Genomic DNA, 144,179 nt, shown 5'->3' with positions numbered 1-144,179 from the left:
AGCTGCACACACAAGAGCTGACACAGCAAGATGACGCAACAAAAATGAGATGCAGTTTCCCAGTGCCACCTGATAATAAAAGTGGATGCAGAAGAACACACAGCAAATGGACACAGAGCACAGACAATGGCAGGGGGAGTGAAGGGGGGAGAAATAAATAAAAGTAAATCTTTAAAAAAAATAAGTGATACAGAAGACAGAACAGCTGAAATTGAAGAGCGAAAAGAACAAAGGGAGAAAATAATGGAAAAAATTGAGCCAGGGTGCAAAGAAGTAAATGTTAACATGAAACACAACAATATACATGTCATGGGAGTTTCAGAAAGAAAAGAGAAGGGAAAAGGAGCAGAAAGAGTATTTGAGTAAATAATAGTTGAACATTTCCCAACTCTCACAAAAGAAATGAACTTGCATGTCCAAGTTGCTCATAGTAACCCAATCAGAATAAAATGCTACTAAGCCTACTCTAACACATACTACTCAGAATGTCAAACATCAATGATAAAGAGAAAATTTCGAGAGTAGCAAGGGAAAAGCAATCTATCACATACAACAGACACATTGTTAGACAGTCCAGATTTCTCATCAGAAACCATGGAGGCAAGAAGACAGTGGCATGATATAATTAGAACACTGAAAGAGAAAAACTGCCAGCCAAGAATTCTTTTCCCAGCAATACTGTCCTTCAAATATAAAGGTGAGTTTAAAATATTCACAAGCAGAAACTAAAAAAGTTTGTAAAAAGAATCTACCTTTGTATGAAATATATAAAAGGAACCCTTACAGGCTGAAAGAAAAAGACAGAAGAAAGAGGCTTTGAGGAGAAAGGATAACCAAAGGAGTGAAAGACAGATGAAAATAAGATTTGACATATGAAAACCAAAGAATAAAATAGTGGAAGTAAATAATGCATTTGCAGTAATATCATCAAATGTGAATAGATTAAACTCCCTAATCAAAAGACATAGGCTGACCATTTAGATGAATTACAATAGTATTCATTTCACCTGACTGGTAAAGGGGTCTGTGGAACAAAAAGATTAAGACTCCATGCCTTAAACCCAGGGCTACAAACCATATGAAAGTGAAAAATTGGAAAAAGATACTCTTTGCAAATAGTAACCAAAAAGGAGCAGAAATAGCTATACTAATGTCAGACAAAACAGACAATAAATGCAAAAAATGAATAAAATATACAGAAAGTCATTACATATTAATGTAAGGCCCAATCCACCAGGAAGAAATAACAGTCATATGTATTTAAGTACCTAACCAGGGACCCCCAAAATAAATGAGGTAAACTCTGGTAAAACTGAAGGGGAATGGTCATCTCTACAATAGTTAGAGACTTCAATACATCACTCACATCATTAGATAAAATAATGAGACAGAAGAGCAACAAGGAAACAGAGAACTTGAACAATATGATAAACAAGCTAGACCTAACAGACATACAGAACATTGTCCCCAAACACAGCAAATTATACATTCTTTTCAAGTGCCCAAGGATCTTTCTTCAGGATAGACCATATGTTAGGTCACAAGGCATTTCTCATTAATAGCAAAAGACTGAAATCATACAGACCACCTTATCATATCATAATGGAATGAAACTGGAAGTCAGTAATACACAAGAAAGAAGCCAAACTCAGCATGTAAATGCAATGCCTTCCCCCCAGTGTGGGACATGACACCCGGGGATGAGCCTCCCTGGCACTGAGGGAATCACTATCAAGTACCAACTGATGATGCATCTGGAAAATGACCTTGAATGGAAGGTTCAATGCGGATCAGCAGAATATCCCTGTCTACATAAAATAACATGACTTTAAAATGCTGTTTGACCTAATGTAAGGGGGAAATGGGAAGGAGAAATGAGTTTATATGGCTACGAGTCTCTAAAAAAAGAGTCTGGAGGCTGTCAGAAGGATTGCCCTTATGCACAACTGAGCAGAGTCTAAGAGACAGATAAAGTAGATACAACCCCCAGGTATTGGTTCCTTTGAGGGCTAAAGAGACCCATGGATGCTATGGTCATGGCAGATGGGGTTAACTGCCACGTCAGATGGCCCTTCTTTGGAGCTGGTGTTTATGCGTGATGAATCTGGACTCAGATGGGCTCTCTCTTCATAAGTCTTTCATGCTACTGTTCTGGAGTTGTAGTTGGTGTTGGGGTTTAAGATATATTTAGGGGATCTGAATCTCTGGACTGACAATGTGATAGCCAGGCCCTGAGCCTCAACAGACTCCAGCACCTACAATCTGATTTATTGGACTCACCTCACTCGGCTGAGATGGAGTTGAATAAGGACAACCACCACACCATGGAGCCTAGAGTGCCTACAACTGAAAGAGGGAGGATTGCATCCAGTATCCATGTGGAATCTGAGCCTCCTCTTGACATAGAGGTGCAATGGACACATCCAATCCAATGTCCATGGTGGCTAATGGGTACGGGGAATGGCAGGAAGAGACGAGATGTGGAGGCGTCTTTGGGACTTGGAGCTGCCCTGGATGGTGCTTCAGGGACAATCACCGGACATTGTAAATCCTCCCAGGGCCCACTGGATGGAATGGGGGAGAGTATGGGCCATGATGTGGACCATTGACCATGAGGTGCACAGGTGCCCAGAAATGTACTTACCAAATGCAATGGATGTGTCATGATGATGGGAATGAGTGTTGATGGGGGGGAAGTGGTGGGGTGGGGGTGGTGGGGTTGAATGGGTCCTCATATATTTTTTTTAATGTAATATTTTTACAAAATCAATAAAAAAATAAAATAAAATAAAATAAAAATGTGTGGAGGTTGAAACACACATTCTCAAATAATCATTGGGTCACAGAAGAAATTGCAAGTGAAATTAGTAAATGTATAGACATGAATGAAAATAAGAACACAACTTATGAAAACGTTTGGGATACAGCAAAGGAAGTTCTGAGAGGGAAATTTATAGCTATAAATACCTTAAAATGCCTATATTAAGTTCTTGTACCTCTTGTATATCTTGATACAAGAACTTAAAAACCAATCACATTTAAAGAGATTGAATCAGTCATCAAAAATCTACCAGTAAAGAAAAGTCCAGGACCAGATGACTTGACAAGTGAATTTGCTCAAGCATTTTGAAAAGAATTAACACAAATCCTGTTTAAACTCATCCAGAAAATTGAAGAGGAGAAAAAATTACCCAACACATTTTATGAAGCCAACATCACCCTAACACTAAAGCCAGATAAAGCCACTAGAAGAAAAGAAAATTACAGACCAAGCTATTTAAAGAATAGAGATACACAAGTTCTCAACAAAATACTTGTAAGTAGAATCCAACAGCACATCACAACCAAGTGGGATTTATTCCTTGTATGCAAGGGTGGTTCAATACAAGAAAATCAATTAGCATAATACACCGCACTAACAAATTGAAGATAGAAAACCACATGATCATCTCAGTTGATGCAGAAAAAGCACTCAACAAAATACAGCATCCTTTCTTGATAAAAACACCTTGAAATATAGGAATAGAAGGAAAATTCCTCAATAAGATAAAAAGCACATATGGAAAAACCACAGCCAACATCTTACTCAATGGGGAAAGGTTGAAAGCGTTCCCTCTAATATCTGTAACAAAACATGGATGCTCATTGTCACCATTGTTAGTCAATATTATGCTGGAAGTTCTGCTATATCAATTAGACAAGGGGAAAAAAAGGCATCTAAATGGGCAAGGAGGAGATAAAACTCTCACTATTTATGGATTATATGATCTAATATTTAGAACATTATGAATTGTCTATGACAAAACTATTAATACTTGAGCTAATGTATGAGTTCAGCAAAGTGGCAGGATACAAGATCAACATACAAAAACCAGTAATGTTTCTGTTTAATTGTACTGAACAATCTGAGGATGAAATCAGGAAAATAATTCCATTTACAACAGCAACAAAAGACTCAAATACCTAAGAATCAACTTAACCAAAGAAATACAGGACATATATGCAAAAAATTACAAAACAATGCTAAAAGAAATCAGTGAAGACCTAATAGGCAAATGGAAAGACATTCCGTGTTCATGATTTGGAATAATAAATATTGTGAAGATGTCAATCTTCCCCAAATTGATTTATAGATTCAATACAATACCAATCAAAATTCCAAGAGCCTTCTTTACAGAAATAGATAAAGCAATTACCAAGTTCATTTGGAGGAAAAGTTCACCCAAATAGCCAATAGCATTCTAAAAAAGAAGAATGATGTGGGAGGAATTTCACTACTGGACCTTGAAACATATTATAAAGCTGCAGTGGTCAAAACAGCATGGTACTGACATAATGACACACACATTGATCAGTGGAACAGAATTAAAAGACCATAAATAAACCCTCACCTCTACAACCAACTGGGTTTTGACAAACCTACCAAGTCCATGTTAACAGGACAAAATGTTCTCTTCAACAAGTGGTGCTGGAAAAACAGGATATCCATAACCAAAAGAAGGAAAGAGGACCCCTATCTCACTCCACATACAAGAATCAACTCAAAATGTATCAAATACCTAAATATGAAAGCCGGGACAAGAAAACTACCAGAAGAAAATGTAGGGAAATATCTTCAAGATCATGTACTAGGTGGTGCTTTCTTGGTCCTTATGCCCAAAGCACACACACACAAAGAAAAAAATAGATAAATGGAACGTCCTCAAAATTAAATACTTTTGAACCTCACAGGACTTTATCAAAAGGATGAAAAGACAGCTGACTCAATGGGAGAAATTATCTGGAAATCACATGTCCAGTAAGGGTTTAAAATGCATTATACATAAAAAGATGCTACAACTCGACAAAAAAAGGACAAATGACCTGATTAAAAATGGGCAAAAGACTTGAATAAACATTTGTCTAAAGAAGAAATACAAATGGCAAAAACAAAAACAAAAAAAACACATGAAAAAATGTTCAACATCACTAAAAATTAGGGAAATGCAAATCAAAACTATGATGCGATATCACTTCACACCTTTCAGAATGGCCACTATTAAAAAGACAGACAGTTGCAAGTGTTGGAGAGGATGTGGTGAGATAGGAACACTTATTCACTGTTGGTGGGAATGTAGATTTGCACAGCCACTGAGGAGAACTGTTTGGCAGTTCCTGTGGAAGTTGAATATAGTTTTGTCTTGTGACCTGAAAATACCATTAATAGGCATATACACAAAAGAACTGACAGCAGTGATACAGACAGACATCAGCACAGCAATGTTAATAGTAGTGTTATTCATAATTGCCAAAAGATGGATACATCCCAGGTGTCCATCAACCTGATGAATGGATAAACAAACCATGATATATTCACACTATGGAATGTTAAGCAGCTGTAAGAAGAAACATGTCATAAAGCATATGATAACATGGATGAACCTGGAGGAAATTATGTTTAATGAAACAAGCCAGACATTAAAGGACAAATATTGTATGAATTTGCTACTTTGAACTAAATAGATTGTATAATCTCATGGAGTTAATAACTTGAATGTGGGTCACCAGAAAATAGAATGAGGTTAGAGAATTGAAAGCTGGAGGTTAACTTGTGCAGAATTGCTAAAAAGGATTTCTGTTAATCTTTGTAAATGAATAGAAAATGTGAAAGCACAACATAATGTTTGTAGCTAGCAGTACTATGATGTGGGTATGAAAGGGGTTTAAAGGGAAAGTCTAAGGTCACGTATATTACTAAAAGAAAGATAAAAAATGTAACATGAAACTGTATAGCATAGTAAAAATGCTGGTGAAATTAAAATATGGGTAAAATTGCGTATATAAGACCATTTTTCTCTGAAACTGAAAAATGTATGTCAATATACAAGATTTTAATATCAGACAAGAAAAAACCCATTATGCTAAGGAAAGAAATCAGACATAAAGTACTGCATACTGTATGATTCTATTTATATAAAATGTAAATATAAATCAATTTATAAAGATGAAATTAGATTAGTGATTTCGTAAGGCTGGGGAAGGACTGCTAAAGGGTATGGAGTTTTTCTTTTTGGAGTAATGAAATTGTTCTAAAGTTTTTTTGTGGTGATAAATGCACAACATTGTGATTATAATAAAAGTCATTTATTGTACACTTTGGATAGATTGTTTGGTATGTGAATATATCCCAATAAAACGGCTTAATACATAAATAAGTAATTGTGCAGGAAGAACCAGAAATAACAGTTATGTATAGCAGGGAAAGCATAGCGAGACAGAGAGGTGAAAATTTTTCTTATTTGTTTGTCTGCTTTTTGTTTATTATTGTTATTGAAATAATGAAAATGCTGCAATAATGACTGACGTAGTGAATGTACCACTATGTATACCATTGATTGTACACTTTGTATACCATTGATTGTACACTTTGGATGAATTATATGCTTTATTAATTTCTATCAATATGATTGGTTTTTAAAAAAGACATACTGATAGCATATGTCTAATAAATTAATGAACAGATTTTTGTGAAGCAATGTATTCAGGTTCATAGTTCCTAATAATCTAATCCATTTTAGCATCTAAAGAAGAATGAATTATTCCATATCGGTCAAGCATGATTTCATATATAAAATTTTCAAATAAATTTTAAGTATTGATCAGCAGTGATTGTGAAGGCATACTTTTTGAAATGCTCCTTGTGTGCCTACATTGTCAATTAAGTATGGATCCATATCCTTTATTAGCCATCCAGGCTAGTGAAGCATGCTGTAGTCAAGTAGTTTGGAGGAGATCCTTCATTAATGAAGATGTGAGGCACTGACTTCCTCCAAGTTTTCACAGACCTGTGTGTTTCTGCTGACACACTCTACCCACAGCTCAGAGGTATCAACTGTTTTGAAATGGTTGGCTCTATTATCCATTCATTACTTTAACTTTTACAATAAATGAATGCATCCCCAAATAACATATAGGATGTTACAGTCTAAAATATTACATAAATGTTATGGGTGATTGCATTTTTTCAGTAAACTTTTCTCTGGTATACATACATTTTGATAAGTGTAGCTCTAGTTGTTGATATTGTTGCCGTATCAACATCATCATGATGATTCCTGTTTTAAATTTACCATACCTTATTTGCCTTTTCTGTCACATTTATATTGTTTTCAATTTCTTGCTGTTACAAAAATTCTGCTATTAATTTTCTTCTACAAGTCATTTGGCTTTCAGAGGTGACTTTTCTAGAATCTGTGTGTGTGTGTGTGTGTGTGTGTGTATTACACATCTGGTCATCCATCCATCCATCCATCCATCCATCCATCCATCCATCCATCCATCCAGGAGTTCCTGGGTAATAGAACATGCATCTCTTTGGCCTTACCAGATATTGTCAAACTTTTCTTCAAAGCTGGTTTATCAAATTAACTGCCCTTCAGGAATACCTAAGCGGTCTCATTGCTCCATTTTGTCTGGGTCAGAGTTGTTGTTGTTGTTTCTAATCTAATAGGTGTGATGTGGTTTCAACGATAATTTGTAAAGTTGAGAATCTTTTTTACAAAATCTTAAACTTCCCATATTTCTTTTTCTGTGAATTACCTATTTAAGTTTTTGCTCTTTCTTCCATTTGGTCGTATTTATAATCTTATATATTTTGGACCCTCAATCTCTGAAAATTATATGTGCTGCAAATATATTCTCTGGGGGTTGTCTTTTCACATTTTCACTAGTGGATCTATTGAGATATTCATACAGTCATATTTCATTTTTTTGTTTATATAGAAAATTTTAATGGTTTCTTTTCTGATGTCAAGTCAATCATTTATTCCTGGCCTAAACCAAACTTGGTCCTAATGTCTTCTTCTCTTTATAAATTGCTGCATTTGATTTGCTAATACATTCTTCAGGACTTTCGTGTCTTTACTCATGACAGGTATTGTAATTTTTTCTTGAAATGTCCTTGTCTTATTTGGTATATGGTTTATACTAGTCTCAATAAATGAATTGTGTGGTGTTCTTGCCTCCTTTATATTCCAAAAAGAGTTTTGTTAAACTAATATGACTTGTCCCTTAAATGTTTGATAGAACTCGTCAATGAAAGCATGTAGCGTTGGCATTGTGTATATGTCTGTGGGTTTGGGGAGGGCTGTGTTATAAATACAATTTCTTTAACAGAGATAAAGCTACTAAAATAGAGCACTTTCCATTTCTTATTCTGCCAGTTTTGGTTATTGGTGATTCGAATGTATCTGTCTCCTTGAACTAAGGCCTAAAATTTTTCTAAAATTAATTTTAATATGCTCTTATTATCCTTTTAACATTTGTGAGACTTATTCTGTCAGTTTTGGTTATTGATGATTTTCAGTGAATCTGTCTGCTTGAACTAAGATGTAAATTTTTCTAAACTTATTTTTTAATATGCCTTTATTATCCTTTTAACATTTGTGAAACTTGTAGTAACATTGTCCTCTTTTATTCTTGATTTTGGTCATTTTTGTTTTTTCACTTTTTTCTTGATCAGTCTAGTTAGGAGTTTATCAACTTTATTATACTTTTAAAAGAATGAGGGAAGGGGGTGTGGCTCAAGTGATTGGGCTTCCACCTACCACATGGCAGGACCCAGGCTCATCCCTGGGGCCTCTTGGAAAAGCCAGGCCCACATGGTGAGCCAGATGAGCCACGCAGCAAGACGAAGGGGAGAGCCAAGGCAAGATGCAACAGAAACCAGGAACTGAGGTGGCACAGGTGACAGGGAACCCCTTTCCACATCGGAGATCCTGAGAATCAAATCCCGGTGAATCCTAGAGGAGAAAACAAGAAGAGAAGACAAAAAGAAACAGACACAGAATGGATCACACAGCGAATGGACACAGACAGCAAAAACAGCAGTGTGGTGGGGAGGAGAGGGGAAAAAAAGAATGAACATTTGTTTTGGTTGCTTGTCTTTATTGCTTGTTTCTTATTTCATTGATTTCTTCTCCTACATTATTATTCCTTCTTTGTGCTGCCTTTGGGTTAAGAATGTTTTTCTTTGTCTAGCATCTTAAATGAAATACTCTTCATTATCTGGCTTCCTACCTTAGTTTCCCAGCTGTGATTCCAAATACCATGTAATGGATTGGATTAAACAATAGCAATTTGTTGACTCACAGTTTTGAGACTAGGAAAAATCTAAAATCAAGGCCTCAGCAAGACAATGCATTTTCCACGAAGGCTGTGGTGTTCTGGGGCTGGCCCCCAACCATCCTTGAGTTCCTGGCTTTTCTGTCACATGGCAATGCACATGGCAATGTCCTCTCCTTTCTCTTTTTGGATCCCTTGACTTCCAGTTTCCAGTGACTTCCCAGAGCCTTCTCTGTCTATTGCTGAATTTCTTATATTTATAAAGGAGTCCAATAATCTGTATTAAGACACAGCTTCATTAACTGGGCCCATACCCAAACTGAAAATAACGTCTTCCAGAAATCCTGTGCAGAGTGGCTTCACACCCACAGGAATGTGAATTAAGGCCAAGAACATGTCTAAATTTGTGGAACATAACAAGCCACCACACTTTTAAATGAAAACCTTGGATCATTGTTTTCAGACTTTTCTTCTTTTCTAATATAAATATTTAAAGCTGCATATTTTCTTCTAAACACTGATTTATATGCAGTTACAATTATTGATAAGTTTTGGTTTTGTATCACTTAGTGCAAAATTTTTAAAAATTCTTCTTTTGAGTTCCTTTTCCCCATCGGTTATTTAGAATTTCCAAATATCAGGGATTTTCCAGAGTTTTTAATATTGGTTTCTAATATAATTGCATTGGAGTCAGAGAATACATTCTGTAATATTTCAGTATTTCATAATTTATTGAAACACATTTTATGGCAGAAGTTCGGATCTAATTTGTGGAGTGTGTACATTTGTACTTTAAAATAATGTATATAATGTAATTGTTAGTTGCAGTATTCTATAAATATTAATTAGGTTAAATTGACAGAGTTAACTCTTCAGTAATCTTATTGTTCCATATATTAATGAGAGGCAATTGTTAAAATTTCCAACCATGATTGTGGATTTGTTTATTTATCCCATTATTTCTGTCAGTTTTTTCTCTAGTATTTTTTGTTCTGGTATTTGATGAATACACATTTGGAATTGTTATTTTTAATTAATTCTCTCTTTTAACATTATGAAATAGCCTCCTATATCCAGTAGTAATCTTTGTCTAGAGGCCTACCTTGTCCAGTGTTAATAATAGACAATCTTATGAATGCTTAGACCCTCCTGGATTCTGCAGTGTCTGGTGATGGCTGGCTGCAGTCTTTGGGGATCCTTTGCTTGTAGCTGCATCTTTGCCTCAATTGCATGGCAATCTCTCTCTCCTTCTCTGGCTTCTTTTAGCTGTGTCCAAATTTCTTCTGCTTATAAGGACTCCAGGCATATTGGGTTAAAGCCCACACTCATTTGGTATGACCACACCATAACTAATAACATCCTCAAAGGTTCTAATTTACAAATGAGTTCATACCCACTGGACTGGAGTTTAGGATTTGAACATGTTTTTTTGGTGGGCAACATGATTCGATCCTCCAACAAAGTGTTATTTTTAAATAGATGTGGAGAAGCAGATGTGGCTCAAGCATTTGGGCTCCTGCCTACCACATGTGAGTTCTGTGGTTTGGTACCAGGTGCCTCCTAAAGAAGACAGTGAGCTGGCACTATGGGCATGCATGGCAAGCCGATATGGCAGGATTACACAACAAGAGACACAGGAAGAAAAATATAATGAGAGACACGACAAAGCAGGGAATGGAGGTGGTTTAAGCGATTAGGTGCCTCCCTCCTACATCAGCGGTCCTGGGTTTGGTTCCTGGTGCCTCCTAAAAAAGAAACAACAAAGACAGGAAAATGGATGTGGCTCGAAGTGGGCTCCCATCTACCATATAGGAAGTCCAGGGTTCAATGCCCAGGGCCTCCTGTTGAGGGCAAACTGGCCCACACAGAGGGCTGGCCCATGCAGGAATGCAGCCCCATGTGGGAAAGCCACCCCATGCAGGAGTGCTGGCCAATGCAGAGAGCTGGCACAACAAGATGATGCAACAAGAGACACAGAGGAGAGAAAATAAGAAGATGTAGCAAGACGGACCTGAGGAGGCGCAAAAGAATAATCCCCTCTCTCCCACTTTGGAAGGCCCCAGAATCAGTTCCTGGGGCTGCCTAATGACAATATAAGCAGACACAGAAGAACACATAGCAAATGGACAGAGAGAGCAGGCAACGGGGGAACGGGGTGGGGGAGGGGGGAATAAATAAAATAAATCTTAAAAAAAAAAACAAAGAAGACAGACACAGCAAGTACAAAGAGGGGGTGGGGAGAGACAAATGAATAAAATTAATCTTTAAAAATAATTAGGAATGTAGAGATGTACCATGTTAATGATTGAATGAACTCTTAACTCAGTATAATAGTCTGCTTTTTACCTGATAATGTTTTTCAAATTTTAAATCATGAATATTCAGTTTTGTACAAATATTTCTATATGTTTGTGTGTGTATTTATATTTATGTATATTATTTACTATGTTAAAGACTGAGATATAGATCTGCTTATTCAATATTAAGAATAAATAAAAGCACACACACACACAAAATAAATAAATAAATGTGTTTTGTTTTATTTTTCCACTAATCCATGACTCCTCCCCTCCCTCTCATTTTATGTGACGCCCTCAGAAGCTATTCAAATATATTTGCTCCTACACTAATGAGCTCAGTTGCTATATTTAGTGTTCTTTCAGTTTTCTCTATTAGGCAGGTATTTTTTTTTTCCATTTTAATTTCTTGTTCCTGTTGGCAGTTCTTTTCAGCTAGAACACTTTCTAATAAGTTGTTGCCTTATTCATATCCTCTGATTCTTACCAACTATCTTATTGGCAGCAAAGTATTTTACATTGCTAGGAAGAAACAAGAAAATCAAGTTCTTTGTAACATGATGTCAAGCAGACAATTTGCATGAGAAAAAAAAGATGTTTTTTCCTCTCTCCTGAAGAATAAATTACACAAGCTAACTCTGAAACAGACTATTTTCATTAGCCATTTTAGTTTTTTTGTGATTCACTGCTAAGAATGGCCTAGTTCCACCCTTTGAAATTGATATGTGTACAACTAAGTGTGGGTATTTCTGAATAGCTAGATATAGTAGCATAAGATTCTCTTTTTCTTTCTTTTTCTTTATTATTATTGTTATTAAATATCAGTGGAATTGCTATTTGAGTGGTATGTTTTACTTTCATTGTGTAACTGGATCTGAGATTAAGAAAATATTTTATTAAGTTTATTATATATGCTTTTGCCTTCTTTCCAAACAACCACATCTCTAAAAGTCATGCCTTCTTTATGTGAGGTGAAAATTATGTATGACCATGCCAGCTTTGAAATACTCTCTACGGTCCAACATATTCTCTTCAAAGCATCTGCGATGATATGCTGGCCTTTACTTTTCTAGTCTGATTGATAGAGTATTTCTATAGCTATTATGCAAGATGCAGCAATCATAATTATTGAGTTACTTTCTCTTTAAATATTCAGGTAATAAATGGAAAGATGTTTGGGGACCATTGAATGTATCTTGAAAAAAATTATCTTAAGTGTAAGTTTGCAACATCCATTGATTGGCACTTACCAGCTGGTGGGAACCCATATTCTACATCATCATCTACTATCTGAAGCTGTATCCAGTAAAGAGTTTTGTCAAATATAAAGTAGGTAGTTTTGTTTTATTGCTTTAATATCACCTTAGGATATCTTCCTTTGCACTTGATTTTTGGTGTAAGGAAACCTCGGTAAAAGCTTTTGAACCAAGGAATTAACAAATCATAAAACAATGTGCAATTGAATCCAAATATTGATACCAAAAAATCATGCTTGATTTATCACAAATATACTGTAAAAACTAACTAATGTTTATAGTTTCAGTTTCTTTGTACTTACCAAATAGCATACTTCTTGGTTTATTGTGCTTCCTATAGTAAATCACGCATGGCAACCATTCAGTATACCTTTAAATCCTGGTCCTTTATTTTGGAAATTATTTGTCAGTGTACAATTTTATGTGCTTAGTGTTTTTGACTCATCTCGCCCCATGGATGACCCCCAAATGAGGCATTATCTTATTTTGGTTTCATTATTGTTTTCCTGCTTATTACCCACATCCAAGAACTGGACCACTTTATACTTTTTTCTTTGATAATGAGTGAGTACGAGGAAGGGTAAACAATACGTCAGGAACCTGAGATATCTATTGTCTATTCAGACAAGAAGTGCTAGGAAAGGAAGGTGGTCAAAACGAATGACAAACATGGTGCCAGTTAGACTAGAACACAGTCTACTGGTTTGCCTGACCAAGGCATGGAGATAAATGTAGGATTACTAACTAAGGGAAAATAATCAGAGGAAGGAATGAAAGTGGTGTAGTGGAAAGACACCAGAATTTTAATCGTGGAGCTAACATTAAATAAATGTTTGGCAAAACAAATTTATCTAAGTTCATATTCTTATCAGCATTTTAAGTAATTAACGGGTGACTGACTGCACAATGTTTTAAAATCATTGAATTTCAGATTTTGAATAGACTTCAGAGGTGTCCAACCCAAATGTTTATGGAATAGATATCTTCTACAATATCCTTAATAATGGTTCAGCTATCTAAAGTTTGAACTCCTCCAGTTATACAGATTTCCTTATCTACTGAGGCAGTCTCTTGTTTTGTGTAACCTCTGCTTCAGTGGGTCTTAAAGATTTTGGTCTTAGGATCCCTTTATACTATTAAAACTTGTGAAGTTACCAAAGATTTTTTGGTTGTGTGGCTTGTATCTCTATATAAATACATTCACCATATTAGAGATAAAAATGAACAATTTAATACTTATTAATGTATTTTGAAACAGCAATAATAAAATTTTATTTGCATAAAATTTTATAGTTTAAAAGTGATATTTTTAAAAAATTACAGTGAAAATTGAATTGTTTGACATTTTTAAAAAATCTCTTTAATGTGTGTCTTAATAGAGGTTTCTCCTGTTTTCATTTTTGCTATACAACATGCCAGTTAATCTCTAGAAAACTTTACTATAAACTTGCAAGAAAATGAGACTGAAAATGGCAAACTGCATGTTAGCAATGTTTTGAATACAGTTTTAAACTTGTAACCCGCCCCCCCCACCCACTCCAAAAATGTCTTCAGGAAGTTGCTGAGGTTCCTGGATCATATAACTCTTGCTCTAATTATTTTTTAAAAGAGTTTCCTCTATTTTGAGTTACATTTTCCTTCTAGTTAAACAGTCTTGTACTAATTGGAAGAACCATGAAGAATAAGTCTAATCTTTGTTTTAAATGATGCCCCCTGAAATATTTAACGGTAGCTATCATGTTATCCCTAAATCGTTCCTTCAGGATAAGGTTTCATAGTTCTTTCAACAAATTCTCATGTAACATATTTAAAATATTCTTTCCATTTCAGTTATATTATCCTTAAAACTGCTCTTGGTGCAACATTTTGGATCAAATATAATATTTCAGGTAGACTGACTGGGACAAAATAGAGAAAAAAAAACCCATGCTTCATATACCATTCCTTAAATGTATATGGCAAAATATAACTCATATTTTACAGCTATTCAATCAGATCCCTCTTAAATTACAGTTTTGGTTTAAGTTGGTTTATAGGAATATTTTTTTCTCTTTAGAAATGGATCATGGATACAGCCTGTTAGATCCTGATGCTATTATACAAAAGTATTCATGATATTTGTAGCAAATACAATGATATTTCTTCATTGACTTGCTTTATTTTCCTCCTGGGCATACAGCACAATTATATATTTCCAGCAGTTCTTGCATATGGATGGTGTGTGGGGCTGAATTCTGTTGTTTGAATTGTGGGAAGAAGTGCCATGTGATTATTTCAGGACTGATTAAAAAAAATCTGTGCAAACATCTGCATTTTCTCCTCATTTTACTTTGCTGCAAATAACTCTTAGACGAAAGTTCCACAGAATAGGAGGAACTTCATTGGAGGAGAGATTTCTAGGAAAGCCACCTGAAGAGGAAAATCCACACCAAATCTTCCATAAGTCCAAAAGAAATCTTTATTTACTGTATTATGCTTATTGGATTGTTTGGTACCCTGTCCGAATTACATGTTGTATTAGTCAGCCAAAGGATGTTAATGCAAAATACCAGAAATCGATTGTTTTCTATTAAGGTATTTATTGGGATAGAAGCTTACAGTTGTCAGACCATAAAGCGTGAGTTATGTCCCCCATCAAAGTCTTTTGCCCCGTGTTGGAGCAAGATGGCTACCTATGTCTGCCAGGGTTCATGCTTCCTTGGTTCCTCTCTTCCTGGGGTTCATTTCTTTCCAGGTTCAGCTCCTCTGTTTTCTCCACAAGGTTAGCTATAGACTATGAGGCTCTCTTGGTTTTGCCTCTCTCCACAAGGTCAGCTGTAGACTATCAGGTGACTAGATCTGTCTCCCTACCAGGGGCACAATTCTCTCCAGGCTCAGCTACTGTGCTCCTCTGTGTGCTTATTTCCCAGGCTGCAGCTCAAAAGTCCAACATCAAAACTCCAATTCTGTCCTTTGCCATGTCTTTTATCTGTGAGTCCCCACCCACCAAAGGACAGGGACTCAACACCCTACTGACATGGCCCAATCAAAGCCTTAATCATAATTTAATCATGCCCAGGTGCAGACCAGTTTACAAACATAATCCAATATCTATTTTTGGAATTCATAAACCATATCAAACTGCTACACATGTTGTCAGTTTTTATTGAAAATCTCTATATTGATATTAATCTGCAATTCAATCACTGTTTTGCCATGGTCATTTAATCAAAAAGAATTGCAATAACTCAACTATAGTAACAGTACTAAATGTAATGTCATTTACCCCACATTTATATAGCATAACTACAAGAATACAGAGTTGTTTTTAGCAGATGCTATGATGAAATTCAGATAAATGTTGATTAATGCTAGCATCATAAAATGAATTGGGACATAGTCCCTTGTCTTTGAATTTCTGGAAGAATGTGGGTAGCTCTGGTTTTTGTTCTCCCTTAAATGCTTGGTAGAATTCACTATGGAAGCCATTTAGACTGAGATTTTCTATGTGGGAAGTTTTTTGTTTTGTTTTTTTTTTTTCAATCTGAGTTTTTTTATTTTATTGCATATTGAAGACAACTAATATCCTTAAACTTTGAGAGCAGCTAGTGAGAGAAGAGAAAGGGAACATTTTAAAGACTATCAATGAAAATTTCTTTTTTAAATACATGAACACACATAAACAATAAGTGTGTAGTAAAGATTGTGAACTTACAAAATAAACATACATAACATCACACAGGGGTCTCATACATCACCCCTCCACCAACTCTTTGTATTGGTGTGAAACATTTGTTACAAACTATGCAAGAGCATTGTCATAATATTACTACCAACTATAGTTCTTATCTTACATTTGGTGTATTTTTCCCCAAACCCATAGCATTTTTTTAAAATGCATTTTTGTTACAGATATTGTGAACTTGCAAAACAATCATACAGATTTGTAGATTTCCCATACAACTCCACACACTGATGGAACATTTGCTGCAGATTATAAGATAATATCATCAGACTATTATCACCAGTGATGATCCATAGCATACATTTGGCACTCTTTTTCCATACAGCCCCATTATCAACACAGTATAGCTTGGCATTAATGTAAGAATAAATTCAATTTCTTTAGCAGGTGTAGTTGTTCAGTTTATTCTTGCAAGAGCCTTTATTATTTTTCATATAAGGGATTTGTCCATTTCATCCACATTGTCAAATTTATAGGCTTAAAGTTGTTGATAACACCCACTTACATATCATCTTTTCTGTAGGTTCTGTTGTGATGTTACTTCTCTCATTCAGATATTGGTTATTTACATCTTCTCTCTTTTCTAGATTAGTGTCACCAAGGTTTACCCATATTATTTAGCTTCTCAAGGAATCACCTATTGGTTTCATTAATTTACTCTATTGTCTTTCAATTTTTCTATTTCATTGATTCCATTTTGATTTTATTGTTGCCTTTCTTCTGTTTATTTTGAGTTTAATATGTTCTTTTTCTGGATTCTTAATGTGAATGCTGAACTCATTGAATCAGTACCTTTCTTCTCTTTCCAGTATGGGCATATAGTGCAATAAATTTTCCCTAATGCTCTAGGGACATCCTATAAATTCTGAAATGTTTCATTGTCATTTTCATTCAATTAAAAATACCCTCTAGCCCCACCCATGCACTTTTTTGTTGTTGTTTATACTGTGTTACAAGAATGCTCAAGACTGTGCAGGACCAGGTTCTACAATGACACCTTGTGGTAGCAATGAAAGCCACAGCTAATCATAGGCTCCAGTGTTCTCTTCATCTAGCTTTGGAGCAATCAGTATTTGCTATTTAGGAAGCTCTTGGAATACTTGTGATCCAAGAGTAAAATATTGGATTTCTTGTTGCTTTGGACGGGCTCATGTGTTCAATGTGAATATTTATGAACTATTGATCCCATTAATGTCCCAACTTGATAAACATTCATATAATTGAATATAATTGGATGGTATGCAGTCATTCAAAAGCATGTTGGAAAATAATAATTGATGGCTTGAAAAATATTCAGGACATATTAATTGAAAAACTAATATAAACATAATCTGAATTTTGAAAAGACTATATAATGTATCACTATATAAGCACAGATATAAGACTGTAAGAATATGCCAGCTAGCAGTGGTTGTTTCTGGATGATGGAATTATGAGTGAATTTTCTTTTACTTATCTTTATTTTCCAAATTTTCTACAATGTTTTTGTAATGCCCTTTTAGTAAATTAAGACACAAATTTAATTTTTTAAAGGATTGTTGAAAAGCCACACTACCTGAGCTGAACCTGGAGAAGGAATATGTCAAGGAGCCAATGCATGAGTTTGGGTGTACTCTCTCTAGCTACACTCAGCCAGTACATTTCATAGCTACAAAAGTGGAAGGGAAAACAACCTGGCCAAATTAGGCAATGCATCTAGCCCAGTATGGCTTGGAGGTCTTCCATGGGATACATTGCCCATCTGAGCTCCAGAGGCAGCAAACCACCCTTGATCTGGCATCTTGAGTCTGTATAAAACTTACCCCTTTCTAAGCATCCATGCAACTGCATAGAACTATCCTGAGCCCATTTGTACACAAGATTAAATGAGAGAGAGAGGGTTTAGGATTCTTGGGAGAAATGACCTGCTGTGGCTGTGGCTATCATTCTGGTTATGTAAATGTTTTGTTTATTGCAGTGCATGAAGCTCTGGTTGTTCCAAAGTGTATGTTGGCAGAGGAGTGAAGACACAGCCAAAGAGAGACACTGGGGAAAAGACATATTTTCAGTCGAGAACTTGGTACTCAGAAGAAGGCCTAGGTGGTCCTTTCATTTCAGGCAGAGGCTCTAGGTAGTCTGTCTTTTAAAAGTTTTATATGCATCCAACCTTAGGTTGGGTGGTCAGCATGTTCACCCTGGCCCAGGCTGTTAGTCCATCCTCCACTCATCAATGAGATTGACACAGAGAAAGCCCTTGGGACAGTTTCTGGGCTCAAAGATCTTGCTCCAAGTCACCCCAGGGAGAGACTAATAAAGTTTCCCACCTATTTGGCTGGTGGGGGGAGGGGGGATGGGGTAGGTGATAGGCATGAATAGGCTTCCACTGGGTCATGTGGAAGGGCTGATTTATCTTTTGATTCATTCCATGACCAAGGGATTTTAGAAGTATGTTATTTAGTTTCCAATATTAGGATACTATCTAGATATATTTATATTGATTCCTAATTTAATGTGGTCAGAGAACATACTTTGTATAACTTGAATCCTTTTAAAATTATTGTGCCTTTCTTTATGGTTTAGGATATGGTCTTTCTTCCATGTATGTTCTGCGGTTGGTGGTGAAGTGCTTTATAAATGCCAAATGCCAAATGTTGATCCTTTTTTCTTTTCCATCTATTTCTTCTATCAATTATTAAGATACAGATTTAAAATCTTTGAGTATAAATTGTGAATTTGTTTAGTTTTTCTTTCAGTTATTTCAATTTTTACTTCTGCACATTGAAGCTCTGTTTTTTAAGTGCACAATTATTTAGGATTCTTATGTCCTTTTAATTAATTGACCCTTTTATCATTAAGAAATATCTTTCTTATCCCAGATAAAGAAGTGTGCTTTGACTGCTGTAAATAGAGCCATATCATCTTTCTTTTGATTATGCAAGCATGAGATATAATTTTCATTCCTTTTACTTTTAGTCTATTTGCCTTTACATTCAAGTAGGTTACTTCCAGACAGCATATATATGGGTCTCCCCTTTTATGTCATATCTGACAATCATTTTCTTTTTCAAAACCAAATCAATTTTATTGATACATATTAATAAAGCATCCAATTCATCCAAAGCTTACAATACAATCAATAGTATTTGGCATAATCACATAGTTGTTCATTCATCACTTCAATCATTATTTCAATAATATTAATAAATAAAAAACAAACAAAAATATTCTTTACTTCTCAATCTCTCTATGCTTCCCCTGCCATGCATGGCTTCTATTTCTGGCTAATCTTACACATTTATTTATATATATTTTAGAAGTTTTATTGAGATATGTTCATGTACCATATGATCTATCCGAAGTGCATAATCAATGGTCTTTAGTATAATCACAATGTTGTGTATTCACCACCACAAAAAATTATTGAACAATTTCATTACTCCAAAAAGAAAAAACCCACACCCCTTAGCAGTCAACTCTCAAACCTCCTATCCTTCCCCAGCTTTACATAACCACTAAACTAATTTCATCTTTATAAATTTATTTATATTTACATTTCATATAAATGGAATCATAAAATATGTAGTACTTTGTGTCTGGTTACCTTCACTTAGCATAATATGAGTTTTTTCCCTGATATCAACATCTTGTAGTATTAGCATATATTTGTTCATTTTCAAATAAAGTGGTCTAATATACACAATTTTATCTGTATTCATATTTCACATGCAGTATTACTATGCTATACATTCCCATGTTACATTTTTTAGCTTTCTTTTTAATAATATACATGACCTTAGACTTTCCCTTGAACCCGCTTCCATACCCACATAATAGTACTGGTAGTTACATACATTATGTTGGGCTTTCACCTTTTCTATTCATTTCCAAAAATTAACACATGTCCTTTTTTAGCAATTCTGCACAAGTTAAACCTCAGCTTTCTGTTCTCTAACGTCTTTCAATTTTCTGGTGACACATATTCCATTCTAATAGGTGTGAAATTATTTCTCATTGTAGCTTTGATTTGCATTCACTATTTGCTTGTGATGTTAAACATTTTTTCATGTGTTTTTGCCATTTGTATTTCTTCCTTGACAAATGTCTATTCAAATCTTTTGCCAGTTTTTAATCAGGTTGTCTTTTTATTGTTGAGTTGTAGCATCTCTGTATATAATGCATATTAAACCCCTATCAGATATGTGATTTCCAAATGTTTTTCCCATTGAATCACTGCCTTTTCACTCTTTTGAAAAAGTCCTTTGAGGTGCAAAAGTGTTTGCTTTTGAGAAGGTCCCATTTATCTATTTTTCTTTTGTTGCTCATGGTTGGGTATAAGGTCCAAGAAACCACTACCTATCATAAGGTCTTTAAGATGTTTTCCAACATTTTCTTCTAGTAGTTCTTTTGGTCTTGGCTTTTATATTTAGGTCTTTGATCCATTTTGAGTTGGTGCTTGTATAGGAAGTGAGATAGGGGTCTTCTTTCATTCTTTTGGTTATGGATATCTAGTCCCTCAGCAACAATTTTTGAAGAGACTGTTTCGTTCCATTAACATGGCTTTGGTAGACTTTTTGAAAACCAGATGGCCATAGAGGTGAGGGGATTTATTTTTGGTACTCAATTCTATTCCACTGGTAGATGTGTCTATCTTTATGCCAATACCATGCTGTTTTGACCAGTGTAGCTTTGTAGTATGTTTTAAGGTCTGGCAGTGAAATTCCTGCCACACAGATTTTTCTTTTTCAGAATGCTTTGGCTATTTAAGTGCTCTTTCCCCCTCCAAATAAATTTGGTAGTTGCCTTTTCTATTTCTGTAAAGTAGGCTGTTGGAATTTTGATTAGTATTGCATTGAATCTAGAAGTCAGTTTGGGTAGGATTAATATCTTCATGATATTTAGTCTTCCAATCCATGAAAACAGAATGTCTTTCCATTTGTTTAGGTCTTCATTGATTTCTTTTAACATTGTTTTGTAGTTTTCTGCATATAGGTCCTGAACTTCCTGAGTTAAATTGATTCCTAGGTATTTGAGTCTTTTTGTTGTTATTGTAAATGAAATTATTTTTCCCTGATTTCGTTCTCAGATTGTTTAGTACAAATATACAGAGACATTACTGATTTTTGCATGTTGACCTTGTAACATGCAACTTTGCTGAACTTGTTTATTACCTAGTGTAGATTTGTTGTAGACAGTTTATAATGTTCCAAATATTGGATCATGTCATCTACAAATAGTAGAGTTTTACTTCCTTTTTTTTCTATTTGGATGAGTTTTATTTTATTTTTTCTTGACTAATTGTTCTAGCTAGAACTTTTAGCCCTAGGTTGAATAGCAATGGTGACACTAGGCATTCTTGTCTTGTTCTTGATCTTAGAGGGGAAGCTTTCATCCTTTCCCCATTAAGTACAATGTTGGCAGAGGGTTTTTAACATATGACCTTAATCATATTGAGAAATTTTCCTTCTATTCATATCTTTTGAAGTGTTTTTACCAAGAAAGGATGCTGGATTTTGTCGAATGTCTTTTATGCATCAATTGAGATGATCATGTGCTTTGTTTCCTTCAATTTGTTAATGTAGTATATATGCTCAATGATTTTCCTTTGTTGAATTACCCTTGGATACCAGGAGTAAATCTCACTTGGCTTTGGTGTATAAGTTTTTAAATAAGCTCTTGGATTCTACTTAAAGTATTTTATTGAGAATTTTTGCATCTGTGATCATTAGAGAGATTGGTCTATAATTTTCATTTCTTAAAGTGACTTTATCTGGCATTAGTGTTAGGGTGATGTTGGCTTCATAAAATGTGTTGGGTAATTTTCCCTCTTCTTCAAATTTTTGGAAGAGTTTAAACAGGATTGGTGTTAATTCTTCTCAAAATGATAGTGGAATTCACCTGTGAAGCCATCTAGTCCTGGACTTTTCTTTATTGGGAAATTTTTTATGACAGACTCAATCTCTTTAAATATGATTGTTTTGTTGAGTTCCTGTAATTCTTGTAGAGTCAGTGTATGTTGTTTATGCATTTCTAGGAATTTTTCCATTTCATTTAAGTTGTCTAGTTTGTTAGCCTACAGTTTCTCATAATATCCTTTTTTTCCCCTTGTCCTATATGGTTGTGTCATGTTTTTTGGTGCTTTGTTTCATCACACCCAAGCCTGTGCCTATCTCCATACCAATCTAGGACACCTTTTTTCTTTTTCTTGCCAGGAGGTCCCAGAGATCAAACTCTGGTCCTCCATATCCTAAATGGGGGCTTAATTGCTTGAGATACTGCTGCTTTCCATTATAATATCGATTTATGATCCTTTTTATTTCTGTGCGATCGGTCATAACTTCCCCCCTTTCATTTCTGATTTTATTTATTTGCATCATTCTCTTTTTACTTTGTTAATTAATATATGGGTTTGCCAATTTTATTGATTAAAGAACCAGTTTTTGGTTTTGTTGATTTTCTCTATTGCTTTTTTATTCTCAATTTTATCTATTTCTGCTCTATTGTTTATTATTTCTTTCCTTCTGCTTGTCTTAGGAATGGCTTGCTGTTCTTTTTCTAGGTTCTTCAGTTGTTCAGTATCTTTTATTTTAGCTCTTTCTTCTCAATATAGGAATTTAGGGCTACAAATTACCTTCGACACACTGCCTTCACTCCATCCATAAGATTTGATAAATTTTGTTCTCATTTTCATTTGTTTAAATATATTTACTAATTTTACTTGGAATTTCTTCTGTGACCCACTGATTATTTGGGAGTGTGTGTTTCACCCTCCACACATTTTTTAATTTACCTCTTTCTTATCTATTACTGACTTCCAGTTTCATCCCATTATGATCTGAGAAGGTGCTGTGTATAATTTCAATCATTTTTATATTTATTGAAACCTGACTTGTGACCTATGGGTACTTGAGAAAATGTGTAACTCACTGAGTTTAGGTGCAATGTTCTTATATGTCTATTTGGTCTAGTTCATTTATCAAATTGTTTATGTTTTCTGTTTCCTTGTTAATCTTCTCTCTAGATGTTCTATCTAATGATATGAGCAGTATGTTGAAGTCTCCAACTATTACTGTAGAAAATGTCTATTTCTCCCTTCTGTTTTGCCAGAGTTTGCCTAATGTATTTTGAGGCACCATGGTTGAGAGCATAGATATTTATGACTGTTATTTCTTTCTGGTGGATTGTCCATTTTATTAATATTTAATGGCCTTCTGTATCTCATAACTTTTTTACATTTAAAGTCTATTTTGTCAGATATCAGTATAGCTACCCCTGCTCATTTCTGGTTACTCTTTGCATGGAGTATCTTTTTCAACCTTTCACTTTCAGCTGGTTTATATCCTTGGGTCTAAGGTGAGTCTCTTGGAGGCAGCATATGGGTGGCTCATGTTTTTCTATCCATTCTGTTAGCCTATATCTTATGATTGGGGATTTTAACCCATTCACATTCAATTATATTACTGCATTTACTTCCACATTTTATTCTTTGGTTTTCATACGTCATATCTTATTTCTTCTGTCTTTTTATTCTTTTGGATATCTTTCTGTGGTCTCCTCCAAGCCTCTCTCACCTCTCTTTCTCTTTCAGATTTAAGGTTCCCTCAAATTTTCCTGCACAACTGGATTCTTTTTATGACTTTCTTAGTTTATATTAGTTTGTGAATATTTTCAACGCACGTTCATATTTGAATGACAATTTTGCTGAAAAATGTATTCTTGGCTGGCAGGTTTTTTCTTTCAGAATCCTTATTGTATCATACCCCTATCTTCTTGCCTCCATGATTTCTGATGAGAAATCCACAATAAATCTTACTAGGTATCCCTTGTATGTGATGGTTTGCTTCTCCTTTGCTGCTCTCAGAATTTTCTCTTTATCTTTAACATTCGACATTCTGAATAGATGTGTCTTAGAATAGATCTACTCACGTTTATTCTGATTGAGGTCCACTGTGCTTCTTGGACATGAAAGTTCATTTCTTTGATAAGAGTTCGGGAATTTTCAGCTATTATTTCCTCACATACCCTTTCAGCCCCTTTTCTCACCTCTTCTCTTTCTGGAATTCCCATGGCATGTATGTCATTGTGTTTCCTGTTATCATCCATATCCCTGAGCCCCTGCTCCAATCTTTCCATCCTTTTTCTCTCCTCAATTTCAGCTCTTCTTGGTTCTTTATCACTTATTCTTTTTTCTACATTTTGAGTCTCCTGTTGTATGACTCTCTGTGTTTTTTATCTTACCTATCATGTCTTTCATTCCCATGAGCTCTAGTTTTCTATCAGGTTTTCAAATTCTTCTTTGTGCCACTCAGTGTCCTCTTGATGTCCTTAATTTCTTTAGCCATATTTTTGTCAAGTCATTTATTTGATTTTGGAAATTTCTGCATTTCTTTGATTAGTTGTCTCAAATCCTGTGTCTCTTCTGGGGCTCTGATACATTTTTTTCTTCAGCAATTTTCTTCCATTTTCTTGGTATGGCTTGCAATTTTTTGCTGATGTCTAGGTATCTGATTAGGCTGGTGAGTTTACTCAGATGTTCAATTTCTCTCTCTTTCATAGGGTTTTATTGGCAGGAGGCTGTGTGTTACTGATGTTCCCTGATTCTTGGTTTAACCTGATCTGAGTCCTTTAGATTATCCCTGTTAGTTGCCTAACTCTGGGCCCTGGGCCCTGTAATGGGTTTCAGACCCACTTTCAAAGGCTTTGGGGAGGAAGGTTGTAAAGGCTAGAAGCCTCTCATTTATTTTTAATTTCCTCATGTGCACTTCCTTGATCTGCCAGAAGATGGTGCTCTTTGGTAGCCCTCTCAACTCAGTGATTGGTCAGAGTGTGTTTGCTGCAACACAGACAGGATCAGTGTGTCAGAGGTTCCTGCCTGAAGTCTAAGATCCTCATGATTCAAACGTTCTCAGAAGCAGTTCTCCAAATTCACTGACAGCATCCTTCCTTTTCCCAGGTAGGAAATACTTCCACTCCACTCTGCATCCTCAATACCAATCCCAGTCAGTAGAGAGGGAGAGTGAGAGGTCAGATCTCTTTAGTCCCTTACTAGCTCCCAAGACAAACAATGGCTTGGTCCCACCTGGTATGGCAGGGCTTGTGGGACACAGAAAATCTCATCTGAGGGTCAAAAGCTGAGTTAGCCCAGCTGATTCCTCTTTCTCCTCTTTCCTGGGTAGGTGGATCCCTGGGGCCCCCTTCATCTGTAGCTGCCATTTCTGGGGCCTTAGAATTCACAAGTGTCTATAGGGTCGGGGAGGGCATGGTATTTACCGCTCTGCTTTTAACCCACAGTTTAGCCGTTGTGATTCTTTTCCTTTGCCCTTCTCTCTTCCGGCAGTGTCCAGCCTTCCTCTGGTGACCTAAACTCTAGAAGATTTTTTTTCCAGGCCTTTTCCCCCTCTATCCTAGCTATTTTGTGGGAGAGAAGAGAGTCCTTTGTCTTTCTAGTCCGCCATCTTCCCAGAAGGGTCAGTTTCCAAGGCTTCTGAGGTTCCAAGGCCTCAAAAGCTGACAGCCCTTCGCATACATTTAATCATTTTCTTTTAATTGGAATGTTTACACTATTTACATTTTAATGTAATTTAAAAATCATCACTTTGCCACTTGCTTTCTTTTTGTCCCATCCATTCTGTGTTTCCTTTGCCCTCTTTTTCTGTCTTCTTTTGAAGTAAATGCATATTTTTTTACATTTCTACTTTACCTCCTTTCTTACTCTATAACCCTACAACACTATATTATTTTTGTTTAAATACTGAATTTTCTTATAAAGAGATTTAAATATTAAGAAAAACACATTTATTTTCTTAGGCCTTCAGCTCCATTTCCTTATTTCTGTTGCTCTTTATTTCCTTGTGTAAATCCATTTTTCCACTTGGTATCATTTTCCTTCTGCCTGAAGGACCTCCTTTAATATTTCTTGTTTGCAGATACTCTAGGCAATGAATTCATTCAGAGTTCTTGTTTTATTCTTTAACTAACATCTGTAAACATCTTTGTTTTTTCCATCATTTCTGAAAGATACTTATGCTGTGTATAGAATTCTGGGTTTCCTTTTTTTTTCTTTCAGAAGTTTAAAGATATTATTCATTCTTATTTGGCATTAGTCGCAAATTTAGAAATATGCTGTTTCCATATTTTTCTTTTGTACATGACATATCTTTTTTTCTCTCTGACTGCTTTTAAGTTTTTCTCTTTTTCATGGGCTTTGAGTAATTTGATTATGATGTATGTTGGTATTACTTTCTTCATGTCTCTTGTGCTCTGGTTCTTGAATCTTTGGGGTTGTAGTTTAGTTTCCATCATATTTAGAATATTTTTGCTATCATTTTTTCAAACATTTTTCTTTCTCCTTCTGATGCCTACCCTTCCAGAACTTTAATTATATATATATATTGTTCTGCTTGAAGTTACTTATATCTCACTGATTCCTATTTTATTTTTCTTTATAGGAGGTACCAGGTATTGAATCTGGGACTTCACACATGGGAAGCAGGTACTTAACCACTGAGCTACACCTGCTCCCCTAAATTATTTTTCTCTTTGTTTCAGTTTGGGTAGTATTTACTGCTATGTTCAGTAATTCTTTTATCTGCAATGTCAAATCTGATGTTAATTCCATCTAATATATTGTTTATTGTAAATTTTTTTATTTCCAAAGGTTCAATTCAGGCTCTTTTTAAAAAATTTCTTCCATGTCTCTAAGTAACTTTTAAAAGTATAGAGCACATTTATAATAACAATTTTATTGTCTTATGTTGTTCTGGGTCTGTTCAATTATTTAATTATTTTCCTATTTATGAGTTGTGTTATCCTGCTTTTCTCAGACCTGGTAATCTGTGATTAGATGTCATACACTGTGAATTTTACCTTGTTCTTTGATGACTGTTTTTGTATTTTTGTAGAGTTGAGCTTTGTTTTATATGATACTACAAACATAATGATCCCTTCAGGCCTTGGTTTTATATTTAGTTAGATAGGTGTAGAATCTTCATTTTACTGCTGCCTCAGAAGTTTTTGCTTCCTAATCTCCATTGGTATAATTTTCTCTTCCTAGCTAATTATTACCCACTACCGAAGTAAGGTCTCCAGAGTACTTGCTCCAATATCCCATGAATTATGAGTTTTTGCATTCTTGTTGGTGGAAACAGGTACTTGGGGGAATCCTTTGAGCACCTGCTCAGTGCTACTTTATCTTCTCCAGTATTATACTGAACAAATTCTGGCTGTCTTGGTCTCCTTGGACCTTCAGATCTGTCTTTTCAACTAAGAAACTCTACTGAGTTTTTTGTGGATCCCTCACTCCACTCCCATCCCATCCCCATGTCATTAAAAGCAGTTAGTATACTGCCCTCTTAGTTTGTTTCCTGCTTCTCCGATTTCACTTTTCCTCTTTGCCTGATACGTAGTGTCTTTAAATTTTAAAAAATTTAAAAAATTGTCTTCTTTTTTTTGTTTTTTCATGTTTCAGGCAGTAAGTTAAATTTGTACTTGTTAGACCATCTTTGCTGAAAGTGGGTGTCCACTATCGGCCATAACTTTTTTTGTAAAGAGTTCTATGTTATTATTGCAGTTCATTCATTTTTATATAAATTTACATACAATGAAATGCAGTTTTTTTAAACTAAACTTTTTATTTTGAAATACTTTCAAACGTACAGGACAGTTAGAAAAATAATACAAACCCCATGTACAGAATTCCAACATACTCCATTTCCCCCTATGTTTTAGTTTGCCAAAGAGCTGCTGATATAGTATGTACCAGAAATGGGTTACCTTTTATAAAGGGGATTTATTTGGAGTAAAAGCTTACAATTCCAAGGCCATGAAAAGTCCTAATCAAGGCACCATAAAAGGTGCTTTCTCACCGAAATCAGCTGCCATGTGTTGAAGCGACACGGCCACTGATCTTTGCTGAGGTTTGAGCTCAGCTGAGGGCAGCTGGGCATAGGGCTTGTGTCCTTCCAGGCCTCTTCTATCAGACTTGGTTGCTCCATGGACCAAACCTCTTGAGAACTTCATGCTTAAGTAAACCTTTAGTCTTCTTTCAAATGGCAGAATCAAAAATGGCAACTTCCTTTTCCTGTGTTTGTCTTTGTGACTCCATTTTTATCAGACCCAGAAAATGTGTTATCCGAGGCATCCGTTGCTTGTATCCAGCTAGTCTTATGACAGAGCTTTCCTTGAATACTAGAAGCTAGGAAGGAAGGAAGGAAGGGAGGGAGGGAGGGAGGGAGGGAGGGAGGAAGGAAGGAAGGAAGGAAGGAAGGAAGGAAGGAAGGAAGGAAGGAAGGAAGGAAGGAAGGGAGACAGAAAAAAAAAGAAAACACCTTTCCCAGTCTTTACAGATTGACCTGTACAAGTGTTCTCCTTCAGGAGTTATCCATACAGTGAGCTTAGCAAATAGCTCCAGACTAAAGCATAGAGGCTTCCCTCATCCTTTCTGTGCATGCTTCTTGTCTTAGGTATGCACATGTGGTCACAGAAATTCCCCATGTACACAGATACACATATCCCCTCTTCCTTAGAACACAATTTTCTCATAGTCTATGGCATTATACTGTATATTCTATAGTCACCAATCCATTCAGTAGTAGAGCTCTGTAAATTGCCTTCCACAGATAGGGAAAGTTCTGGGTTGACAAGTCCCTTAGGCTGCCACCAAACAGACTGGGCAAAACGTTCATGCTCCCAGTATGTGCATGAGTGTTACTCTGCTCCCTTCAAGAACCAGGACCAAAGATCCCTACTAAGTGTGTAGGATAGCTCTGCATGGAGCTAGTGAGGGGAGGGGGGTGGGTTAGGTAGGGCACCATAAAATCCTACTTCTTTTAAGCAACCTTTTTCTTGATTCACTGCACACCTTGTTCCTGCAGTAAGTTTAACTGTTTTTCTGGATCTTAGAAAATATCTGTCTGACAGTTCTTGCTGGTTATTCAAAACTTCTGTGGGGGCATGGAGTCCTGAGGTGTCTCAATCTGTCATCTTGATTGGGACAGACATGGCTATTTTTTAATGATCAATTTTTATATTATTATTTTTTTTATCTTCATTTCACCACTGCTTCAGAAACTTTTACTTCCCAATGCCTTTTAGTATTATTTCTCTTTCTAGCCTAATAAATTTCATCTATTCTGATAAAGTGGAGTAGGGAAATTTTTGTACTTCTCCAAAAAAAGTAGACAGTTGATTCTGTCATTGACTTCTCTCTGCTGCTTGATGAAGCAATTCTCTATTTCCATACTCCTTTTGTGAGGTATGAAATCCTGCCCTTGTCCTTTAGGAGTGTGGAGCTTCCCCAAATAATTATAAAGTAGAAATATGTGGTGTTTTTTAACCTATGTCTATTTATCTTAAACTCCATTCACTGTAGCTCTTACCTGTATTTATAAGTAAATTGCTTTGCTGTTTTATAGTAGCCTGCTGACTTCCTCCACTTCATACTAGACTTTTCCCAACCCCCATTAAATTTGAAAAGATCGATGCCAATGAATATGAAAATTCCTCACTCACCTTTCCCCTTTATTTATTGGCCTGTTTCCTGCCTGTGATTGCATTGAACTTTTAAGTGGAGTTGACATTAATTTTACTGGAGGCAGAATGCTAAAAAGTAATATCTTAATGCTCCTTATGGTTAAATTGTGTGTGACAGTATCAATAAGAGTAGTAGCATGGCCATCTCCCTGTTTAGTACAGATGATATTTCTTCATGATATTAACATAGTGATTGTGTATCTCTTATATAATTCTAGTTTATTGAAGACTGTGTTCCAAGCATCATCACATTTTCATTAGAAAAAAAAGTTTTAGAAATAATATACTACTAACATGTGATAAGGTAATTTAATTTTTTCTAGTTTAAAGAATTTTTCTTTTTTTAGAGCATTTTTCAATATATAAATCCAACTATGCTTTCATTATATTTAATGTGATGCTTCTGTCATAAGTATGCTTATATAGAGTTCAATAAAGTTTAGAATAAATTATAACACTCATAACTCATTGAAATGCTTAAATTGTTGATATTTGATTATAATTGTTACACTAATTGGATTTTTTCACTGTCTTCTGGGTTAGCTTTTTTAATATTACTGAACTAAATGTTTATTTGTTTTCTCATTAAAAAATTCTGATAAGCCATGTTTAAATGTGTATCTCTTAATGATTTATGATTAGTAACTAACAGAAAAAGTATAGTTGTATTTCTTTTCAGTGTAAAAATATCTTTTTTTATAACTTCAATTCAAAACATTATTGAAGATAATCTAGTTCAGCATTAAATGTTTTCTTAAATATAAACTCATATTTTAATTATAGCTTATAGAACTTTTAAAGTGGAAAAGATAAATGAAGAATACTAGGAAGATAACTTACACTTCTATTTATTTATTTTTTGCTTTTATTTAATTATAAATCCTGCAGTATTAACAAATCTCGAAACTAATACTGGGGTTTTTAATTAAACGCACCAGTATTTGTATTTGACTATCTTTGGATTCAGGCACTTTTATAATCCTCTAATTTTAATATTCTATGAGTATCATAGTGTAATACTGCTATGACAACAGAAAGAAAACTTATAAAGTTTAAAGGACATGAAAGGGAAAGTGATAAAATAGGCAAGGTATATAGTACATTTTTATCCTACAAGTATATCTACATGAAAGGCCAACGTATAATCAAAAGTATAATCAAAGTCTATTCAAAAGATTCCTTTTGAACATGGAATCAGAGCACAAAGAGTTAACTGGATAATCTTGACGGCTTGTTCATTAAGCCACTTTACCCTGATAAATCCAATTCCTGTTAGGCAAGACCTACTGCACATTCCAGAGACTGATATCCAATTAGAGACATCTGCTCCTGTGTACAGTGTTGGAACTTTACTATAAAATTCTGACACTGTTCTCCCATTCCCCACCCCTTAAAAATGCAATAAATAAATCTCATTAAAAACATCAGTTTGTCAGTTACCCTCTGAAAATTAACATGGTGTATTTTGACTATGCTCATCAGAGACAAATTTAAACTAGCTTGACCAAACCATTAAAAAATAACAATTTTCCACAGAATTTTCAGAGACAAACCTAATAAGTTTTGTGTGTTTTTTTCATCTTTGCTGCAAACCTGAACCCTTTCCTCCCATCATTGCAGCATAAAGAATGCAAGGGAACAGGAAAGTAGTTTTGGTAACACTTTCAGTAAGAACAAGATATATTTAAAATGAAGCAATAGCACTTTTTCTATTTTTCAATAAAAGTCTACTCTCTAGCACTGTAAGCAAGAGTGGGGATTTCTCCCCAGACAGTAAGAATTTAAGTGTATAATGATTACGCTCTTTGATTTTACTAGTTTATTTTGAATTTGTTACTTTAAAGTTGCAAAATAGTTTTAAACCATAGTTGTGTGCAACCACATCCCACGAAAGCAAAATTCATGGGTTGAGTACAATACCTCATATTTCATAGATAAAATAGGATCATATATATGTTTACCTTTAGATACTTACTTCAAGTCCAATTCTGCTAAAAGAAAGAAGTGCTTGTCACCATACTCTGTGCTATGTCTGTATTACTTATTGTCAGTTTCCCCCTATTAGAATGTAAGTGACCTGAGGGTAGAGAGGATGTTAGTTCTGTTCACTTTTTACTTCTGGAGCCTAGAACAGAATTTGGCCTCAGGAAATATTAAACAAATATTTACCTGATGAATGAATGAATGAATTATAACCACTATCATCTGTTATTCAGTTCTCCAGAGGGTTTTTATTTATTCCAAATGCAGAACTTATCTATATAATTATCAGCATTGTTGATCTTAGATATGCAATATTTAGCAGAAGGAAAGTCATATTTCTTAATTTTTATTTCCTCAGTTTTGGGGAACTAAAATCCAAAAGGTGGTTATACTGTGATGGTGGTGGTGGGGATTGGGGGCGGGGAGTATACGGTTTGTAGGGAGAATGACAGTTAAAATTCTTTTCCTAATGCTTATAGGATCCAAAGGATTGTAGCTGTGGCTGCTTGGTTCCTGGAGTCCAGATCTAGCCTGGCTGATAAGCAGCAAAGGAAGAAAACAGCAGGATATTTTCTTGAATGATATCCTGATGCAACGGTGTTTACAGCTTTCCTGTCAGCACCCTGGGGGAACTTTGGCCACCTCTGTTTTCTCCCGGTCCCAAGGATCAGGAAAGAGCGCGGTGGGCCGAGCGTCTGGGGAGCTAGCGGAGGGGGAACTCTGCTCGGGAGGCGGGCCCTCGCCCCCTCACCTGGCCGCGCGTTCCGGTTGGCTCCCGCAGTGACAGGTGAGGCGCGGCCGGGCGTCAGCAGCACAGCCCTCTGGGCCCAGGGCCCGCGCTCGGCGCTCGGTGCCGCTGCGCGCTCGCCGAGGAGGGTCCGGGCGGCGGGAGCCGGAGCTCCAGGAGGCGACCACGAGGAGGCGGGGACTCGTCCCGCACGGGGGCGCTGTCACCTGCGCATGGGAGGAGCCTGAGCTGGACCTGGTCAGAGGCTTAGGAGTCGGGAGAACACAGCCTCACCATGAAGGGGGCCGAAGGCATCGAGAACCCGGCTTTCGTCCCCTCCAGCCCCGACACTCCGCGCCATTTGTCCGCATCGCCGGCTCAGGTGGAAGTCTCTTCCTTGAACCCCGACACCCAGGAAGCTGATTCGCAGCCACAGGAGCCACCGCCGCCACCCTCCCAAGACCGGTCAGGGCCACAGTCGCAGCCAGAGTTTGAGGAGGGGCCCTGCGGATGGGGTAACTTCCACCCCGAGTGTCTCCAACGCTGTAATACGCCCCAGGGCTTTCTCCTTCACTACTGCCTCCTGGCCCTCACTCAAGGTAACGTCCCGCGCCCGCTGGAGAGTGCTTGGGCCGTGAGGTGGGGACGCGGAGCGCTGGCAGGGAGGAGATGAAGAAGCAAAGGGATCCACGGGTGGTTGATCCACCCTGCGAGGCGGCTAGGGGCTTGGACCTTGCAAGAGCTCACCCCACATCAACCAGCCAAGTTCAGTCCTCCACATTTTAACTTCTCCTTTACCACAATGTTTAAAACGTGCTCGACAAGCTTTTTGTCTTTGTGATCACCCCAGTTTAGCGATTAGATTTCCCCAGGGAAGATATAAATTACAAGAGCCTGCTTTGGGGACGGTATCCCCTAGGGCAATCCATTCTACATTACCAAAGCATACACTTTGTTGAGTCCCTTATTAAAAGGTTATTTTGACACTGTTTCTGCCACAGAAGTAATTATACTTTTACAGATGAGGGTAGAGTGAAGGAGAGACAAATTTAAAATATATAGTGTGCATTAGAAATGAACATTCATATTTTGTGAGTATGTTTAGTTTGCATGTGGGTACACGTGGAGCCCAGTGAGTAAATTAGGAATGGTTTTAGGCGTTGCCAAGGTTCGGTCTTTATTAACTTTTCATTCGTAAAAGAGCTATTCTTTATCTGTTTTGTTCAGAGATCACTTTAAAATTGTCTTGGGAGTTGCAAATTAAGCCCAGGTTTATACCCTCAGGAGTTTGCAATTTAAACGGGATTTGGAAGAGGATTGATTATGGTAGAGAGCGTATGGTCCCTGAGAAAGCTTAAAGAAGGCAAAAACCTCTACGGTAGTATGTCTAATGCAGGGGATGAAAGAAATGGGAAGATACACGGGGCGGCAAATTGAGGGACGGTGGACACAGGTGGAGCATCTTTAAGAACTGCCCAAAGGTTCATTTGCATTTGATGATTTGTTGAGGTTTTCTGGTCACTAGAGTCATTGTATCAAAACATTTTGTAAAGAGACGTCAATTAAGAACTGGTTGGAAGAAATGCAGTCCAAAGGTACTTTGGGGGAGGAATTGCTTTTTCTTTCTTTTAGATTAATAGAAGACTAAATATAAATATATACATTCTAGTCATATCCTTGCTCCCCTCTCCAAGGAACCTAGTGCTCCTTGCTTTGCACAAGCTAGGCCCTAAATATATATTTAGTGATTACATGTCAACCACAACTCTAATGAAGATAATTTTATGCTAAAGGGTTATTTCTCTTTCCATCATTCTTGTCTCTACCAAAGTTCCCCTTTCATCAATGGATCTATGTTAGTTGTCTAAATCAGTGATTGCGAAGCATCTCAGTGTCAAAGACATATGTAAGTAGTTCATAGAAGTAGGCCAAAAAGTGAAAAATTTCTTGACTTGTGCTTTATCTTAATACTTATTTTGATATTTCTATATTATTCCAGAATACATCATTTTATATTTAATATAAAATATTATTTGAAATATTAACAAATATAATTGTCAAGCTAGAAAAATGTGTCAAATTTAGCCTGGAGTCACATATAACCAGAGGTTCACAATTTAAGAAGCAGAATCCTAGGTAAAAGTGACCCAATAAATTAATTGATGTTTAAGATAGAATGACTGAAAACATTATGTTTTTCACATATGTTCCTTTGACTATACTATTTCAAAGACCATTTCCGTGGTATAGTAATAGGTGTTTAATGGGGAAGCAAAATCTTATGAGCTTATTTAATCCAGTTTTCTCAAAGATATTCTCTTTTAGAAATATCAAAGGGATTCTCTCAGCACTTAATTTCCTAATGAGCCTCTTCATGCATTTACAATAAATACATACATTATGCAGTATTTCATGGATTTTTTTTTTTTTCATGTAGAGAGCTTCCCAGGGTTAGAGTACTATTCATTCCAGAGGAATTTATGAATTTACTTTTTCAGGAAGATTTACCATAAAGGCAATGACTTCTTTTCTTTTTTTCACAATTATTGTTAATAACTGATTTTTAGTTAGTATGGCAGACGTGTTAGGGTGTTGATTTTTGGATAAGGAAATTTTTCTAATCTCAGATAATTTTATCTTCTTACAAAAGTGCCATTCCAATACACTTTTGATATTTCAGTTTGAAATCCTAGGGATTAGAATTTGGTTTATATATTTACTAAACTGACATAAAACTAAATATCATGTTAAGATTTTTAAAGCTTGTTAAATCAGTCTCTTGAAATATATTTTCCCATTCAAATCTTGATAAAGCAAAATTTAAACAAATTGTAGAGATCATGGCATATGTATACTCTTTCCATTAGTCACGAGTGAAAATTAATGATATCCTCTGAAGTACAAGGATAACTCGTAAAACAATTTTGTCAGATGCTTTTTATTTTCAATTTATAGTAAATTTTAAATTCCTGTAAATTTAATCTAGATGTGGACTGGACATTTTTAAGTCAGTACAGATTGACTTTTTAGCTTTCCCTTGTTTATTTTCTATTCTTGTATCATAATTATAAGAATTAGACAAAGTGTAAGATTTTTTTTTTCTTTTTCTTTTTCTTGGCTTACAATTTAGAATACCAATGTTTGAAATAAGATGCTTAGTTTAGTTTTACTTTTGCTCTTGGACCTTTTAAATGATAACTTTAACTTCCATAAGAGTGTTAGGAAAGAAAAGTTTGAAGACTCAATTTCACCCACTTTACGACTAGGTCAAGGTGATCTCCTATACTAAATAAATATAGTTAAGGATAGAGTAACTTGGGAAGTAGTTGAACATTACTCTATGACCTGTGGAGTCCACTGGTACTTTATGTTCTCTTCCAAGTGATGTCTATGAGAACATATTAAACTTGGAAGCTGTTTAACAACTTGGCTTCATGAGACTTTACCACTCTGATAGTGTTTATCATTTAAAGAAAAATGAGTTAAGGCTAGTTAACTACAAATTAGTATGTAGCATGCATCAATTTTAACGCCTGAAAATTCACAAGTGCACAATTTAAAAGGGAATTGTGATTTCAAGGAAGTATGTTTAATTTGCATAACTTGAAAGCTGAGATTTAAAAAATTGGTATATTTAAAAATATCAAAAGACGTGAACCACAAAACTTTAATACATTATGGTAATAATAATCATAATCTATATGAGAAAGTTGTAATAATGCACATGCATTTCCTTTTTCCCTCCTTTAGGTATTGTAGTAAATGGCCTGGTAAATATTAGCATTTCCACTATCGAGAAGCGGTATGAAATGAAGAGTTCGCTGACAGGCCTAATATCATCAAGCTATGATATCGCATTCTGTTTGTTGTCTTTATTTGTATCATTCTTTGGTGAAAAAGGACATAAACCAAGATGGCTTGCATTTGCATCCTTTATGATAGGACTGGGAGCACTTGTATTTTCATTGCCACATTTTTTTAGTGGAAAATATAAACTGGGATCCGTTTTTGAAGGTAAGTTTCTGTTGTGTTTTGTTTGCTTTAATCTAAAGAAGTAGTATAAAACTGGCTCATTAACTCCATACTGCAACTTAATAGTACAGGTAAGTAGGGAAAGTGTTTATCTTTCACTGCCTACTGCTTTGTCCTTATGTGAATTGAGTGAGATAGGAAATTACAGAGACATTGTTTTTATTCATTGTTTTTTTGGATCTCCAAAATTTTAATCCTCTGATTCTCATTCTCAGTATTATACAGAATCCTTCTTCAAAAAGATGACCAGCTTTCTTTTGTGATTTCATGAGGGTTTTGAGATCTATAGCTTTTTCCCTCCGTGATTTTGCTTGCTGTGCTTATAGCAGTGCACTCTGGAGGTGTTGATTTCTGATTTGAGATAAAAATCTGTGAAATTTATCTAAGGAGTAGAACTTTTCCTGGTCGAAACTCTTATGGTTTGGAGGCACAGAACATCATAGATTTCTTGCCTGTAGTGTTGTTCTGGTTAGATGAGTAAGTGTATTATTCAAAGACTCAGAAAGGAAATGTGATTGTATTTCTACTTTGTTTTTAAAATCATTTTTTAAATGGAAAAACAGTATGGGAGAGCCAGGGAGATGTGTCACTGAGAGAATTTAGCATCTTTATTGCCCTTCCTAGAACTTTTAATAACAAATGTTGAAATAATTAATGATAAAATCAGAAGGATACAAATTCAAGGATTAAGTAAAGAAATGGCTTAGAATAAGAAGAGAAAGGAGAATTGGAACCTGCTGCAATGTAGGAATTTTTTTTTTTAATTAAGATTTTTCTATTTGTGCTAATATTGAAAATTAGTATTAAAATGTGGATCTCTCCCAAGTCCAATTTCCCACTCATAGAATGACAATAAATAGAAAAAAAAATTTTATATAGCAAAGATTAATTATGCAGCCTGATTTTAGGAGTATACTTATTAGGTAAATAGACTTCATTTTGACAGTAAAAATTGAATTGCAAGCAGATGCACAGTGTTTTTGAAATGTGATAAACTTTGGAATGAATGAGGTAAAGATGTTATCACTGCTAAGAGCACTTATGTAGAATTTAGTATATTGTCCAAGATTGTACAAAACTAAATTCACATAATTTCACTGGGGATGGTTTTAGAAACAAGACATGCATTGCAGCATAAGCAGTAATATAACATCTTTGAAACCTAAATACTGATGAAAATCTACATTTTGGTCTACCGCAAGTAATGTGACACTGACTCTATGATAGCAAAAATGTTATTGTGTTTGTAATGTCAGGTAGTAAACTTATTGGTGTATCTAGTATATTTAGTTCCTCATTTTTTCAGTTGATCAGATTTTTTGCTCTTAAACAAATCTTGCTTAAAATCTTTAACTTTCTAAAATGTAAACTCCTTAGTCCAGTTTCTGTTCAAAAGACTGATCTGCTATCAGCAACCTCCTTAGCTTTATCTCTTGTCATACACACTTTGAGTTGCAGGCAATCTGAACAATTTATGTTTTCTAAATGGAAATGACTACAAATTAAGGCTCTGTAGGGCTAGAGATGAAACTAAGAATTGCTGAAGTCAGATCATAAACTTTAGTAAATCACTGTGTACTATACAGGTTTTCACCAGATTCTTGTTGATTGCCTAATCAATGTTTTTCATTTAGTTGTAGTTGTTGGGATTAGATGATCTGTCAAATTGTTACTCTAAGACATAAAATTTAAATAAATAACTATTATTCATGGAAAATTAAAGCAAATTTCAGTTGGCCCTTCTGTTATTCTGTCCTTTTACAACTAATATTTATTGACAATGGACTATTCACAGTGCTGGGATAATAGCAGTAAACATTCCCTGCCATCTGTTTTTTATGTATTAGTAGGGAGAAATAAAAATTAATAAACAAATAAACAAGATAATTGGAGATTGAGGTGTAAGTATAAGAAAGAAACAAATAGCATGATGTAATAACATACAAATGGCCCAGGGAAGGCAATTGTGATGATAACTAGATAATGAGAGCCAGGTTTAGAAGATGCTTTCCATGCCAGAGAGAAGCATGGAGCAGGAAAAGAACTTGGTAGCTTTTAGGAACTGTCAGTTCTGGCCAACGTGACCCTAGCAAAGGAGAACCTGGTTTGGTGTGAACTTGGAGAGGCAGGCAGAAATAGGGGCCAGGCATTTAGACTTTGCTTTAAGTGCAATGGGAAGACAGAGAAGGGTTTTGAACAGGATTTTATTTGTTTTTAAATGATTGTTTTGGCTTCTGTGGTTCTTATGGACAAAAGTAAATGAAAGGAAATCACTTATGAGGTTTGTACCAAGTCCAGGTGGGAGATAAAGTGGCTGGGACTGATGTGGTGTCAGTAGAGATTTAGAGAAGTGATTTGATTCTAAATATATTTTAGAAAAAAAAGATATAGGACTTTTTAAAGGCTCGATTGTGAAGGAAGAATGTACAATTTCTTGATATTTGACTTTACCAACTGGTTTCATTGAAGACTAGGTAGAACAAATTTGGGAGTAGGAATCAAGAATTCAGGTTTGGACTTGAAATGCTAAAATATATAGCCATTGTTGCAGTATATAGCCTTGAACATACATGTTTATGTAAATGTGCAAGTTGTTCTTTAGCACTGGTTCCTAGATGTTCAAATACCGGGCTGTAGAACTTCCTCATTCTAATTTGTTTTTTTTTTGTTTGTTTGTTTGTTTGTTTGTTTTTAATTAACTTTATTTCAAATTTAAAAAAGCACAATAACAGAAAAAGGCAGCTCAATAGCTTATGGAAACATTACTCCTAAAAAGTTCTTTGCAGGAAATTTTATTTCATCTAATTCCAACTAACTCAGTTCTAGTGTTCAGAAAGATGCAGAGCTGAATACAGAGTAAAATGACGTCGTCAAGGTCTCCTTATCAATGAAAGAAAATGAAGAGAAAAAAATGCTTAATTGTATTCACATCTCACAAAACTAAAGACTATATTCTTTTTTTTTTTAAATCCTCATTTGAATTGTTGATAGATACTGTCACACTGACTTTCAGAAAGGATATTCAAATTACTATTCTACTAACAATGTATGAAAATGTCTGTTCTCTACTTTGAAATTTTGTTTTTTCTTAATGGAAATGTCAGTGTGAGGTGTGTATGTGCTTTGTGTGTTGTGTAGGTGTTTACAATGTAATAGCTCAGAACTAAAATTGCATTAAATATCTAGAGGAGCCCAGGTACTTAGAAGTAGAAGGAGTGCTAGAAATCATCAGTTCTCTCTTTTACAAATGAAGAACATTTGGACAAGAGGTGAAATGACTTTGTAGTGATTTCATGGTTTAGTGACAGCCAAAACTAATTTTCATTTTTATGCTTTGTTTAATGTTTTTCAAGTTCTTATGCTTATTAGTACTCATAGTAGGCTATTAACTATATTGAATGATTTCCATATTTTTATGAATTTAAACCATTTCTTCCCCCAAATTCAAGTGGCCTGTTATAATAATCTATACTTTCTTTAAACATAAGAACCTGTCTGCTCAAGTAAATAAATCTACTTTCATAAGCATGGGACCCTGTAACCAAAAATTCGATTTGTCTGTTCTGCTTTAAGGAGAGTATAGAAGAAAACTGGGTTTTTAAGTGAGAAAAGGAAAACAAATGAGTTGAAAGCTTCCTGTAAATAAATTAAAAGCAAGAGAATGTACAATCTTCTTAGACAATATAAGATAATAACATGCCATAGAAATTATTTCATTAATTGAAACCATATAACATTTAATTTGGTACTGACACGGATGAAATAAAAATTATCCTTACGTGTTTTTGTGGTTGCTCATGTTTTTTCAACTTGAGGGAAACCAAAGTCAGGGTTCAGTTCAGATGAGAAAATCTCTATAAGAGGAGATTAAAGTAATATAATATAGTTAGTGAGTAAAAGAAAACAGAATATGAAATATGATAAGCATGCATAATTTCCACAGGTGTGAGAATAACAAAAGAAGGTTAAGAATTATCAAAGGTAGAAAGAGGTGTTTGAAAATAGCCTGAATTTTCTACTGTTCTGTAAAAAATACATTTAAACTTGGGAGAACATTTTCCTTTTAAGGGAACTTTATGGAGATATGTGCTTAAAAGCCATTATCTACCTTTTAGTGGAGATACAATTTATCAAAATGTTTTGGTAGTTATTGAAAACGATTTTTTAAAAAGTAAGTATTAAAATTAAGAGAAATAAATGCTGGTAAGGGTTAATTTTTGAACATGTTAACCTGAAAATCCAATAAGTGTCACAAATATTTTTAAAATAATCAAATTTAACAGTCACTTTTAGCTGAATAACATACATTTAGCATATATTAGAATAATATAGTAACATAACATTTTAATGTAATTTTTAATTATTTTTTAAAACTCATGAAATAAATAGATCTTTACAATATAACATTCTGTTTTCTTCCAAGTACTTCTTAATTCCTTTTGGATGAGTGTTATTTTAATGTAGTTATTCAAAATAATCTTATACACTTTGTGGGGTGGGTTGGGGTGGGGTGGGGTAGGGGTATGATTAAATGTCTAGTAACTGCAGGAAAGTAATTACTAAATCCAAGAAAGCCATTTAAAAAAAAATTGATAGGCAGTTTAATAAACTCTTCCTAAGGAAGTGGTTTTACTATTTATTTCCTTATTTCTCTCTTATATTGGAGAAGACCCACGACTAAGAATCTTATAGTTTTCCAAAAACTAACATTCAATACAGGATGCTCTAGATTTGCTCATTCTTTCTTCTTTGATATTAGAAATCCCTTTTTTCCATTACATTTAAATTATATTGTAACTGAAAATGAGTAAAATGTATGATTTCTTCGATTAGAAGACATCATGAAGCAAAGGACTATAAAGAAGATCTTTTATTTAATATACACAATAAAAAAGTTAAAACTAACTTTTGGGATAGTCAATGCTCCAGACGAAACTCTCATGATTTTTGATATCAGAATCACTTCAGGCTTCCCTTAACTTTCTAAGATAATGTGAATTAGCCTTTTGATTTGGGAAGTCTGGGGTAAGAACAGTATTCTATTTTTAACCAGTATCCAGGTTTTTCTTATCCATCTGATTTGGGAAATATGTGTCCAGTTTAGTTTCTGATTATTTTGTAAAGCTTTCAACTTTGGACATAGAAAGGTTTCTTTTCACCTCAGATTTATTGCTTTATATCTTCCTTTAAAATAGGAGTTTTGCAAAGGCAATGCAATACTAGATGCTTTAATGTAGCCATTTTTGCTGAAATTCAAACGACCACACTTCTGAAATAGAGGAAACTTTGAAAAAGAAGTAGGAAAGTATGCATAATGAAATGTTAGCATAAACTCAATTCTGCTTACAAGCTTTAGTTTGCTGATTGGTACAAACTTATAAATATATGGCCTAAAGTAAGAGAAAAAAAATGCCCCAGCATTTCCCAGACTATGATACGCAGAACCCAGTTTCTTGAGATAGTGTATGTTAAAAGTGTTCCATGGTTTAATGAGTTTGGGAAGAAATGAAAGTTAAACAGTTGTTATGTGTCACTTTAAAGGCAAATACATTTCGTGAATCTTTATTTAGGGGATATGATATGTAGTGTTTTGAACTTCTAGATCCAGGTACTCCACTGTTATGCTTGCCCCCTTGACTCTGCTTCCTCTCCTTACTTCACCTTTCCCAATACAGACGAGTGCTTTAGTGAACATGCTTTGGGAAAATCTGCTCTATATTCTCTTATGTCTAAATGCTTTGAAAGCCCTTGTAGGGCTTAAAAACTCCATTATAGCCAGCAGCTAGAACAGCATGTGATATATACTTGCTCTTTGAGAACTATTTGTTGAAGTTTCAAAGTTTATTAATGGATAATTAGATTTCTACTGCAGAGGCTTATAAGGAGTCTAATGACTTGTACTTCCACAGAAGGTAGCAAAATCACATAATAGCAAATGAAGGCAGTTTGATTTGTTGGGGCCACGTTTGCTATTAACTTGTATTAAAGAATAATGGGATATTTTCTCTTTCTTGGCCCCTCTGTTGGTAAGAATCATGTTAAGTTATCAGAGGCAAAAATTATTTGTCATAAATGATCTTTATGGGTAAGATTTGGGATCTGAAAAAATTGCAAGGTGAAAAAGGAAGTTAAAATGAGAAGCCTATTCAGAAAAAGTAGCTAAGTGCTATGATATTCTACCTTTGGTTTGTTTCAATTACTTGCTAAAATGCTGATTTCATTACATTGTCTTGCATTGCTTCTAAGATGGTGTTAAAATGTCTGAATTATTTTTAGACAAACTATTAATTGCAATTACCCTATTTATCTTCATGTAAAAGGTAACAGGAAATGCTCTGATATGACACTCAAGTAGGTCATAGGCATAGTTTTATCTAACAGGATGTAATGTATGGGAGGTGATGATTAAGAAATGTTTTTGCAGCTTCCTCAGAAAGGTTGGTAAAAAGTGTGGTTTGTGGCAAGAAAGAAATGAGGAAATTCTATTTTCTTAGTCACTTCTTAAAATTGAATGAATCAGTCACTGTATTTTAACGTGTTTTTCTCTTATATTTTAGTGCAATTAGCATATTACATCTAATAAAAGAATGCAGCAGAATAGCAACGATATTAGGGAGAAACAGAACTGAGTTAAATTTTTCCTTAAATACTGTGTGATAGAAATATGGGACACTGGGCAAGTTTCTTCAACTATAAAATGTGCATAGCAATAGCTGCTACCTCATAGAAGGTCACGTAGACATTGATAAGGCAGTTCCTGGTGCATGACAAGGGCTTGATTAATGATACCAATGAATAATAATGATGTTCTTGGATTTTTTTTTAAGATTTATTAATATATTTCTCCCTACTCGCTCGTTGTTTGCACTTGCTGTGTCTGTTCATCTCCCTTGTTTCTTTAGGAGGCACTGGACCTCCAGTATGGAAGGGAGGCACCTAACTGCTTGACCTACTGCTATTCCCTGCTTTGTTGTGACTCTCATTATGTTTTTCTTCTTGTGTCTCTTGTTGCATCGGCTTGCCATGCCTGCCCATCGTACCAGCTCTTTGCCATCATTAAGAGGCACTAGAAACCAAACCAGGGACTTCCCATGTGGGAGGTGGGAGCTCAATCGCTTGTGCTAATCTGCTTCCCAATGTTCTTGATTATTAAGTAATGGTTATACTAATGTTACAAACTGCTTTTCATCGTTTGGTTAGTTGTTGGCAATGGTAGCTATTAAGTAATATAAAACCCTAAAAATTTTAGAGTATTGGTACAATTTTCTATAGGTGCTATTTGATGTTGACATATTCCCAAATCCTTGCAAACACTTTCAAAGTAATATATTAGAAATATATATATATGTGTGTGTATATGTATATGTTAGAAAGGAGTTTTAATGAGATATTTTTCCAAGGTTGTATTTTCTTATGAGATAAAAGTGAATTTATTTAGTGTAGCTAGGTTTAATTGGCTCCACTAGGTATAAATCATTAGAATATTGTCTTCAAAATAGCCACATTGCATCTTTTAATTAGCTTTATTTTTTCCTGATTTTAAACATGATATATACTTTGTAAAACATTTGGAAAATAGAAAAACACATATAAAAATAAAATAAAAGAAATAATAATTTCTCACATAACATTACCTAGACTGACTGTTAACTTCATCCACATTTTTAAAATGCATATATACATTCGTACCTGCATTCATAGAGTCACACATAATTTTACACATTTTCATTGCACAGTCATTAACACACAATCATGCACAGACTCATACTCACACATGCATATGTATTCATACATCTTTATATAATATTCACACATATTCAAATGCACATTTTAGCAAAACGATTTTGGACCTATAGATGGAAATCTTTTATTACTTAGAACTAGTACTGGATATCATTATATATTGATAATTGTATAGTTATAGAATCTTTATGGTTTTATATTATTTCATTGTATAGATTATTTAATCAGAACTCCTTTGCTATACTTTTTAAGAATACATTTTTTTTTTGTTTTTCTGGTTAAACAAGTGCTATGGGCCATTGCAGACAATTTGCATAAAAGAAAATGCGGGAAGAGACAAAAACAATTTGGGGTTCTTTTCTTAATTTGCTAGGGCTGTTCTGACAAATACAACACAATTAGTAGGCTTACACAACAGGAATTATTGCCTCATGGTTTTGGAGGCCAGGAGTCCAAAATCAAATTATTGGGAAGACTTGCTTTTTCTTGTAGTCTACTGTAGTTGTTCTCGCAATCCTTTGTCACATGACTAAATCTCTCTTTGTATCTTTTCCTCTCATTTCTGCTGATTTAGGGCTTCTACTTCTATGCCCAATTTCCTTTGCTAATAAGGACTTCAGTCATATTGGATTAAGGCCTATTCTCATTCTCTTTGGCCTTAACTAATAAGAATAGCATCTTCAAAGGTCCTGGTTACAAAAGGGTTCACAGTCACAAGAATGCAGATTATGCTTGAACATGTCTTTTGTGCGGGATCTGATTCATTCGTTCCCCACCAGTTGTCTTGTGAATATTTTTACTGTGCTTATTTTTTATAGAGCTACTATGTTTTGCAGACAGACTATGATCATTTTTATTCTTGCATAGTGTTCCATTTTCTATTTTCTCATAGAATTGAGTGAATATTTACCTCTCAGTTTGGGTTTTTCTGATGTTTTTCATGATTAGACTGGGGTTATGTGTTTAGAGGAAGAATGTCACAGAGGTAAAATGACCTGCTCCCTGCAACATATTGGGGGGATACATGCTATCCAGCTGACATCCCTGGTGTTATTACCCTTGATCACTTAATTAAGGTGATACCTGCCTATTTCTCTACAGTGAAATTGTTTTATTTTCCTTTTCCATACTAGATTTTATGTCTTGGCAAACTAGAGCTCACCAACCAAATCTGGCCATAGCTTGTTTCTGTGTGGCACTGAGCAAAGAATGATTTTTATATTTTTAATGAGTTGAAAAAACAAACCTAGAGAAAAAAAAAAGGAAAAGAAAGAAAAGCCATACTTAACTTCTAAATAAACACAATAATCATCATATTTTTCTTAACAATACTCAAATCTCCCCCGTACAACAGGAAATACAATAATTCTCCCCAAGATATGGTACAAATCTTTGGAAGGTATTCACTCTTTAACTTGATAGCTTATAACTTAAATTCTACAACATGAAGCTAATAAAACTTATGCCATAAGATAAGGTGATAGGATAGGAAAGAAAACAAAAATTTTGCTTTATGTATATGTACAAACATACTTAAAACAAATAAGAAATATTCATAACCAGTTTTCAGTTCTGTAGCTGGTCATATTGTCATAGTTCATATTTATAACACATTCTTCCATTACCCATTCTGTATATCCTTTACACTCAGTAAGCTCCTCAGCTGGCCGTGGTTCTTTGTCTGGTGGGGTGACTCAAACCTTCGTTCCTGAAGTTTCTGGGCCATTGAGAGTCCTGTTTGAATTGGGTTGTTGCAGTTTTCCATTGACTTTAGTCACAGGATATGGTAGTACTAAGAGAGGCCCTAGGGCATCCTCTGTATTCCAGGCAAATTCTTTGTTACCTCCATTGTGTAGTTGCAGACCTAGTTCCCATTGGGTCAGTGATCCCTTTCTTTTCCTATTGACTCAGATGTGTGAGGAGCCCAAAGTGGTCAGGTAGTAATCTTAACTTCAGTTCAATGGAATCATTGTTATGTCTCCTAATGGAAGCACTACTCCTTTTTGAACTAAGACTTGTAGGCCAGCTGACCTTAAGGTTACAGAAATAGGAAACAAATATTATTCTGGTAGATCAGTAGAGATAATAGTGAGTGAGATGGAAATGCCATTCCCATTTCCATCCCTTGATACCCGGACCCGTGAATCCTAGCTACAGTAGAAACAGCACCATAGAATGGATGCTGATTTAGAGTATATTTAGCCTCTTAGAGAATATTGTCCCAGCCCTGCAAGGTACTGCCCCCTAGTTGACACCATAATGAAGTCTTCAAAAGGCCATTCCACTATTCTGTGAATCCAGCTGCTAGGAAGTTGAGGAACATGCTAATACCAGTGAATTCTATGGCATGTGCCCATTCTTACACTTCATTTAATGTGAACTACTTTCTTGATCAGAAGCAATGTTGTGTAGAATACCATGATGGTAGATAAAGCATTCTGTAAGTTTACAGATGGTAAGTTTTGGCCACAGCATTGTGTGAAGGGAAGGCAAACCCATATCAAAGGATGTGTCTGTTTCCAGTTAGCACAAAATGCTGCCCCTTCCATGATGGAAGTGATCCAATGTAATCACCCTGCCACCTGGTAGCAGACAGATCACATTGAGGAATGTTACTGTAATGGGGGCTGAGGGTGAGTCTCTGCTGATGGGAGACTGGACATTCAGCAGTGGCTGTAGTCAGGTTGTCCTTGGAGAGTGAAGTCTGTGTTGCTGAGCCCATGCATAACCTCCATCCCTATCCCCAGTGGCTGCTTTGTTCATAAGCCTGCTGGTCAATGACAGGAGTGACTAGGGAAAAAGGATGACTGGTATCTACAGAATGAGTCATCCACTTGATTATTAAAATCTTCCTCTGTCGAAGGTGCCCTCTGGTCAGCATTCATGTGGGATGCAAATATCTTCAGTTTTTTGCCCACTCAGAAAGGTCTATCCACATAACTCATATCCAGACCTCTCTGTCAACAATTTTTCAATCATGTTCCTTCCAAGTCCCTGACCATCCAGGCAAACCATTGGCAAGAGCCCCTGAATCAGTATATAAATGCACCTCTGGCCATTTCTGCTTTCAAACTTCAAGTTCCTCCCACTGTAGGATTTCCCTTCACCACTGTCCTTCATGGATGTCCCAGAAAGAGGAAGCCTATCTCTTATATACCACTTTCATTTTATGATGAAGTGCTGCTGTGCATGCCCAATTTTATGGCTTGGCAGGTCAGACAACACCCAGCTCATGGTAGGCCATTCAGGTCTCATGGTAACTTAGTGGCCAATGGTTAAGCATTCAGTCTCTACTAAGGTCTACTAGTAGGTCAAAAGCTATTTCTCAAAAGAGTGTTTTTATCTACAGAAGATGGCAAGGATTTGCTCTAAAATCCTAAGGGTCTGTACTGTGATTCTCCTATAGGAGCCTGCCAAATCCTCCAGACAGCATCTCTTTTTGTTTAAGGCACATACATTTGATCATTCTTTAAAATTTTTATAATTAGATTAAGTTTTCTGGGAGAGCAGTGTTATAATTTGTTCATCTTTTTGAGGCCTAGACTATGCCTGGTTCATTACAGTCATTTTGTAAACATTTAATAAGTTGATTGAATACTCAGTGCTTTTTGTTTTTTACTATGAAATCTAATTTCATCTTATATCCTTATGGTAACCCTTGTTTTTCACATTTTCACAAAAAGAGCTATGGGATATACATTGTATTGGATACTCTTTATTTGCCCATCCAGGACCTGGGTGGCAGAGGTAAAGTTCACCTAATCATCTAAATGAATTCAGGGACTGAGTTGACATATACCAGTGGAAAAATTGTAAGTCCCGTGGGTCTCACAGACAAAAGCCTGATTCAAATTAATATGGTGCAAACCTTTATCCAATTTCCTTTATCTAACCCTGTTCAAAGCAGAGTTCATTATTGGTGGGGAGGCCAGGTCTCTAAAAAACTTTACAACATAGCCATGAGTATACAATGTGTCTTTTTCCCTAAACACAACCTAGAGAGACCTGGAGTCTTTTACCAGAATGACTGAGAGAAAAGGGAAGTATTCAGACTTTCTGAAAGTGGTTAGAAAATGACTCTGAACTGATGCTGATCTCTGGAGTTCCAGAATACTGCTATAGTTCACTGATAGGTGGAGGACATATGGCAGTATAATGTAGATGTCCAAGACTGCTTTGTCTCATAGGGGGTTGAGAAATACCCACCGTATAGTTATTTCCCTAGTCCTAGAATGTAGAAGGGTATAAATGCAGTAACTGACAGAATCCCCACACTGTTTGACCCACCTGTGAACTGAGAGTTGTTTTAGGAAGAGCTAAGTAGAAGTCCCTGAAAAAGAACAAATGGAATTTGATGTTGGCTTGAACAATGGATATAATTTCATTATGGAAAAAATATTGTGTAGTCATTATAGGCAATAAATATAACATTAAGTGATTTTCAGAGATGTTGAAAGTTAGAAACTGAGTTTTGAGTCATCTCTGCAGTTGAAATTATGAGGGTGAATTATCACTCCAAAGAAGAGATGTAGTAAAATATAAAATCTTAGCAAGAGGAGTCGTTAAATAATAATTGATAACACTAAGCTATAACCAGCCCTGTATGATAAAGGCTAAATTTAAATATTTTTCATTGCCTAGGACATTTTGATATACTTCAAACCAGTATTTTTCAAGTGTGTTTATGGAGTACTAGTTCTGTGTAATGTTAGACATTAATGGAGAAAAAATAATGATTATATGATAGATAATGTTGTATAATATTAACTTTCTTTATCACAATACATATAAATGTAGTTTATGCTCCTTTTTGCTCTCTAAAAGACGAGGCAAAATAGTAGAGTCCAGAGCCCAGTATTTCTGAAATTTATTTGACCATAGAATCTTCTTTTTGTTCATGGAGCTTCTTAGAAGCCTAGTGTTGCATAAAATACACTCGGTGAAATCTTGCTTTATATATCTTTAGGTCATGGTTTAGCTCATTAGATTGTAGCTCAAAGATCGTAGAGAATCCATCAGAACAGAAGAATAGGAATCAGATTATTGGGTTATGTTTCAAAATCTATTAATAGCATATGATTTTGGGCTTCAGTTTCTTTATAAAATGACTGCAAAATTTTTTAAAAATATTGGGGTAGGAAATGTATGTGAAAGCTTTGATTATTGAGAGATTCTATAAAATCTAACACTATTTATTTACATAGATATTTCTCCCTCCTGAACATAAAATGTGAGTAAAATATGGTACACTTATTTCACTGTAGTTAAAATTTAGTGGGTTATTCAATAGAAAGTGTTTGTTAAATTATATTTGTAAAAGTGCCTCTTTTGTGTACAGTCATACATTTCAACATTGGAATCGCTTATCCATTTCGTATTATGTAAATATCAATAGCCTCTGTTCATTGTGTTCTTTGAAGTCACTTATAGCTGCTTGTGATACTTGATTTAATATACTGCTTATATTCTCTACATAGTAGATTCTCAATAATCCAAATTTGTATTCAGATGTCTTTGAAGTCCCTTCTAAGCAACTGTTCATGTCAGGTTTCCCTGGTACCCAGACTGAAGTATATAAATTTTCACTTTAAAAAAAATTTTAGAGATATTTTCTAAAATTATATCTTTAAATGTGTTTTGTCCCATTATTCCCCCCCACCTCGTACTTCAATTATGCATACATTTGATCTCTTTGGCTATCTTCTAGAGTTACCATTTTTTCTGTTGTATTTTCTCAGTCTATTCACTCTTTTTTTTTTTTAAAGATTTATTTTATTTATTTTCCTTCCTTTCCCTCCCCAATCCCCATTGTCTGCTCTCTGTGTCCATTTGCTGTGTGTCTGCTTGCATTCTCTGCGGCATCAGGAATCTGTGTCTCATTTTGTTGCGTCATCTTGCTGTGTCAACTCTCCATGTGTATAGTGCCAATCCTGTGTGGGTTGTTCTTTTTTTGCATGGGGCATCTCTCCTTGCAGGGCACACTTCTTGTGTGTGGAGTTCCCCTATGCAGGGACACCCCTGCGTGGCATGGCACTCTTTGTGCATGGCAGAACTGTGCATGGGCCAGCTCACCATACCAGCCAGGAGGCCCTGGGTTTGAACCCTGATATGGTAGGTGGATGTTCTATCAGTTGAGCCACATCCGCTTCCCTCTATTCATTCTTGTGCCCCTTTAAATTTTATCTAGATTTTTGTTTTAACCTTTTCCTTTTCCTTGTTTCCTGAGTTCTGCCAGCTTGTTTTATCTCCTATGTCTGTATCTCCCTATCTCTTTTTAAAAATTATTTCATTTCTGCTTTGCTGTTTTCCTTCAAGTAAATATTTCTTCACACATAGATAGGTCATTTCACATTTCATTGTGAAATACGTATTCACATTTTTTATCTGCTCCATGAAAATGTTTTTGTGGTCAGTGTTTTAACTATTAATAAAGTTATCTTGCTTTTTTTTCTTATACTCTCTGTATAGATGCTGTGGTAGCTCCTTTTTATAATCACTTCATTGAATCAGTGAAATTCCCATAGGAGGTGAGCATTCCAGGTAGATAGATTGCACAGGGAAAGGCTCTCTTCTGTTCCTGCAAAGAGCGAAGAGCAAAGAATGCTTCCTGCAAATTTGACTTGTCTGCAAGATTCTTGCCACCCCCCATTTTTATGAACCAGAGTAGCCCAAAGCTGCCACGTGGCTTATCTCCTGTTCCTTTTTCAGTTGTTTCAGGCAAGGGATATAGATTTGGACTTAAGAGTGTACCTGCTCAACTTCAGGAAGAATATTTCTCTTGCCGCCTGGGCAAGAGGCGACCTGCCCTGAGTCATGTGCTAAGTGGGACCCATATTGGACATTGAAATGCAAAGATAGTTTTTAAAGTTTTGTAAGAAAGTTTTTTGAAAGATTAGCAACTGGATAAATTAACAGGGATTATAGGAGAGGGATGCAAGAATGAGTTAAATTCCCCAGGCCAAAAGATGCTGGCTAAATTTAGAGAAGGTGAACTTTAAACAAAAGGAGAAGCTTTCTCCTTTTCGGGAGTAACTATGGGATTGGGTGCGAGGTGGGGGGTGCTGGGGCTACGGAAGACAGATTGCTGCCACTCCATGAGAAGGGAGAAAGAAGGTGCTTTTGTTAAAAGGTGGCTACCCCAAATGCCTGGTATAGATCACTAGGGAGACTGGATCCCCCAGGAAACTGAGCTTCATTCCTCTCTGTGTAAGAGGCATAGCTGAGCACTTTTGGGAGATGCATAGAACCTCCTGGAAATCCTGACTGAAAAGTGTGTCTGGGTGAATGGAACCTCATCCCCAACTGCAGCTTCCATCCTGCCCTGCCCCTGGAGGTTTTTGTTGCTATTTGGCTTGCTGGAAGCAGGACAGGCACTTAAGAAAATATTGTCCCTTTTAGACTCTAGGAGGTCCTGAGGGCAAAGGCCTGGAGGACAAGCTGCCTCTGAGTGGGAACAAAGGTTGGGCTAAGCTTCATATTTAACTTCTAAAATATTTTGGCTTGCAGGTTTCTTGTTGTCCTCTTGCCTCAAGTATTAGGGGACAGGCCTGGCCAGCCCCTGATCTCTCCTTTAAGTGAAGTTCTAATCCTTATTTTTATTGGCAACGTGCTACTTTCTATGTTCGAAAACAAGGTAGGCACTCCCTCTTGTGGTAAATTATCAAATTACATGTTGAAAGTATTTTGGCAAACATTTTTAAAATTTTCTGTTAGAAACCGAAATCCTTTATCCAATAACCATCCTGCACAATTTACAGAATGGGTAAATATAGCTATTTTATAAAACAGTATTAGGACACCTGAAACTTAATAAATTGTTTTATATTTGCTTATAATGGTAGCCTGTCTTCATGTGCCCGTGGCATCTCTGAATGCCAAGGAATTTTAGTGAATATTGAAAATTGTATACTCTAAAGTGAAAATATTTTTCAAATTGCTAAGTAGAGATATGCTTCACATGCAATGGATATGTACATCTTTTTTTTTTAATTGAAAAGTTTATGGAATCTAATATTTACAAGTCAGAGATTTTTAAGTACTGTAGTCACTCTTTAATCAAAAGACTTTTATATTAATATTTGCAAAAAGAATAGTAACAATTACAGTTTGAGTAGTTACCAAGTCCAGGTACAATGTGAAGTGCTATAAAGTTTTATTATTCAATTCTCATAATAACTGTACAATTATATACTGATGAGGAACTAAAAATCCAGGAAGGTGAATGTAACCTACTTAAAGTTACTAGTCACAGAGTGATGTTTGATCCAAAGTTTTCTGGCTTTGTATGATAGAACAGAAAGAGCTTAAGATACTCCACATCCCTCAAACCTGTAGTTTTTTTTTTTTTTCCTCTATAATATCACTTGACTTTTCTATGTGATATGGTGGGGAATAAAGTGAGGTGTCATTAGAATATATATATGATTTCTTTTGTGTATGTGTGTAAGGTTCCAGGACCAGGGATTGAACCCTGAAACTCATATGTGGGAAGCCAGCACTCAACCACTGAACCACATCAGCAACCCTGAATTGGTTATTTCATCTGTTTACTTGTTTGATTTTTTTGTTTTTAGGATACATGGGGAACCAAACTTGGGACCTCCCATGTGGGAAGAAGGCGCTCAACTGCTTGAGCCATATCTGTTCCCCACGATTTCTAAAATATTTTAAATGCTATCAGGCTGTGTTACAATAAAGTGTTTCACTTATAAATCATTCTAATGGCTTTATGGAAGCATGATCAGGAAGATCTGTATTTAATATTTTGTTTCTTATCCAATCAATGTGCATTTCCTTTTTTAAAATTTTTATTCATTCCCCCCGTTTTGTGGCTTGCTTGTTGTCTACTTTCTGTAACCATTCACTGCACACTCTTCTGTGTTTTTATTTGTTGCCCTTTTTTATTGTGTCATCTTGCTGAGTTGGTTCTCCGTGGCGCTTGCAGGCCAGTGGCGCTCTGGCCGGCCGCTCTCTGCAACGTGCAGGCCAGCCTGCCTTCACGAGGAGGCCCTGGAACGCGAACCCAGGGCCTCCCATATGACAGATGGGAGCCCAACTGATTGAGTCACAGCCATTTCCCTGCATTGCCTTTTAAATAGTTGTATTTATCTCTTAAATTTATTCATGTGCTATATGTTTGGATTTAGTTCTCGCGTCACATGTTCTTCCTTCTTCCTTTCCTCCCTCTCTTCTTATTTTCCTTCTTTCCTCTTCCCTCCTTTCTTTCATTCCTTCCTTTTTATCTTTCACTGCATATATACTATATATATTGCATATTTACTGCTCTATCTGACTTGTTTTCCTTTGCATGTATTCCTTCTGATATTTTAAGTTTTCATCTATGTTCTCATATATATTAAAACTATTCCTTTTTACAATCAAATAATATTCCACTTTGTATCTATACCACATATTGTTTATCCATTGTTTTAGTTACTTTTTCCAAAGTATGGTAATTTTAAATCTACCTTATAGCAACATTTTTCTAGAGCATGTTCTGTCATGTCGTTTACATTCCTTTTTGGTAATTATTCACTTCTGAATGAGGTGGATTATTCCATGGCAAGCTTTTTATAAGATGTTTTTATTAGTTTTCCTTATTGTTTTCTATTGCTCTGTAACATATTACCACCAATCTAGTGGCTTGGAACAACACAAAACTATTATCTCACCTTGTCCTTGGGTAAAGCAATGGCATTGCTCAGCTGGGTTTGTGACTCTGAGTCTTAAACTCTAGGTGATGGTTGGCTGCCTTCTCATCTGAGCTCTGGGGAGGAATCCTTTTCTAAGCTCATTCAGGCTGTTGGAAGAATTCAATCCCTTGGATTCTAGCACAGAAGTCTGTGTTAACTTGTGGACAATCTGTTGGAGGCTGCTCTTGGCTTCCAGAAATTCCTCATATTCCTTGACACATGATCCCCTCCATCTTCAAAGCTAACAATAACTCAGAGAATCCTTATTGTCCTTCAAGTCTCAAGCTTTCCATTAGTTCTTTTTTGTTGTCATTGTGGTTTTTTAGGAGGTACTGAGGGTCAAACCCAGGACCACATACATGGCAAGCAGGTGCTCAAACCACTTAAGCTACGTTCACTTCCCCTCCTTTAGTTTTGTGAACCATATTTAAAATGATACTTTGGAATCTTTTTCTATTAAATATGATACCTAGTCACTCTAACAGGCAGTTTCTTTTGCCTGATTTTTTTTTTTTTACTGGTTATATACTTTCCTTTTTCTTTGCATGTCTTCTATTTTTTGTTGTTGTTGTTGGAAATTGGGTATTTTAGGTAATATATTGTAGCAGCTTTGGATATTGGTCTCCCTACTCCAGAGCTTGTTATTATTATTTACTTATTATTATTTACTTGTATGTTTGTTTATTGACAAGCTGGATTACTTTAATGAAGTCTGTTTTTCCCCCACAGTATTAAGTGTCTGATGTTGTTTCTCAGGTCGGCACTGATTTGGGTATGCCCACAGTCACCCTGGGATAAGAATTGTATTGGTGGGGCTCTCTCTATCTCCCTGACCATACCTAGCTGTTAAACTCTACTAATTGCCTGCCAATTGCTGTATTGCTTCCAACAATGCCTTGGGACATAAATTCCTCTATTCCTAATTCAATCAAATTGTGGCTCCTTCAATTTATAGTGTCTGAGGTCAGCATTTGATATCTGTTCTGACTCCAAGAGAACTCTTACAGGCTGTCTTATTCCCTAGTTCCCTCCTTCAAACTGGTTGACCTGTACTCTAGGCTATGTCTTCACGACATCCATGAATCTCTGCCCAATTCCCTGCACAACCTCCACTGTTTTCGAGAGCAGTCTTAGGTTTAAACAGCTGCATGCTGTTGCAAATGATACCAGTCTCTTTAGGTAGAGACAGGAACTATCTGTTTTGTGGCCTGCTTTTTCTCCCAGGCAATGTCTCTGAGGCTGGGCTATGGAGATTGGGTGGGGACAATGATGAGCTTCTCTCTGAGTGATAGCCCCACTCTAGAAGCTGAGGGCTCAGTGGAGGAAAGGAATACCTGAGCCTCCTCTCAGTTTGCCTGCCTTATGAGCTAGGGAAATGCTATTGGGGATCCAGTATTCTCAGCCCACTAAGAACAAGGATAGCCTTCATTCCATGAGCAGAGATTGTGTGGAAGAAGGGAGCTCTCAGACCTCACCTCTTGATAGTATTTGCCCAGGATTTAATCTCAGTAACAGGCAGGCTGGGGTAGGATGAGAAACACTGTCTTCCCAGGAAGACAGCTGTCTGATTGGGAGCTGGAGGAAAAGAGAGTCCTGTGTTTTGGGCTGCGGCAATCTTGAGTGGAGTCTCTGCTGAATAGGAAGGGGGAGGGAGGGAGCTGTCTTGGTTCAAATACCACAGGCTCTCACCTTTCTTACCAAATATTCATAGATTTTTCTTGAATTGATGTCTCTTCATTTGCTGTTTGCCCTTAGGACAATGGCTTTTTAAATAGTTAAAAAATAATTTTCTCTGGTTTCACTGGGGAGTGGGTCAGCAGAGCTCCTCACATTGTCATGCCAGATGTTAATCCAATGATACATTTTGAGTTATTTTCTAATATGTAAAGTCTGCACTTAGGTTTTTGTTGCTGTTTTTATGTATGGACACCCAATATTTCTAGAATCATTGGCTGAAAAGATATCCTTTCTCCATTGAATTGCCTTTGTCATGAATCAGTTGACCGTTTTTGTGTGCGAGTCTGTATCTGGATTCTCTTCTTCTGCATTGATCTATATGCCTATTCTTTCACCAATATCGCACTGTCCTGATTACTGTAGTTTTACAATGAGTCTTGGAATTGGGTAGTGTGATTCCTCCAGTTCTGTTCTTCGTCAGTGTTATGTTGGCTATTCTCAGTCTTTTTCCTTTCCATATGAACTTTGCTATCAGTTTATTGATGTTTACAAAATAACTGGCTTGGATTTTGATTGGGATTATGTAGAATTGGGAAGAATCGACATCTTAATAATATTGAGTCTTCTGATTCATATCTCTCAATTTATTTGGATATTCCTTGATTTCTTTTGTCAGAATTTTGTAGTTTTCTGCATATAGGTCCTGTACATATTTTGTTAGATTTATACCTAATTATTAAATGTTTTTGGTGCTATTGTTAAAGGAATTACTATTTTTATTTCAAATTCCAATTGTTTGCTGGTATAGGAAAGTAGTTGACTTTTGTAGCTTAACATTTTATTTTGCAACTTTTCTATACTCACTTATTCCAGTTTTTTTTGGTCGACATTTAGGATTTTTTTTTATATAACAATCATGTCATCTGCAAACAAAGATATTTTTATTTCCTCCTTCCCAAACTGTATAACTTTTATTTCCTTTTCTCTTCTTATTCACTGGCTAGGATTCCCAGAATGATGTTGAATAGGAGTGGTGGGAGAGGACATCTTTGACTTTTTCCTGATCTTAGGGGAAAACCATTCAGTTTCTCACCAGTAAGTATAATAACTGTAGATTTTTTGTAGATGTTCTTTATCAATTTGAGGAGGTTTCCATGTATTCTTACCATGAGGAAGTTTCCTTCTATTCCTAGTTTGCTGAGAATTTTTATCATGAATAGGTGTTGGATTTTGTCAAATGCTTTTTCTGCATCAATCGAAATATTCATGATTTTTCTTTTTTAGCTTGTTGACATGATGGATTACATTAATTGATTTTCAAATGTTAAACCAGCTGTGTATACCTGAAATAAACACCATTGGTCATAGTATATTTCTTTCTATTACATCGCTGGATGTGATAATTTTGTTGAAGATTTTTGTGTGTGTGTTCATGGTCTCTGGGTTATTAGTCTCTTTCCTTTTGTGTAATGTCTTTATCTGGTTTTGGTATTGGCATTTCTGGCCTCATAGAATGAGTTAGGAAATACTGCTTCTGCTTCTGTTTTCTGGAAAAGTTTATGTACAATTGGTATCATTTCTTAAATATTTGAGAGATTCATCTGTGAAATCATCTGGGTCTGATGCTTTCTTTCTTGAAAGGTTATTAATTATTGATTGAATTTCTTTAATAGGTATGGCCTGTTAAGATTGTCTTTTTCTCCTTTCAAATTTGTGTCTTTCAAGGAATTGGTTCATTTTATCTAAGTTACCAGTTTTGTGGGCATAGAGTTGTTCATAGTATTACTTTATCATTCTTTTAATGTCTATAGGATTAGTAGTAATGACCCCCTTTAATTTCTGATAATACCAATTTACATCTTCTTTTTTTTATTCTTGGTTAGTCTGGTTAGAATTCTATTAATTTTATTAATTCTTTTCAAAGAACCAGCTTTTGGCAGCATTGATTTCAATATCACAGATTTCTACTTAATTTTTACTGTTTTTGTTCAGCTTGCATTAGGCTTAAATTCTTAATTTCTCTAGTTTTCTTAAGTAGAGGCTTAGGTTATTGATTTTATATATTTCTTCTTTTTTATAATAATAAATTTTAATTTTAGAGACATTTTAGATTTATAGAAAAATTACACCAAAAGTGTAGGGAATTCCCAAATAACCCCCTCTCCTGCCACACATACCCAGACACATAGTTTTCCCTATTATTAACATCTTATTTTAATGTGATATATTAGTTACATTGATGAGCCAATATTGAAGCATTGCTGCTAACCAAAGTCTATTGTTTACATTACAGTTCTCACTTTATGCTATACAGTTTTATAGGCTTTGCTAAATGTATAATGTCAGGTGTCCATCATTGCATTACCAGACTGAATAATTTCATTGCCATAAAAATGCTCTATGTTCCACCTATTCATCTCTCCCCCTCCTTTCTGAACCCCTGGCAATCACTATCTTTATATCAATGTTATAATTTCTTCCATTAAGACAAGATAATAACTATAGTAACAATAAATCTACTTTGGTCCGCGTTTATGCTTCCTCCTCATGTTTGTTTACTTCTCAGTCTTGAGAGATTTGGGATGATGTCTGCTCTTACTTGTTCAGGCTAAAAGGGGACTTAGATATAATGGGGCAGATGGAAATAATTGTTTTGCTTACAGTCATAGGTACTCCTTGTTTTGGGGGAGATGGGACTTGTCTATCACCATCGTTTTGTCAGTTGTCCAGGGCAAGTCTGAAGAACTGGAGAATAGGAATTGGCCGCATCTCTCCTGGGATTCAGGACTTAAATGGCAGATGAACATTTAAGTTCTTTTTTCAGCAAAAGCCTTTAATGCTGCTTTTACTGCATCTTCCAAATTTTGATGGTTTTCTTTTTCATGTAGTTTAAATATTGTTTTCAGTCTCTCTCAAGACTTCTTTGTTCCATGTGTTATTTACAAGTGGTTTTTAAAATTTTTAAGTCTCCAAGTATTTGGGTGATTTCTATCTGTAATTGATTTCTAGTTTAATTCTATTGTTATCTAAGAACATACTCTGTATGTGTTCCTATTATTTTAAATTTGTTAAGGTATATTATAGCTCAGAGTGTGGTCTATTCTAAATGAATGTCAAAGCAAGCTTGAGAAGAATGCAAATTCTGCTGTAATTGGATGAAATATTCTATCAATGTCAAGCAGATCCTGTTGATGGTGCTGTTCAGCTCAGATTTCCTGCCTGCCTTAGCTATCAACTTCTGAAAGAGGGTTGTTGAAGTCTCCAACTATAAGAGTCGATTTGCCTATTCTCCTTGCTGTTCTATCAGCTTTGCCTTGCATATTTTGATGTTCTGTTGTTATTTCTGTACACATTTAGGCTTTTATGTTATCGTGGAGAATTAGCCCTATTATCCTAATATAATGGCCCTCTTTATCTTTTGAAATTAATGTAGCTACTCCAGCCTTCTTTCAATAGTGTTAGCACAATATATCATTTTTTACAACTTTACTTTTTTTTTTGTATTTGTTCTTGCTTGGGGTTCTCTGACATTCCTGGACATGTCATTTGGTAGCCATAATTAACTTTTGATAATTCTTGGCCAATATTACTTTCAAACAATTCTGCTCCTTTCTCTTCTCATTCTGCTATTCCAATTATGCATATATTAGACTTTTTGAAATTGACCCTCTGTCTGTGGATGTGTGCTATTTTTAACATTCTTTTTTCTCTATGCTTTTCAGTTTGGGAAGTTTCTATTGACATATCTTCAAGAACACTGATTATTTCCCTGACTGTGTACAGTCTATTGATAATCCCACCACAGGAATTCTTCATTTCTCTAAGTATATTTGATTTCTAGCATTTCCTTTTAATTGTTTGAAATTCCATCTCTCTGCTTATGTTACCTATTTGTTCTGGCATGTGTCTGCTTTTTTCCTTTAGAGCCCTTAACATATCATAGTTATTTTTATTCTTTGTCTGATAACTCTAAAATCTGTGTCATATCTGAACCTGATTCTGATGCCTCTTTTATCTCTTCAAATTTTTTTCTTTTAGTATGCCTTGTAATTTTATATTCAGTGCTGAAGATGATATTAGGATAATTGATGTATTCTTAAGAAAATTTGGTAAATAGTCATTTAGTGTGAGATTTGTATTTATATGCCTAAGGGTTGAACTGTATTTAACGTTTGCCGTGATTATACTTGCCTCTAGTGTCCTTTTTGTTTTCCCTGTTGAATTTTGGGCTTTCTGAGAAATCTTCCTCTTATAGAATAAATATCTTGCAATTCTTTCAATTCTAATCTATTGTTATACATTAATCCTGTTAGCATGGTGGTAAGGTGATGGAGAGGGGAAGTGTTCTATAATGTTATGACTAAATCTCAGTCTTTAGTGGACCTGTGTCCCTGGGCTGTGATCTTCATGAATATTTCTTAGCTTTTGTTCCCAACCCCCTTAAGTGAGGTGAAAAGCTAGATGGTACTCCAGTGGTAGAAACACCTCCCTTACAGGTAGGTAAAGGCTCTGGTAAAGGTTTCCTTCCTGGAGAAAAAGTCTATGTAATGGGGAATGCTTTGGCCTATTTCACAATGGTTATTCTTTTTTCCCCTCCCCAGCCAGAGCTCGAGAGGATCTTTCTCAGCTCTTCATGGATTCTGGAGGTAAAATCCATGAAAGTGGGGATGTCCCCAAGATTGTGAACTCCCAAGAGATTTTCACTTTCATACTAATCCATATCAATGTTCAGCAATTCATTAGAATTACCAGTAAGCAAATTTCCTCTTTAATTCTCTAGATTCACTCTGTCCTTCCTGAGTTTTGGGTGGCAGTTTGCCTTACCACCACCTAATTTCTCTGATGAGTCCAGGAAACATTGTTAATTTTCAGTTTGTTCAGCTGAACAAACTAATGAGTGATGACTTCTAAGCTCTTTAAATGTTAGCCCTGAAATCAGATGTTCTCATTTGATTTACTTTAATTACTAAATATCCTTTTTGTGAAGTATAAATTTTACCACTGCTTGTTTCTAAGTTTTTCATCTGAAATATACTTTATCTGGTTATCAAGGTCAAGATCCCTGATTTTGGTTTGTTTGCACTTTTCTGATATACTGAGTCTATCCTTTTATATTCAGATTTTCTCAGGCTTGTTTTAGGTATGTCTCTTATGTAAAGCATAGAATTGAGTTTTGGTGTGTGAAGAGTTAAATGAGGAATAATTAAAATAAATTATGTATTCAAAGGTAAAGTGTGGCTGTAACAACTAAACAAATCTAAGAAAAGGAAGTAGAAGGAAATAATACACAGAGAATAAAGTGTTGGAGTAAATAAATCCTGAACATTGTTAATTGGGGGAAAATGACAAAATAAGGTGAACTGTTTGCTGTTACAAAGGTTCTCACTCAGTATTATAAAATGGGTTAGAGCCAGGTTGAGATAGTGATGCCCTCAAACCTTAGACAGCTGAAGTAATTACAAGATTTTTGTGCTAGAGGACTATAAAGATCAGTGCCACAAAACAGAGGACCCCAAAATAGACCTGCGCATAGGAAATTTAGTATATAATGAGGGTTTATTCCAAAAGATGCTATCTGGAGTTACTCCAACAAAATGCTGGATCCTCCTCCGTTTTCGGAACGTGGAGTTGTCCTGGATAGTGCTTCACGGACAATTACGGGACACTGTAGATCCCCCCAGGGCCCACTGGATGGAATGTGAGAGAGTCTGGGCTATGATGTGGCCCATTGACTATGGGGTGCAGTGATGCTCAGAGATGAACTTACCAGGTGCAATGGATGTATCACGATGATGGGAGAGAGTGTTGCTGTGGGGGGAGTGGGGGGCGGGGGCGGTGGGGTTGAATGGGACCTCATATATTTTTTTTAATGTAATTAAAAAAAATAATAATAAATAAATATTAAAAAAAAAAGCTGGATCCTATCTTCTTCCACTACAATATATTAAACATAAAGTAATAAAAGTGCTACTATAAAACCATAGTTAATTTATATGTAGTCATGGAGTGGGGAAGACTTTTCTAAGTAAGACATATTCAGAACCTATGAAATAAATTTAAAGAGTTCACAGAAAAAAATGCAAGTAGCCAAAAATATATGGAAAAATGCTTAATTTCATGCATAACAGAAATTGAAATAAAAAATGTGTGTATTTGTGTGTATGTATATATAAATATATATATAGCCAATGAGATTGGTAGTATTTATTTTCATTGCAAAAGTCTAGCTGCATTGTGGATTGTATAACTTTTTGATAAGGAAGCTTGGTAATATCAAAAAATAAATATGTGTGCCTTTTTGGGGGGGGGAATTCCTTGATTTTATTGTTGGTTTAACTTTTTTAAAAATTTATTGAAATATATCACTCATACATAAACATAAACAATAAGTATATAATAGTTGTGAACTTACAAAACAAACATATATAACATCAAACAAAAATATATAACATCTTACCCTACCACCAATAACTTGCATTATTTTTAAAACTTTTTAACTAATAATTAAAGAGCATTGTCAAAATATTACTACTAAACAAAGTATTTTTCCCCTATCCAATCCTATTATTATCTTTATATCATTTATACATGAACATACATAAACAATTAAGTGTATAGTAAAAGTTGTGAATTTATAAAGCAAAAATGCATGACATCATACAGGGGTCCCATACATCAACCCTCCACCAACATCTTGCATTGTCATGAGACGTATGCTACAACTTATGAAAGAATATTGTCAAAATCTTACTACTAATCATAGTCCTTATCTTATATTTGGTGTGCTTTCCCCCTAATCCACCCTATTATTATTTTTTAAATATATTTTTTTTATGACAGAGTTGTAAACTTATAAAACAATCATGAACATGTGCAGAATCCCCACACAACACCCCTCCATCAACACACCACATTTAGGTGGAACATTTGCTATAGGTAAGATAATATCTGATTGTTTCCATGTCCATAGTGTACATTTGGCTCACGTTTTCCATACTGCCTCAGTATCAACACAGTACATCTTTTGCATAGATGCAAGAATATTATATTATTACTACTAATCACAGTCCATAGGTCACTCCAGCTATATTTTTTCCCATGCTTCTCCACATTCCCAACACCCTGCAATAGTGATATACATTTGTTCTAGCTCACAAAGGACACTCTTGCATCTGTACCATCAACCACAATTCTCATCCACCTCTTGGTTTACTGTGCTCTCCACTTCCTAGATTATTCTCTAGCATTCTGTCAATTGGCATTTACATAACTAGACTACCATTTTCAGTCATATCCCCATTTATAAACTAGCTGTTACTATATGTTACCATCCACTCCATATATTCCCATACCTTTACAGTAAAGCTAATTAAAACGTACATACATTAAACATCAGTAGTTCACTCAGTCCTTCTCTTATCTCCTTTAAGAATCCACCATCTACCACCCAGTCTTGAAGATATTGTCCTACAATTTCTTTTAGAAGTTTTATGGTTCTTGCTTTAATCTTTGTTTTTTGATCCATTTTGAGTTAATTTTTGGATAAGGTGTGAGATAGGGGTCCTCTTTCCTTCTTTCAGCTATGGATGTCCAATTCTTTTAGCACCTTTCATTGAAGGTATTGTTCTGCCTGAGCTGTGTGACTTTGACAGGCTAGTCAAAAATCACTTGACCATACATGTGAGGGTCTGTTTCTGAACCATAAATTTGGTGATATTGGTCTACTGCGTCTTTCTTTAGCCCACTACCATGCTGTTTTTACCACTATAAGTAGGTATTATGATTTAAAGTCTGGAGATGAGGGTTCACTTTTACTTTTTATGATATTTCTGGCTATTCAGGACTCCTTACTTCCAAATAGATTTAATGATCATGTTTTCAATTTCTTCTTTAATGCTGATGGAATTTTTATCGGGATTGCAGTAAATCTGTATATCAATTTGAGTAGAATTGATGTCTTGATGATATTTAGTCTTCTAGTCCATGAGCATGGAATGTTCTTCCAGTTATTTAGGGCTTTTTTGATTTGTTTTAACATTGAATTGCAGTTTTCTGAATATAAGTGCTTTGCATAATTGGTTAAGTTTATTCCTATTTGAGTTTTATTTGTCATATTTTATTTTCATCACTCTTTTGATACTTTTAGTTACTTTTATTGATATAATCTTCATTTCTAGACTCTCTTACAGGCCCCTCTCTCCTGTCTTTTCTTTTCAGGATCTAGCACACCCTTTAGTATTTCCTGAAAATCTGGTCTCTTGCTTAGAAATTCTCTCAGTTTCTGTTTATTTGTAAATATTCTAATTTCACCTTCATTTATGAAAGACAGTCTTGCTGGATATAAGATTCTTCGCTGGAAGTTTTTCTCTTGTAGTATCTTAAATATATCAGACCACTGTCTTCTTGCCTCCATAGTTTCTAGTGAGAAATCAGCACTTAGTCTTATTGGATATCCCTTATATGTTATGTATTGCTTTTCTCTTGCTGCTCTCAGAATTCTCTCTTTGTCTTTGGCCTTTGACATTCTGATGAATATGTGCCTTGGAATTGGTCTATTTGGATTTTTTCAGATGGGAGTGCGTTGTGCTTATTGGACATGGATATCTATGTCCTTCAATACGGTTGGAATATTTTCTACCGTTATTTCTTCAAATATTTCTTCTGCCCCTTTTCCCTTTTTTTTTTCTGGGAGACCCATGACATGTGTTTGCATGTCTTTTGCTGTCATTTAGTTTCCTGAAACCTTGTTCAATTTTTTTCTTTCATTTCTTCATCTGTTCTTTTGTATGTTCACTTTCAGAGGCTATTTCTTCAAGCTCACCAATCCTTTCTTCTGCCTCCTCAATCTGCTATTATATGATTCCAATGTTTTTTTAATTTCATTGATTGCACCTTTCATTCCCATAAGATCTGCTATTTTTCTATATATGCTTTCAGATTCTTCTTTGTCCTCATCCAATGTCATCTTAATATCTTTAATCTCCTTAACCATCTCATTGAATTTATTAAGGAGATATGTTTGAACATCTATAATTAGTTTTCTTAACTCCTTTATGTCATCTGGAGGTTTATCTTCTTCCTTTAACTGGGTCATAGCTTCCTCTTTCTTGGTGTGGATTGCAATTTTTTGTTTGTGTCTTTGCATCTGGCTTACTTGAGTATTTATCCTGGGTGCAGTTTTTCTTTTAGTTTAGGGCTTCTTGATCTTTCTCCCTTGCTGGTTGTGCAATAGAAGCCAAGTATATAGTTCCTGCTGTAAGCTGTGGATACTCAAGCGGCTCTCATTGCGCCAGGGAACAATGAATCTTCTTCCAATTTTCTCCTTTCCAGGCATAGGGACCAAATCACAGCTATGTGGAATAATCCAAGTGCAGGCCTAGACTGTAGTACCCAGAGAGGCTGATGAAGCTTCACATCCCTTTCTCCCCAGCCTGGGTCAGGGATGAAGCTGCAGGTGTGGGCAGCAATCTGCACTGCAGGTCCAAGATGACCGCAGTTGCCCTGGTAGACTTCTGATTTTCAGTCTATTCCAACCAGAGTTCTCTGCAGTTACCTGTATAGGCTGGTGCAGGACTCCTCAGCCTCCTCCCCGCCAGAGGCAGGGCTGAAGCCTAGGCTAGGGCTGCAGGCTGATCTGCGTGAAAGAAACTGGTTCCTGCAAACACTGAGAGTTTCAACTAGGCTTCCGCTCACACTGGGGCTGGAGTCAAAATGGTGGCTACTGGCCTCTTTCTGACTTGGGCTGGTTCACACCCCAGCTGTTCCCAGGGTTATCTCTTAGCCAGCCAAGTCTACCAATCAGTAGCCGAAGCCAGCAGCCAACCGTCTCCTCCTCTCCTCTTTCTGGGAAATGGAGCTTCCAATTCCAGCCACAGAGCAGCTCCTTGGGTGGCTTGTGCTACCAGAGTAGGATAGGCACCGGCCTCCGTGGCTTGGCTGGTAATTTCCCAGAGAGGCTGGCACAGGTCCCCGCAACTTCCTCCCTGCTGGAGTTGGCACTGGGGCCTAGGCTAGACCTGCAATATGATCTGGATGGGAAGAAGCCGGTCCCCATCAGCACTGGGATTTTCAGTCCACTCATCTTCCCCTCGTGCCTGGCACGGAGTTATGATAGCAGCTTCTGGTCTCTTTCTGTCTTGGACAGGCTCAAACTTTAGCTGTTCTCAGGATTATACTGTAGCCCACTGAATTTACTCATCAATAGCTGAAATTGGTGCCCAACCGTCTCTTCCTCCCCTATTTGGGGGAAGTGGAGCTTTCAATTCCAGCCGTGGATCAGCTCTGAGGTGACTTGTGCCTCCAGTGGAGGATGGGCACTGGCCTCTGTGGCGTGGAGCACTCTACTTACAAGTCTTCTCTGCAGATGGGCAGTCTTCTCCTTCCACTCTCCTAAGGATGTTGCAGGATGCTCTTCTGGCCTCCTGGAGCCCCCAAACAGGTGCTTCAGCTAGCTCCAGAGAGCTCTGGGTGTTTGCTAACTGCCCTATAGCATTAACTGACTCTAGGAGCTCCTTACTCTGCTGCCATCTTGCTGGTTCTTCGAATATTTGTACCTTTTGATGAAGCATTTCCACTTTTTGGAAACTATCCTACAAATATGCTCACACAAATGTGCAGAGATAGATTTGCAAATATATTAATCATAGCATTGTAATAGGTATAACCAAAATGATCTAAATATACATTTTTTTAAAAGATTTATTTATTTATTTCTCTCCCTTTCCCTCCCACCCCAGTTGTCTGTTCTCTATATCTATTTGCTGCATCTTCTTTGTCTGCTTCTGTTGTTGTCAGTGGCATGGGAATGTGTTTCTTTTTGTTGCATCATCTTGTTGTGTCAGCTCTCCGTGTGTGCAGCGCCATTCCTGGGCAGGCTACACTTTCTTTTGCACTGGGCGTCTCTCCTTACGGGAGAGACACTCCTTGTATGTGGGGCTCCCCTGCACGGAGACACCCCTGCATGGCAGGGCACTGCTTGTGCACATCAGCACTGTGCATGGGCCAGCTCCACATGGGTCAAGGAGGCCCGGGGTTTGAACCACAGACCTCCCGGGTGGTAGACGGACGCCCTAACCACTGGGCCAAGTCTGCTTCCCAAATATACATATTAACTATATATAATTTATTAAATATATATCATAGACTAGTTAAATAAATTATAGAAATTTATTTAAATACAATTTTAATGCCAACATCAAAGATGTCCATGACATAATTAGTGAATACTGACATTGTTGAATATAAGGATAGTATATCCCTTTATTAGTTAGGGTTCTCTAGGGAAAAAGAACCTATAGGATATAGATGCATATATATATATATATAATATATATATAATTATTATGGTATTTATTATTGGAATTGGCTCACACCACTGTGTGATGGGCAAGTCCAAATTTCATAGGGCAGGCCTCAAGCTGGGAACCCTGATGAAGATTTTCAATGACTTACTCAGGTGAAGCTGGCTGGGGAGGCCCCTTCTGACTGCTTAAATCATTACTTCTTTAAGGCCTTCAACTTTTTGGGTGAGATTTCTCTCATTGTTGAAGGCAGTCTCCTCAGTTGACCATAGATCAGTCATAGATGCAATCAACTTACTGTAGACTTAAATTCAGAATATACCCTCATGGTAGCAATCAGGCCAGTACTTACTTGCTTGACGAAACTGGATGCCATTACCTGGCCAAGGTGACACATGAACTTAACCATCACATTTAGGAAGATCATACTTGTGTAAAAATGAAAAAAGATATGCAACGTGTGAGGTGTGAGGAAGTGTCTAAAAAACTGTAAAATAAACTGACAAGGTGATAAAGTGGAGACAGACAGAGATAAAGGAGAGTTTTATTTGTCTTTTGATATTCTTATGTGCTATTTGAAATGTATTTAAACAAGCATGATGAAACCACTGTGATATGTTCAATTTTGCAATGTATCAAATAATAAGAGGTTGTTAGTCTAATCTATTACTTTAAGGAAAGTGAATACTGAAACCAGGAATTACAATTCAAATGCCTGCTATGGCCAGAGAAATTACTTAAATAAAACAGACCCAGCCCAATTATAAATACATATTACCTGTCAAAATATTCATTAACTCTTATAACAAATTATATTCAATATTGGAGAATATATCTTAAATTTGAAATTTAAAAAACATGTTTTTGTGCATAGATTGACATCTGGAAATTTGATGGCCATGAACTTAATTTTGTTATTTCAATTAATAAAAATATCAATTAAATAATTTCCATATGTTGGTTTGGGGGCCTTGCTTAACTCAGCCATTGGGAAACAATAAATCTTAATCTGATATCAAGGTCCTGATTATAGAATTAGCTGAGGCAGATGTTAGAATGCAGATTCCTATGTACTATACCAGGTTCAAAGTGGGAACTTATTTTTAACAGTTCATTAGTATTAGCAGATGAGTTTAAAAAATATGGATTTTACTATAATGCCCAATCTTTTTTTGAATATGGCTTTAAAAAGTTTTGTCCTAATCTTAAGAGAAAACCATTTTTTCCTTTGAGGATATTCAAAAGAAATTCATATAGACTCAGAGATTGCTTGCAAAAAAGAAATTTCATAAAACGTTTTGAGTTGTAAAAATATATATATATATATATAATTTACAAGTATTATTACTTTGTAGTGAATATTGAGAATTATAATTTTGCCCAAAATATCTTATAATCTTAAGTACACTTTTAATATGTGGTTTAGGTGTGGGTTGAAAAATTCAGTATGGTGTCTTAAAAAAAAAATGAAGTCTAGTTTTCTTGTTCCTAATCCGAAACACTATCCTTTCTTGGTACCACTTGCTTCAATTGTACTGAGATTCATTTACCTGAAAATTTGTTGCTTTTGATTCTATAATAATGCTTCTCAGTTTTGTTCTGTATTTTTTAAATTCTGACATAGCATATTTTATCAATTTTCTTTAGTAATATATGCATTTCCAAATGGCTTAAACATAATTGTAGTGAACTTAAACATAATTATAGTGAATTTTCTGGAAAGTATAATTTGTAAGGTGGATATTAAAATTATTAGGTAAATTTCTGTAAATTCATAATTTTATTGTATTTTCTTTTAAAGATACTTGCTTAACAGCAAGGAATAGCACCAATTGTACCTCTTCAACTTCTTCACTTTCTAACTACTTGTATGTCTTCATCTTGGGACAACTCTTGCTGGGAACAGGAGGAACTCCACTCTATACGCTGGGCACAGCATTTATTGATGATTCTGTGTCCACACACAAATCTTCTCTCTATATAGGTAAGTTTGATCTCTAATATAGCCAGTATCATTTTGTCTTTTGTTTTGTTAATTTATAAGCAAAACATTAACATACACTTACTAAAAAGTTAGTTGTAATACCATACATATTTCCTCTAGCTAAAAGCAATATTACTTTTGTATTTTCTATCCTTTGTTTGTTCTGTGCTTCTTGCTAAATATTTACTAATGCTGTGTGTTCCAGTTTAGTTATTATTACTTCAGCTGTGGAGAATCTGCTGTAATTCCAGTTCACTTTAATTTTGACCATTGTGTTTTATAATTCTAAAAATTTTTTTCTAAACCCCCTCAATTTTGTGATTTAATAATTTTTTTTATCTCTGTCAAATTCCCAATCTTTTTAAAGTACATTTTTATTTTTAAATACTCTTATGCATATTTAGCTTAGTCATTTTAAATATAGGTCTGATAATTTCAATATTTGAATTTTGCCAGTTTCTGGTTTTTTTCTTCCACTAGTTTTTTTTTTTTTTTTAAGATTTATTTATTTCTACCCCTCTCCCTCCATTGTCTGCTCTCTGTGTCCATTTGCTGTGCATTCTTCTGTGTCTGCTTGTATTCTCATTAGGTGGTTCTGGGAACTGATCCTAGGACTGTCCAGAGTGAGAGAGAGAGGATCATTCCCTTGTAACACCTCAGCCTCCTGGTCTGCTGTGTCTCTTATTGTCTCTCCTCTGTGTCTCATTTTTGTTGTTTCATTTTGCTGCACCAGCTCTCTGCGTGGGCCAGCAATCCACATGGGCCAGCACTCCTGTGCAGGGCAGTACTCCTTGCATGGGGCAACTCACCATATGGGCCAGCTTGCCTTTACCAGGAGTCCCTGGGTTTCAAACCCTGGACCTCCTATATGGTAGACAGGAGCCCAATAGCTTGAACCACATCCGCTTCCCTAGTTCTTGTTCATTTTGTTTCATCTCTTCTTGAGATGTTTATTTTTTATTTCATATATAACATTGTTTCTAAAGCATTGTTTTTAGAAATAATTTGGAGTCTTGTATAATATTTTCTACTGGAGAGGATTTATGTGTTTTTGTTTTCTTCCCAGGTACCTGGGAACTCTACTTTATATCTAATTTCAGGGATTGAGATTATTTGAAAAACTAGTATGCACTCATTCCATGGGCAAGTCTCCTTCTAATTCATCCTTATTTTTGGAGCTAGTTCTCCATGTTACCAGCCTAAAACATAGAAGGGGAAGTCTGTGAGGTACATTCCCATGTTAGGGACTCTGAATTCCAACTCTTCTTTCCCTACATCTTAGAGGCTAGCAAAGAATTGTGTAGATTCCCTGTTTCTTATCAGCTAATATTCTCAGGAATAACAGTCCTAATTTTCTAGATATTTATTTTCTCTAGAATGTAATGATCCTTCACTTTTTAAAAAATCTTTTGACCTTCAAAGTTGATATTTTTTCAAATAATTTTTACCATTAAAAATTTTTTTTCTTAAGTTCTCCTAAGTGAGAGATTAGGTTGGAAACACATTGTCCTACCATTATCAAAATTTTTACATTTGAGTGGTGATTCTAGCTCACATTTTCCTCATTTGAAAACTATTTAAATATTTCGCTTTATGAAAGATATATTTCTTCTGTAAACATATCCAGAAACATATGTGAAAGAGACTTTATTGCTAATATAGTTAGCAAATAAAGAGACTGTATTGTTAAATAATTGATAAAAATTGGAAAAAGGTGATCTGGATAACCTACTCAAAGTGTTATCCACAGACTAGTATCAGTAGGCATACATAGTCTTTGCTCTTTGTCCATGAAGATAAGTCAGAAAATCAAAGTGAACTTTTAGAAAGTTTTATAGCAATTTGTTTATATTTCCACATAACTTTTAAGATATTCTTACTAAAGTATTAGTCTAAATCCAATTGGAAATTTAAATGATGAAAGAGCCTATTGTCAACGTTAATGTGAGACCACTAATTTCCAGCATTTTAATGTATTTTAAGCATTACTTTTAAGAAACAGACTAGTTCAGCAGATTCATCCAGGTTGAAATCAACTGCTTTACTGCAAAATAAAGGATGTGTTTTTGACTGTGCGCAGAGTGGCACACAATTCCATAGGAATTGTAAACATTAATTATTATCATTATCCATATTGGTAATGTTAGATATACTAAGCCTGCCAACAATTAACGTAACTCTCTATTGATTTTTAACTATTGGATTTATTGCAATTGTTATTAAAGTCTAAAAGTTTCTCGAATCATATATTTTAGGTACTTTGTCTTGACAATACCAATTGGTAATTTTTAAAGTATGAGTAATTTTGGTGTAATTTAATTGTGTAGCTTTTCCTTCAGCAAAAATATTTCTCCTGCACTAATGTTATGCATTCAAAACAAAGTTGTACGTAAAACCTTTCTCAATTTCTTTGTTCTTCTTCTAGGAATTGGCTATTCTATGTCAATCTTAGGCCCTGCAATTGGCTATGTATTGGGAGGACAACTGCTTACAATGTATATTGATGTTGCTATAGGACAAAGGCAAGACAATATCCATTTTTCTTGTATCTAAATTTATTCTTATTTTAATAATGCTAACATCATAGACTGAACATTTTCACAGTATTTCCTGAGGATAGCGTGAGGAATTTTTCAGGAAACAAAATGAAATACATACAATTTTTATATAAAATCTTATTTTAGCTATTTTGCTTCATGAATCATTGCCATATCATCTCTTAGTATAATGCATTTATTCATAATTGCTTAATTTATGTGCCTAATAGAGTCACCTAATGAGATTTTGGAAAATAGGCATTTAGGACCTCATTCATTGTTCAAAAACAAGAATTCCATCAAAATTAGTAATATTCTCAGTAGATTTAGTTTGTAGAAGATAGCCTGAAGGGTCTCAGGGAGCTACAGTTTTCAGATTAAGTTCTTAGTAGTACTAGTTTTGATTGGTGATCATAATTGTGCTGCTTCAATAATTGTGACAATGGAGAACAATAGTAAGCAACATTTATTGATCCCATACACTGTTTCAGGCAACATGCATTCTGTGTGCTATTTTATTTAATCCCTTCAGTAATCCTATGAAGTAGATGATACACACAACTGGTAAGTGGCCAAGAAAAGAATTGAAGTCAGTCTTTTTTATTTCAAAATCACCTTCCTAATGACAGAGTCACCTTCTTCTTTTCCTGCATATAGGAGAGTAATTAACCTTTGGTGAGGTCTTATTTTCTCATTTTACTGTGAGGAATTATAACTGCACAGTCCTGTGAGCAAGGTTTAAGGAGATATGTTTATGTTTATGTGATTTGTTTGCTGAACTGTTAATCCTAGGTTAATCCTTGAAGACTGTATAAGAAGGTATTCAGGGGGAAACCCTGGAAGCACAGAGCTGGGATTTAAGAAAGGACATTTTCAAGAAAGGAATTAGATGAGCTGTAAGGGTGATGAGGTGTAAGGGGTTTGTTTTTGAAAGGAGACTATTAATATAAAAAATATGAGAAAGATTATTAAAAACTATTAAGTGAATCTTAATAATAACTTTCTTAAAAATAAAAATTCTCAAGAATAGTTTACATTTAAAAGCATGCCATAATTGAAACAAGGTATATGAACATTTAATATAAATCATTTATTTGTTGATGGGATATATTTAATTCAATACAGTAGAGGAGGAAAACTTAGCCAAAGTTAGAGAAAGTATTGAGTATACTATGTATGATTTCAAATATTCAATACACTTTTATTTACTATTGAACAATTTAAACCTTTATGCTATATTTGCCATTTTTCAAATAACTTGTGAACCATTCTTTTTATAACTCATTTATGTCTGTTACCTGTTGTCTGATTCATCACAATGGCATCAGTTGAAATTTTGGATATTACAATAGCATTCTACTATAAGCATTTGAATTGTAAAGCATGTAATTATCATAATGAGTTTTAATTAATGCAGAGCTTACTTTTATCTCTTTTTTTCCTGTCATACAGCATTGATATTACTGAGAATGACCCACGCTGGCTGGGGGCCTGGTGGATAGGATTTCTTTTGGCTTGGGTCTTTGCTTGGTCTTTGATAATACCTTTTTCTTGGTTTCCGAAGCATCTACCAGGTAAACATTTTTTCCTTTAAAATCATATTTTACTGTGATTCTAGACCAGGTGTTTCTTTCTCTATGATTAATAAGAACTCTGGAAAATTTACCCTGTTTGTTAAATAGAGGATCTCATCTACCTGCCTATATGTGTAAACTTTTGAATACCTGTTTTCATTTTAGAAAATATTGTGTAGCAATCTTAATATTATGAATTTTCTTTATTTCCAATTAATAATCAATAAAACTGTTGTGTGTATGCAACTACTTATTAAATACTTACTATTTTTTTTCTTATATTCTGTCCAGAATCCCAATTCCTAGATACTTTGTATTTAGTCACAGTTTTGAGAGCCAATCTGCTTTTTTTTTAATCCCCCCCTTGCTCTCCATGTCCATTTGCTGTGCATTCTTCTGTGTGTTTTATTTATTTATTTTTATTTACCCCCCCCCCCCCCCCCGCTTGCAGCTTTGCTTGTTGTCTGCTTTCTGTGTCCATTCACTGTGTGCTCTTCTGTGTTTTTATTTGTCTCCCTTTTTGTTGCATCACCTTGCTGAGTCAGCTCTACATGGCGCTTGCGGGCCAGCGCTCTCTGCAGCATGTGGGTGAGCCTGCCTTCACAATGAGGCCCCGGGATGCGAACCCAGGGACTCCCATATGGTAGATGGGAGCCCAACTGATTGAGCCACAGCTGCTTGCCAAGCCAATCTACTTTTAACTATAGATACTAATTATTTGCAGACAAAAATGCAAGTACTTATTTTTAATTATCACCAAAATCAGGCTGTAGTACATTGATTTTTTTCACCATATTTTCAATAGTCTGTTCAAAAAAGAAAATGTTAATAGAAAATAAAATCCATTTCTCACTGTGTGTGAGATTCTGCTCCTGTAAAATCTTATAATTTAAATACATATCTCTAGAATTATTTTTCTCTAAACTGATGGCATTAGTTGTTTCCATTATCACGGCAATAGGATAAATTGACTTTTAGAAGTGGGCAAAAGAAAAGTTGGTAGAATAGCAATAGGTGAACTCATTGATTCTTTTCTCTTCTGACCATGTTACCTTATAATTCCATATATTGACTATTTTCTCAGACTTATTGTCAGTACAATTTTTAGAAATCAAAGGGACATACTAATACATGGAGAATATTATTTCATCTGTCAAGCCTGTTAGAACAGCAGAGAATAAATGTAAAAGCCTCAGAATTATCTTGTTTACTGTGTTAAGGATGAAAAGAGAACCATTCGAAAGGAAGAGAAAAATGTTACATGAGATTTTTAAATGCAGAGAATAAATATGTGGTCACAGTAAAATTGTCTCATTTTAATGTTTTGACCAGTTGGAACTTCCTTTTCTAGTGGTATTGAATACTAACTCTTAGGACTGCCAGATTACAGCCATAAATATTTATACTATACAATTGAAAAAGAGAGGAGATGGCCTCTTATTATGGAATTTATATGCTTATAGAAGTATATGTCAATTAAAAAGTAAACTTTTTAAAAATGAAGATTAAAGTGATATAGTAAGTACATTTGCTGTTTTTTAGGAACAGCAAAGATTCAAGCTGGAAAAATTTCCCAGGCTCATCAGGATAAGAATAGTTCCATACAAGAAGAAGATGAGAATTTTGGAAAAAGCATTAAAGATTTTCCAACTGCTCTAAAGGTAAAATAAAGCTTTTAAAATACATATACATTTGTTAAAGTTGTGTACAAGGGAAGTTTGTAATTTTAATTTTTCAAGATTCGAAATAATTTACTTTTCATTATTCATTTGCTTCCTTCTTGGTTGAAATCTTTCAAAATATTTTTACTTCTCCACTCAGCCCATCTCCCTTCCAGATCTCCCCCTGCTTCACCTGTACATGTGTATTTCTGTGTTTTGTTGAGATTATTCATATTTTAAAATTCCAGTTACTATATATTCTCTTATAGTAGTTCTGCTCTATTTCATACATTTTTATGTAATTTATAGTATAAATTCTAATTTACGTTGCCGTCTTCTATTTAGACTTACCTCTGTGTATTGCAAGAGTCATTGCACAACACTGATTTTATTTTTTATTTTTATTTTTTCATCTTTATGGTCTCCTATTTTGAGGTCTCTATTCTAATAGAGGTCATTGGTGGTTTTCTTCAGATAGGATACCTTCTGAGAATCCCTAAATGTTTGAATAATATTTTTGACTGAACCCAAATATTTTTACTGAGTGAATACTTTTAAATCAAACTCCTTTAATCCCAGTAGTTGTGAATGTAGTTTCACACTTTTCTAGTTAAATGTTTTTCCGTTACAAATTCTAGTGTAGTGTAAATCTTTCATTCTGGAAGCTGTAAATTTTTCCTTTATGTTTCATTTTAGGAAATTCGGTATGTATTAGTAGGGGTTCTCTGCGGAAACAGAACTGACAGGATATCTGTAAATATGAGATTTTTATAAGAATTGTCTCATAATTCTTGTATGAATTGTGGTGGTGGGGGAGGGAGTCCAAGTTCTATGGGATATGCTACAAGCTGAGAGTTCCAATGAATGTTTTAGATAAATTCCCCAGGAGAAGCAGACTGGCTGAAGTAGAGATGGAAATACTCTCTTCTGAGTGTTGAAATCACTTTTCTTTTTAAAGCATTAGCTGGATGGGACTTCTCTTGTTGTTGAAGGCAATCTTATCAGTTGTTCGTAGATGTAATTAGCGATAAATGCAATCAACTTACTGATAATTTAAATACACAAAATATCCTCACAATAACAATCAGGCCAGTGCTTGCTTGACCATACAAACTGACACCATAACCTGGCCACGTTGAAAATGAACTTAACCCTCACAGTCTACCCCTGGTCAAATGTGGCACCCACACACATCTCCTTAAACCAGGGGTTTATAATAAGGGGTCTGTGAAATTGAACTGAAATTCCAAAAATCATTATTCTTGTGTTGGTGTGGATGTGATATATTTCTTAAATAAGACACAGTATAGCATGGACTTGGGAAGGTGTCCAAGGTTTTCACCTGACTGGCAAAGGGGTCTGTGTAATAAAAGTTAAGAATCCCTGCCTTCAACCATACTTAATCTCTAAATAAAACCAATAACAGTGATTTTTTGCCTAAAAATACTCAACTGCTCTGTATACAACTGGAAACCCAACAACCCTCCCCAGATAAGGTGCAGGTTCTTAGAAAATTTTCACTCTTAAACTTGATAGCCTTCAAGTTAGCTACTTTGACATGTAGCTAATACAACTTATGTCATATGATAAGAGGATAAAATAGGAACGAAAACAAAGATATTTGCTTTATGTATATAAACAAACATAGCAAAACAAGGAGGAAATATTCATAACTATTACTGTACTCATTTCTGTAACTGGTCATGTGACCATAACTCATTTTTATAACTACATTCCTCCACTATCCATTCTGTATTGCCTTTACACTCAGTAAGCTCCTCAGTTGGCCATGGTTCTTTGGCTGGTGGGGTGTCTCAAACCTTCATTCCTGAAGCATCTGGGTCATTGGGAGTCCTGCCTGAATTGGGTTGTTGCGTTTTCCATTGACTTTTATCACAGGACATGGTATAATGGTCCTAGGAGAGGCCCTAGGGGATCCTCTGTATTTCAAGCAAATTCTTTGTTACCTCCATTGCATAGTTGCAGACCTAATTCCCTTGATAGTCAGTTCAGTCAACCCAGCCCTAGAAATGGACTGTAGTGCTACACCTGTCCACTTTCAGGTGGTACTGGTATGTCATGCAGAGCCATTTATAAACTAAGCCTAAGTTTCTCTTCCTTAGTCAACTCCCCAAGAGGCCATAGCTGTGAGCTGGGAAGGAGAAAATGAGGCAGAAGTGAGGATCAAAGATATATAGACCACTTCCTCTTGTAACTTGTGCCTTGAGGACCTGCTCAAGGCCTATCTGCTATATACCATTTCCATTTTATGATGGTGTGCTTCTGTGCCTGCCCAGCTTTATGGCTTGGCAGGTCAGACAACACCCAGCTCATGATAGGAAACTCATATCCCAAGGTAACTTCCTTTCATTCAAGGGGTTCTGGGTCTCTAAACTATCTAACATCTGGGAAATGATTAAAGGGCCCTGACTCTTTGTTTCTGTAATTCACGTTAGACATTTGGATATGTGACCTAAAATGCTTCTGCTTGTATAGATCATGTTAGAATTTAGTAGACCTGTCTAATTATTTTACTTTTAGGTACCCCATAATCTACTGGAACAATGACATTGATCTCTGTGAGTCACATTTTTCGATTGCTGTTTTGAGACTGCTATGCATTATGGTAGCCACACCCAACTTGTTTTTGGAGATTAAGTACTGCCACTTGGCTTCTGCCACTAGGATCCCATCATCCCCATTGTATTTAAGTGTCCAAGTTCAGTGACAGCAGTTTCCAGGGTAACCTATGACCTATAAAGAAAAGTGCCCACAGGGAAGTGGACTTGGCCCAATGGACAGGGCATCTGCCTACCACATGGGAGGTCCGCAGTTCAAACCCCGGGCCTCCTTGACCCGTGTGGAGCTGGCCCATGCACTGTGCTAATGCACGCAAGGAGTGCCTGGCCACGCAGGGGTGTCCCCAGCGTAGCGGAGCCCCATGCACAAGGAGTGCACCCCGTTAGAAGAGCCACCCAGCGCGACAGAAAGTGCAATCTGCCTAAGAATGGCATCGCACACATGGAGAGCTGACACAAGATGACACAACAAAAAGAAACACAGATTCCTGGTGCCACTGATAAGGATAGAAGCTGTCACAAAAGAACATACAGCAAATGAACACAGAGAGCAGACTACTGGGAGGGAGGGGAAATAAATAAAAATAAATAAATAAAAAATAAATCTTGGGAAAAAAAAGAAAAGGGACGTTAGAGCTCTTCAGGATGATTGAGTTAGTCTCACAAATTTAGTACAGTCCTGGTGAAAGGTATGTCCTCTGGATATTTTGGGGCTGGTTAAGCAAGTCTTTCATGATAAGCCCACCCTTAACATTCCAATATCTGTAAACCTTTGGATCTCCTCATCTACATTATACCAGGACACTTCTGGCATTTTGACCTCAGGCAATGTGGGCCACCATTTGGTCCATGTTTCAGCAAGCCATCTGATCAAACTGTTAGAGCCCTTCCTAACTCCTCAAGTTACAACACTGAATCCAGAACCTTTGCTTAGTGGGCCCATATGAATAAGTTCAGCTTTATTTAACTTTACATTCTTTCCATCATTATTCCACATCCTTATTATATATTCCCACACATAGTTCCCTGATTTATCTTTATATATATTAGAAAAAAATCATGCAGTTCTTTTAGAGTATAGTGTTCCTGTTCATGGGGTCACACTTTATACCTCACCTTTTGGGACCTGTTGGGACTTCAGCCTGGTTTTAGGCCTGTAAGAAAAGAGGGGTGGGGGGAGGGTCACAAGAAGAATTAGTAGTGCAGGACATTCCATTGTAGTTTCATCTGGTGAAACAAGATTTATCTCTTCACACAAAAGTGTGAGAGCTGTTTTATCAGGGTAAGTGGTTAGAAGTTTGTATTATAAGCATTAAGTGGCATATCCAGTGGTGATATTTTGCATATCTCTATTGCTAACTCATGTCATGGACTATCAGTGCCATCTTGATTGTTGACGGTATCAGTGCCTTTGAATCTATAGCCAGATTAGAGAAACAATTGCAAAAACCCCAGAATTAATTAAGCAATCTTACCCTTAAAATTCTGTTTTTCAAGAACTACTCTGGTACCAAAGCTGTTATTAGTCAGGGTTCTCTAGGGAACCAGAACCAACAGGAGATATTTATAAATATTATGGGATTTTAATAAGAATTGTTTTACACGACTGTGGAAATGTGCAAGTCCAAATTCTGTAAGGCAGGCGGCAAACTGAGAACTCTGATGGAGGTTTTAAATGAATTCCCCAGAAGCTGGCTGGCTGAAGTAGAGATGGAAATTCTCTCTTCTGATTTCTGAAATCATCACTTCTTTTAAAACCTTCAACTGGTGAAGACTTCTCTCATTATTGAAGGCAGTTTCCTTACTTGATTGTAGATGTAATTAGCCATAGATGCTAGCAATGTACTGATGATTTAAGTCCAGGAAATATCAAGCAGTGCTTGCTTGACCATACAAATTAACACCATAACCTGGCCAAGTTGACATATGAACTTAACTATCACACACTAGATTATGTCTCAGTATGTGTTGTTTTTTTTCTTTCATGATTCCTTCATGGTCATTTTCAATCTAAAGACTTAAATATTTTCTTCTACTACTATTTTTTTTTTTTTTAATTTTTGTATCTCTTCTTTAGGTACTTTTTCTCCTTTTGGTTCTTCTGTTATTTTTATGATAGATCATTTGATTCTGTCTGTATTAGTCTGTCAAAGTGAAATCTTTAGATTTAGAAATCTTTTGGCTTTTATAAAGGCTATTTATTTGGTGTAAAAGCTCACAGTTACAAGGCCATAAAGAGTCCAACTCAAGGTTGCTTTCTCACCAAAGTCAGTTGCCAGATGTTGAAGCAAGATGGTCATTAATCTCTGCCTGGTCTCTCCTTTCCCTTTGGGCTTACAGTCTTCCCTCTCTCCTGGCTAGGGCTCATCTCTCAGGGCTTCCTTTCTAAGGTGAGCTGTAGGCTATCAGGCAATGATGTGGTTGAATCAAAAGCCCTACACTGATTTTATCAAGTAAGCTTAAATCCTTTGTATTTAATACAAAGAATATCACACCACATATTTTAATAATTATGTAGTTATGAAATTCTCAACTTAAATTGCCTTAAAGTTTAAAGAGAATTATTAACTACAAATAGTCTATATAAAGGGAAACATGTATTCTTTGCATTCTGTGTCAAATATGTCTACTCAAATGACAATTCAATAGCCCTTGTAGCTTGGAATCAAGACCAGAGGAACAGATCAATTTGAAAATATAATCTCTCTTTTTGGGATTCATAAATAATCTCAAACTGCTGCACTGTTTTTTTTAACTCTCTTATCCTGTCTGTTTGTGACATGTGCGTGTGTGTACATGTGGGGCTGTTTCATGTAATATTTTTTGCATTTAATATTCCAGAACTATAATTTGAGTTTCATTTTATGGTTAAATATATTTAAAACATTACATATCTATAGTCCCTTTTGATAGAGTAATATAATTTTGAGACAATTTAGAAACCTATTTATACTTGCCTAACCCTGTACATGACTAGTGAGTCCTTTACTCATGGAGCTAAGTATAAATTTGGTATTTAGAGGCAATTCTCATCTTTTCTCAAGTCAAGTTCTTCATTTACTGGATGTAGAAACTCAAAGCACAGCAACAACAACATAAAATAGGAGTAGATTTATAATATGGGAATATACAGTAAGTGGAGGAAGAAACTTGGCTAAGCAGGCATTTTTCCCTTTTCCCTGGTCTCTTGCATACTTGTATAGAATGAGGGTAAATTCAACCTACTGAATTCTGTGAATTCTCTGAGCGTGCCACATACAGATTTTCCCAGCTTTGCACATACAAATTTATTAATATTTTTTATTAGAGGAAATACTGAGATGATTATATTGTGTTTATTAGAAACTTGTCATTTATAATGTTACCATTTTGCAGTATAATCATCAGTATTCATTTGGTGAACTGTATTTTCTCTTTAGAATTTGATGAGAAATACTGTCTATATATGCTTAATCCTATCAACTACTTCAGAAGCCTTAATTACTACTGGATTTGCTACATTTTTACCCAAATTTATAGAAAATCAGTTCGGAATATCATCCAGCTTTGCAGCTACCCTTGGAGGTAAAACTTTTTAAAAGTTTAATATTCTCATTTTATTTTGCCATAGTAAATATTTAAGTATTAGCATATAATTTTGGATAGCCCATTCCTTGAAATTTAAACTTTATATTGATTTTGATAAAATTTTCTGATTTTCTGGCATTAGATAATATTATGAACTTGAAAAATACAAAAGCTGTATTGCTAGAGAATATCTGTATTAATATTAATGTTCAAAGCATTAATCTTAATAATACTTTATGGGACTAAGTCATTTATGTATATAATTTTAAATCTGGTGAGTACGTTCAAATGTTCAAATCACATTGGTGATTGTTTTGATGTTTTCCAGTTGTACAAATAATTGTACCAAATTACTGGTATACTTGTGTGTTTCCTCACAGCCTGTGCCTTCTTTCTTCTTAGGGGCTGTTTTAATTCCTGGAGCTGCTCTTGGTCAGGTTTTAGGTGGTGCCTTTGTTTCAAAGTTCAAAATGACATGTAAAAACACAATGAAGTTTGCATTGTTCTCATCTGGAATTGCACTTCTGCTGAGTTCTGTGTTTATTTACGCCAAATGTGAAAGTCAGCCATTTGCTGGTGTGTCTGAATTATATAATGGGTAAATATATTTACGTAGTTCTTGATATTAATATCAAAATAAATAATTATATGTCTATATTCAGGTATATGCTTTCTTAAATAAGTTGGTGAGGAATGGCCTTTTTTACAGTTATTACTGGAAGACTTTTCTAGGTAAGTAGGATATTTTTTTCAATGTACGTAACGATGTCATAAGTTGGAGGTATTTATTTAGGGAATATTTAAGGAACAGCTATTATGTATTGGATATTATGCTTGCACAGGAGTACAAAGATAAATACAGGAGAATTTTTGCCCTGAAGGAATTCACATCCTAAGGAGAATTTCACATTTTATGTTCTTATTGTTTTAAATTTTTTAAAATGAAGATGTCTTTCCCTATGGTAAAATTTTCTTATTAAGTGTGTTAGAAAAGGACTAGAAGAAAATGAAAGTGACGTTCTGGTGATCATTATAGAGAAATAAGAAACTTCTTATTGTTCTGACCTGTAAACATATTTCTACCTATACCTGGTTTCACCAATTTATCTTTCTTTGCCTTGTTTCTTTTGCTTCAAATCCTAATCCTTGAGTAGTGGATAGGGATGTGTGTGTGTGTTGCACAATGGCATATTTTATAGCCTGCTCAGAGAGACTGCTTCTTTAGAATCTTCATTATATAAGCTTGAGGCTGTTGAGAGAGGTCACAAACCAGGTCAAGGAATCCATAATTTTGTATAATATGTTAAGGTATAAATAAAATATACTTTGGAAAAGTTTACCAATAGCAGTTATGAAGATTTGTAATTGCTGTTCATGTCTAAGTCATTCTTTTCCATCAGTGGACTGCTTAGTGTCTAAAGCATTGATAAATTCATCTCCATTTTTAAATGCTTCTTATGGCAGACCTCTGTGATGGTATTCCTACCCTCAAGGAATTTATGGTTTAGCGGTAGAGATTAAAAAACAAAACTGTGTATGAAGATTGAATTAAGTAATGGGTAAATATAAAGCGCTATAGGATTCAAAGGAGGAAGAGCTAGAGAAATGGCATTTAAATGTCCTGTAAGGATACAAAGGATTTTGAGAGAAAAAAAATGAAGAAGAAGGAATATGTTAAGCCAAAGCATAATTACTAGAAAGTGAAGGCTAAGCCAAGGAATGAGTTTGAGTGGAACTTAGGTTGCATATCAGGATATAGTGGAAAAATACCTGGAAATGCTGAAAAATAGGTAGACCTGATTATCACCCCCATAACTCATCCCAAGAAAGCACTTTTCTTAATGTACCTGTTAAAAGAGAGTTCTGGAGAGCATAACAGAATAGTTTATCACCTGACAGACAAAGTAGATGAGTTCCTTAGATATTTCCCATCTTAAACAATAATCACTACCAAGTGAGCTGTCTTAGGCATAATCAGAAAGGGAAGCAATTATGATGGTGCTAGTTTGAAATGCATATGTGTGGGAGGGAGGGACAAGGACTGGTTATCAAGAGACATTAGGGCTCTCTGATGGCTCGCTCAGTTCTCAAGATGGCCCCGCAGAAAGACAAGAAGCCCAAGAAGTCAACACGGAAGTTTAATTTGGATCTTACTCATCCAGTAGAAGATGGAATTTTTGATTCTGGAAATTTTGAGCAGTTTCTGTGGGAGAAGGTTAAAGTCAATGGAAAAACTGGAAATCTGGGAAATGTTGTTCACATTGCATGCTTTAAGACTAAAATCACAGTTGTTTCTGAGAAACAGTTCTCTAAAAGGTATTTGAAATATCTTACCAAGAAATACCTTAAGAAGAACAATCTTTGTGATTGGCTGTGTGTGGTTGCATGTGACAAGGAGACTTATGAACTTCGTTACTTCCAGATTAGTCAAGATGAAGATGGATCTGAGTCTGAAGACTAGGTGAAGCCTCCCCTCATAAGGCTTTGCTTATTGATAAAACAATTGCAGTGTTCAAGATAAAGAAACATCTAGAAAATGGACTTTTAATTTATTGGTGAATTAAAAAAATAGTAGTCTTAAAAAGAGAGAGATTAGGATCATAGACAAAAAGATAAAACATAAGCATAAAGTGCTTAATGCATATATTTCTTAGTGATTAAAAAAACTGAAAGTGATTATACATATACCAACACACACATACGTGTATGTGTGTGTCTGTGTTTATAGATATAAATATAGTTTAAGATTTTAATGGGCACAAAATAAGTATATGGCACTGTCAGATTATTTTTCTCTGTGTTACTACATCCCAAATAAAAAGAATTCCAACTCCAAAAGCAGTGATGGAGTAGATTTTACTGAAGCCTTGTGAGGTGACAGAGAAGTTATAATGCTCCTAAAAAGCTCCTTCCCCCAAGTTCTCTCCCCACATCCTCCCTCTCTCTTTGCAGCCTTGTTTCCTTGCCTTCTTGGAATTACTCTTGACTCTTTCATCCTATTCCCATCTTAAATCAACCAAACAAACACCAAATCTTAACCAATTCCAAATCCAAAATATTTCTCCATTCTGTTTCCAGTAATCCAAATGTTGTATTTTAGTTGTCATTTACATTGTCACCACCTATTTTCTGGAATAATGTAACTGGTGTCCTTCCTTCAAATTTATTCTATGTATCAGTTCTGGGATACATAAAACATACATTTGACGATGTGACCTTCCCGTCTTAAAGTATTTCAATGTTTATATTTTGCAAAAAGATTAAAATCCATTGTTTTCAATAAGACCCAGGAGACCCTAAAAATCTGGTTCCTGACTCTTCAGCAAGTTCATTTCCTATCACACCCTATCTTAAACATCATGCATACTTATTCATCTGTTTTGCACCCCTATATGCATTAGCATGAGGTTTTTCCAAAGTGTCTTTTCCTTCCTTCTTACTCATCCTTTCAGAATCATCTCAGGCAGCAGCTCCTTCACTCTTCACACATTGGCTTGTTTTAGTATTTTTCATCAGTGCTTCTCAAATGTCCTTTGCAGATAGAATACTGCACTCACCATATTAGTGTATCATCTGTACCCGTTTCTGAAATGGTACTGAAATCTTTGAGGACAGAGAATATGTTATTCATGTTTGTATTTCTGATACCTAAAATAGGGCCTACCACTTGCTTGATATATATATTCGTTGAATGAATGAATGAATGAGTGATCGAGGGAAAATATTTGCTTAAGCTAACCTTTTATACGGAAGAACCCTTTGCCTGGGGAACCTGAAGAGTTATGTTTTGTAGTGAAAGAAAAGTCACCTGATCTCTCAGGGCCTTACTTTCCCCATTGATAAAAAGAGTAGACTCAATTGCATGGTTTATTCATCCTTCCACGTTTAAAATTCTAAAATGAACAGGGATACAAGGAGGAAGTCCTAGTAGGAGAAGTATGGAAAATGTGGATGGTATAGCTTTTGAGCTCATATTGTGTTCTTCTTGACATTGTGCTTGCACTGTACTGAACTGAGATTTTAAATTCCACTCAAAATGTTCACAATCATAATAAATGTAAATGCAAGAATACTCTTAAAATAATTCAATACATTTGACCTCAGGCAATTCCCTGAGTGAGAATTTCCTTCCATTTTAGCAGGAAAGTTATTTTATAATGAGTTTTATAGGTGGTACACACTTAGCAATCTTCCATTTGCCATTCATGAGCCTAGGGACTCTTGAACGGCAATATGTGTAGCTGTCTCCTTTGGTTTTGCTGTGTCATACTAAAGAGAGAGAGGGGTGTGAAAAGTCTCATGATGATACATCTGTTTCAGATTTGAAATAGAGGCTACTTTGAAAGACATAGTTATTTTGGCCCTACCTTTCCTAGGCAATTACTTCCTCCTTGCTTTTAACCATTGTTTGGTAAGAGAGTTAAGAATAAGATAGGATAGAATGGGGGAGAAAACGAAAGCAGAAAACTTATACTGGTTATATTTCCCTGCCTGCTAGTGATATCCTGCAGTGGTGAATATACAAATAATTGACATAAAACAGGATGAATGTGGCTGTAGTGGCTTCTACAAAATTGCGAGTTCAGGAAAGAGGATATCTTCTCTCTCTCTCCTTTAGGTCTTCCTTTTTCATCCTTCCTCTTTCTGCCGTTTATTTCTTGACTTTTATCTGTCCTTGTCCATCATTTGTACTTTTGTTTCTTCCTCTTTTACTCTATAATTAACTTACATATTGTTTTTAAAGCTGGCATTAGGGAAGATGACAGACACTTTTATGGTGACATATTCACTGCATATAGTTATGTTGGAGACATAAATCTCAACATTTACAAATAATAGAACAGAGCTCCCCTGAAGCACATTCAAGTCATACAAAATCACGTGGATCTTTATTTGCAAATTATATACATAAAGATGTTTTAAGTAAGGATTTTATGTTCTAATCGTGTTGACAAATGAGATTGGAGTGTCTGTTCAAATGCCCCATCCTCACTCAGAGTGAGGCTCAGAATAGTGCATCTAAATTAGTGTCCCCTTCCCTACTTCTCCATTGCAATGGTTGTCAGTCCAGGGCCAATTTGTGTCTCTGCCATGCACCTCTCTGCTCCTTCCCCCAGGAAATTTCACAATACTTGGGGACATTTTTTGTTGTCACAACTGAAGGAAGTGCTACTGGCGTCTAATGGGTAAAGGTTAGGGAAGATGCTAAACATCATACAGTGCATAAGATCAGCTCCCCACAACAAAGAATTATCTGGCCTGAAATGAAAAACCTTGGTTTATTTCCTTACTCTGCCTTATTTTTCTTATCACATACAGACATTGTATTATGTAGCTTTTGCTTTTATTGCCTCTTTCACTCACAAGAATTTAAGTTCTATGTGGGATGGCAGGCATTCCGCCCCCCACCCAAGATGGCTCCTTGTCTGTTTGCTCACTGTTTTTTCTCATTGTTTGTGTTTGTTGTCTGCACTTGTTGTTTTTGCTTATTGTCTGCTCCTTGTCTGTTTGTTTTTGTTGTTTTTTTTTCCTTTAGGAGGCACCAGAAACTGAACCTGGGTCCTCCCATGTGGAAGGTGGACACTCAACTGCTTGAGCCACATCCACTTCCTGTTCATTTTGGTTTTGCTTGTTGTCTGCTCGATGCCTTGCTCACATATTTGCTCATTGTCTGTCTTCTTTAGGAAGCACTGGGAACTGAACTTGCAACCTCCCACTTGGGAGGCAGGCATCCAACTGCTTGAGCCACATCTCCCAGAGGCAGGAATTTTATTTACTTTATTCATTTGGTAATTAAACATATGTTAAGTCAATAAATGACAGAATTGCAAAACATAACAATGGTTTTAAACAATTTGGTAAAAGTTGAAACAAATAATTTGCTCTTCTTTTTTTTTTGTTGTTGTTGTATACAGGACAGGAGAACTGGGAAATTTAACAGCTCCTTGCAATGCCAATTGTAACTGTTTGCAATCTTATTTTTATCCTCTTTGTGGAGGAGATGGAATCCAATATTTTTCTCCCTGCTTTGCAGGTTGCAAAAATTCTGTTACAACAAGACAGCCACAGGTAACTTGTGTTTGTTGTTACTCAACCTACTGTTAGGGAGACAATGTGCTTGTGTGTTTATGGATGACCTTCCTGATTCCTCCAGTGGAGTTACACAGTTTCCTATTCTTTTCCTCCTGGCCCACACCTTCCCCATTAAGCAGCTCCTGACCAGTGCAGCTGACAAAAACTCTTCTTCCTCCAAGATGTAATTATTATTGAAAAATCAATTTGGCAATTACTCACATACATCTCTGTAACATTACTACTGTTGTAGTTATGAAGTATTATTTACTTTATTATATTCTTTTTCCTCAACTATATTTTAAACTCCTTGAAGGCAGTGAATTTTTCCTGTTCTTACTTAGTACAGGGTAATAGACTGCTAATAAGCATTTTTATTTGCTGGAATAACATTTTTAAATATCCAAACCATTGATTTATGCTCAAATATAAATTTACTTTCAATTTGAAATTATAATGCATATTAGTTTACATAGATGTTATTTCTTTTTAATGTAGATAAATAGTTTAAAGGCATCTATTAGAATTTTATTGTACTTCATCTATGATTTAAAGATTTCGTCTTAGTTAAGCTTAAGAGCCTTGTGAACAAATAATACTCAGATTACTGATAATACATAATGTGTTATGCATTAGCAAATAATGTTAATTTTTGGAGCACCTCAGGGACACATATTATGGCTTATCTTAAAAAAATTAATAAGATACATAGGAATTATACAAACATCACAATCTTGAATATTTGAAATATGGGATAGTGAAATGGCATTCCTTTTTCTATATAATCAAAGATTACAAGAAAAAAATTTTAAATAAATAATTATGATTAATTGAGATCACCTTTAAATTTACTTCAAATTTCTTCTGAAACCAACATGGATGTGTGTATGTGTGGTTATACACATTCATATGTTTATACATACAAATGTATGTATACATAAATATACATATATATTTAATAATTCCATGTATAATAAATTCAGTAAGAGTTCATTGTAACACACTAGGGTTTAATCTTACTGCTGGAGTTAAGCAGGAATCTGGGAAACAATGAAAATTTTTTTCGTATTACCTAGCCTATAAATATTAAAATTATCATCTAAGAATAACTGAAAAATCTTCAGAAAAAAAATCTGCAATAAATCATATAAGCCTAATAGAATCGAATGACCTATATACAGATTTAATTCTTGGAATAAAACTAAGTCAACCATGGCTGTAAAACATCTATGAAAATGTAGAAAAAGACATTGGGAAGATTTTTAAGATCTCAAAACTGTGAATTCTCATATCTTGAAACCATTTGGCATCTGGGATTGCTTTAGTTTCAGAATGGCATGAGAAAACTAGATGTTTGTGTCATTTCCAAGGAATCAAATTCCTAAGTAAGCATAATGCTAATCATAGAATCAGAGCCACCTGGCAGGTAACTGTTCTTTAGAGAGATGGATAAATAGGTAGCATTGTCCTTTATGTAATCTATAATGAATAAAGGCTATTGATTAATTCTGAAGATGACAAGGAGACAAATTATTGGGAAAGATTCTGCTCACATAACTAGAAATAGATAGACACAAATATCCTGAACAAGAAAAACAAAATCCCCAAAATCTGACATCCAGTGCACACTTGAAAGGGTATTGATTATTTGAATATGATTAATTTAATATTTATAATTTTCACCAAATATTAATATAATCGGCAACTTTATTAGCAAATTGTCTTTCAGGGGTTGTTTAGGAAGAGCAAAGTATTTTGACTTTAAAATTTGGTATTTGGTATTTGACTTTTGGCTTTTTTATGTCCAATCTTTCCATGTACAAACCTGCTGATTCATATGATTTTTACTTCCTTGTGGAATATTTCAGATAGGCAAAATGAACTGATAAGAATACAAGAAACACCTGTGCATTTGTTTTCACAGCAATATTAGTCTCATAGTTTGCACCAGTGACCTAAACTAAACAAAGAGACCTTGACTGACAATTATATCACAGGCAAATGTATACTTCTTTATATAAGTTAGTTTTAAATTTTCACCAGGATAAAAAATACTCTCCTCAGTTTTCCTTCTTAATATATTTAAAAGTTACATCATTTAATAATTTGATATATCTGATTGCTGCATATGTAATGGTCAGTTTTGGGAATGCCATCTACAAGTCTGGGTTTTTAATGAGGAAAAGATTTATAGTAAGGATGGGATTGAGGTTGAAAAACTAATGATTTTGCCTAACAACCTTTCAAAATATCTTTCTGTTTTCCCCATAGAATGAATACTTGTGATTTCTATCATTGTGTGTGTGTTGGTTCATAAGTTATTTATTGCCATAAATATGTCATCGTAAGAGGGATGCACAAATGCAATGAATGCAATGAATGTGCCTTACTGATGATGAAAGGGGATGTTGATGTGGGAAGAATGGGGGTAGGGTGGGGAGTGGGGTATATGGAAACCTTTTATGTTTTTTAATGTAAAGTTTTGTATGATCTATTTATCTTAAGAAAAAAGACAATATTAAAAAATATATAAATTTTTAAAAAAAGAGGGATGCAGTTCTTTCAGTAAAGCTTCCTGAAAAAGTTAAAAAATTATAGTCATAGGTTAAAAGCACCATTCTTTTTTCAAAGTCTTAATAGGTATTAGTTAACTTTATGGAGGCACAAATCAAAATTATAGGTTTTGCTCTTTCAGATTTTGCAGGTAATGAGATTGTCACTAAAGATACCTCTTTGCCTCCTATAATGGAAAGGAGAAAGTTTGTGGGAAATCATTATCTGAACAACATATTTGTAGGATATGCACATTTAAAAGAATTTGGTGTTGATGGTTTATCACATTTACTTATTCTTGAATGAGTCTGGAAAAAATAAATTTATTTTATTGTAATTGCAAAGAAAAAAACATATGAGCAATTATGATCTATTGAAAACAGCATCGAATATGCAACATCATGTACTTATCATCAATCTCTTTTTATAAATCATGAGGCAACAATAATGTTGAATGTTGAAATAATAGGCACAGAAGTCAAATACAGATTATTCTACCTTATGAATATGACCACTTGTTGGATTTCTTGGCATTATTTGCTTTATTTAGGTGTGGACAGTGAGAGAATGTGTGCCCTATGTGGAGATGGTGTAATTTGTAGCGGTAAAATTATTTTTGAAACATACACTTCCAGCATGTTTAATATTATGTTTAATATTTCTAGAGCTATTACAACTGTTCCTGTGTTGGAAAGAAAGCAGAGATAACATCCGCTGCAGAAAGTTTTGCTTTTGAAGCTAAAGCTGGAAAATGTGAAAGTCAATGTGCAAACTTGCCCATATTCCTTGGCATTTTCTTTCTTACTCTTATTTTTACTTTTATGTCTGGTACTCCTATAACTATGTCCATCCTTAGGTATGTATTATATTGTGAAATTTACAGTTCCTAAAGCAATGGAAAGAAAATGGATGCAGGGGTTCACTAGATGTTTACATTGATCATAGGTTCCAATTCTAATTCAGCCCTTCCTTAACAAGATCAGTAGAGTTCTTGTTTCATTGGATATTCTTCTTCATTGAGCCCCAGATGTATCAGGTTTAAATGACATCATGTATGTGAAAGTGTCTTAACATTGCCTACCTGACACGTACCTGACGTTTCCCTGCTTATTCATGAGGCTTCCATTGCAAGCTGAATTTATTTTCAATTCTTTTTGACTGTGATGGAAATAAAACATACTCCCATAAAGGTTAGAATCAGAATGACATGTATTCCATCTTATTCATTATTTACTGTGATATTCTTTTCTCTAAACTATGCTGATAGGTAAGAAGCTGGCTGTCACCTGGCGCTTAGCCTGCCTTTTGTGCTTTCAGCAGATGAGCTGCTCTTCTTCAGTAGGACCTTTAGTGCTACTTTACAAAATATTTCCTACCTGCTTTTCTGTGGGCACATTCACGATTCTGAATCATCTCTAACAAACCTAGCCTTTTCCCTTTTCAAACTTGCCCCTTAGTGTTTACCCTTTCCTTCCCATCAAATGGAAAGTTTAGGAATTCTAAACACATTACACTATATGGGAATTAGAAGTATTTAGAGAATGGAGGAAATGTTTCTTAAAAATTCATTTTTGAAAAACATTCAAGTCACCTTGCAACTGCTTATTTGTTTTTAAAAACTGGTTGATCACTTTCATCTCTTGTTTGATTCTCATGTATGCTGATATTATGTCATTTCTCTTTGACAGGCCCATAGTCATTATTTAAATTTTGTTGAATCCTATTGGACCTTAGAAACCATTTTACATTGCATGATATTTGTACCTTGAAGTTAGTTAGAGTTAGAGTAAAATTATCTGTGTGCAACTTAATAGCAGTAACCAAAAATAAGTCGTTAGTGCATGTCCTTTTCCTTTAATTTTATATTCATTGAAACATATAGTTCTTTCTTAGTATTACTTGCAATTTTTTAGTTCAGATAACTTTTCTTCTTTTATAGTTACAAAAAGACTGAAGTATTTATAAAATCTTACAAATAACTTATTTTCTGTGCTCAACATTTACTTTAATATATAAGTGCTAAACTGGTGTAAACATGAACTTGCTGAAAGAATGTGCATCCTGTATAGTCATTATTAGTCTAATATGTACTTAATATTTCCAGGTGTGTTAATTACAGGCAACGTTCTCTAGCATTGGGAACACAGTTTATGTTGCTGCGATTATTGGGTATGCCATTTTTCTTAATTCATTGATACCTGTTGACTATTTTGGTTCTTTAATTTTATTGATTTATTCAATTATGATATGTGCAAAGACAATAATTAATTTGAGTACAGCAGAAACCTGTATAATTGTGATTGAAGAAAGCTGTTTTCCAATATTCAAGATGTAGCTTATTTATGTATTATGTAAGAAAATAATAACTTTCACTTTTCACTCACCTGATTGATTAACTGTTGTTTCCAACTATGCTGTAAATATAACCTTAGAAAATATGTTATATTTACGTGAAATATAAAATTTGATCATCAATGCATTTTCTGGTAAAGCGTGGTAGAAGACATTCTCTTTTCATCCTTTCATATAAAATCTATAGCCAACATTATAAAATTTTTCTTATTGCCATAATGCCTTTATGCCTGCTTTTATCGCCCTTTGTGGCACTATTGTGTTGCATTAGAAGTAAAATATAAAGAATTAAAATGTTTCAATTAAATCTATGGCTAGTTCAGAATTAATAGAAGAAAGATTTTATATTAGAGAATTTTGTAAGGTTCCATATGTAAGAAGAAAAAAAAGAGAAAACATATTAAACATAACGTTCATTGCTTTAAAAAACATATCCATTTTTCAGGTGAGTAAATTAAGATCTGTGAGGTGCAGTGATTTGCTTATAGAAACACAACTAATGGTGGCAATGAGACTAAGCAAAAGATCTCTTAAACCCCAGTCTAGTGCTCTTTCAACTCTTATCACATTGCAGGTAAAGAAAGAACAGGCTGGATGTAGCTGAAACCTTTGCCCAAGACATAACACTACAACTCAATTATTTGTAAAAAGTGGAGCTCTTACCTATGTGGAAGTTTAGTGCCTCATGGCCTTGGCCTCTTAGGGTGGAAGAGGGTTGTATACGTGATACCAGTACTCCTGAGCATGTTTAGTGTGAAATTATATGTGGGTGTATATATACACATATATGCTCTTATGCACACACATACATGTTGTGTCTATATGTTACAGAACTGTGTATAAATGTCTACACATTCACATACTCATTTATATACACACACATAACACCTATACTGTATGTAGTTCAGCAAGCTTGTGCAAGTATAATTTCAATATTTTGAAATTATAAAAGCTAATTTCAAAGGCATAGTTATTACATTTGAAAAACTGCATCTTAAAACTATTTGTCATTAACCCAATATATTGTAGACACTTTTATTAATATAATTCTTAATTGATTAGAAGTTAAAAGTAATTATTCTCAGTGCTTCTGCATATCCCTTTGACTTGCACAGGAACTGATTAATTTGCATATGGAAAGATCCATGCCTTTTTTAGTTTTATATAAATTATATGTATAGCTATGTATATAAAATATTTCTAATTATAAACTGTAGAATTTACCCATTTGTATTTCACTCATAATTTTTCTAGGTACAATACCTGGACCAATTATATTTGGTATCGTAATAGACAGCACCTGTGTTCTCTGGGATATTAACGAGTGTGGAATTAAAGGAGCTTGCCAGATTTACGATAATGTCAAGATGGCCTATATGCTAGTGGCAATAAGTAAGTGGTGATTTCTTGATAAATCTAGCATAAATAGATGATGTCACGGAAAATATCTTTTTATTAGTTACTTAAGCCATAGCACTATGAAATGCTCAGTCCACAATTAGGGCCATCCTATTGCCCTATAACAAAGATCAAAAAAACATCACAGCATGTTATGAGAGTCTTTGAATGGAGTCCACAAGATTCAGTTTTAAACAGAGTAGAACCAAGTTTTAGGTTTCATTACATCACATGTCATACAATTTTCCATTAACAACTAATTTTAAAATTTTTGGAAGTAAAATTAAGAAGTTGAAAGAGAATTATGCAAACTTTCATGAATGTGAAGGTAACTGTACTTTGGAAAGCATAGATAGCTGAGCAGGTTTTAAGAAGTTTTTGAATAGTTTAAAAAGTTAGTCATAATGTTTAATCCTTTATTGCCTTTGGTAGTCTGTATAAAATCCTTGATAAATAATGAGACCTTGTGCCAGTAGGATCTAGGTAATTTATCTTCCTATAAAACTACTAATGCTTAAATCATTTTTCTGTTTTTCAAGTACATACTTTTGGTGAAAGTATTAGCAATTAACAAAAAGAAATCAGCAACTGCAAAAATGACATTGTGAGATGGTTCCATTTATTTGATTGGCACTTAATAAATGTTTATGCCATGACCAGAACTAGTTTCTCTTCATATAACCAATCTCAAAACCTGAAGTTCTTTAAAACAAATCAAGTTGTGAAGTGAATATTAATGTTTCATGTTCTTAGTTGTTATTTAAAAGTAAGCTTGGATGACTATTAAAGGTGTTATGCTCCCATTGAGGCTTTCTCCTAAGAATGCCAAAGACTTTTTTTTTATTTTTAGAATTATTTTTCATTGTGGACGTGAAAGTGCTGCAACTTTTTACTTGGATTAGAGGATTGTGTAAACTATTTTTCTTAATTATTAACTTTTGGCTACTTGCAAGGTTTTATAGAAATGGTAATGTATTAATGAAGTTAGAAATGAAATATACAATCAAACCAAGAATAGAATAATTATTATTGTACATTTTTTATTGTTTAGAAAGCAAGTACATGCTACTTCATTGAATTATAGTCAAACATTTTATTTCTCTTCAGTGTTTAAAAGTTTTAAAAACATAGAACTTTTATGCCCATATAATCTCTCTTTAAAGTAGTGCTATGAAGAATTTCTCAATGAAAATTAATTTTTGTAATAATTAAAGGCATGAATGCATGGTTAATTTTTGTTTTTATACTTAGGTGTTACTTGTAAAATTATTACCATTTTCTTCAATGGATTGGCAATCTTTTTGTATAAACCACCTCCATTAGACACAGATGTGGTATTTCACAATCAGAATTCAGTTGTGACCGCTGTTTCAGTAGAAAGTGTCCTCAACAAAGCCAGCAATGAAGAGTGAAATAGAGGAGACTATTTTACAGCTGGAAAATTGACTTTCATTTCTAAGAATTCACTCTGCCATTACAGCATTAATTATCCAATGTGGAAAATTGTATTTTAAAAGTTGATGTTTTATAATTGAATATATTTTCTGTATATATATGGATTCTTACTTGCTTTTGTTCTAATGCAAAAGGCATACTTTTGCCCTCAAAGGTCACCAAAAGCCTCAAAATACACTCACAAATACACTCAGACTATTAGAATGTAGTTTAGTTACTTTCTTTATGTCTCAGTATATATTAAATACATGATTACCTTTAGCTCAAGAATCCCAGGAGATAATTTGTTGAATTTTGACCCTTAATTTTATATTTCTATTATAGTATTATTCGATTACGTCTTCCATGAGGAGAGTACCAACTTCAGTAAAGTGCCAATTAGACATGAAAAGATTTCTTAGTGAACTGGTGATTGATGTTTATATACTCAGTACTTTAATTTTTCTTATTTTAAAAATGATCACTTTGCACATTACTTATAGTACCTATAAGAATGTTTTGCACCTAGTAGTAATCTTTTGTTGTTTGATTAAAACATTAAACTCTACTCTTTGACTAATGCGTTTATTTGAAAATTAAACTATTTCACATACTTGATAACATAACCTCACTCCACTTATTCACGTCAGATTTAATGACAACTTTATCTGCTCAGAAAATGGAGGAAACAGATCAGTATCAACAGAAATAACTTTACCATGGCAAAGAATTTTACTGATTAAGAAAAGTATTGAAGGTTTTATTGAAGTTCAAATGCAGAGACGATTACATTTTACATGTTCATTTAAAATTTCACTAATTTGTTTCATTATTAGTTTCCCTCTCTGTCCATCAGATTTTATCTATCTAAGTTAGTTTTTTAAAAGCAGTGTATTCTAAACACTGTGGTCCAGAATAGCATGAGCTGAGAGGAAAACTCTGGGAGGAAACCAGGATCAGGAGCACTAGAAATTCATGGAATTTAAGAGATTATATAATCTGTGACCAACAATGATTCAAGAATTTAGAGGTACTTATAAACTAAAATTCAAGGAGTAAGTTAGGAGTTAGGCAAGTGAGCCACTTGAATATTAAAGAAGCAGAGGAGCAGTGGGTCAGAAACCATTCCTACTTAAACTAGGAATGTATGAACATCAAAGGTCAAAACGAGATGAATGGGTAGCCTAAAGTCCAGAGAGTTGGGAAGCAGGAAATTCATAGCAACTAAAAGAACAGTGCAAGATAGGTATAATGTACTTTAATTCAGAATCAATCTCTCTCCATCTAGCCAGATTCATTTTAAAAGCTGCCTCCTGTTGGAACAAAAGCCAAATGAGAGTTTTGGCTTTCTGTGTCCTATATATGTGAAAGCAGGGAATTGAGGGAATTGAATAGGAGGGTGTCATGGTTGTAAAATAATGGCACATCCTGAGGAACTCACTCATGAAGTATGAACTGACCGCAAGAGAGGAAACAAAATAACAAAATAAAATATAGTTATATAAATAACTAAAACCACTTAATTTAGAGAGGGAAAAGACCCCACACATGAATAATTTCGCAAACCACTGAATAATTGGAGTTCATGATGCTGTTTACAGTTCTAGAGGTTACATTGTATTTAATACACTGAGCTTTATAAAGCAATTTATTTTTACAAAGTTTTTAATGAAAGTAATTTTCACTCTTAAAGGAGTCAGACTCTGTTATTTATAACTTGCATATTTACAAAAACTACCTTCTTTCACGATAGGGCTTATAGACACTACTGTAATTTATAATCATAGTTTATACTTTTGGGTTTACCTAGATTATATGGATTGGTATTATGCTACTTTTAAAAATAAAATTTTTCATAATATATATATTTTTCACAATTATAATGATTTTTAAGTAAGCTTGATTTTATAAGTTGACCTGTTGTTAATTTTGTACATAACTGAAATATGCTACTAAAACTTTTACGTTAACATTTGTTTTCTTAATTGCAAAAATACAAATGTAAAGTCTTATACATTGAAAGAACTGTATACAATTGATTTAACTATGTAAATTGGAATAAATTATGAATAAAATTTTAGATCTATTATCTTTCAAGATCTTATTGTAAACAGTTATACAAAATGTATATACAATACCTTTATTAAATCAGATAGTTTTTATTATATTGTTTTGTGTTTAACCTTATTAAATGACAGATTTTGAATTGTGCTTTATCTCTGTTTATGGATATGTTGTTTTATAGATGGAAAAGGGAAAACCAATATACTTTTAAACCTGGAAAATGTGATTTAATAAATCAAGTGATTTCTTGTATCTCAATAAATCTATTTAATTCAATATATATCATTTTCATTATGAAATATATACTAGGAGAATTCTTTCACACAATACTTTTCATGTATAGTATATTAATATATAAGATAGATATGAATAGAATACATGTTGCCAATGATTACTTGTGAAATATCTGACACTTGGAAAAGTACTGTATTTTGAAAGGGTTATATTTAACTCTTCTTGCCTTATAAAAATACTTAGGACAATATTTTTTTAAAAGATTGGACCTTAATTTGAGCTATAATGCCCTGTTCCCCTCACCACAACACATACAGGCTCCTTCAGCAATTTAGGGTAGGATTTAATTGTACCCCAAACAATCAATGTTAACTTATACATTCCACATGAGCAATAAAAAATAAGCAATAGAAAATATAATCCATTTTTTTAAAAACTGAAAGAGCAAGTTGGTTTAAAACACTTTAAGTGTTTTAGCTAAAATTAATTTAGATTAAAATTTTCCTCAAGAATTGATATCCTAATTTTTTCTGATTGGATATAGCTCCTCTTTTTTTTTTTTTAAACTTTATTTTAGACATAAGCTGCAAAAATAGTACACATAATTCCCCCATAACATTGACCCAGCTTTGCCTAAAGTTAACACTTTATATATCCAAAGAACAATGATCGAAACCAAGAAATAAGCATTTGGTTTAATACTCTTAATCTATAGACCTTATTCTAATTTTGCCACTTGTAACACTAATGTTCTTTATCTAATCCAAAATCCAATTCAGGTTCTTACATTAAATGTATTTATCATGTCTCATTAATGTCCTCCAATCTGGAATTGTTTCTTAGTCTTTCTCTTCCTTTCAGGATGTACTTGTTATCTATGGTTGCATATCAAGTTACTCTAAACTTCAGTGGCTTTGAAAAAATGAAAAATCATCTGAAAACTTGTCCCAGTCCCTTAAGACATAGTGTACTAGTCTAGACTCTACAGTAAAGGAAATTTTCACCATTCAGGAGTCATGACCATTAAGAGTCATTTGGAGGCTGGCCACCATGCATGTGTTTGATGCTTTTGGAGAGTACTGGCCGGTTGTCTTGTGGAATATTCTCAATTTGGGCTTTCTGATATTTTCTCATGGTTATGTTGAATCTACATGTTTTTACCAAAAGTACCATAGAAATTATGTCATGCCCTTCTCAGTGCATCATATCAGGGGGTATGTGATTTCTATATTTGATGGATTTGGATCACTTGGTTAAGGCATGTGTCTGCCAGCTACTATGACCCTAACTTTATTTTTCTCTTTGTTATTAAGAAGACTCTTATGGAGAGATACTTTCAGATGGTGTAAATATCCTGTTTCTCAGCAAACTTTCATCCATTAATTTATTAGCATCCATTTATGGTACTTGCATGCCCTCAATGTGGTTTTTGCCAATAGTGATTTTCTATTTCTATCACTTTTCCTTTTTTTTTTTTTTCTGGTGGGGGTAGATACTGGGCATTGAAGCAGAGACCTTGTATGTGGGAAGCAGGTTCTCAAACCACTGAGCTACCCCTGCTTCCCTCCATCACTTCTTTCACATAGTAGGATTCTACTGTAAAAAGAGTTGTCCATCTCCCCTTTTATAGTTACTCAGTTATTTATTTATATAAGAATGAACTCACTGAGATTTATTTTATTCCATAGATTACAATCCATTAATTTTTTTCTCTCAAATTTGTTCCACATGTGGACATTAGGTGCTCCTTCAGATTGGTTCCTGTGTCTTTTTGACAGGACTCTATCATTATGTAAGTATTTTATTGCTGTTTAACCACATGTTCACCTGGTTCTCTGCTCTGGGTTTCACATGTTTGAAATCTAATAGTTGACAAGGCTGCATTCTTTTCTGGAGGCTCTGGGGATCCACTTCCAAAATATTCAGATTATTGGCTGAATTCGTTCCATGAGGTTACAGGACATAGGTCCCCATTTCCTCACTGACATTGCCTGGGAGTTTTTTGGAGCTTCCAGAGGCCACACACAAATTTCTTGGCTCCATGACCCCTTCCCCCTCCTCTGTCTTCTCAACCAGCAAAGACATATCAAGTTCTCACCATTCACATTTCTCTGACCTCCCCTCTGCCTCATCTCTCCTGCTTCTTTTTCTGTTGCATCTTTGTGACCTAAACTGGATAAAATTCTCTTTTTTTAAGGGCTTATGTGATTAGATTGGGGTCTACCCAAATAATCCAGGATATCCTCCCTTTTTTAGCATCCATAATCTTGTCTGCATCTGCAAAGCTCCTTCAGCACAATACCTAAACTAGTGTTTGATTGAGTAAACCAGAGGATGGAAATCTTGGGGAAGCATCTTTAAAATTCTGGCTACTACACCTGTTTTACACATAAAGTAGTCTCTACCATACACACTATAAAAAATAATTTACAGGGCAGAACATTTCTAATAGTGAAGTGAGAAACTCATCAAATCCTTTCTCAAAATGCAACAATAAAACAGATGAATTGTCAAAAACATTTCAGGATTTTTGAAATCAAACAAGTGTACAACAAATTAAAAAATTTTTATTAAGGGGAGAAATACTGAACCTTGGGTAAGAAGTATGGGAGTCTGTGGTGTTTTGCCCTGGGAATGTTTCCATTCACTCACCAGATCCATCAACATGGTAATACTATGAAAGCAAGGCAGCCTGTGAAAATGAGTTTTGCTGATAGAAGTTGATCTGATTTAAAGTAGAAACCTGAAAGACACAATGCCCCTGGGCATTTTCCCAAAAAGGAGTCTTGGTGGTCAATGTTATAGCTGGTTTGGGGTTGATATCCTGGCTGAAACCGTAGCAGGGAGAGACTCACAAGAAATTCAACAGATACTGGGATTCCCCCAGGGGGAATAAGAAGTCAGAGTTGCTGCAATGTCTATATTTCAACAATGTCTAGATTTCAACAAGATATTATGAGGCACGCAGAGAAGCAGAAAATTGTTACACATACTCAAGAAAAATAGTTTATGGGAAGTATCTTGGAGGGGCACAGATGTTGGCCTTAACATGCAAAAACTTCAAAACAGCTATTATAAGAATGTTCAAATTACCAGAGAAAACTGCATTTAAAGAATTCAACAAAAATATAATCATAATAGCTTATTAAAGAAAGAATATCAACAAAGAAAGTTGAAAAAAAGAACAAATGGAGACTCTTGAATTGAGAGTACAATAACAAATGAAAATTCACTAGGAGAACTCAATAGAAGGTTAGAAATGGCATATGAAAGAATCTGAAAACTTGAAATTTCTCAAGAGAAATTATCCTATCTGAAGATTAGAAAATAAAAAAGGATAAATAAAAATGAAAGGGCCTCAGAGACCATGGGGTACCATCAAACCTACCAACATATGGGTAAAAGGAATCAGAGAAAAGAGAGAAAGAAGCAGAAAAATATTTAAAGAAATAATGGCCGGAGACTTACAAATTTGATAAGTTTTAAACAGTGTATCCAAGAAGCTTTACAAAATCCAAGTAGGGCAGATACCAAGATTCACAACTAGACACATCATATTCAACCAAGTGAAAGACAAAGAAAATTCTGAAAGCAGCAAGTGCAAAATCACTTATCATGTGCAGAGGAGAAATAATAAAATTATTAGCTGACTTTGTCAGAAACCATTTGGGTCAGAGGCAGGGAGATGACATGTTTAAAGTATCATAAGAAAAAAACAAAAAACCAACAAAAAGGAAAACTATTGATTATTCAATAGTTTAATATCCAGAAACTATATCCTCTAAAAATGAAGATGAAAAAAGACATTCCCAGATAAACAACAACAGAAAGAATTTGCTTCTAGTAGACCTGCTTAAAAAGAAATACTCAAGTCCTTCTGTCTGAAACTAAATAATGCTGATAATAACTAATTCCAGTGAACAAATTGAGCACTGTGAAAATAATTATATATTAGAGACAATGTAAATATACTTTTTTATCATTTTCTCTTACTTGATTTAATAAAAGGCAATTTCAATCATATGTGGGGGAATGAAGTTGGTTACCAAAATACCAGCAGACATAGAAAGTTGAAGTAGACGACTTTTTGTAGGAGGATCATAGAATATTATCACCCAGTCACCACAAATATCACCTCCTTAAATGGTTTTAAAAGGGAATTCTACAAAACTTTCAAAAATCAGAAAGTCCCAATGCCACTTAAATTGTCGTAGAACATATAAAAAGAAAAACTTTCTAATTCTCTTTTCCTTGAAGCAATTATTTTATTATAGATACTCAAGTTTGATAGAGATAGCACAAATAAGAATTATAGACTAGTCACAATTATAATGATGTGAGAAATCCAATACAACAAATTTAATAACCTTAAAAAATAACCATATCATGATTAAGTGGAATTTATTCTAAGAACGGCTCAAGGTCAGAAAACCTTTTACTATTTACCTTATGAATAGACCTAAAGAGAAAGTGTGATTATTTCTATAGATGCTGAAAAGGCCTTCAGAAAAATTCAATAACCATTACTCAATAATAAAGGAACCAACAGTTATTTCCTTAATGTGATAAAATATGGTATGTTGACTCATATTAAATTGTTGTTATTTAACCATTTCTGATGTGCAAATCAGAAAAAAAAAATGGTTAAGTCTAACAAACTTTTCTCCAACAGACAGTATCCTTCTTATTGGAAAAATACTAAAGGCATTTCATTTAGGTCAGGAACAAAACAAGAATGACCACTGTCTTCAATACTTTTTAATACTGCTTATGGAGAAATTAGCCAATTCAATCAGAAAGAAAATAATTAGAAGCATAAGAATGGGAAAAGAGTACCGAAAGCAATTCTATATAAAGATGATGTACCTACAAAGATTGTATGACTAAAAACCCAAAAGGAATAATAATAAAGATAACAAGAAACAATAAAACACTTCAGTAATGTAGTAGTTATATATGCAAACAATGTATATTTTTTCTATATCCTGTTAGAAAATAAAATGGAAAAAAAACCCTAATTTACAAAAGCAGCAATATTAAGAATAAACTTAAACAAGGAATATATAAGACCTGTATGAGAAAAAGTTTAAAGTGCTGAAAGATAAGACATGAGCAAATGAAAAGAATCTCTTGTTTTGGGTAAAGTCAACAAAACCAAGACATTTGTTTGCTCTGTTATATAAATTTAGTGTAATCCCAAGAAAAAATAATATATTTTATTTCTGGGGCTAAAGAGGTTGATTCCAAAGTTCACATAGGGGGAAAAAAAAGAAAAAGAGAGAAAGAATAGCTTACCAAAGAGAGAATATCAAAAAAGAAAAATTAAAAAGAACCCCAAAGAAGGGCAATAAGAGTTTACTTTCCTATCTACTATTAAAACATCCTTAAAAGCCTCTACAATTAAACACTGTGTTACTGTTGCTTGAATAGTTTGCAGGTCAATAGAAAAGAATAAAAGCCCAAATGTATACCATGTTGTATGGACATTTAGTGTATAATAATTTATAAAGTAGCTTCTCTAAGGACTGAAGAGAGTATGCCTTTTTTTTTTTTCCTTTTGGATACTCCATCTATTGTTTAAATATTTTTGCTAACATTTCAGCGAGTCCCTTATCGAGCCAGCTGGAGAGCCCCAGTCCTCCGCCTCTGCGGCCTCCCAAACGCGTCCTGTCAGCAGCCGTCCACTTGTCTGCGCGGTTTGGGAGGGGAGGAGGGAAAGAAGGGCAGACGGAGGCAGAGACCCGTCCCCACTCCTCAGGGCTGGGCCCCTCGCAGGCGAGGAGGGGGCAGGCCTCCCCAGAGGCTGGGGGATCCCGGCTCTGACTTGCTGTGTGACCTCGGGCAGGTCCTTTCCCTGACCCAGGCCGCAGCTCGCCCCCCACAAAGCCAAGGGCTTGCAACCTCAGGGCCAGCCAGCACCAAACCTGCAGCCTGGAGCGGGGGAGTCTCATGATGGATGGATGGACGGATGGACAGACGGACGGAAGAACAAACGAACGAACGCACGAGTGAATGAAGAAGCAAACTCCTTTGTCCCTGAAAGCTGGCCTGACCTGCTGGTTCCCTGGAGGGCTCACCATGAGCGGCTGCGGGGCCCGGGGCTGCAGCTCGAGACCAAGGACCAGTGGGGAAGCGCCCAGGCTTTCCTGCCACGAGGCTTGGTTCAATGTTCTGCGTGGAGGGGTCTTTGGTGGTCTCCCCTGTGCCTGGTTCCTGGCCCGTGGGAAGAGGCGGGCACCCTACCCTGACCAGCCTCAGGCACTCGCCCCACGGCACAGGTGGACGGGAGGGAGGAGGGAGGGAGCCCAGCCAGGCGCGCCCCGCCTCGCTGCCCTGCCTGCGGGCAGCAAGGGCCTCTCCCTCTTCTGCCCGCTCACCCTCCTCTCTCCATCTCTTTTCTCTCCCTCTTTCTCCCTTCTTCTCCCTCTGTATCTTCTCTTTCCTCACTCCCTAACTTCCATTTCCATCTGCTTGTAAGAGGCAACAAACTCAAAGGGGTGCAGATGAAGGGGCAAAGCTTCCACACTCCCTGACCCCGCCCAGGTCCCCGGGCGGTCATGGGGCCACCTCTCCTGTGCCCCGCAAGTATGCCCTTAAAAAAAATAATATATATATATATATATATATATATATATATATATATATATATAGCTTTGACTGTTGAACTATGTTAAAAAATTAAATCAAATCAAAATGGATTAAAGAAGGAGATCCTAAAATTGAATATAAATGGGAACAAGTGAGCCTAACTGTATTATATTGACAACATAGTCACACAGAGAAATGAGTTTCTCTGGATGCCCTGACAATATAGCCTTTGTAAGATATTGTCTAAGGAAAAAAGAACTTCATAGAAATCTTAAAATTTTCTCAATAGTTTGAGATGGAAATCTTACTTGTGTAGAAATTCAGAAATTATATTTTATGGTTTTTTAGAATAGGGCAAACAAATAAACATATTAATGTTAGGAACAAAAGTTCTCACTGTGGGAAAAGAGAGATTAAATTGTGCAACATGGGAATAGGTAGGAAAATCTTATAAAATAGATTTGAATTGGAATTACTAGTAAGGATTCTGTTCATTGAAAGTGCTAGAATCAATGATACTCCAGTAGCAATGGGCCCCCACAGGAAGCAGATCTTTCTGAAAACCATTCTTCTTGAAAAAGAACCAGCACTCCCTGGAGAAACAGTTAAAACTGTATTGAAAAAATAATTAATAACAAATCTGCTAAAGGGGATGGCAGAACTATTTTCAGTGATGGCAATGTTAATGTTTTTTTTTGGATCAATAACCTGCACACTTAAAATGGTGCATTTAACTGTATGTAAATTATTCCCCCAAAAAACGTTGACTTGAAGAGAAAAAAAGATATTAGAAACAATTGTTAAATACCAGCTGTTGTTGGATGCCTCAAGTCAAATGAAAGTGCCCTAAGAGAATCACACCAGTGGTTGGAGATGTTTGTACGAAAGGAAGCTGTTATCTTCTCCCTGGTTTGATGTATGCTTAGTTGCAGTCCCACCAGAATGGAGTAGAGGAACATAGAATTGAGTTCCTGGCTTACCCTAAAGAATTATGAGTCATCTCAAGAAGACAATAAAAGTAAAGGGAACCTTTAGTCTGCCCTCACATCTGGTCCTGAGAGTTTCCCATGTTATGAGATGCCATGAAGGGAGACCATGATTTAGCTGTTTTGATGGAACTCTGCCCAGAAGAGCTGTCTGGAGCTCTACCAGGGTCAAGAACTAAAGGGTGGGGTGGAAGAGTCCGGCTAAGTAAATCTGTAAGGAGTCAGTTCAGTTGTAGAAAACAGCTTGGTGGTTACTCAAAAAGTTAAGAATAGAATTTCCTTATGACCCAGCAATCCCACTTCTAGGTATATACCAAAAAGAATTGAGAGCAGGGAATCAAATAGGTATTTGTATACTGTTTTAGTTTCCTGGGCTGGTCCATGCAAATACCATGAAATGGGTTACCTTAAACCATGGAAATTTATTAGTTTACAGTTTTTCCCCCCAATTAGTCAATATTTTTCTTATCACTTACATTCAATACTTATTCAGGTTTATCAACATGCTTTGCAGGTTCTTTGCTCGCTGCTGCTTCTCCCTTTTTTAAAAAAAAATTGTTATTATTTTTAAAGACACTTTACATTTCATAAATGTTACATTGAAAATATAGGGAATTCCCATATACCTAACCTCCTCTCTCTCCCACACTTTTCCCCATTAATAGCATCTTTCGTTAATGTGGTACATTTATTACAATTGATGAACACATATTAAGGCATTGCTACTAACATTGGTCAATAGTTTGTAAGTATGGTTTACACTTTGTACTGCACAATTTTATAGATTTTGACAAGATGTATAATGGTCTGTATCTGTCATTCCAATGCCATGAAGAACAATTTCAATGTCCCAAAATGCCTCATGTTACACCAATTCTTCCTTTTCCCTCCACTCAGAACCTCTGGTGACCACTGCCTTTATAGAAATGTTACAAGATCTTCCATTTCTAGAATAATAATAAGTCTACTTTAGTCCATAGTTGCATTCCCCCCTTATGTTTGTTCATTCCTCCGTCTTGAGGATTTGAAGATGATGATGCCCACTCTTCTTCCAAGTGAGTGGGGCAACCTAGCTTACAGTTTTAAGGCTGTGAAAATATCCAAATTAAGGTGTAAATCAAGGAGTTGCTTTCTTACCAACTGGCTACCCGTGATCTTAGTCTCCTCTGCCACATGGCAAGACACACTGGCGGTGTCTGCTGGTCTGTCCCTTCTCTTCTGGGTTCTACTGATTTCAGTTTCTTGCTTCCATGGCTTTCTTTCTCTTTGTCTAAATATCATTCCAGTTATAAAGGACACCAATAATAGGATCAAGACCCATCCTAAGTGAATGTGGGTCACACCTTAACTGAAGTAGCGTCAACAAAGGGTCCTTCTTAAGAAGTGGGTGTAACACAATGGTTTGAGGACCCATGTACAAGGTCCTCTGTTTGATACCCAGTATCTCCTAAAATGAAAAACAGAAGCCCTACTTACAGTGGGTTCACACTCACAGGAATGTATTAGATTTAAGAACATATTTTTTATGGGGTGCATACAGCTTCAAACCACCATATATACCAGTGTTCATAGCAGCTTTATTCAAAATAGCCAAAATGTGGAGGTAACCAAAATGTCTCAACAGGTGAAGAGATAAACAAAATGTGGTATATAGGTACAATGGAGTATTATTCAGCTGTCTAATGGAATGTAGTTCTGATACATACTATCATATGGATGAAATTTGAAGGCATAATTTTGAGTGAAATAAGCTGGATATAAATGACAGATATTGTAAAAGTTCACTTATATGAAATAACTAGAATATGTATTAATATAATAAATTTATAGAGACAGAAAGTAGACTACAGGGAAGCAGATTTGGCTCAACTGATAGAGCGTACACCTACCACATGGGAGGTCCAGGGTTCAAACCCAGGGCCTCATGACCCATGTGGTAAGCTGGCCCACGTGCAGTGCTGATGCATGCAAGGAGTGCTGTGCCACACAGGGGTGTCCCCCACATAGGGGATCCCCATGTGCAAGGAGTGCGCCCTGCAAGGAGAGCTGCCCCACGCAAAAAAAAATGCAGCCTGCCCGGGAGTGGCACTGCACACACGGAGAGCTGCCACAGCAAGATGACGCAACAAAAATGAGACACAGATGCCTGGTTCCACTGACAAGAATACAAGTGGACACAGAAGAACACACAGTGAATGGACACAGAGATCAGACAATGGGGGGGGGGGTGGAGGATAAGGGGAGAGAAGTAAATAAAAAATAATTTAAAAAGAAGAACGTAGATTACAGGTTACTAGGAGAAGGGGAAAGGAGTGTTAAGAAGTAAATGTTTAATGGGTACAGAGTTTCTGTTTGGAATGCTGAAAAGTTTTAATAATGGATGATGCTGATAATAGTATAGAATTGGGAATGTAATTAATGCCAGTGAATTGTATGTTTGAAAGTGGTTGAAATTTTATGTTGTAACTATATTACTACATACACAAAAGGGCCTTTTGGAGGTTGTATCCTATGAGTTCTACCTTTTCATGTTACTTTGCTCTTTGTCCTCCTTTTACTTATTCAGAGGAAATATTATGATTTTAGTACATTCTTTCTCTGTAACCCATGCAAAAAATCGATTCCTCACTTCTCAAAATTCATTAACTGGAGTTTAGGTTGTGATTTGCAACCCTGAGTAAAATTGAAATCACCCGTGAAACTTTAAAAAATTACAATGCTTGGGTCCGACTCAGACCCAATTAAATTTGAGGTCCTTGGAGTGCTGATTAAATCTGTTTTTGTTTTTTCTAAGGTGCATCAATAACAGAAATTGTTAAATATAAACTAATACACTGAATGTGATGAAAGGGGCAAATGAATCACATTTTGTTGTCAGTACTTTAATCATGGTTTCTTATTTCTAACTTTGTTCTCTGAGAAAATAAAAGTTTGGTTTTCAAATCAAAGGAAAGGGAATAAATAATGGGGTAATTCTGGGGCATGATTATAGTACTGCTTGTGGCAGAACACCCTGAGTGGTCTTTTTGCTAGCTGTCAGCTAAGCAGTAGCTTACCTAAGGAAAGGAAAATATAAATCACTGTATCCAAATATGTCTGAATTATGTTCCTGCTCCCCTCTTTTCCTCATCTTGTATACATTCTGTTTTGCCTTTATTCAATTAAATCAATCAATTAGTGGCTTTTCCTTGCATATAAGTAAATGATGTACTACCTATATGTCTATGAAATTGCGGTAGGACTGCAAATTACAAGCAGCAAAATACTGTTGGGTAGTGCTGTTCATTAAAACACTAGGAAAAAATATAGCAAAGATCAGGTCATTCTAATGAAAACAATGTGGTTACCAGTTATTGATTATCTACTAGGTACTAGGAAATATGTTAGATGTATTACATATTTCATACTCATTACAACTCAATTAGCTGTTTCACATATGAAATAAGTAAAGCCCAGAGAGATTGTTGCCAAGCCCACAAAATGAATGTCAGAACTGGAATGCGAATGCAGGTTTTCTGTGGCTCCAAAGCTCATGCTTTTCTGCAAGAATATGCTGGGGTCAACTACATTGGTTAATAATGCAACAAAACTTTTACTAATATGGATTATACAATATCTTGCTCAACTCTAAAAATTATATTTTATGATGCTACATATGTTAAGTAAGTTTGAAGGACTGCACATATTAATATGCTGGTTTTAATTAAGGAAAACAAGGGCCAATCTAAATCTTTTCAGTTTAGTTGGGTTTGCATTTTCTGTTTTAACCAGAAGGTGGCTGTGTTGTTTTTACTACAAGAATAAAGGTGCTTTGTTTTCTGAACCTTTTCCTTTTCTTGATGAGGTAGTATTTCTGGCCCTTTGGTAAAAATTGTACTGCATTTTCTCATTATCATTGTTCGTACCCTTCTACTAATTATTTCCAGGATTCTTTTCTCATTGCATATCATTGAAAAACATGGAAATCTCCATAAAATATAATCTGTCAGGAATAAAGACCTCATGATTTCTCCAAAAATCCCTTTCAGGGATATATCTGGCCTGAAAAAAAAGTTAATTTGTAAATGTTATTAATAGTCTGAGAATAGGAAATATTTCTGGTCAGAAGAGAAACTATACAGTAGCTTGCCCAACCTATTTGGTAGATGCAGCTTTCACTATTTTCATTTATTTCCTACTGACAAGTATTTTTCATTTCACAGGTGTTCTCATCAGATCAAGGGTGAATTGTGATATTATTCTGTATTTTATTTTTAAATACCAAATATATATTATTTTTAAACACTAACATTTTTATGATCATCAGCAAAAAAATATGAACCTTAAAAAGTGTAAAAATTAAGTTACCAAAAACTTCAAAGTTTTGATCAGGTTGTCTTTGGTCTGATGAGCATTGAATTCTGTGTATACTAAAAAATACTAGCATTTTTACTACTAATATTAGCAGGCATTCCCTTATATGATTATCTGTAAGACCACTTCAAACTATTTTTAAAAAGTTGAATCTGAGGACAGAGAATATCATTTAAATACATACTTGCTATTAAAATGTGATTTAAGTTGTGTTTATAATTCTCAAAATTTGGGCTAGACATGGAAAGCATTAGGTAATGTGATCTTCTTACAAAATTGCCTCTTAAAATGCTTTCTTTTTAAGCCAGTTGGGACTTTAATATGCGATATTGTGACTAGAGATACTGTCCTCAGAAACTTGAAATCTAATTAGTGAAATACATAAGTATGTGGAAAATTAAAAATTAAAGCAATACATATTTTAATTAAAGTCAAAGGCAATAATATATTCAACTTCCAGAAACATTCATTGACCTTTTATTCTTCTGGGTTTCACAGACTTTTGGAAAGAGAACTATAATTGAGCAATTGTATTAAAATACAATTCATTGTTTTTACTAGACATTTTATTGAGGAGGAATTTGGTGCCAGGCATAGCACCAGTAATACAGAAAGACAGACTTCACACTTCTCCACCTTCAACAGCCTCCACCCTTGGCTTACAGTAAATAAATCTATGAAGTAATACAAATCAGAGTGTTCAAGTTATTACCAGAATACACTATAGTAGTGATGGATTGATGTAATGTTATAAAGTGCTGCGTGATCACAAAAGACTTGCACAGCTATATGTCCAAACTCATTTAGTTATGGCTATCTCTATAATGCAACTATGTTTAGAAGCCTTGATTATGCATTCTAACCTCATTTTCTACAGGTGTCAGTGCTTTCTACTCTTAGAGAATAGAGAAGCTATTAAATAGGACTGCTCTCAGCTTCTATTTACAATCATATACACCCCATTTACAAATTAATAATTATTTATTCTTTCCTCCCATCTCATTGGAAGAGAGGTCCCTCATTTTCAAAGGTAATCTACTAACCTGTTCCTTTCATTCCATTCTGAATTGCTCTCATCAACTTTCTCAAGACCTTCAATCATTGTTTTCTTGTTTTGTAGAATATATTGATCGCTTGTTCTCTCTTCCATTTCTTTACCATTTAAAGAGTTCAAAATTCCCACCTCTGTGGAAAACTCCCCCTATCCCCTCATGCTTTCCAAATATCCAACTCTAGCTCTGATTTCCCTCCCACTACAGCACAGAGCAGACATCTCCCTGGTGCTAAACAGAAGGTATCATAAACTCAATTTCTCATCAACTCAAGTCACTATATATCCCCCTCAATCCTACCTCTTTTGTTTTCTCCATTTTCATTAATGGCAATATGCAGCTGATCCCCAGGTTGCCTTCTGCCTTTGCAGAATCTATCAAGAATCTATCAATAAATCCCTCCTTCAACAATGGACCATAAACCATATTCCAACAAGGAATATTGCATATAATAGCTATTGTCAAGGGAAAAACTGCACCAGACAATGTTACACAGGCAAGGGTGATTTTATTCAGAGGTTTCTATAGCAGGAGAGAGGGAATAGTACTCAACTCTGCTGAAACAAAGGAGAGCAAGCATTTTAAGGACCAGGAGTGGGTTGGGGAGAAAAAAACACTAGACGATAGTAAAGGGGTTTGATCACTGAGGTGGTTGAGGGATTTACTGAAGTTGAGATTAGGATCTCTTAATTCCCCAACATTTTTCTTTATAGTAATTAGCCACCCAGAATCTGTAAGGGCTGGGAGAGAGGATGGCAGATATAAGGAACTTCCCGGTTTGGGGCCTCTCAACCGCATGGGTAGCCAAGGTGAGAGGGAGAGGAGAGCAGGAAGTCAGGGCAAATTGGTTAGTTAGGGGTTGAAGTTCTTCCCCCCCCCCCTTTTTTTTTTGTTCCCCTACAGTATGAGTTGTTTTTCTCTGCAGTCTCACAGCTACAAGATTAGTTTTAAGATAGTCTGTATAGATTGTATGGTAAGTGAATATATCTCAATACAACTGCTTAAAAAAAAAACACTACAATAATATACTTCTATTCTACCACCCCTTCTCTCCAAAAAACTATAAATAATTAAAGATAGTCTGTATGTTGGGGGGATGCGGACAGTGGGTAAAGGAGTGAGAAGAGTAAGAATGGCATCTTGGTCAGGAGAAAGAAAAAGTCTTGGCCACTATAATTTCAAAGACATGATAACATGTAAACATAGTTTTAAATTTCATCAATAAAAATATATATTGGGTTTTACCATGTGAAATAGAATAAACTCAATGCCGTGTCTAGATCCAGACTACCTTCTAATTCCTCCATTATCTATATGTATCATCAAGAAAAAACAAATTATGGAAAAATCAAGAATGATACCTTAAAATATTGAATTTCTTGGCTTAATTTTCATTATCAAACACTATTTCTTTCATTAATGTATCATAATCTAACAACTGACTTATGAATCACTTGCCAATATATAAACTGGAAATGGTAATGCTTATTCTCTTAGGTTTTTACTTTCCAGTTCTACAAAACCCAGCTGGAAATCTAGAACCAGCCTCTGGGGAAAAATATGAAACAAGTTTGCTAGGTTGAAATATTTTTGGCATTTATATCAGGTTTTGGGAAATGCAAATTCTTTAACTTGGTTTCATTCTGTCCTAAAGTCTCCCTAAGCATGTTTTACACTGCATATCCTTGGGGTTGCTTGGTATTTTGTTTTGGATGTAGGGATTCAGTAATATAGCAGCCCTTCTTAAATTCTGGTTTTGACTTTGCCTATTATATTTTAATTAAATAGCACATCCATCAATGGATTTGTGTTTTTCATGAAAAGAATATAACTAAGCAATTAATTGTTAGAAATTATGAGCAAATTAAGTCACAGTATTCTCAACAGATATTGATCCTCTTTTGACTCTTTTAATTCTGATAGAAGAAGATAATTCTTAAAAGACTGTTGTAAACAGCACAGGCTGAGATAACAGGCTCTGATTATTAAACATAATTACCTACATGAAATGGCTTGAATGAAGGCCAGTAAGAGAGCTAGGAGTAAGAGTATTAAGGCCACCATAACAGAAAACATGAAATGAAACAAAAGAACTGAGGGATGGAAATATAATGCATAGAAAGAAAATCATATGGGAGATTAAGAAAATTATACTGCTATTGTGTTTTCTTCTGGTTAAAGTGAGTGACCTTGAATGGCAATGATTCATGAATCCAGTATTAGTAAGAGAACCCAGATGCATATAATGGCTGATGGTGTATAGATTAACTCCTTTTTTTTTTCCCCATTTTCCTCATTCTTTTCTGCTCTTGGCTTAGATAATTAGGTAACAATAACCAATCAATATCTGTTAATGTCACTATCTCCTTTTGTTTAATCCCATGAAAACCCTAAACTCTTTAGATTTGGGGAGCAGTTGGAGAGTTTTCCTCCTGTCTCCTTTCTTAGCCATCCTGGAATAAAACTCTCTTCTCAAAATCCTGATATCACTGCATTGACTTCTGTGCTATCTGGGAAGGAAACCCTTGCTTGGTAACAATTTGGTGACCCTGGTGGGACCGAAAGGTCCCCAGAATCTTTCTTGTCCTTGGCTCTGGGGCCCTGACAAGACAGGCTTTTCCAGTCACTGATCCTGCATGTCTACTGAAATCTGTTTATCTAGAGGCTTGACAATTGAGGCTTTCTCCCATGCCTGTCAGCATTGCAGACCCATCAGTGTGATTTTCTTTTGAGACAAGAAACAAGTTCCAGGTTCTGGACATCTAATCAGTGAGTAAGGAGGAAGATAGAGTTGAAGCCACGAAGTTTGCCTAGGGTACAAGTCCCTGATGGGGGTTAAAAGTCCCCAAGTCTCTCATTCCTCCAAGACCTCCTCTGCCCCTTCCTCCATATCTGATCTGGTTATTGGGTTATTTGAATTTCTGTAAAGTGCTGGTATTATGTTTGTTCATAATAATACTTGTTAATATTTTAAAATTAATTGCTGCTTCAGATAATCATGGGAAATATTAATAGCATACCAGATTGCAGTCCTTTAGGATGTATATTGAATAATTTGTCAGTGTTCAGCTATAAACCCATGAAACAGAAGATTTTCTTTTGTAATTTAGTCTGGCCACAATATATATTAGAGTCAGAGAAAAGTGGCTAGAGAATGTATCTGTTAATTATACCATCTGTATTGATGTAGGCTATGGGTGTGGGGGGTTGTTCATATATTTGTAGATAACCTGAGTGGTATGTATTCTGTATGGTGCATTTGGAACAGTGAAAATTGCAGCCCTGCCCTTGGTAACTATGACAACAACTCCAGTCCTAGAGAAACAATTTAGCAATGCAAACTCTATAAAAATGCAGACCAAATGTGCTAAAAACTTATGTAGAATATATGAAGTCCATGCTAAAAGCTTACCAAGGATGTGGAAAATATATACTAATTCAAGCCTATTGAGCACTGAAACAAAAGAACAATTTAGCGCTTCCTCTCTGCATAGAAGGAACTCAAAAATCTTGTTCAGGGTTCGGGTTTGAAACAGAAAGCTCCTGAGTCTGGCCGGCCATCAATAAATCATTTTTTCCTTCTCAAAATCATTCCTGAGCCCTGGCTTTCTATATGCAAATAATTGAACCTCTCTCAACTTCTACAACATTTTGGGGGCTCATCTGGGATTGCAAATGAAGACCAGAGATGGTAGCATTACGCTGCCCCTTCCAGATCCCTGTGGAAGCTGGGAGGACTCTGGTGAACCCCAAATCTGGGATCCCTTGGATTAAATTTAATCCAGAAAAGATGTGGGCTCCACCAGAGTCTTCCCAATGTAAACTGAGTACAATGGAAGGTCTGAAGAGAAAGAGTCTGGGAGCAAAAAAGAACTCCGGATGTGGAGGAAGGTAAGACTCCCTGGGGAAGCATAGTTGGGGAAAACCCTAGCTTTAGTTCCTGGGGAGGTAGCCTGATCACCTCCTGAGAGAGGACCCTAGTACCTCCAGAAATTTGGGGGGAAGTTCTCTTTAGGTCTGGAAAAAGGAGAAAAAAAAGGGGAAAAGCCTGGTGTTTTGGGTTTGTCTAACTATGTTAGAATCTGGTAACTGGTCTTGTCTCCACTGAAAAGAGTGGAGGCTTGATTATAATAAGAAAGGATATTTATAGGTTTGAGTCCTAATGTCCTGGAAATTGGTCTGGATTTTGAAAAACTTGGTTACAGGGAAATGAATCAGCTTTTCTAGTGAAGCATGGACTGGGTGTAAAATTAAACAGTGAAAAAGGTCTAGCTGGAATCTTTTGTTGTGGTGCTGCATTGTGAATGAATTTGCTTTATATGAGATGATTAATGTTAAGTGTTCTCTCTTTCTACAAGTTTGTAATGGCTGCAGGGGCAGCTGTGCTGAAAAAAGATATACATAAACTTGTAGGTCAGATTAATGAGTTTTGTGAGGGTGTTGGAGTTGTGTGGTTACGTAAAGTAGCGGAATTTGGTTGAGCTGGAACCCTCCCTTGCCATTGGTGAAATGAGTTGATTGTAGTTGGTACAACAAAACCACGGTATGAGTGTGTGTGCGCATGCTCTCCTGTTTTGTCTCCCTGGGTCGGCCTCATTTGCAGGAACTCAGGGATTGTCTCTGTCCGTGTCTGCCCCACGAACCCAGGTTTGCTGGAGCTAGCCCAGTCAGAGTGGCTGGTGGAGCCAGTGACTTGAATCATAGCCCTGCCAGGACAGGGGTCCCCAGGAGGGGTGCCAAATTTGAGTAGGTTCTTTCTGCCCATTTTGGCAGAAAGCTGGAAAGGGGGAAATGGCTTACTCCTTTCCAGTGAGTCCACACCTTCTATTCATAAGCCGCATTCCTTCTCGATGGCTGTGCACCTGATTGCCTTGAAGGGGATGCAGAGTAGGATCAAAATAAGTGCAATAAAGTTCCCTTCCTGAGGTGTCAAAGGCCAAAATAAATTTGCATTCTGCCCACCCAGGGTCTGTGAGGCTATGTAAAATGCTTTGAAATGTTTTAAAGCTGTAAACTTGTCTAAAGGAAGAAGGCTATTGCTTAAAAACAATGGACCTCTAATGACTTGATAGCCTTTTTAATGGTCTGGTTGGGAACATCAAGGTTGTAAAACCACAGAGCAAAAAATCTGTGTTTGGCTTTTGTCAGTTGCTGGTACCTAAGAATTTACAGTAAAAAGGTAATTTAAAATGAATATTTAAATGCCAATACTCTCTTGCTAGTGAATTAAATGCATAACTCACAGATAAGAATTTGTTCCATCACTAGGAAAAGAACTTCACAGGATTGTTACTAATAAAATTCTTGTAGCTTAATTAATAAAGATATCCAATTCACCTTAAGGTTGAAAGTTAATGAAAACTGTAACTAAGAGTTAAGATCATTTATAGATGCATTTATATTATAAAACAGCGGAAGGATAATAACTAAAACTATAACTGGATAAATTTAGCCTGAACATATTATTGTAAGTGTAAATTCTAAACTAACCTTACCTTTGTTTATTAGTTACTTCAAGCCTAGCCTCACCCCTTGCCTTTGCTTATGGCTATTTCATAACAGCTTCTGCCACTATAGTCCAGGGAAAGGCGGATGTGGGACATCCCTGTCTCTCTCCTACTGGTATTTGTAACCCTGCTTTCTCTCATGATTCCAACTGTGGACTAAATTGCTGCCTGGTGGAATTCTTAACCCTTGGGGTTGAATGACCACTGGAATTTTATTATCTCCAAGGACTGGGAAAATGAAAGAGGTCTCCTGCCTTGACTGTCTGGGTTCCTAAGAGTGGCAATTCACCAGAGAAACCAGTCTCCCTGAGGTTTCAATAGCCTCAGTAAATATACATAGAATTAATCTTGTTGCTCATCCAAAATTCTGCTAAATTCAAAGTAAAATATAAAGTTCTGAAACAAAAGAGAATTGTGTTAAAGCATTGGGAACATTTTGGTTACAAGCCATTAGTTAAGAAACAAAATTCTTGTGCAAATCTGCATGGTTATAGTGCAAATTTAAAAACAAACAAACAAAAAACACCTTTTAGAAATCTTCAGTTATTTTGCAGTCACACTTGTTTTGTAAAAAGTAAAAGTTTTAAGGAACTAAGTTATGTTTCTGTGTCGAACTATTCATGTCTGCCTATTTGCTCATTGCTGGTTAAATATGCAGTTATAGAAGTAATATATATATCTAGAACCTAAATTAAACTGAACAGTATATAAAATAATGCAAATTATAAATAATATCAATGAGTTGTGTTTCTGTGTCTAACTATTTGTGTCTGCCTAATTGCTGAGTATATATCTTCATACATCAGGGTAATAATATCAAATTAACAAATGAAAATTTTTAAAAGAACTCTATTCAAATTGCTAAAAGTTAAATATGCAGTTACATATGTGAATATAAATATTCCTGGAGCCCAAATAGACTAAGAATATAGAAATCTGCTTATAGGAACTGTTGGGAAAGGGCCTTCTCTTTGCAAGAACTTTGAGGGAGGGACTAGGTGTGAATTAAAACTATTTTCTAGGCTGGGGAATTAAGAATCAGTTTGCCCTGTAATTCTCCAGTTTAAACCTTTTAACAGCCTTAAAATAAGGATGGTTAATAATTCTATTACAAAATTTCAGTAAGAAAAGAAAGTCCATAAAAGCTGTGAAAAGATCTTTCCTAAATTATGATTAAACAAATTATGCAATTATATTTGGAACCTAGTAGTCAGTATGCTTTTAAAATTATTCACAGTTTCAGAACTTAAACAAAGAAAAAGAAGGTGTATATATAAGTAAATGGTAATAAAAAGTTATCTTGATTCTATTGGGAATCTTCCATTTTCATTTTAACAATGTAAAACAATTTTTTTCCCTCTAATACTAAAGTAAAATACCTACTATTATCTCCATGGTAAAATTGTATAAGTAAACAAAGTCATTTGATATATGATGTGTTGCATTTAATTGTTTAAAATATACAAAAACAAGAAATAAACTTTAACATTGTCAAACTCTCTTGTACATTCAAACCAGGCCTTGAATGCATTACAGGTTGCCTCTCCATGTGAGCTATTGGCTAGGCTGGTCACTGACCTCTCAAATAGAAATATTTGTTATATCAGCCTCTGGTTCTGCTCCTGAAGTCGACGGAAACTACGTTGCAGTTTCAAGCTCCTGCAGCAGCCAATGATGGCTCCATACAGCCCAAGCACACAATGGATATGGCCTCCAGACTGGCACTGTTCCATAGTGCCAGAGAGCACTGTGGACCAGGCTGGTAGAATACTGGAAACTCTCTCTAGGATCAACAATGCTGCGACTTGCTCACCACGTGAAGAACATGCTAAGTGGAGCCATGATTACCAGAATACTGCAATTAAAACTTAAACACAATTAGAATTATGGCCTGCTCCCATGGAGAGATAACACATAAAGTATTACAAACCTGAAACCTAAAAGTATTATTTGCAACTCAGAATCCTTATCTCTATAAAAATAAGGTAGTGGTCTTAGCCAGGCTCAGCTAACTTACTATTCTACTGTACTCTACTGTGTACCAAAAATGAGGCTTGCTATTGAACAGTCAAAATTACCAGAAATTTTATAATTAAAACCAAAATGTAAAAAACTTTATTCTGTAGTTCTGATCACTCCCACAGCTAAATGCTAAAAAAATTTCCAACTTGGTGCACTGATCCTGAATGAAGCCAACTGCCCAAAAGGTGCCAGTTCACCAGGAGCATCTGACAGAGCACATGAGTGCCAATCATTAAACAGCCTGAAATGCGTCTTCAAAACAAAGCTAAACATCTGTTGCAATTTCTCACTGAAAATAAATAACTTAAAAAAAAAAAAAAAAATATATATATATATATATATATATATATATATATATATATATATACTGTTCCTACCAGCTTTTAAAAAGGAGTGCCATCTTTATAGGCACCTAACCTTGTCTACTTCTGTAATCCAATGTCCTCTTTTAAAAATGGGTATTCTAAAATTTTAATTAAGTTTGTTTCTTTCAGAATGAACATCTTATTAACCATAGGAAAACTTCATCCAGCTTCGTACAGAATGCCAGATCCATCTTCCTCCAGTTAAAATAAAATAAGAGTTTTACACCTTGTTAGGCAATGACTACAGCCCATGGCCAGCAAGAATCAGTTACAGAAAAGAGATCATCTCCCTTCAGCACCCTTTTAAGATTAAAGGTGCAAACGCTTTAAGGGTAAAATAAAATTAACAGATGAATCTGGAGCTTGACTGGAAATTGGTGTGAGTGCTGGTGGCCCCAGGATAACTGTAGGGGGGGCCTGCCCCCGGGATTCTACTGTCCAGGATGAAAACTTCTAAAAACAGGATAAACCCTCGAAGCTTTAATAAGAACTTTGTCTTTAGATCCTCACTGAAAATTGATAAGTGAAGTAATCAATCAAAACAGCCATCCACCTCATACCTCCAACAATAATTATGCCAAAGCTTAGCAAGTTGAGCTTCAGCATCAGGGGGGAAATGGTGTAGGCTATGGGTCGAGGGCTGTTCATATATTCGTAGATAACCTGAGCTGTATGTCCTCTGCGTGGTGCATTTGGGACAGTGAGAACTGCAGCCCTGCCCTTGGTAACTATGACAACAACTCCAGTCCCAGAGAAACAATTTAGCAATGCAAACTATAAAAATGCAGACCAAATGTGCTAAAAGTTTATCCAGAATATATGAAGCCCACATGCTAAAAGCTTACCTAGGATGTGAAAAATATATGCTAATTCAAGCCTATTGAGCACTGAAACAAAAGAATCATTTGGCCCTTCCTCTCTGTATAAAAGGAACTCAAAAATCTTTTTCCGGGCTAGGATTTGAAACAAAAAGCTCCTGAGTCTGGCAAGCAGTCAATAAGTCTTTTTTTTCCTCCTCAAAATCATTCCTGAGTCCTGGCCTTTCTGTATGCAAATAATTGAACCTCTCTCAACTTCTACAACAGTATTAGTCTGCCAAAGGGGTACTGATGCAAAGTACCAGAAATATGTTGACTTTTATAAAGGATATTTATTTGGGGTAAAAGCTTACAGTTTCTTGACCCTAAAGAGTCCAACTCTAGGTTGCTTTCTCACCAAAGTCAGTTGCTGCATGCTGAAGCAAGATGGTCTCTGATCTCTACGAGGTTCCAGCCTTCCCTGGGTTTCTGCTCTCTCAGTTGCAGGCTGGCATAGAGCTTGTCTCTCAGGACTTCCTCTCTTTCCTGGCACAGGTTCATTTCTTTCCAGGCTTTCTATATCTTCTCTTCCCAAGGTCAGCTGCAAACTATCAGGTGGATGGCTCATCCTTACCCTGGGTCCCAGGATCCAAAATGACAGAGCTCTCTTCCCATGCATCTTCTTGAGTGAGTGTTCACCAAAGGGGTGAGGACTCAACCTGAGTCATGCTTACTGATGTGGTAGAACCAAAGCCATACTCTTAAGAGGTAATTTAATCAAACCTGTCAGCTGAATCTAATGTAATCAAAGGGGATCACACCTAGAATAATATATTAGTTTACAAACATAATCTTTTACTTTTGGGGATTCACAAACATAATCTCAAACTGTCACACCATCCTTTAGCTAGACCTGCTCTGCAAGAGGGAAGAAAAATGGGATGAAATATCTTATGTATAAACTTTCTTCACCCTCTATCAGAACAAGAATCTACAGGGGGGAGCAGATTTGGCTGAACTGATAGAATGTCCACCTACCATATGGAAGGTCCAAGGTTCAAACCCAGGACCTCATGACCTGTGTGGTGAGCTGGCCTACATGCAGAGCTGGCCCTGCCACGCAGGGGTGTCCCCCATGCAGGGGAGCCCCATGTGCAAGGAGTGCACCCTGCAAGGATAGCCGCCCTATGTGAAAAACGCACAGCCTGCCCAGGAGTGGAGCTGCATGCATGGAGAGCTGATGCTGCATGATGATGCAACGAAAAGAGACACAGATTACTGGTTCCACGGACAAGAATGCAAGCAGACAGAGGAACACACAGTGAATGGGCACAGAGAGCAGAAAACGGGTGGGTAGAGGGTAGAGAATCTACAGGAAAGGTATGAGATCATTCCAGGCCCTAATCTGGAGGACCATTTTGATATGCTTCTGTTTCCTCGATCAACACCACCTCCATATGCTACTGGTCATATATTAGAAGAGGGGCCTAAAATGTCTTAGCCATTTCCAATTTAACCTCCTGTGCCCAGCATATAGAAAGAAACAGTCCCTGTGCCTAATACACAGGAGGAACCAGCTCCTGTCCCCACTATACAGAAAGAAACAATCTCCAGCCTTCACCCAGTCCAACATCCTTACTGCTGAGCTTCCGGCTAGTGTATTCCCCCTCAGATAAGTCCCTGTAGGACAAGATGACCAGGGTATTTGTGCATGTACACTCACCATCTTTAATGTCAGATTTCTTTCCTTGGAAAAACAGCAATACTACCTATAGGGATGGCCCAAGAAAATGGAGAATTTGTTTGTTTCAGTCTTAGCTACACATAATCCAATTTGGACTGATATGTAAGTCCTGCTTAGTACTCGATTAAGTATTAAGAGAGGATACGAGAGAGGGATGGTATTAGAAAAGGCAAAGTAGGAAGCTGACAGATTGCATGTGAACCACTCAAATAATCCTCCATATTCAGAATCCAATCAAGCTATATCAACTGCCGACCCACACTGGGATCCAAGAGATCTTGATGACAGGAGCAAGCTAGACCATTATAAAGAATGTATAATAATAGGACTGCAGAAAAGAGTGCCAAAGCCTAGAAGCCTAAAAACATGTGCAGGAAATACAGCAAGATTCCAAGTAAAGCCCTTCAGCTTTTCGTGAAAAAAATTTTGAAGCATATAAACAGCTCACAGACATAGACCCAGAACAACTAGATAATGCAAATTTAATAAACATGACTTTTATTAACCAGAGTGCACTGGACATCAGAAAAAATTACAGAAGTTGCATAGGAGCCTAAAGCTGTCTGCGTTACAACTTGTTAAGATTGCTTTTAAGGTCTACAACAGCCGAGACCAGGTTAAAGAAGATAAATACCTGGAACGGCAAGCTGCCTTAATCAGAGGGATTATTGAACGAAGCAACTGTAGATCAGGAGTTGAGAAGGTAAGACCCCAAGGACCACCTAGAAACCTAACTAGTCTAAAGACTCTAGGTCCTAGGTAATGTGCTTATTGCAGAGATGGACAGCGCTGGACGGGACTGTCTTCCAGGTGCCCCTGGGACTGGTTTCTGCAGGAGGCTAGAGACTCATTCTCCATTTGCCCCAAAGGTATGCTGCTGGCAGAGATCTAGAGAGAGAGGCCCAGAGGCTCTTCCGCGGGGCTTGTGTCCCCTGCCAGTCTTCCATAGGATGCCTCGGGTAACTATGCAGATGGGAAAACAATTAACTTTCTCATTGATACCAGAGCAACTTATTCAGTACTAAATAAAAAGCAAAGCTCAATTTCAGCTGAAACAGTAGCCATAGCCAGCATATCTGGGGAGAACGCCCATCAGCTTTTTTTGAAACCATTAGATTGTCAAATTGCGATAAAAAACTTAAAACATAGTGTTCTGTAACATGCCTGAATATCCAGTGCTTCTGTTAGGAGGAGATTTTACTAGGCAAATTAAATGCACAAATCACTTTTTCTCCAAAACACTTAACCATAGAAATACCTTCAGAGCAAGCCTATGTCCTACAAGCTTCTCTGCTGTTTGCAGAAGTCACTAAATAAATTCCCATGATTCCAGAGGAAATCCTATTGTCTATAAATACAGAATCCTGGGAAAATGGAAAGCCAGGATGAACAAAAATGACAGAACAGATCCAGGTATAGCTTCGACAGCCATGTACAATTTGTCATCTTAAACAATATCCAATCAAATTAGAATCAATGGAAGGAATTAAGCTGTTAATTAAGACATTCTTAAAATACCAGTAAATACAGCCTTGTCAGTTTCCATGTAATACTCCAATATTGCCAGTAGGAAAGCCAGGCCCTCTGAATGAATATAAGTTGCTGCAAAATCTCCAAGGCTGTTGAGGCGGGGATCTGAGGCTCTGGTGCCTGCTCCAGTGTCTTGCTGCCTCTGCTATTGTCCACACTTGGGAAATGGTACCTCTAGCCCTGTTTCTCTTAGACCACTTAACTCTGTTCTGAATTCTAGTTTCCTGGGAATGAACCTGGGTCACAATAGCACCCCTAGAAAATAAGGGAGTCTGAGAAATGCAGATTTAGATTTCCATCATGTCTGTTAAAAGAGGACACATTAGAAAGTAGTTGAAATATTTACTCTATTCCATTTGCTTGACTGATTCAATGCAGTATCTGCCAAAGTGGTTTTGTAGTTTAGGTATTTAGGCATAATTAGGCACTCTGTATCTTTCAAAGTGCTTTTGATTTCTTCATTAATTTGATCCTTACCACAACCTTCTAAAAGTTAGAAGGCAGTAGCAGAAGTTCTTTTCTGAAATTGTTTTTATAGACAAAGAACAATCTAACTGAGATTGTGTGTGTTGCCAGAAAAGTGAAAAGGTTAGTACCCAGGATAGATGTGATATCTATTTGTTTTTTGTACTATTTCAACAGGCAAAAGAGAAATTCAGGGTGTTTATGCAACTAGGCAAAGAGTGACGAAGTCATGGCCTAGGTTTCAGTCTCTTACCCTATATCTCATAGCCCTATGAGAGAAAGGTTTAAAAAAATAACTGAAAGCGTGTGCCTCAGCAGCACATATGCTAAAATTGGAATGATACAGAGGAGATTAGCATGGCCCCTGCACAAAGATAACATGCAAATTTGTGCAGCATTCTGTATTTTTAAAGAAGATTAAAGATGTCTGGAAAGTTCCACGAAAACAGGATATGCAACTCCAAAACAGCACCTTCAACCAGGCCTGTTTATTTAAACACACACACAACCACTATACATAATCAGAATTTCTTGCCTCTGTGTGTAACAAACACTTCTTGCCTTTTTACTTTTGACAATTTTTTGCCTTACTTAATCTGGCCACTTTTGTTTTGAGTATGTTACCTCCATTACCCATCCTTGCTGTGATTTATGGGCAATAACTATGGAAATTGAACAAGTCATGCAGGATTCCCCGGCACAAGCCACTCAGCTGAGGAGTGTATTGGAAATGTAAGAACCATTCGAGCTTTTGGGAAAGAAATGACTGAAATAGAGAAATACACTCACAAAGTGGATTAAGTAAAACGTTAAGCAAGGAAAGAGGCACACTCTCAGGTTGGCTTCCTTGGAGCAGTCTGAGCCCTTTCTATTCAAGCTAATGAAAGACTAGGTGCTGGAGGATGTCTCTGGAAACTCCTTGAGAAAAGCCTATACTTCCTTTTAATGAGGGCATCATTTTGAATGGGCCAGCCTTCCAGGACACTTCGTAGTTTAAGAAAGTACATTTTACCTATCCTGTTCTTCCAGACGTTTCTTTTCCAGTCTTTCTTTGCCATCGGGCTCTGTCACAGCACTGGTTGGCTGAAGAGGTGCTGGCAAATCAAAGTAGTTTTAGTCCTTTTGAAGTTGTATGACCTCATTTCTGGAAATGTCAGTCTGGATGATTGTGACATTCATCAGCTACATCCAGTCTGATTGAGAGCCAAGATTGGGACAGTGAGTTAGGAACCAATTTTATTTTCTTGCTCAGTTGCTGAGAACATAGCTTATAGCACAGACAACCCTGCCCTAGTGACTGCAGAACAGGCAGAGAACATGGTTGATGTAGCAAATGCATCTGCTTTCATTAAATATTTCCCCTAAAGATTCAACACTGTGATTGGAGAAAAGGGTGTTCTCCTTTCAGGTGGACATAAACAGTGGATTGTACCTGCCTATACTCTGCTTAAGAATCCCCAAATTCTTCTCCTGGATGAAGCATTTAGTACAGTGGATGCTGAAAATGAATTTCTTGTACAAGAAGCTCTAGATTGCCTAATGGAAGGAAGATCAGTGTTAGTTATTGCCCATTGTCTGTCCACAATTAATGCTAATATGGTTGCTGTTCTTAAGCAAGGAAAAGTTAGTGAATATGTGGGAGTGGATGTGGCTCAAGCAGTTGGGCACCTGCCTCGCACATGAGAGGTCCTGGGTTCAGTTGCTGGTGCCTCCTATAGAAACAAGCCATTCTGTGGAGGATAAAAATAAAAAATACATAAATAATTTTTTTAAAAAAAAATTACTGAGTGTGGGAAATATGAAGAACTGCTTTCAAAACCAGATGGGATATATAGAAAGTTAATGAACAAAGTTTTATTTCAGCATAATAAATAAATTATTTGTAAATGGAATATGAAAGACTTTAAAGCAAAATAGCAGTGCAAAAAAAACCCCTGAAGACTATGAAGTTTATAAATCATACTTCAAATTCTTTGAAATACACTTTTTTCCAAAGTATGTAAAATATTATTTTGAAATATACTTGTCCTTAAAATCTTTTTACAGTTTTACTAATTGTAACATTCTTTTTAAAATTTTTTATTTTTTAAATAAAACTTTATTGAAGTATGCATTCACACTTGAATATGCATGAAAAATAAATATATAGTAAACTTTGTGAATTTACAAAACAAACATGCATATCATCATAGAAGGTTCCCATACCTATCCCCACCACCAACATCTTACTTACATTGTTGTGAAACATTTGTTACAAACTAGGAAAGAGCATTGTCAAAATATTTATATTTATATTAAAATTTAGTCCATATCTTACGTTTGATGTTTACTAATTGTAACTTTCTAAATGCCTTTTGCAATTTAGTTATTTTCAGATTTTATATGTTATTTTGAAAATTTGAATTAATAGAGCATGGAGTTATATTTTATTGATTTTTCAGTATTAGTTAAATTATAACATTATTATAAGATTATTGAAACAAGTTAAATAGTCCATCTCTTCATCATTTCCTTCTCAGTTGTCCCATTCTCTCACAATCTCACTCTTTTAAGTAACTCATATAACAATGCATAGTCTTCTTAACTTTGTCCAATATGTTCTTATGCACACACATAGTTTTCTTATTTATTCATTTATTTGTTTATATAATTTCATAAAATTTAAAAATGCAATTGTTTTATACATAACTTTCCACAAGCTTATTTTGTTCATTTGTTATATCATGGGCATAGTTCATTTATCTCTAGATAGAGTCTAGACAAGTTTTTAAACAGCTTTGTACATTTCTAATACATGAATACCACAATTAAGTAATAATTCTTTTCCAAAATTTTAAAAATAAATTGATAGATAATTTTTTAAAAAAATTGAATGCAATTCTAGTCAGACTTGGGAGAAGGATTCAATGAGTCTGTCAGTTATTAGGGGACTAAATACTGTTAAAAGATTGGATACCATATGTTCTGTTGGTAGATATGATAACTGGAATATAAAATTAATTTAGAACATCAAAATGAAGAAATCTAAAAGAGGCTAAACATTTCCTTTTGTCAATTCTTTTGAAATTATGTCATTCAACTTCATAGATCAGAGATTGATATCTTAGAAGAATTTCTAAGGAATGAAAAATTTTGAAAATAACTCATTAAAGGACAAGATTATCTTGGAATAAATAGTGTCATTCAAAATCATCCAGTTTTAATCATGGCAGAATAACATAATACTTTTTAAAAGCACAAATGATATTCTTTTAAAGGACAATGTTTGCCAAATATAGACTACAGAGCATTTAAAAATTATAATGTATAGATGGAACACCAATAAATACATGTGCGATTAAAAGTCAGCAGCAAAAAGAAAGAAAAGTGATCTCTGAGGCAAACTAAATTTCATAAAATACAATACAAGTTTTGTGTTTTTTTTCCAAAGAGAGTAAGAATTTATTTGGTTCTTCTATCAAAGGAGCTCAGTCCTCATGGCCCAAAACTGTCTCCCTGATATGCAGAAATTCTAATATTATAATATTTCTAAATAATATCTCTGAGATAAGGAAAGTATAGAGGAGAGGTCAGTAGCAGGCTTTCCATATGGACAGTAAACAGGAGGGTGGAGAGGTTAACATCCCAATAGTAAGCACATAAGAGGGGGAGCTTAATCTATAAACAAGGGTGGGCTCAATCTAGAATCACCACCACAAAAGGAAGTCTAGAGTAAATATAAACAGGGGTGACACCATTCTAGCTAATTTCAGTAATTTCGAGTATTAAGCTTTTGGCCATTGGATTACTTATGGTGAAACAACAACAACAAAAACAAATTAAAAGGTTGTCCTGAATTCTTCCACAATCTTTCTTTAGCCTATCTTACCCGCAAGGTCTTCTCCTGACCTTGACTGAATTCAAGGGTCACTTTGGTTGAGGGAAACTATGGGGGAAGGGCTGGGTATGTAAAGATGGGAGAGATGTGAGTTTAACCTAGAACTGTCTACTAGACCTGGAAATTAAAAGTGGTAGCGACTGAGGGGATATTACAGAGTAAACTTTGTATTGCATAGTTTGTCTGTGATTCCCTAATTAAGTTTTAACAGCCTTGAGATGAGAGTAACTAATACACAGATATTAAGTTAACACTAAATCTGCTGGATCTTTAAGATGATAACATTGTAAATTTTTAACTAAGGAAATTATTGCAAACCTCTTTTAAAAATAATTGTTTTTTGCCTAAAGTGAAATGACCAGTTTTTCACAGAGTAGAATGAGGGCCACGTGCCCTTCTCCTTACAGGTGACATTGAAACACAGAACTGTGGCCTGTATTAGCATCCTATTGTTTTGTATCCAGCTACCATAAATTTAGCTGCTTAAATAAACATCTCATATTATTCCACAATCTACAGGTCAGCAAGCCATGGCAGATTTCTCTGCCCCAGATCTTGGCTGAAGCACAGGTGTTGGCAGGGCTGAGTTGCTTGCTTTAGAATTCGCTTCTCAGCTCCTCCAGGTCATGGGCAGAATTCAGGGCTTGCCGCTGTAGGACTGAGCTCCTGCTTCTTAGACATTATTGCAGCATGTGGTGTCCTAGATATGCACACATATCCTTCTCTGGCTTCCAAACTCTCTTGCTTCCCTCTTGGCTTTTCAGGGCTCCTGTGATTCCATTTGGCCCTTTTGGCCAGGAAAACCTCCCTCCTTTTTTTTCCCCACCCTTAATGAACGCTTGTTTTATTGGTGATTGGAAATATTTTTATTGTATTTCTGTGTATATATTATTTAATTAAAAAAATTTTTTTAAAGACACATAAAAAATATAGGGGATTCCATATGCTCTACTCCCCAGCCCTCCCATGCATTCCCACATCAAAAACATCCTTCATTAGTATGGTACATTTGTTACAATTGATGAACACATATTGAAGCATTGTCACCAATCATGAATTGTAATGTACATTATAGCATTATAGTTTGCATTCTGTCCTGCACAATTTTGTAGGTTATGACAAAATATATAGTGGCCTATATCCATCATTCCAACGTCATGCAGGACAATTCCAATGTCCAGAAAATGCCCACAATTTACACCTATTTTTCCCTCTCTCTTCCCTCAGAACCCTGGGGTGGTTACTGCCTCTACATCAGTGATAAAAGTTCTTCCATTGCTAGAGTAATAATAAGTCTATAGTAGAATAATTAATAAATGTACTTTAGTCCATTGTTCATTCCCCAATCTTGAGGATTTGGGGATGATGGTGATGTCCACTCCACTGCTAATTGAGAGGGGGCTTGTATCCTATGGGGCAGATGGATGGGAATATCTTGCTTGCAGCTGACACTCTCTCTGTTCCTTGGGATGAATGTTGTCCATTATCATCTCCTTGTTAGTTGTCCTGGGTGAGTCCAATGAACTGGAGAGTAGGTCTTGCAACTCTGCTGAGATTCAGGGTTCAAATGGCACATGAATGGACAAAAGACTTAAGTTTCTTGGACACACACTTATCAAGTATAGTAGTAACTATAGGTTCCTCCCTATTTTAAGGTCAGATGGTTGGTAACCTGAATTCCATTTGCAAAGCCTCTCTGCCACAGGCCCAGGAGTTAGAGCTGGATTCTGCCCCCACAACCCCCTCCCTTAACCCGGCCAGCTCAGATGCCTGAGGACTGCCTGACCACCAGGTGCCAGGGTGGGTCCCATCCCCTCCAAGCCTGGCTTCTCCCTCTGGGAGGTGTTGGTGAGGGTGGGTGGCACAGGAGTCCAGGACTCCTGTCTGGAAGAGTTGGTCTGCGAGTGTTTAGTCAGTATTGTCTTACATTCAGGATCTACATATATGTCTTTATTTTAAAAGAGAATGTGATCTTTTAAAAACTTTATGACAAAAATATTTGTAATACATAGGCATTCTTTTGCAAGCTAGGTTCCTGAATCTGGTGATACTCTTTTATCAAATGTTCTTTATCAATTAAAAATTGTAACAAATTCTTACACAACATTCCACAACCAATTTCTTTGGTATTTTGTTTTTATTGCAGTATGAAACAGAATTCCAGTTATGACCAGGTATGATCATGACCAGGAAAATACAGAACTATAGAGTAATTGGGCTATTCTTTAATCAGGCTACTCAAAAATTATTTATCTCAGGTATCTTCAGAATTATTTTTAGAAACTGAAAGACCTCTGAATTATCATTACTTGGAAGTACTATGGCTTACTTTGCAGGTGTGATTCAAATTTTGAGCCATGAATTTGTGCTTTGCATTTAGAAATTTTCATTTTTATTAATATTTTTATTATTGTCTTTTTAAAAAAGAAACAGATCACACAAAATAGAAAATTTTTTCAATCACATTTCTATGGGAAGTTGTTTTCTGTGATAAAAAAAAGTTAAAGCATATTTTAAAATTTCATGGAGCCATTAATATTGAAATAATATCACAAGATATGGCTCAGTCTTGCATTCATCAGAAATCAAGTGTGTCAATCTTAGAGTTAATGTTCATGTTGTGTCTATATGCTTTGATTGTCAAAAATGAGGCATCAGGAGACCTCTGGAATAATTTTTGGACTTTCTGTGAGGCACATTGTTTCATAAAAATAAGATAAATAAGGAGAGATAGTGTGATAAAAGTAATAGAGACTCATGGATCTGGATGGAATCTGAGTAAATGAAATCATTTAGACAAACATTTTTTTCCTGAAAAATAAATTCAGGCTCAGAGAATTTAAATGACTACTTCATTAGAAATGATTACAAACATTTTTATTTTTTTACAATTAGGAATTATTTGACATTTGAAACTCTATGTATCAGCTACATAAAGATAAAAATAAAACTCCCTTGATTCATAGAAGTAAAATAATTAGTTTTAGGGAAGAAAACATTGTTTTAAAAAGAGTTTTGTCGTTATTTTAGTGGAATGTCTAATATTGTCCTTCAATTACATTTTCCTAAAATTTGATGTCCATATCAGAGCTTACTCTCTTTTAACTTTATTTTTCCCATATGTTTGTGAAAGGATGCACAGAAATTGAAGGATCTCAAAGTGAAGCATGTAGGTTTTAAATTTTAAAAACAATTTATTGACGTATACCATTCATACATGAACATGTATAAACAATAACTGTATAGTAAAACTTGTGAACTTACAAATCAAACATGCTTATCATCATTCAGTTCTTCCATATATCACCCACTACAAATATCTTGCATTGTTGTAAAACATTTGTAACAAATTATGAAAGAGCATCATCAAAGTATTACTATTAGCTATAATCTGTATCTTATATTTGGTGTATCTCCCTCCCCCACCCTATTTTTTTTTGTTCATAAACCATGTAATTTATCTAGTGTACAATCAATGGCATTTTGCATAACCACCAAGTTGTGCATTCAGCACTTCAATCAATATTAGAGCATTTTCATTACTCCAGCAAAAACAAAATAGAAAAACAACAGAAAAGATACCACTATCACATCCATATGTCAATGCTACTAGTTACAAATCCTATGATGTGCTTTCACTATTTCTATTAATTTCCAAACAACTTTTTACGATTCTGCACAGATTAAACCTCAGTTTTCCATTCTCTTCCCACATGGTGACTCACATTCTATTAACTCCATGAGTTTGCTCATTATATTTAGTTCATTATAACAAAGCCATACAATATTTTTCCTTTTATGCCAGGTTTTCTTCACTCAACATAATGTCCTACAGGTTCATCCATGCTGTCATATGCTTCATGATTTCATTTCTTCTTACAACTGAATAATATTCCATTGTGTGTACATACCATAGTTTGTTTATCCTTTTGTCAGTGGATGGACACCTGGGTTGTTTCCATCTTTTGGCAATTGTGAATAAAGTCACTTTGAACATCAGTGTGCAGATGTCTATTTGTGTCACTGCTCTCAGTTCTTCTGGGTATATACCTAGTAGTAATATTGCTGGGTCATGAAGCCTGCAGTTTTGAAGACTTTATTCAAAATCGCAATTCTAAGATTTGTGATTTGCCTGGATATTTGGAATAGATATTAACACTATGTCTGCATTCTCCATGATACGCAAATAATTAACTAAAAAGAGAAGAATTTAGTCAGTCAAGGGAATGAAAAATTTTTTTTCTCAATGCCAAGTGATATCCATCTTATATAGACAACAAGGCAGTGATTTCTAGTACTTAAACAAAGGTTTTGAAAATAAATTTGCTGAGCAGTGGTGGTTAAATATCATAACTCTCGGCTTTTAGACATGTGTGCCCAAGTGTGCACACACAACACACACATATGCAAGTACAGCCTTTTATTTATTTTTTCTCATAGAAGGAGCCAAATCCTTAGTTATAAAGAAATTTCTTGATGACAGTACTAGAAACACACAGGGACAGAATACTTCACTGTATGCTAAGAGGCACAACCTTACATTTATTTGAATGAAAACTTAATTCTGGCAGTCTATGGCATGACAATAATCAGGAGTTGCTCAGAAAAGTAAGCTCTGTGATTGGTCATGTGGGATAAAATTTAAGTTCAATGTGGGTCTTAAGAGTTATGTGCTCCTCTTGGCTTTGTAAGTCACAGATCTGTGGATAAGTAACCATAAAGCACCATGACAAAGTCATCATTCTTTCTCCATTACTGATAAGCAGCCTAAAGATACAGGGCTGAGAAAATGAGAAGTAATCGAGTAAAATCATCACTGAGTCATTTAATATCTGGATATCCAGAAGTTTTAACGTTAACCTAATAAAACAGTTCATTATACTGCTAAAATGCTATCATGACAGATGAGCCTGAGGAATCTCCTGAATAGAACCACACAATCTTTTTGATCCTTTCTCCTGCTAGCACATTTCTGAAGTGCTTTAACTGCATTGTATTTTCTCTAGTCACTAGACTGCTAGGCACCTAGATCTGAAGTGGAACACTTGGAATCCTGAGAATGGTAAACTTAAGGTGTGTTTGGTTCTTTCTGAATTAGGAAAAATTGAAGAGTTCTTATGAAACAAAGGCAAAGGAAGTTGATTTCAATAGCTATGTTATTAAGGTGTTTGTGATAAGGAATACAATACTATGTTACAAATTAGTTTTTGAAAAATGCCTGGTTTTTAATCACTTGGAATTGACTAAGAGTTAATTTAGTTTTGGCTTACATTTTTTATGTGTATCTGGGACTTTACTGAAGCTAGTTTTTCTGACAGTTGAAGAAGAATTTATTTAACAATACTTGAAAACTGAGGACTCAGGGAACTGCATCTACCTTTGTGAAAATTAATCTGTTTATTTCCTCCTATAGCTTCTCTTCTGCACTTAAACCAGTAATAAGTGGAACTTAACTTTCCAAAATCCATATTTTCTGTAAACTTTTGGCACATCTCCAAATTAATGTTAAGGGCAAATTACCTTTGATAAAAAATTCGAATATTGGAAAACTAGCATAGTGCTGTTAGTTTAACGGCAATTAAAAAAAACCACTAAAAGTCTGTTTCCTCTTCTAATTTTTTTTAAATATTTTTTTTATTGACTTTGTAATAATATTACATTAAAAATATATATGTGAGGTCCCATTCAACCCCACCCCCCCACCCCCCCTCTCCCCCCCCCCAACAACACTCGTTCCCATCATCATGACACATCCATTGGATTTGGTAAGTACATCTTTGGGCACCTCTGCACCTCATAGACAATGGTTCACATCATGGCCCATACTCTCCTCCATTCCATCCAGTGGGCCCTGTGAGGATTTACAATGTCCGGTGATTACCTCTGAAGCACCATCCAGGGCAGCTCCATGTCCCAAAGACGCCTCCACCTCTCATCTCTTCCTGCCTTTCCCCATACCCATCGTCCACCATGTCCACTTTTCCCAATCCAATGCCACCTCTTCTATGTGGACATTGGATTGGTTGTGTCCATTGCACCTCTATGTCAAGAGGAGGCTCAGATTCCACATGGATGCTGGTTGCAATCCTCCCATTTTCAGTTGTAATCACTCTAGGCTCCATGGTGTGGTGGTTGTCCTTCTTTAACTCCATCTTAGCTGAGTGTGGTAAGTCCAATAGATCAGATTGTAGGTGCTGGAGTCTGTTGAGGCTCAGGACCTGGCTATCACATTGTCAGTCCAGAGATTCAAATCCCCTAAATATATCTTAAACCCCAACATTAACTGCACCTCCAGCACATTAGCATGAAAGTCTTATGAAGGGAGATCCCATCTGAGTCCAGATTCATCACACATAAACACCATTTCCAAAGAGGGGCCATCTGCCCTGGTAGTTAACCCCATCGGCCATGACCATAACTCCCATGGGTCTCTTTAGCCCTCAAAGGAACCAATATCTGGGGGTTGTATCTGCTTTATCTGTCCCTCTGACTCTGCTCAGTTGTGCATGAGGGCAATCCTTCTGCCAGCCTCCAGACTCTTTTTTAGAAACTCGTAGCCATATAAACTCATTTCTCCTTTTCATTTCCCCCTTACTTTAGGTCAAACAGCATTTTAAAGTCATGGTATTTTATGTAGACGTGGATATTCTGCTGATCCGCATTGAACCTTCCATATAAGGTCATTTTCCAGTTGCATCATCAGTTGGTAGTTGATAGTGGTCCCTCGTTGCCAGGGAGGCTCATCCCCGGGTGTCATGTCCCACGCTGGGGGGAAGGCATTCTGAGTTTGGCTTCGAGACTGGCCACATTTGAGTAACATGAAGGCTGACAGGAGGAAATTCCCAGGCACAATGTTGCTCTAGGCCTTGTTCTTATTTTAGGTTTATCAGCTCATAAGCATAGTCATTAGCATCAGGGGCTCACTGTTGAACCCTCACTCCCTCCCGGTCCCCGCCACTGTACCTGGGAGACTGTTGCTGCTCCCCTAGGGACCACGACAGAGCACCACTGGCCAGGAACCCAGTACCCCCCCTGCTTTGGTTTTTATTGTTGCCACTATGAGTATATCCAAACATTACCATGCACCCTGGACATATGTTCTGTACAGCTCCCTGTCAGCCATATATCACCTGTCATTGGTATCCCATACCAGTATCCCTCCATTGCCATTGTTGAAACACTCTGTGATCCAGAACTCCCCGAAATTTGAAGCCCAATATAATGTCATTGTCCCTTACTAGGGAATGGCATATAGTGATGGGTTTAAAGGATAGATAAAGAACTTGGATAAAGTTAGATAAAGAACTTAGATAAAGAATGTTGACTTGAAAAAATTCCACATCCTATCTTTTTCCTTTTTTTTTTTTTTCCCCCCTAATTATTCAGCTTTTCTTCACAGGAGTCCTAGACCACAGCAATGTATATATATAATGTACGGCACTCCCACACATCCACCAGAAAACCTTTTCCCTTCCACAGTGATACTCTTACGCCCTATTCATATCATATTTACTTAAAGTGATGTACAGAGTCTGAGACATTAGCTTTCTAACAAGGTAACATCTGTGCTTACATTATGGTGCATACTTTAGGATACACAGTTCTTTACATTTTTAGTTATCCTATGTTTTACATTATGGTTTACATTATCAGTCTGTCATCTCCTATATGTTATGGTGTAATATTACATGTTTTATATCCATCCTTGTGTACTCTCAAGAAACTCCTCTCTTACCCCCCATTTACTTTGGTTCCACACATTTAACGTCCATTTTCCCTTCCACCTTGGTGCCCACAGTGACAGCCAACCTCCGTTTCCTGAGGAGCCACTTCCAGAGATAGATGGAATAGTGTTCAGGGCCTAACTTGCTCAACTGCACCAATGCCCTGGGAGCCACCCTTTCTCTTGAGGGATACAGTTCCCTCTATTTGATGGCATTAGTCCACCCCAGGATGTGGGTCCACCCCCACTCTCACTACTTGGGTTTCTACCCCATGGTGTCACCCACTCTGGCAGAATGAGCATTTAGACATTCCCCAGGAGCCCGTCCTGCATCAGACCCTCCCCTCCGAGCATTCTAAACAGGTAACCCTCTTTATTATATTTTGATATGATTTTCTTGGCATTTTACTCTCCACCAACACTTGACCCTCTCCTGTGTTCGTATGCTACCCCTCCCTCCCCCCACTTTTGGGCAACGTTACCCATCCGTCCCTCCCCAGCCACCCTCAAACCTGTGAAGCCCCAACCAAAGGCAACCCCTTGCCCCCCTTTTATCTCTTCTTTGTGTTCATACTTACCACCATCTCGTCTTAAATTCCACCCTTGCAGACATCGGCTCATATCCTTCCTCCATCCTCCGATTTCCTGTAAGCCTGTCGTTCAGTCTCTTGCTATCTAGGGCAGCTTGTTTATTTCATATCATTGAGGTCATGTAGTATTTGTCCTTCAATGCCTGAGTTGCTTCACTCAACATAAGGTTCTCAAGATTCATCCATGTTATCACGTGTGTTTGTAGTGTGTTTGTTCTTACAGCCGAGTAGTATTCCATTGTGTGTATATACCACATTTTATTGATCCACTCATCTGTTGATGGGCATTTGGGTTGATTCCAACTTTTGACAATAGTGAACAATGCTGCTATGAACATTGGTGTACATATATCGGTTTGTGTCCTTGTTTTCAGTTCTGCTGGGTATATACCCAGCAGTGGTATTGCTGGGTCATATGGCAAATCTATGGCTAGTTTTTTGAGAAACCGCCATACTGTCCTCCAGAATGGTTGGATCCTTCTGCATTCCCACCAGCAGTGGATGAGTGTTCCCCTTCCTTCACATCCTCTCCAGCACTTGTATTCTTCTGTTTTTTTCATAGCTGCCAATCTTATGGGTGTAAGATGGTATCTCATTGTAGTTTTGATTTGCATTTCCCTGATAGCTAGAGATTTGGAACATTTTTTCATGTGCTTTTTTGCCATTTGTATTTCTTCTTCGGAGAAGTGTCTGTTTAAGTCTTTTTCCCATTTTTTAAATGGGTTGTTTATCTTTTTATTTTCAAGATATAGGAGTTCTTTATATATGCAAGTTATAAGTTTCTTATCAGATATATGATTGCCAAATATTTTCTCCCACTGTGTGGGCTCCCTTTTTACTTTCTTGACAAACTCCTTTGAGGTGCAGAAGGCTTTAATTTTGAGGAAGTCCCATTTATCTATTAGTTCTTTTGCTGCTCGTGCTTTTGGTGAGATATTCATAAATTCATTTCCTATTACAAGGTCCTGTAGATGTTTCCCTACACTGCTTTCTAAGGTTTTTATGGTCTTGGCTCTTATATTTAGGTCTTTGATCCATCTTGAGTTGATCTTTGTATAAGGTGTGAGATGGTAATCCTCTTTCATTCTTCTACATATGGCTATCCAGTTCTCCAGACACCATTTGTTGAATAGGCCACTCTCTCCCAGTTGAGAGGGTTTGGTGGCTTTATCGAATATTATGTGGCTGTATATGTGAGGTTCTATATCAGAGCTTTCAATTCGATTCCATTGGTCTATGTGTCTCTCCTTATGCCAATACCATGCTGTTTTCACCACCGTAGCTTTATAGTATGTTTTGAAGTCAGGTAGTGTGATTCCTCCAATTTCGTTTTTCTTTTTCAGTATGCCTTTGGCTATTCGGGGTCTCTTTCCTTTCCAAATAAACTTCATAGTTAGTTTTTCTAGTTCCTTAAAGAAGGCTGCGTTGATTTTTATTGGGATTGCATTGAATGTGTAGATCAGTTTTGGTAGGATAGACATCTTAATAATGTTTAGTCTTCCTATCCATGAACAAGGAATAGTCTTCCATTTATTTAGGTCTTCTTTGATTTCCTTGAACAATCTTGTATAGTTCTCGGTGTATAAGTTCTTTACCTCTTTAGTTAAATTTATTCCTAAGTATTTGGTTTTTTTATTTACTATTGTGAATGGTATTTGTTTCTTGATTTCCTCCTGATCTTGCTCATTATTGGTGTACAGAAATGCTACTGATTTTTGCGCATTGATCTTATAACCTGCGACTTTACTAAACTCATTTATGAGTTCTAGAATCTTCGTTGTAGATCTCTCAGGGTTTTCTATGTATAGGATCATGTCATCTGCAAATAATGAAATTTTGACTTCTTCCTTTCCAATTTGAATGCCTTTTATTTCTGGTTCTTGCCTCAGTGCTCGAGCAAGTACTTCTAAGACAATGTTAAATAGGAGCGGAGACAGTGGGCATCCTTGTCTTGTTCCTGAGTTTAGAGGGAAGGAGTCTAGGATTTCTCCATTGTAAACAATATTGGCTTTAGGTTTTTCATATATACTCTTTATCATGTTCAAAAAATTCCCTTGTATTCCAATCATTTGGAGTGTTTTTATCAAGAAAGGGTGCTGTATTTTGTCAAATGCTTTTTCTGCATCAATAGATATAATCATGTGATTTTTTTCCTTCAATCTGTTTATATGGTGTATTACGTTGATTGATTTTCTTATGTTGAACCATCCTTGCATTCCTGGGATGAATCCCACTTGGTCGTGGTGTATAATACGTTTAATGTGTTGTTGAATACGATTAGCAAGTATTTTGTTAAGTATTTTTGCGTCTAGGTTCATTAGAGAAATTGGTCTGTAATTTTCCTTTCTTGTGATGTCTTTGTTTGGCTTTGGTACTAGGGTAATGTTGGCATCATAGAAGGAGTTGGGTAATGTTCTTTCTGTTTCGATGTTTTGGAATAGTTTCAGCAGGATTGGTGTCAGTTCTTTCCGGAATGTTTTGTAGAATTCACCTGTGAAGCCATCTGACCCTGGGCTCTTCTTAGTTGGGAGATTTTTAATAACTGATTCTATCTCTCTGCTTGTGATTGGTTTGTTAAGATCATCAATTTCTTCTTTTGTCAATATGGGCTGCTTACGTGTTTCTAGGAATTTGTCCATTTCCTCTAGATTGTCATTTTTGTTGGAATATAGTTTTTCAAAATATCCTCTTATGATAGTCTTTATTTCTGTGGGGTCAGTGGTGATATCGCCTTTCTCATTTCTTATTTTGTGTATTTGCATCTTCTCTCTATTTTTCTTTGTTAGTGTTGCTAAAGGTTTGTCAATTTTGTTAATCTTCTCAAAAAACCAGCTCTTGGTCTTGTTTATCTGTTCAAGTGCTTTCTTATTTTCTATTTCACTTAGTTCTGCTCTTATCTTTGTTATTTCCTTCCTTCTTCTTCCTGTTGGGTTACTTTGTTGTTGTTTTTCTAATTCCTTCAAATGTGCAGTTAGTTCTTCAATTTTTGCTCTTTCTTCTTTTTTGATATATGAATTTATGGCTATAAACTTCCCTCTCAGTACTGCTTTTGCTGCATCCCATAAATTTTGGTATGTTGTGTTATCATTATCATTTGTTTCAAGGTAGTCATTGATTTCTTTTGAGATTTCCTCTTTGACCCACTGTTTTTCTAAGAGTGTGCTGTTTAATTTCCAAATCGTGGTGTGAAATCTGGGCTTCTGTCCCTTGCAAATCTCCAGCTTGACTCCACTGTGGTAAGAGATAATGTTTTGTATGATTTCAATCTTTCTGAATTCGTTCAGCCTTTCTTTGTGGCCTAGCATATGATCTATCTTGGAGAATGATCCATGTGCGCTTGAGAAAAATGCATATCCTGCTGTATTTGGGTGTAGCGATCTATATATGTCTATTAGGTCGAGCTCCTCTAATATACTATTCAGATGTTTTGTTTCTTTGGTGATTCTCTTTTGAGATGTTCTGTCCAGAGTTGATAATGGTGTATTAAAATCCCCCACTATAATTGTAGATGTATCTATTCTTTCACTTTGTTTTTCCAGCGTTTGCCTGACGTATTTAGAGGCACCCTTGTTAGGGGCATAGATATTTATGATTGTTCGATCTTCTTGACAGATTTTCCCTTTCACTAAAATGTAGTATCCTTCTTTGTCTCTCACAATTGTTTCACATTTAAAGTCTATTTTGTCTGATATTAATATAGCTACTCCTGCCTTTTTTTGGTTATTGTTAGCTTGTATGATTGTTTTCCAGCCATTCACTTTCAATCTCCATGCGTCTCTGGGTCTAAGATGTGTCTCTTGTAGGCAGCATATGGATGGGTCATATTTCCTTATCCAATGTCCCAGTCTGAATCTTTTGATAGGTGAGTTTAATCCGTTGACATTCAGTGTTATTACTATCAAGGAATTATTTGTGTTAGCCATATTTTGATTGGATTTGTGTTTTCATATTTTGTTTGTATATTTTTTTTGTCTTTTTTGTTGTTGTTGTTGGTCTTATACTCTCCTCCAACTTTGCCTTTCCTGTTTTTTCCTTTCTTCCTGCAGAACTCCCTTTAGAATTTCTTGAAGGGGAGGTTTCTTGTTGGTATACTCTTTCAGTTTCTGTTTGTCTGCTAATATTTTGAACTTTCCATCCTGTTTGAATGCTAGTTTAGCTGGATAGAGTATTCTTGGTTGGAAATTTTTTTCCTTTAATACCTTGACTATATCATACCACTGTCTTCTTGCCTCCATGGTTTCAGAAGAGAAATCAGCACTTAATCTAATTGAGCTTCCCTTGTATGTGATGGTTTTCTTTTCTCTTGCTGCTTTTAGGATTTTCTCTTTGTCTTGAGCATTGGATAATTTGACAAGTATATGTCTTGGGGTGGGCCTGTTGGGGTTTATGACTTGTGGAGTGCGCTGTGCTTCTTGGATATGTACATCTGTCTCTTTCAGTAGATTTGGGAAGTTTTCAGCCATTATTTCCTGCAACACTCCTTCTGACCCCTTTCCCTTCTCTTCACCTTCTGGAATGCCTTTTGCATTGTCATTCAGGTCCCTAAATCCTAATTGGATTTTTTCTATCTTCTTATTAACCCCTTCTACTATCTGTTTGATTTCTGATGTACTGTCTTCCACATCACTAATTCTCTGCTCTGTCTCTTCTAGTCTGCTGATATTTGCTGCAAGTGTATTTTTGATTTCTTGAACTGTGGTGTTCATTCCCATCATATCTGTTATGTTTTTGCGTATGTCTGCAATTTCCCCTCCAAGTGAAGTCTTCATGTTGTTAACCTCTTTCATTACTGCATCAAATTTGTCTGTGATAAATGTTCTGAGATCTTTCATTGCTTGTGCCAAGTTTTGCTCCCCTTCGTGATTATTGGTTTGTTGATTGGATTCAGCCATGTTTTCCTGATTATTGGTTTGGTTTGTAGATTTTTGTTGCTTTCTGGTCATCTCTTTATTTTGACGAATTTAATCAGTTCCTTAGCTTTTTTGTCTGCTCTTGGAGGTTAATTAGTTGTTATTTTTGCATAGGTGTTATCTCTTCTCTTTGTCACTTTTTTCTTCTTATTCTAGTTACTTGTTGTTGGTTAAGTTCACTTTAGAGGAAAGTATTAGTGTTGGGGAAAGGCAATTGTGTAAGCAAGGGAAAAGTGTAAAGTAGTATTGGTGATGTATGTTAACAAAGCAAGAATGTGAGATCTGGGAGGATGGAGGTTAGATTCATGTAGATTGTATAGAGTTATAGCTGTAGGTAGAGTACCTTTTATGAAGTAGATGACTGAATATGGGAGGAATATGGTATGAACTACAAAGCTATTGTTTTCATGAGAGAGGGAAAAAGAAAAGAAAGGTAGGAGTTTCAAGAGTGGATAACAGACAGAAAACAGAACAAAGGTATTAGAAATTAAGAGTTAGACACTTTGTGGATCAAAGAACGGGAGGTGGGGGGTGGAATATAGGAGAGACAGTAGATGATAGTGGATATCAAGATGCAGGGGAAGGGGGATAGTGTAGGTAGCCTAAATCAGTTCACACAGAAATGAGGCAGTGGAGGATGGGAAAACCCAGCAAATGTGAGGTGTTCCCTGTAGCACCTATTGTATACTTGAATTAAAATAAAATGAGTGGAAGATGAGGGACAAGAGGGAAAGAGAAAACCGAAAAAAAAAACTAATTATAATAAAGAAAAAAAGAAAGACAAGAAGAAAGGAAGAAAGAAAAAGAGGATGGGCAAACGGTGGGGAACGGATAGGGGGAAGAGAGATACAGGTATACACGTGTCACAATTGCAACACTATCTAAAACAACAACTTCCCCCCGCTTTGCCCTAAAACCCCCCGTCTGTCTGCCCAAATGGGTCTGCAAGCACCTCCCTTCCCACAAACCCCCAATAGGCTGCCCAGGACCCACGAACTCCCCAGTACTGCAGATGCTCAAAACAAAACAAAACAAAACAAAACAAAACAAAAAAAAAAAAAAAAAAACAAAGAACAGAAACCCCTCCGCAGGCCCGGCTCCGCCCGCCGCTGCCCGCCGCAGAGGCCTGGACCGGCTCTGCCCGGCTCCTTACGCCGCTGTGGCCTGGCCTGGCTCCGCCCGGCTCCGCTCGCTACAGCGGCCCAGCCGGCTCCCGCGTCCGCCTCCCGCCACCGCGGCCTGGACCGGCCCCGCCCGGCTCCATACGCCGCCGCGGCCTGACCCGGCTCCACCTGGCTCCGCTCGCTACAGCGGCCCAGCCCGGCTCCGGCGTCCGCCTCTCGCCGCCGTGGCCTGCACCGGCCCCGCCCGGCTCCGTACGCCACCGCGGCCCGGCCCTGCTCCGCCCGGCTCCGCTCGCTACAGCGGCCCAGCCCGGCTCCGGCGTCCGCCTCTCGCCGCCGCGACCTGGACCGGCCCCGCCCGGCTCCGTACACCGCTGCGGCCTGACCCGGCTCCGCCCGGCTCCGCTCGCTACAGCGGCCCGGCCCAGCTCCGGCGTCCGCCTCTCGCCGCCGCGGCCTGCACCGGCCCCGCCCGGCTCCATACGCCGCCACGGCCCGGCCCGGCTACGCCCGGATCCGCTCGCTACAGCGGCCCGGCCCGGCTCCGGCATCCGCCTCTCGCCGCCGCGTCCTAGACCGGCCCCGCCCGGTTCCGTACGCCACCGCGGCCCGGCCCGGCTCCTCCCGGCTCCGTTCGCTACAGCGGCCCAGGCCCGGCTCCGGCGTCCACCGCCCGCCGCCGCGGCCTGAACCGGCCCCGCCCGGCTCCGCACGCCGCCGCGGCCTGGCTCGGCGTCTCGGCCCCGCCCGGCCCCACTCGCTGCTGGCGCAGCCCGGCCCAGCTCCGGCGTCCGCCGCTGCGGCCCGGCCTGGCTCAGCCCCACCGAGCGGGGCTAGATGCCTCGTCTCCACCTACCCAAGGAGGGAATCCTCTACAGGTAGCTGGGATCTCCGTGTATATTTCACAGACGGATCCTCTCTGTTACCTTCCCTCCAAATCGATGTCCAGACACCTCCGGACCAGCAAAAATCCTGAAACAATCCGGTCCCAAAGAGTCTCCAACGCCGCCCAGCCGATTCCCTGCAGAAGACCCTAACAGGGATGTTCACTCTGCCGCCATCTTGCCCCCTCCGCCCTCTTCTAATTTTGTGCTTATTCTTTCTTGGGGCTCCTTTTCTCCTTGCCTCCAAGATGTCACTATTTCTCTTATTCTCAATCCAAGCCTTCTTGTTCATGCTTTGTAAGAGTTACAGATCATTTCTCAGTTCCCAGACACACATCTCTGATTATCCCGTGAGTATCCCATACCCATGCTACCAAAATTGGTTTTGGAGTCTGCAAACTGCTCTTCTTATAATACTTATTCTATTGCTTGCCTCTGAGATTTGCAGATTCAAACAATCTTAAATTGTTTTTTTTTTTACTCTTTCTCAGCATTCTTTCCTATCCCAAGATATTATCAATGTCCTGCCCTATCTCCTCCTATCCCAGGGAGCATACCCAGAGATAGCCACCATAAACAATGGCATCTGGCCAGGGGAGCATGCTTGATCTAGGTGTGTTACAGGCTGGAAGTGCCAGAGAGATAATACAGACTTAAGATTTAAACTAACATTAAATGTTAGTTAAACTTACTTTTAAGACAGGTGAACAATGAAAATATTGACATTAATCATCTGAAGAAGATTTTCTGTGATTTTGCGGAGAATACAGAATCATAATTTTATCTACTCCGCTGATTTATGGAAACATTAGAGAAAAACTTGCAAAACATTTGAAAAGCTCATTTCCTAGCATAAAACACATTTCTTTTATCATATTGTCCATTCTTTTAAAGAAGATGTATAAATCCCTGTTTTAAATAAATCATAAAAATTACATTCTTTGGCACACAAATCTAACTAATGGGTCTCCTGTCCATGACCAGGCATTCTCTGTCAGTCTATTTGTGCCATGGCAAATTTATTATGAGCTTGCTATTTTTGATGTGGTTTATCTACGACCTGTTAGTAATTTTGCCCTAAGCTGTAAAGACAAGATCATGACTAGAATGTTGGTGGAGAGCAATAGGTTGGAGAGAAGAATATGGTGAACTTGAGCCACTGAGCCTTACACAGACCACTAGCCCAGAAGGCTTTATGTTTTTATATCCTACAGATGTTGCTGGTATTGCTGACTGGTCAGCTGTACAGAGTTCTGGGCTCCTGATAGAAAGGGCTCCCTGTGAAGCAAGCAGGAAGCACATAAGGGACTTCCATTGTCAGGGACAGAATGCTCGGATGAAACACATTTATTGGGTCAGCCTTTAGTTCTGCTACGGATCTAATCAGGAATATGCCAGAGAAATATAGGGAAGGGAATGTGGTATACGTATCCTCACATGTATTCAAATTACCTTCCTAATAATTAACACTTAATTCATCACTAAATTTTAGGTATATTCAGAACCTATTAAATGGCTGAGACCAAAGCAAATATCTACATATTTATTAACTTTTTCATTTCTTCCAACAACCATGTAAGGGATGTTAAATAGAAGAGAAAATGAAGGTTTGGGAAGGTTAAATGACTGCTCGTTATTCAAACTAACAACTATAAAATGAATGGAAAAAACATTTTAGAGCTGTGTAGGTAAAGTAACATCAAGTCCTGGCTCTCTCTCCATGCACCTAACACACACAAATGGTGTCTGTAAGGCAGCCATGGATCTAGTCAGCAATCGCTCTCAACAGCCCTCTAACTAGAGTTCAGGGAATAAGCTTCAAGACTTAAAATAATAGCATGCATTATAAAATTTTATTACAAACTTATGAAAACGTCGAGTAAAGTGAAAACTATAGGAAATCATCTGGATTATTTGAAAACAACATTTGACTTTATTTTTTGATAAGTAAACTGAAAAAACAACATGAAATATAGAGAAATATTAGAACTTTTACTTCTCTTCACAAAATAAACCAAAAATGAGACTAAGTTGGCATCGAAGATACCCCGCCCAGTATTGCCACCGTCAGGGAATTCAGAATGAAAATGCTAATGCTGTTTTCACAGTCATAAGCCTCTTCTCATTCTAATCTCCAGCTGCCCCTTTCCTCACCCTCTCAATCCATTCCCTTGGCTTTCATCACCTCTGGCGAATATGAGGATCTGGAGAATCTTGAAAAATGCTTAGAGACACTGCAGGATTGTGTACCCTCAGAGAGAAGAAAATGGTATATTGTTTTGTCTCCTTTCCTTTTGATTTACTTCCCAGTAGCCTATTTCCTAATATTGAATGTCATACCCTCTACAAGAATTTTCTCTTCCTCTCACCACTCATGACATTTAAGATAATCTCTTCATTAGGCTAATGTTTTTCAAGAGGCAGAGAAAAGGTTTGGCTTTTTTTGTTTGTTTCCTGCCCTGCAAAAATCTCTCAGCGAGGAAAGACTAGAGATCTGGCCACCTGGCTGAAAGTGAAATAAGGGCAAACTATAGAGAGAACAAATACATAGATCTATTTTTCTTTATTTCCAGAAACACAGTTGCTTGAAAATTCTAAACCCCAAACTTAAAAA

General features: G+C 36.1%; 1 protein-coding gene, 1 non-coding gene and 2 pseudogenes across 3 annotated transcripts; all 4 read left to right on the top strand.

Annotated features, from left to right (window-relative positions):
* The first annotated feature begins 32,681 nt into the window (after nucleotides 1-32,681).
* SLCO4C1 (solute carrier organic anion transporter family member 4C1) lies at nucleotides 32,682-97,090 on the top strand. Of its 2 annotated transcripts, none has more exons than XM_058276663.2 (13): nucleotides 32,682-33,194; nucleotides 36,346-36,609; nucleotides 68,841-69,023; nucleotides 71,449-71,545; nucleotides 73,013-73,134; nucleotides 74,677-74,795; nucleotides 80,794-80,938; nucleotides 81,344-81,539; nucleotides 86,857-87,010; nucleotides 90,232-90,422; nucleotides 91,671-91,735; nucleotides 93,173-93,310; nucleotides 95,096-97,090. In XM_058276663.2, the coding sequence occupies exons 1-13, from the start codon at nucleotides 32,891-32,893 to the stop codon at nucleotides 95,170-95,172; spliced, it is 2,055 nt and encodes a 684-aa protein (XP_058132646.1). In that variant the 5' UTR covers nucleotides 32,682-32,890; the 3' UTR covers nucleotides 95,173-97,090. The 2 variants fall into 2 exon arrangements, with proteins under 2 accessions (XP_058132646.1, XP_058132643.1); XM_058276660.2 differs by having other exon boundaries at nucleotides 94,568-97,090.
* LOC101424025 (ribosomal protein eL22-like 1 pseudogene) lies at nucleotides 82,982-83,477 on the top strand (annotated as a pseudogene).
* Nucleotides 97,091-119,943: 22,853 nt separating the features above from the next.
* On the top strand, nucleotides 119,944-124,332 carry LOC101431545 (ATP-binding cassette sub-family B member 10, mitochondrial-like; annotated as a pseudogene).
* On the top strand, nucleotides 122,764-122,866 carry LOC111760187 (U6 spliceosomal RNA). Its single transcript, XR_002793950.1, has one exon. It is a non-coding gene; the product is annotated as a U6 spliceosomal RNA (small nuclear RNA).
* Nucleotides 124,333-144,179: the final 19,847 nt, after the last annotated feature.

This window comes from Dasypus novemcinctus, chromosome 2 (genome assembly GCF_030445035.2).
Source record: "Dasypus novemcinctus isolate mDasNov1 chromosome 2, mDasNov1.1.hap2, whole genome shotgun sequence".
NCBI lineage: Eukaryota > Metazoa > Chordata > Mammalia > Cingulata > Dasypodidae > Dasypus > Dasypus novemcinctus.
The sequence above is the reverse complement of the archived record's forward strand: the minus strand, read 5'-3'. Positions and strand labels throughout refer to the sequence as shown.

What these genes read in the sequence shown, in the direction of transcription:
- SLCO4C1 (XM_058276660.2), top strand. Translation starts at nt 32,891, where the DNA reads ATGAAGGGGGCCGAAGGCATCGAGAACCCGGCTTTCGTCCCCTCCAGC. An exon ending in CCTCCTGGCCCTCACTCAAG is followed by an intron (nt 33,195 to 36,345) that starts GTAACGTCCCGC and finishes TCCCTCCTTTAG; the next exon opens with GTATTGTAGTAAATGGCCTG. An exon ending in GTTTCCGAAGCATCTACCAG is followed by an intron (nt 73,135 to 74,676) that starts GTAAACATTTTT and finishes GCTGTTTTTTAG; the next exon opens with GAACAGCAAAGATTCAAGCT.